The 113,346-nt window shown below is 46.3% G+C and overlaps 5 protein-coding genes and 1 long non-coding RNA gene across 30 annotated transcripts; 5 read left to right on the forward strand and 1 right to left on the reverse strand.

The window, feature by feature from the left end:
* Nucleotides 1-10,110: 10,110 nt before the first annotated feature.
* Nucleotides 10,111-16,177, forward strand: LOC123855125 (uncharacterized). The gene is made up of 4 exons (XR_010407982.1): nt 10,111-10,556; nt 11,385-11,511; nt 12,543-12,664; nt 13,314-16,177. It is a non-coding gene; the product is annotated as an uncharacterized LOC123855125 (long non-coding RNA).
* A 7,172-nt stretch (nt 16,178-23,349) lies between these two features.
* Nucleotides 23,350-31,694, forward strand: ZNF304 (zinc finger protein 304). Its single transcript, XM_045892392.3, has 3 exons — nt 23,350-23,819; nt 25,868-25,994; nt 27,830-31,694. The coding sequence occupies exons 1-3, from the start codon at nt 23,787-23,789 to the stop codon at nt 29,647-29,649; spliced, it is 1,980 nt and encodes a 659-aa protein (XP_045748348.2). The 5' UTR covers nt 23,350-23,786; the 3' UTR covers nt 29,650-31,694.
* A 6,895-nt stretch (nt 31,695-38,589) lies between these two features.
* Nucleotides 38,590-49,025, forward strand: LOC123856187 (zinc finger protein 547-like). The gene is given in 5 exon segments (XM_064580303.1): nt 38,590-39,496; nt 40,882-41,134; nt 43,055-43,181; nt 44,551-45,828; nt 45,831-49,025. Coding segments are annotated over 4 exon segments (1,893 nt in total). The 5' UTR covers nt 38,590-39,496; nt 40,882-41,101; the 3' UTR covers nt 46,286-49,025.
* A 9,246-nt stretch (nt 49,026-58,271) lies between these two features.
* On the forward strand, nt 58,272-68,495 carry LOC123856184 (zinc finger protein 548-like). 4 transcript variants are annotated; one of them, XM_064580306.1, is made up of 5 exons: nt 58,273-58,487; nt 60,247-60,288; nt 63,152-63,331; nt 63,830-63,956; nt 65,592-68,495. In XM_064580306.1, exons 4-5 carry the CDS (start codon nt 63,923-63,925, stop codon nt 67,157-67,159), a joined length of 1,602 nt encoding a protein of 533 aa, XP_064436376.1. In that variant the 5' UTR covers nt 58,273-58,487; nt 60,247-60,288; nt 63,152-63,331; nt 63,830-63,922; the 3' UTR covers nt 67,160-68,495. The 4 variants fall into 4 exon arrangements, with proteins under 4 accessions (XP_045748350.3, XP_064436376.1, XP_064436378.1 ...); XM_064580308.1 differs by having other exon boundaries at nt 58,321-58,338; XM_045892394.3 differs by lacking the exon at nt 63,152-63,331 and having other exon boundaries at nt 58,272-58,487.
* Nucleotides 68,496-73,944: 5,449 nt separating this feature from the next.
* Nucleotides 73,945-92,626, forward strand: LOC123856204 (zinc finger protein OZF-like). Of its 7 annotated transcripts, none has more exons than XM_064580326.1 (6): nt 73,945-74,168; nt 79,837-80,280; nt 82,545-83,009; nt 86,840-86,878; nt 88,798-88,924; nt 89,767-92,626. In XM_064580326.1, the coding sequence occupies exons 4-6, from the start codon at nt 86,864-86,866 to the stop codon at nt 91,101-91,103; spliced, it is 1,479 nt and encodes a 492-aa protein (XP_064436396.1). In that variant the 5' UTR covers nt 73,945-74,168; nt 79,837-80,280; nt 82,545-83,009; nt 86,840-86,863; the 3' UTR covers nt 91,104-92,626. The 7 variants fall into 7 exon arrangements, with proteins under 7 accessions (XP_064436396.1, XP_064436397.1, XP_064436399.1 ...); XM_064580327.1 differs by having other exon boundaries at nt 82,550-83,009; XM_064580329.1 differs by lacking the exon at nt 86,840-86,878.
* Nucleotides 92,215-111,784, reverse strand: ZNF772 (zinc finger protein 772). Of its 16 annotated transcripts, XM_064580318.1 has the most exons (8): nt 111,529-111,784; nt 110,891-110,929; nt 109,359-109,485; nt 108,895-109,002; nt 102,343-108,315; nt 101,470-101,594; nt 96,346-100,916; nt 92,215-92,646 (listed from the first exon to the last, which is right to left on the reverse strand). In XM_064580318.1, exons 1-5 carry the CDS (start codon nt 111,604-111,606, stop codon nt 107,171-107,173), a joined length of 1,497 nt encoding a protein of 498 aa, XP_064436388.1. In that variant the 5' UTR covers nt 111,607-111,784; the 3' UTR covers nt 92,215-92,646; nt 96,346-100,916; nt 101,470-101,594; nt 102,343-107,170. The 16 variants fall into 16 exon arrangements, with proteins under 16 accessions (XP_064436388.1, XP_064436390.1, XP_064436385.1 ...); XM_064580320.1 differs by lacking the exon at nt 101,470-101,594 and having other exon boundaries at nt 96,346-96,524; nt 102,849-108,315; XM_064580315.1 differs by having other exon boundaries at nt 96,346-101,594; nt 102,849-108,315.
* Between the last annotated feature and the right edge of the window lie 1,562 nt (nt 111,785-113,346).

Below are 113,346 nucleotides of genomic sequence, written 5' to 3' on the forward strand. Positions count from 1 at the left end.
AATCACATATTGATTCAACTTAATTGGTATAGGACTATTCAGAGTATCTATTTTATATTGGGTGGGTTTGGATAGAATGCCCTTCTGGAGGAGTTGTTCCATTTCATCTAAGTCTTCTAATTAAATCGTGGAATTGTTTGAAGCATCCCTTTATTATTCTTTTCATGATAGGAAGATCTGTGTTTATATCTCCTGTTTTATTCCTGATATTGGAAATGCATATCTACTCTTTATTAATCTTCTTAGATTTTTATCAATTTTATTGACTATTTAAAAGAACTAGCTTTTTTTTTTTAAGATTTTATTTATTTATTTGACAGAGACACAGCAAGAGAGGGAACACAAGCAGGGGAGTGGGAGAGGGAGAAGCAGGCTTCCCGCCGAGCAGGGAGCCCGATGTGGGGCTCGATCCCAGGACCCTGGGATCACGACCTGAGCTGAAGGCAGACGCCCAACGACTGAGCCACCCAGGCGCCCCGAACTAGCTTTTTATATCATTGATTTTCTCTATTCTCAATTTCTTCTCTTTTCTTTATTTCTTTTGCTCTCTCTAGTTTTATTTAGTGCTATTAGATTATTAAACTTGAAGGTTTTTTTTTTCTTTTCTAATGTAAGAAGCATTTGGTTCTATGAATTTCCCTCTCAGCACTGTTGAAGTTCCATCCCACAAACTTTGATTTGTTTTGAATCCATTTTCATTCAGTTTAAATATTTCTTGATTCCCTTTGAGACTCCCTCTCTGACCCATGGATTATTTAGAAGTGTGCTCCTTGATTTCTAAGTGTTTGGAATATTTCGTTATTTTTCTGTTATTTTTAGTTTCACATGTGGTCCGAGTACATGCTGTGTGTGATTTCAAAACATTTACATTTGTTGAGGTTTGTTTCATGATCCACAAACAGGTTAGCCATAAGCAGCATTCTTATTGAATGTTCCATGGGTGCTTGAAGAAGATACAAAGATGTGTTTGCACAAGTGTCTTCGCAGAGAAGTTCTGCGAGGTGTTCCCAGTGTCCGTCCGTGTAAATATTTGCAAACAACCACAGTCACAATCATAATTTACTGTTGACTGCATTCTCAATAAAATGAAGGTAGTAAAAGGCTCAGGAAAGAAAAAGATATATATTCTGCTGTTGTTGGAGTGTTCTATAAATGTGAGATTCTGCTGGTTATTGGTGTTATTCAGATTTTCTCTATCCTTGCTGATTTTGTTTCTAGTGTTTCTATCAATCACTGAACAAAGAGTGTCAAAATCCCCAACTAGAATTGTGGAATTGTCTATTTCTTTCTGTTCTGTTACCTTTTGCGTTGTGTGTTTGAATGTTTTCTTCTTTGGTGCATATACATTGATGATTGCTGGATCTTTTTGGTGTATTGACCCTTTTATCATTATGTAACTAATATCTCTCTTTGTCCCTGTTTATTTTCATGGCTCTGAAGTATACTTTATTTAATATTAATATAGCCACTGCTGGATTTTTATTACTATTTATATGGTTTATCTTTGTCCATCTCTTTTATTTTAACCTACCTATATTGTTATATTTTAGGTAATTTTTTTGTGGGTAGCATATAGAGGGGTCCTGCTTTTTTCCCCTACCATCTGACAGTGTGTCTTTTAATTGGTATATTAGACCATTTAAATTTGAAGTAGTTATTGACATGTTGGGACTAAATAATGTCATTTTTCTACTTTGATTTTTAAGTTTTCCTCTTTCTTGTTCCTGTTTTTCTGTTTTGGTTTTTGTTGGAGTGGGGGTAGGGGGTTTCCTTGCCTTCTTTTAGGACCTTGGACATTTTTTAGAATTCAGCTTTGATTCATGTATAGGGTTTTGGGGGTATATTTCTTTTTTCCTTTTTTTTTTCTTTTTAAGTGGCTATTCTAGGTATTAAAATGTAAATGTGCAATTTATCACAGTCTCCTGTCAACAGTATTTTAGCAATTTAAGTGCAGTGTAGAAACTACTTCTATTAGGTCCCTTTACAGTCACTATTGTTTTAATACAATTGTCTTGGATGTTTACTCTTCATATGTTGAAGACCATATCAAATAATGTTGTTACTTTTGTTTCAGTTGTCAAACATTTTTAGAAGCTCATGAGAAGAAGGGTAGTCAATTTAACCTGTTTTTTAACCCTTTTCATTGAAATGTCAAGCCTCTTTTTGCTATCCTTTTCCTTCTGTTGGAGAACTTCCTGTAGCCATTCTTTCAGGGTAGGTCTCCTGGTGACAAATGTTCTTTGTTTTCTTTCATCTGAGAATGGCTTTATTTCCTCATCCTTGAAGGAAATTTTGATGCAATATAGGGTTCATGGTTGGCAGTTCTCTCTTAGTACTTGCAAAATGTTATGTCGCTTCCTTCAGGCCTCCGCGGTTTCAGGTGAGAAATCTGCCATTCAAACTGTTGTTCCCCTACAGATAATATGTCATTTCCCTCTAGGTGCTTTTCAAACGTTTGTTTGTCTTTAGTTTTCAGAAATTTGATTATTCTGAGTCCTGGTGTAGAATTTTTTTGTTTATCCTGTTTGGGGTTTGTTTAGGTTTTTGAAACTGCAGGTGTATGCCTTTAGGCAATTCGGGGAAATTTTCAACCTTCATTTCTTCCAGTATTATTTTTAGATCCACCCTCTTTCTCCATTTCTGGGACTTGAATAACATGTTAGATTTTTTTTTTTTAATTGTCCCACATGTCCCTGAGGCTCTGTCCTTTTTACAGTTTTTTTCCAGTCTGTTTTATGTCTCTTCAGATTGAGTAATTTCTATCAACCTGTCTTTGTGAAGGGGGTCAGGGAGTGGAATGCCAACTACCCTCATTGCTTCTGGATGTGGATGGAAGATAGCTCCTCCCCTGCGCCTTTGCGACACTATCCTGACGTGAAAGCAGAATCCCACCTTGGATCACCTCCTTCTGCCTTGGTACTAAGAGAGGGTGGGCATTTAGCTCTCCCACCTGTACAAAGGGAAGGAGCATGTGGGGTTTTTTATCAGGTTGTCCAAATGTGGGGCAGAAGGGAGAGGTGGGATTGAAAGTGGGCAACAATCAGACATCAAAAGTGGAATCAGACTCTTGTCCTTTTTGGTTTGCTGGTTGAATAGGAAAAACCCAGGCCTTGATTACAGGTGGAGCACCTTGCTCTTTGCGGGGTAGGTTGCAAATGAACTGATGATACATCACATCTCGCGTAGAGTACACCTGTAGGACACTGGTGTGGAGAAACCCTCTCTGTTTATATTAGGAGAGGTGGCCTGATGTAAGGATATACGTGTACTTTTGTGGCAAATGGCTGGTCCGGTTGTTCAGAAGCACTGAAGAATCAAGACTGGCAGATCACTGATAAGTTTGTATGGAACAGGAGCATGAAGTGACTGGAGGGAGTGCAAAGTGAATGGATATGTGTGTCCCCCATTAGTGCCTATAGGCACCGAGTGCAGAGGAGAAGGGAGGGGAGCAGAGTAGTTGAGGTTAGTTAGTCAGGCTCAGCGTTCGGCCTTCCCAGTCTTTGTCTCTAGAGCTATAGGTAATATTAGCTATGGTAGCAGAAATGGAGGTTTTAGGTGAGCCTTACATCATGGCATCCCTCTTCCCCCAATTGAAATAGCCACTTCACTTACTGAATGTCTAATGCGCCAGTTACAAAGACCAACGCTAAGATCATGATGCAGTACATTCTCTAGGAGACCAAACTGCTACTTGGTGGCAGATGGTTGTATCAGATCCGTTCCCTTCTGGAGGGGGAAATGATTCATCCTTACTGGGATTGATACTATTTCTGGATATGGTCTTAACTTCCCTGCCAGCAGGGCCTCTGCAGACACCGTTACCACAGAGCGTTTTGACTCCGTGATCTGCCAACACGAGCTGGTCATTACACTGAAGCTGCGATCACAGTGCAGACACAAAGGGATTGAGGTCTTGCAAGGCAGTTTCTGTAGCCAGCGCTGGTGATATCCCAGGCTCTATATTACCCACTTTCCCACAAGTCTTATCGGAGGGTCCCCAGCAAGATGGAGCCAGACTTGCGCATGATGTCAGCTGCTATCCTGTGCGTCCTAAGTTCAGTTCTCAAGTAAACTCCCCAGACCCCAGGAATCATCTCAGTTTTCTGCTGTAAAAGATCTGAAGAAGTTCTGTTTTCACATTTTCTTTCCATTCACCACCTGCCCCTAGTTCTCATTTTCCCACTCTCACTTGTAGATACTACTCCGTGCTCCTCTGAGAGCTCCCCTTTGGGCTCCATTTTGTGGTACTTGCCATACATGGCCCGAAACCAAAAGTATTCATAAGCCCGACATTTTCTGAGCTGATTCAGGCTGTGGGGGAATTCTGGAGAAAGCTGGAGACCCCCATCTCCACCACCCCACAAACCTCTGCCTACCCTTCATTTCCAAGTATGTTCATATTTTTCAGCATCGTTTTAGCCTTCTCTCAGGGTTCCAATTTTTATATTTACAGCTTGAACATACCTGCCTTTATTTATCATCATGTTTTCTGATCCGTTTTCTTCAAGCGGCTCTTCTCTACACAGGTGAAATCCTAGATGTTCATAAAGTAAACTAAAATATCTGGAGACTTCAGCTACTCAGATGAACAGTATTTTCTGACTTTGTTATCACCATTTGTAGAACTCCACTGCTCCTCACTGATTAAAGGAACTTCAAATGAAGTTTTATGTGTTACTCTTCCAAAATCATGGCAACCCCAGTGTGCATTTCCCTAGGAGTTATACACTGCTCACCCACTGTGGCTCTCTACAGCTTTTTCCTTGTGATGTTAATATTTTCAGCCTATAAAATGATTGATATGCCATATACTCTCTTTTCTAAGTCTTTCAAAATTTGCACCCAGTGTAAAACAGATTCAAAATTTTTATTGCCTTGTGCATATTTTCTTTACATTCCTTCTTTGTTCTTTTGGACAAGTCTAAGGAAGTATGTGAAATGCATCAAATTATCTTAAACTTTAATTTATCTAAAAAATGTTTTGGGGCGCCTGGGTGGCTCAGTCGTTAAGCATCTGCCTTCGGCTCAGGTCATGATCCCAGGGTCCTGGGATTGAGCCCCGCATCGGGCTCCCTGCTCCGCGGGGAAGACTGCTTCTCCCTCTCCTACTCCTCCTGCTTGTGGTCCCTCTCTCACTGTGTCTCTCTGTCAAATAAATAAATAAAATCTTTAAAAAAAAATAAAAAATGTTTTGAAGCAAAAAAATGTAATTGAAGCATAATTTCCATTCAGGAATTTCACTTTTAAGAATATATCTTGACTGGGGCGCCTGGGTGGCTCAGTTGTTAAGCATCTGCCTTCGGCTCGGGTCATGATCCCACGGTCCTGGGATCGAGCCCCACATCAGGCTCTCTGCTCTGCAGGAAGCCTGCTTCTGCCTCTCCCACTCCCCCTGCTTGTGTTCCCTCTCCCACTGTGTCTCTGTCAAATAAATAAATAAAAAATCTTAAAAATATATATATATCTTGATTAATTTTGAAAAATACATATACAGTTTTGTGACCACTATTACCATCAAGATGTGAAATATTTGTATCACCCCAAAATCTTCCTTCATGCAAATTCCTCTCCGAAACCCCAGCCTTAGGAACCACTGACTTATTTTTTTAGAATGTCAAATGAATGGAATCATTTAATATGTGGTCTTTCTTTTTTTCAGATATTTTCATTTGCATAATGATTTTGAGATTCAGTCATGTTCCTCATCTCTTCCTTTTATATAAAGCCAAGTAGTATTTTAGTTTTTTGTATGTGCTACAGTTTGTTCATCCATTAATCAGTTCATGGACAGCATTTCCAAGTTTTTGGCTATTGTGCATAAAACTGCCGTGAGTATTTCAACAGGTGTTTGGAAGGCGACATTTTAACTTGTGTAAACGCGTAGGAGGAGATTGCTGTGTCCTGTAGCATGTGTATCTTTACCTGTAGAGGAAACTGCCAAATTGCTTTCTAAAGTGGCTGTACCAGTGTGCACTCTGGCCAGCAGTGCCTGGGAGTTCTAGTTGTTACCCGTCCTCATCAGTGCTTTGTATCATCAGTCTTTTTAATTTTAGCGATTCTAGCAGGTGTATAGGTACTGTTTTGTAGCTTTAAGTGGCATCGCCAGAATGACTAATGATCCTGAGCATCTTTTCATATGTTCATTGGTCATTCATAGGTCTTTGGTTATTTTTCTTTTTGTTTTAAGATTTTATTTATCTGTTTGACAGAGAGAGACACAGCGAGAGAGGGAACACAAGCAGGGGGAGTGGGTGAGGGAAAAGCAGGCTTCCCGCTGAGCAGGGAGCCCGATGCGGGGCTCGATCCCAGAACCCTGGGATCCTGACCTGAGCCGAAGGCAGACGCCTAACCCACTGAGCCACCCAGGCGCCCCTTGAGATTTATTTATTTGTCAGAGAGAATGAGCACAAGCAGGGGGAGCGGCAGGCAGAGGCAGAAGCAGGCTCCCTGCCAAACAAGGAGCCCGATGCGGGGCTCGATCCCAGGACCCCTGGGACCATGACCTGAGCCGAAGGCAGACGCTTAACCAACTGAGCTACTCAGGAGTCCTTGCCACATTTTTCTTTTTCTTTTTTTTAAGATTTTATTTATTTGACAGAGAGAGACACGTCGAGAGAGGGAACACAAGCAGGGGGAGTGGGAGAGGGAGAAGCAGGCTTCCCTCCGAGCGGGGAGCCCGACGCGGGGCTCGATCCCAGGACCCCGAGATCATGACCTGAGCCGAAGGCAGACGCTTAACGACTGAGCCACGCAGGCGCCCCAGCGCAGATTCTTAATGCTAGTTCAGTCCTGGCTCCATGGTGACCTGTCAGGACTTGCATGCCTCCCATGATGAGGAGCTCACTATCTGTGTCACCAACACCTGTGACTGGAAACAAGTTTTCCTTCTGCTATAAGTCAAAATATGCCTCCTTAAACCTCCCTCAGGATCACCTGTAAAAATACAGTCCTCTCCTATACAAAAGCCCTTCAGCCACTGTGCCATTTCTCAAAGTACCAGAAATCACCAGGAATGCTTATTATTCAGAATACACATCCCTAGGTCTCTGCCCAGACCTGCTGCATCAAACCATCTGGGATGGGGACTGAGAATCATTAATTTCCAAATGAGTTTCTTTTTTTTTTTTTTTTAAGATTTTATTTATTTATTTGACAGAGAGACACAGCGAGAGAGGGAACACAAGCAGGGGGAGTGGGAGAGAGAGAAGCAGGCTTCCCGCTGAGCAGGGAGCCCGACGCGGGGCTCGATCCCAGGACCCCGGGATCATGACCTGAGCCAAAGGCAGACGCTTAACGACTGAGCCACCCAGGTGCCCCAGTCTTTGGTTATTTCATCAAATTCTTTGCCCATTTAAAATTTTTTTCCTAACATGATTTGTAAGGATTTGTTTAGTTAAGGGCGCAAATAAATAAAATCTTAAAAAAAAAAGAATTTTAAAACAAAAGTATGCTTTGAGTAATAGAGGTTGAGCACTTTAAAGAACCATGGAAGACCCCTTCAATGTAGTAAGAAAACTGAAGGGCAGAGAAGTCCAATGACGAACCCAAGCCCATACTCAAGGGCAGACCCTGTCTATTTCTCCTAACTTGTCTGATTACTGTCCATTATGCTATTTAAAAAAGGCCTGCCAAGTTGGCATTGGGAATGTCATTATTTTCAAAAACCATAGTTCAATATTGATTATCTTTGCTTTCTTTAGGCATGGGTTATTTAGTATTTCAGAACTCAATTTTCAAGCATATCTTTAGTTTTTTTTCAGATATTTTCTGTTACTAATCTCCATCCTAATTGCATTCTTTATTTCATTCTATGCAGTTAAAGAGGGCGTTTTTTAAAATGATTTTATTTGGGGGCGCCTAGGTGGTTCAGTCGTTGGGCGTCTGCCTTCGGCTCAGGTCATGATCCCAGGGTCCTGGGATCGAGCCCCGCATCGGGCTCCCTGCTTCGCGGGAAGCCTGCTTCTCCCTCTCCCACTCCCCCTGCTTGTGTTCCCTCTCTCGCTGTGTCTCTCTCTGTCAAATAAATAAAAAATCTTAAAAAAAAAAAAAAAAGAATTTTATACAAATTTTAGGGGCACCTGTGTAGCTCAGTCGGTTAAGCATCTGACTTCGGCTCACGGTCCTGGGATTGAGCCCTGTGTCTGGCTCCATGCTCAGCATGGAGTCTGCTTGTCCATCTCCTTTTCCCTCTCCCCCTCCCCCTCCCCATGCTCTCTCTCTCTCAAATAAAATTTTTAAAAATTGTATACAAATTTTACAGGGCCCCTGGGTGGCTCAGATGGTTAAGCATCTGCCTTCAGCTCAGGTCATGATCCCAGAGTCCTGGGATCGAGCCCCGCATCGGGCTCCCTGCTCGGCGGGAAGCCTGCTTTTCCCTCTCACTCTGCCTGCTGCTTCCCCTGCTTATACACACTCTCTCTCTGTCAAAAATAAATAAAATCTAGAAAAAAATCGTATACAAATTTTAAAGTATGTCTTCCAGTTGTTTTCTTCCTTTTATCTTTTTTTTCCAATACAAATACACATTTCTGTGTTTTTGTGTCATAATTATTAGATATAGGGGTGCCTGGGTGACTTAGTTGGTTAAGCGTACAACTCTTGATTTTGGCTTCATGATCTCAGGGTTGAGAGATTGAGCTCAGTGCAGAATCTGCTTGAAATTCTCTCCTCCCTCTGCCCCACTCCCACCCCCCATCCCCACTCGCTCTGCCTCTCAAATAAATAAAATCTTTAAAAATAATTACAAGATGTATATTTCTCAAACTTTTATTTATGTAACATCAGAGTATTGTGGGATATCTTTCAACCCACCAAAAATAACTGATTACTAATTCAACCATTTATTCCATATTCATTTCATGTGATGGCTGGGATATTTGGGTTCAAATGCATCTTCCTATTTTGTTCTTATCTTTGCTTCAGTTCTGTTTGTTATACTTTCCTTTAAAAATTTGTATGGAGGGGCGCCTGGGTGGCTCAGTCGTTAGGCCTCTGCCTTTGGCTCAGGTCATGGTCCCAGGGTCCTGGGATCGAGCCCCGCATCGGGCTCCCTGCTCGGCGGGGAGCCTGCTTCGCCCTCTCCCACTCCCCCTGCTTGTGTTCCCTCTCTCGCTGTGTCTCTCTTTGTCAAATAAATAAAATCTTAAAAAAAAAAATTTAATCTCTACACTCAACCGGGGGCTCAAACTCAGGACCCCCAGATCAAGAGTCACACACTCTATGGAGTGAGTCAGCCAGGTGCCCCCAAAGATACTGTATTTTTTAAAAAGATTTACTCGGGGCGCCTGGGTGGCTCAGTCGGTTAAGCGGCTGCCTTCGCCTCAGGTCATGGTCCCAGGGTCCTGGGATCGAGCCCCGCGTCGGGCTCCCTGCTCGGCGGGAAGCCCGCTTCTCCCTCTCCCGCTCCCCCCGGTTGTGTTCCCTCTCTCACTGTCTCTCTCTCTCTGTTAAATAAATAAAATCTTAAAAAAAAAAAAAAGCTATAAACGAAAACTTAAAAAAAAGAAAGAACTAAATAAGCCAAATAGTTCAAGTCTGTGCTTTCATGTGAAATGTTTAATCAATACCTGTGAGGCTACTTTCTGGTCAAGAAGTCATTGTAGACCGTTTCGCTAATCACGGATCCTGCAAAGAGGCAACCCCAGCAGGGCGTGCTGGGGCCAACTCCTAGTTACCGAATGAGAACTAACCACGTGAGAGGCACCTAGCGCCCGTTGTAGTCTCGGTGCAGCCACGGTTCCCAGACCTGGGAGCCCCAGCAGCGGGATCCCTTCCCGCAGCGTGCGCCCCCTGCGCAGGGCCCCGCACAGCGGGTCGGCGCGGGCCGCCGAGGCCCCCCGGTGCTGCGACGCCGGGCTCCGGGGGGCGGGGCTTCACGCCTCGCCCGCGGGAATTGGGGCGCTTTTCTTTTCGCGGAACTCGGGGCCCTGCTTCCCCGCGCGATCCGGCGGACCCTCGTCGTTGCCATGCAGACGGCCTGGCGCTCGCGCCTGCGCGCGGGCGCGCTCCCACTACGTTACCCAGAAGCGGGCGCTGTGCGCTTCCGCCCCGAGCGACGGGCCGCGGACCGCCGGGAGGGGCGTTTCCTGCGGCCGGGGCGGGACTTCCGGCCGCGGCGCGGGGGCGCATCCCTCGGTGAGCGGCGGCTGGTCGGGCCGCGCCCACGTGGCCTGGAGCGCGCGCCGGGCCCCTGCGGGCCGCGCCGGGCGGGGGACTGACGTGGCGGGACCGCCTCCGCGCCCCGGGCGAGCCGTGACGCCCCGGCGTCGGCCCCATCTCCCGAGACCGTGCCCGGCGGTGGGACGGGCGCCGCCGGCACTGCACCTCTTCCGAGGTCCCCGCGCTCCGCCGCCCAGGCCCCCGACGGCGGCGGCCGGGGCCCGGTGAGCATCTCACACCGTCTTAAAGCGAGGCTCGGAGCGCGACACGCAGCCGCAGGCGACGCCGCCCAAGCTGAGCCCTCGGGACCCACCCTGGTCGCCCGCCTCTCGGGCCCTGCTCAGCCCCGCCGGACCCCTGGCGTGGCGGGGGCGGCAGCACGGATGAATACGGCGCAGGTGGGTGGAGGGTCACCCAGCCCCCCCAGCGCCCCCGCCCCGCCACGTAGCAGCCTCGTGGTCACCGTTCCCCCTTGCGGCGGGTGGTGGTGCTGGGACTGTTGCCTCCCATTTTCTTGGTCGCGGAGTCCCGGGGGAGGTCCCTTCTGGCCCAGCATCCTGAGCCCGGGTCAGATGCTACATGGCTGTGTTCCCGTTCAGGGCGGCCAGTGGGAGGCTGACCGAGTCACGGGAACAGGCATGTGCCAACAACACCCGGAGGTGAGGTTGAGTTGGGAGTGAACAGGGTCTCCACTGCGTCTCAAGGGGACAGAGAGCAGTGGAATGGCAGCCCCGGACGCGGGGCCTCTCTTCCGAAAGTTTGGAGCCGAGGGCGGAGGTGGCTTGACACAGATTTCGTTCAGCAGGCTTCCCCTGGCTACAGAATGGAGACTGGAAGTGAGGGAGGAGGTAGGGAGCCTCGGGAGGAATGTGACCTGCGAGCTTTAAGGCCCTAGGACTGGGGGCTTACGGAAGAAGGCTGAGCCCAAGTTTGCTTGTGTCTGGGGGGCATGGTCTGAAGGCACCGGGAGGGCTGGCCAGCTAGAGAGTCTGGTGCCCTTCATGGAGGACCCACAGCTTACACAGTGTTTATCTGCCCACCTGCCTGGCTCTGGGCCACACACAGTGATCAGAGAGACATGAGGAGAGAGCAGGCACTGGTGGTGCCAAGCCTGGTATCTGCTCTGAGGGGGGAGGCGAGGAGGAGAGGGACCAGGGCTGGTTGTGTGAGTGGATAGACTGGAGACCCCTGTGGCCTGTGGGCTCAACTGTCCCCCGTCGTGACAGGGCTGTGTGACCTTCGAGGATGTGTTCGTGTACTTCTCCCGGGAGGAGTGGGAGCTCCTTGAGGAAGCTCAGAGACTCCTGTACCGTGATGTGATGCTGGAGAACTTTGCGCTTGTGTCCTCACTGGGTAAGGCCCTGCTTTAGTTACCTGTTGCTACATGGCAAATTATCCCGAAGCTTCGTGGGATGAAGACAGACACTTACTATCTCAGTCTCTGTGGGTCAAGAATCAGGCATATCTTACTTGGGTACGTCTAGGCTCAAGGTCTTTCGTAACCTTGCTGTCAAGCTGTCCAACTTTGCTGTCTCATCTGAAGGCTCAACTGGAGGTGAATCTCCTTTCAAGACCATGCACCTGAGCAGGAGCCTGTTGGACTAATTAGTCGTTTTCTTGCTGGCTTTTGGCCAGAGCCCTCCCTGAGGCTCTTGCCATGTTGTCTTCTCCATAAGCAGATCACAACAAGGCAGCTGGTTTCCACCAGCATGAGCAAGAGACAGCATCCAGCGTGGAAGCTGGTATTTTCGTAATTTATTCTCAGAAGTGACATCCTGTCATTTTTGCCATATTCTGCATTTTAAAAAGAAGTTTTAGGTTCAGCCCACATTCAGCTGGAAGGACTTACAAGGACATGGATACCAGAGGATAGGTATGCGTCCCAGTTTCCTGGGCTGCGTTTTGTTCTTCCCCTTTTCTCCCAAAGGGCGGCCGTCGGTCTGACAGTACCGTCGTGGCATGACCCTTTCCTTGGCTTCCTGGAGGAGGTGCTGTGGGTCCTAGGGCTGCACAGTGGGCACTGGCTCCTCCTCTGCAGCAGCCCCAACCTCTCCTCTCCCAGAGCTTTGAAATGAAGGATTTGGGGGTCAGGAGTCTGGGGTCTGCCCAACAGATCCCAGATGGCCTGGCCACACCTTGACTGGGTGTCTGTCCAAACCCCTGGTCTCTGCCCACATTCTTACCTCTTCTTCTAATTGACTTTTCCTGGGGCCTGAGTGTTCCAGGAATTGCAGGCACCGACGTGGTCATTCCTTGTGAAGAACAGTGAGCTGTTCCTGCAAACACCTTTCTAAGATTCTTTTCTAAATATTTAATCTTCTTTTCTGTGGAGAGCATTGCTCTGGGGTGCTGCCAGCCACTCAGCAGCTCTTCTTTCCCCTTAGGACTCGCCGTTTCCAGGTCCCATGTAGTTACCCAAATGGAGCCAGAGGGGAGCCCAGGGTGCCTGAGAAGGTAAACACAGCTCCAGCTACAGCAAAGAAGATCTGGAGGAGGCCTGGGCCTGGTGAGTGGAATCCATGGGGATGGTCGTCTCAGGGCTGGCTTCACGTTATACCAGCAACTCGTGTTGTATCTCCTAGTGTTCTGATGCTAGTACCCGTGGCTGACCTTATCCCCCTTTTCTTTCCCCATTTGGATGCTTTGCCCACTGTCATGTCTACTCTGATCTCAGTTACCTGTTAGTTCTTCCCCTCTGCTCCCCACCTCCGTGTCGTTTCTTTTCTTGGTACTCTGCAGCATTGGCTTTCATTTAACATGTCATGAGTTGTGCTCACATCCTTCAGTTTTCCTCGAAAACGAAGTATTCCGTGCCAGCCAGATTTTCCTGGCCCTGGACAGACCCTTTTGCACAGTACTCACCTATCACAAGGAATGAGGCCTTGCTGGGAGACCATTGGCAGAGGAGTGATTTGGAGACCCTGCCCCTCCTCATACCGTACTCCATCCTTGTACCCTCTCCCTGTGAGGTCTTCTTCATTCTCTGACCTTTAGAGGCCTGCAACGCACAGCTTCCCTTCCTCATCCTGATTCTGGCTCCCATGTTTTGCATGCAGTCCCATGGACTCATTCCTGGTTGTATCAGACGGCATGTGTACGGCCTGCCACTTGCCACCAATTAAACTTGAACTTAACCCGCATTTATCTTCCTTCAGGTTGATGGCATGGAGTGAAGGATGAGGCTGCACCTTCTAAGCAGGGTGTTTCTGTGATGGGAACTCCCAAGGCAGGTCCTTCCACCCGAAAGGTTCATCCCTGTGATATGTGTGACCCAGTCTTGAAAGACATCTTTGCACCTGGCTGAGCCACAGGAAACACCATCTGAGCAGCACCCAAACACCATCATGTGAATCACTGTAGGAGAGACTTCTGGTGTAGTATAAACCTTGACCAGATGCAGAAGCCGCAGAGTGGAGAAAGTTTCTAAAGAAAGGAAGGGAGCCAGGCCTCATTTGCGAAGATCTGCAGATCCCATGTGTTGGAGAAGGCTTCTACTTGCAGGGAGGGTGGGAAGAACTTTGTGGTCAGCTCTGGACTTATCCAGCACTAGGCTCCTCGAAGCGGGGAGAAACCACACAGGGGTCCTGAGTGTGGGGAGGCCTTATGTGTATCAGATTTCCTTTAGGCAGGAAAGCACAACCTGAGACCGTAAAGCCTTCCATTTGTTGGAGGCAGCCTCACTCCATGGTTGGTTGACTCAGAGCATCTCAAGGGACTCTTGGTTGTGGTGAACCGGCGAACAAGGGCCATTGGAAATGCAGGAGAGGCACCTGACCCTGGGACACTTTCCCACAAGGAGAGTCTTCCCAGGAAGGTGAGCTCTAAGCACATTGGTGTGGGAACAGCTAATCTGCATTCAGGACTTTCATGAGAGTGAGTCTCTCGGGGAAGGGGGTGCTTTCCATGAACCACTCACATGGGCCACAGAAAGCTTCCATGGTCTATGGGCAGAATTTCTACAAGTGGAAGTTTAACAAATGTTGGCGTGGTTGTTCGACATCAGCAGATCATGCTGAGGGAAGCCTGTGACCACAGCGAATATGAGAAAACCTTTCTTGAGAGGGCAGGATTTACATTGAGCGAAGCCAGGGGAGGATTTACATTGAGTGAAGCCAGGGGAGTACTTCCAAGTGTGGGAAGGCCTTCAGCTGCAGGTCAGACCTCATGCAGCACCAGCAGATTCACACTGGGAGAGGCCTTGTGAATGCAAGGAATGTGGGAAAGTCTGGGACAGCTCTGCTTTTGTCCAAAATAACTTCCCCCACCCAAGAGAAAGTCTCTTCAAGTACAAAGTATGTGGGTAAACCTTTGGTGACAGCTGTTTTCTCACTCATCACATAGGGTTTTCCCAGGAGAGAAGGCCTGAGTGCAGTGATGTGGGAAGGCCTTCATTCACCATTTTTATTTCTGGCATTAATAGCATCCTCACTGGGGTAAAATCCTTTTGAGTATAAAGATCAGAGAGCCTTTTGTGACCGCTCTTCCCTAACTCTACACGAGGAGTCACGGTGGGGAAAACCTTGTGGATACAGTGAATGTGAACACACTTTCAGCCTTCGTTCATCCCTCATGCACCCCCTAAGTGTTCGTACTGGGGAGAAACCCTGTGAGTGTAAGAGATGTGGGAAAGCCTTTTGCAAGTGGACTTACCTCAGTCAACACCAGAGAACTCATACTGGGGAGAATGTAACTCCTGAGGAAAATGTTTGCCAGAGGAAACCTCTTGCTCGGCATCTGAGAAATTATACCAAAGAGAAACCCTGTAAGTGTCATCGTTGAGCGAAAAATCTCCTGAAGCAGATCATCACTTACTGTCTTCTAAAGGGTCCTATTGGAATTTGACTCAGCTTGGACCTTACTCTATAAATGAGAATTCAAAAAGGAGAGGAAACTAGTGGTTCTTGTGCAGTTTCAAAACCTTCAGCTACAGCTCAGTGTTAATATGCGCTGAAAAGCAATCATGGAATATTTTTAAAAAGAAAAGGCATAAGGGAGGAGGAAGAAAAGAAGTTGATGTTAACAGAAAAAGGAATGCATTCATGGTTTCGGGTTTCCCTGACAAACCCATAACAATTTGTTTTCAGTTGTTTTTGTTTGGGGTGGCAGGTGGAGCGAAGGGGCCTCATCCCTTCACCTGACTTAATACACACTCACTGCCATTCTGTGACAGGAGAGCTGGACACTTGACAGCATCTAAACAAATATTTATCGAAATCCTTCTTTGTTAAAAAACAGACTCAACTAGTAAGGGTCATTTAGTGTTTGTGATAAATGTGAAGTCATAATTTATGAAGCATTTAAAAGAAATTAGAACACTAAAAATATTGTCACCTAAAATTATTTCATATGTAAGGAGCTAAGGACATATATATGAATGGGTACATTTTCTGCATCATTTAAGACCATTTAAGGCTTCAGTTATTTATTCACTTATTTATTCTTCACTGAGATATAATTGACATATAACATGTGAGTTTAAGGTGTACAACATTGATTTGATGAATTTATATTGCAATATGATTGCCATTATAGCATTAACACCTATATCCTAGTGGTATCCTGTGTTCCTAGTGGTAGGAACAGTTAAGATCTAGTCTCTTGCCAAGTTTAATGTTTGTAATATAGTTTTGTTCCTTGTAATCCCTTTACTGTGTATTAGATCTTCAGAATTTATTTATCTACTAGTTGCAAGTATGTACCCTTAAACAACATCCCCCCACCCAAGCCTTTGGTAACCATCATTCCACTCTTATTTGAGTTCAGTTCTTTGTTTTTCTTTTAAGATTCCACATATAAAAATATATAGTATTTGTCTTTCTGTGTTTGACTTATCTCACTTAGCATAATGTCCTTAAGGGCCATCCTTATTGTCGTAAATGACAGCATTTCCTTTTTTCTCATGACTGAATAATATTCCGTTGTATATATGCCGCATCTTCTTTATCCTTTGATGGACACTTAAGTTGTTACCATATCTTGTCTCTTGTGTACAATGCTACAATAAACATGAGAGTGCAGATATCTCTGAGATCCTGTTTTCATTTCGTTTGGATATGTATATACCCAGAAGTGGGATTACTGGACCATATGGTGGTTTGCTTTTTAATTTTTTTAAGGTTATTTCCTTATTTATTTGAGAGAGAGAGAGTGAGTACAAGCAGGGGGAGCGGAAGGCAGAGGGAGTGGGAGAAGCAGGCTCCCCACTGAGCAGAGAGCTCAGACCTGAACCAAAGGCAGATGCTTAACTGACTGAGCCACCCAGGTACCCCTTATTTATTTTTATTGATTGATTGATTGATTGGTGGGCAGCAAAGCAAGGTTTATTGAGCGATAGCAAAGTGATAGTACAAAGCTCCCAAGGAGGGAGGGGACACCAGAGGGTAGCCCCTATTTTTAGTTTTTTGAAGAACCTCCATACTGTTCTCCAAAATGACTGGACCAGCTAACAGTCCTACCAACAGTGCGCAAATGTTCCCTTTTCTCCACATCTTTGCTGACATTTATCTCTCGTCTTCTTGATACTAGCCATTCTGACAAGTGTGAGGTGATACCTCGTTGTGGTTTTCATTTGCATTTCCCTGATGATTAGTGATACTGAGCACCTTTTCCTGTACCTGTTGGCCATTTGGATGTCTTTGGAAAGATGTTTGTATAGTTCCTCTGCCCATGGGTTAATCAGATTGTTTTTTTGTTGTTGTTATTGACTTACATGAGTTCTTTATAAAATTTTGGATATTAGCCCCTTATCTGGTAACATGGTCTGCAAATATTCTCTCCTATTCCATAGGTTGCCTTTTTATTTTTTTTAAATTGTTTCTTTTGCAATGCAGAAGATTTTAAGTTTGATATAGTCCCACTTGTTGATTTTTTCTTTTGTTTGTGCCTTTGGTATCATATCCAAAAAATCATCGCCAAAACTGCTGTCTTAGAGCTTCCCTTGTTTTCTTCTAAGACTTTTATAGCATCGGGTCTATGTTTACGTCTTTGATCCATTTCAAGTTAATTTTTGTGAGTGGTATAAGATAGGGATACGATTTCATTTCTCTGCATGGGATTATCCAGTTTTCCAACACCATTTGTTGGAAAGACTATCTTTTCCCCATTTGATATCCTTGGCTCTCATCAAATACTAGTTGACTGTATATGTGGGGTTTTAATTGTGTCTCTTTATTCTGTTCCGTTGGTCTGTCTATTTTTAGCCAATACTATATTGTTTGGGTTACTATAGCTTTGTAATGTAGTCGAAATCAGGAAATGTGATGCTACCTGTTCTTTCTCATGATTGCTTTGGCTATTAGGGATCTTGCGGTTCCATACAAATTTTAAGATTGTTTCTTCTATTCCTGTGAAAAGTGCCATTGGAATTTTGATAGGGATTGTGTTGAATCTGTAGATAGCTTTGCGTGGCATGGACATTTTAACAGTATTATTTTTTCTAATCTATGAACACAAGATATCCTTCCATTTGTGTCTCATTTCTTCTAACAGAATCTTATATTTTTCATTGCACAGATCTTTCACTTCCTTGGTTAAATTCATTCCTAGGTATTTTGTTGTTTTTGATGCTATTTTAAACGAGATAGGTTTTTCCCCCCCAGATGTTTCATTGTTAGTGTATAGAAATGCAAATGAGGGCACCTGGGTGGCTCAGATGGTTAAGCGTCTGCCTTCAGCTCGGGTCATGATCCCAGAGTCCTGGGATTGAGTCCCGCATCAGGCTCCCTGCTCCTTGGGAGCCTGCTTCTCCCTCTGCCTCTCTCTCTGTCTGTCATGAATAAATAAAATCTTAAAAAAAAAAAAAGAAGTGGCTCTTTAAAAGGTCCACCTCTATTTAAAAAAAAAAAAAGAAATGCAAATGATTTGTGTATATAGATTTCATATCCAGCAACTCTACTGAATTCACTGATTAGATCCAACAGTTTTTATTTGAGTCTTTTGGATTTTCTTTTTTTTTTCCTTTTTTAAAAACTATTTATTTATTTGTCAGAGGTAGAGAGCACAAGCAGGGGGAGCAGCAGGCAGAGGGAGACACAGGCTCCCTGCTGAGCAAGGAGCCCGATGTGGGACTTGATCCCAGGACCCTGGGATCATGACCCGAGCTGAAGGCAGATGCTTAACCGACTGAGCCACCCAGATGTCCCTGGATTTTCAATATAAGAATATATCATCTGCAAATAATGACAGTTTTACTTCTTTCTTTTTCATTTGGATACCTTTTAATTTCTTTGTCTTGCCTAATTGCTCCAGCTAGGATGTCAGTACTATGTTGAGTAAGAGTGCTGAGAGAAATCTTCGATTAAAAAAAACAAGCCTTTTCTTCATGTCATTTTAAACATCCAGTCTGCTCACTTTTCCTTGATCCAGATCTGCATTTTTCTTTATTTTCTCTGAGGCATGATGGTAATCATGTAGCTGTGTAGTCTTCCTAGGTGAGTCTTAAATATTTCTTTCCTCTGACTGGGTTTTTCACTTTTTTAAATCTCTTGAGGGGCTTCTCCAAGTCCACCTCAGTAGTTTTCCGGGGTCAGATTAGGGCTAACACAGTAAACCACACATTCCAGTAAAATTCATGATAATCTCTGGAGAAAAAACAAACAAGGATAAGGAATCTCATTGTTTAATCTTATGAGAATGTGTCAAGTGTTGTTATAAAGAACAGTGACTGGGATTTACCTGAGGGATGGAGCTGAATACGTGCAGGTGCACATACTTTCACGTTTACCCCCGTGGACTTACTTCCTTTGTGCTCTCATCAGGCAGGGCATTCGGGAATACCTCCTTCCTTTGGGACTGTCTTTGAGGACAAATGCTGAACTATATGAGGTGACCATTGTTGCCTCATGATAAAAAAAATTGTGCAATTTTTAATATAAATATAATCATTCTCACTTTGAGCCCTCCTCAGAACCTTGTCAATGACCACAGGCATAGTGTTGCTTCACCGTTGTGGGCCGGAACCATTCTCTGGCGCTTTACCACACTTCCTCATTCATGTACTTCTCAATGAGTCAGTAGTCACAGCACTTCTGATTATTAAATGGCGCCATGTATAGTTTTCTATTACTTGGGAAAGAGAGTTGCCTTCCAAGGGCTCCTTCCTCCTCCATCCTCCCTGCGTAGACCAGTGACTGTAGCTCTATCTATAGCTGAACTCCTGGGTCTATAAGGGTTGATGAAACACTCTCTACAGAGAATGTTTCCTTCCCACCTGGGAGCTCTTTGGTACAATGCAGCACATTCAGAAGCCGGGGCCTGTGTCTGTCCCAAAGCAGTTGTGACATGCTGTCCCACGGATGAAGGACTGAGGTTTGTTCCCTCATCTCCCATTTCTTACCATGCAGCCTTCCCTTACATGTTCAGTCAGAGAGCCCAGCTCTGACACCAAATGTGTCTGGGAACCCTGGAAGTATGAGAGAAGGATCGAAACGGGCATGTGAGGACAGGTGTGGAGGGGGCAGAGTGGCCTAAGGGCTAAGAGCTTGGAGTTGCGATTCGTTGGGATTCCAGCCTGTCTGCACCATGCCCATCCCCAGCCACGTGACTTTGGTCCTGTCACTTGTCCCTGGAGTTCCAGCCCAGCCACTGTGGCTAAGGTGGGAAGGGTGCAGCTGGGTAGGGCGAGATGAGGAATTGGGTTCTGTGCTCATTTTGAGATTTCTCCCAGACATCCAAGAGGAGGTATTGCTATCTAGCTGGATGTGCAAGCCTGGAATTCAGAGAAGTGTTCGGGTTTATGGATAGTTGGTGCCAATGCCCTCTGGCACCAGAAATGCACCTAATACCTGTAGTGGAACAGAGTGGGGTGCACTGGTACACTGCAGGGGGGATAGTGCACTCTTGGAAATGTGCAACACTCAATAAAAGGGTGTTAGGATGTCTTCCAGGCTCTGGGCTTGTGCTCAGTGGTTTGTAGGAGGGTTTAAGAGAGTGGAGATTTTGGGGGGCGCCCAGGTGGCTCAGTCAGTTGGGTGACTGCCTTCGGCTCGGGTCATGATCCCAGGGTCCTGGGATTGCGCCCTGCATTGGGCTCCCTGCTCAGCGGGGTGCTTGCTTCTCCCTCCTCCCTCTGCCTGTTGCTCCCCCTGCTTGGGCTCGCTCGCTCTCTTTCTTTCTGTGTCAAACAAATAAATAAAATCTTTTTAAAAATATCCAACAGGGCGCCTGGGTGGCTCAGTTGGTTGAGCGACTGCCTTCGGCTCAGGTCATGATCCTGGAGTCCCGGGATCGAGTCCCGCATCGGGCTCCCTGCTCGGCAGGGAGTCTGCTTCGTCCTCTGACCCTATCCCCTCTCATGTGTTCTCTCTCTCTCAAATAAATAAATAAAATCTTAAAAAAAATAAAAAATAAAAAATATCCAACAATAGCATGGATACAAGATACACATCTAAAATATTACAGGGGACACCTCCCTCTGCCCCTCCTCCCCATTTGTTTTCTCTCTCTCTCAAATAAATAAAACCTTAAAAAGAATACATAGGGATATTATTATTTGGCAAAAAAAAAAATAATTTCTGAGATGGCTAATATAAAAATGCTTGATATAATCATGAACTGGTATCTTTATCCTTGTTATTCTGAAACAGTTTCTTTATGTAATTTGAGTCAGTATTACAAATTACATACATATTTTATCTTTTTGGTGATGCTTTCTCCCTTGAAATTATTTTTTTCTGATATAAATACAAGATTCACATGTGTTCATGTGTTATTTTTTAATGATTATAAAGGTGTGCTTTTCAAGACCTGGTTCAAATATTTCTGTAATGTTTTATTTTTTTAAAGATTTTATTTATTTATTTGACAGAGAGAGACACAGCGAGAGAGGGAACACAAGCAGGAGGAGTGGGAGAGGGAGAAGCAGGCTTCCCGCGGAGCAGGGAGCCCGATGTGGGGCTCGAACCCAGGACCCTGGGACCATGACCTGAGCTGAAGGCAGATGCTTAACGACTGAGCCACCTGGGCACCGTTGACATCCCTATATATTTAGAGATGTGTTTAATAAAATTCTATAGGTACATTAATAGTTTAAAACACATATATTATAGGGGCACCTGGGTGGCTCAGTCGTTGAGCGTCTGCCTTCAGCTCAGGTCATGATCCCAGGTGTGTGGGACTTGTATCTGGGTGTCCTTCTATATCTGTGTCTGTCTTGTGGGTGCACGAGTCTTCAGTTGATATACCAGTACCCCCAACTCTTATGTCTATGTCTTGGTGGGTATCTGTGTGTGCATCTGCACAGGACTTTGTGTCCTGTATGTGTGTCTCTGGGTGTGCACGTCTGCCAATACATTTTTGGTAGATCTGGGTATGATGGTGATGTAGGGTCTGCTCCCAAACTGTGTATGTTCGTGGTGTGCCTGAGTGTGCTCTGCCTGCATCTGCCTCTGGGTGCCCCTCACCAACTGCCCAAACTGGACCCAGGTCCCTGGTTCTGCCACAGTCCAGTCACCTCTGACTAAGGGGATCTCTGCAGGCTTCACCAGCAGCGGGGCACTCTAGAACAATGTCCCCTCTGGCATATCTGTGCCCTCAGCTTGTCCCAACTCAGAACTCCTCTCCTCTGGGAGGCCTCTCTGACCAGCCTCTCAGGGGGGCCGGTCACCAAGGCCCTGACCTCAGATCTCCGCAGCCTGCACTTCCACTTTCTCCAATGCACAGGATCCTCACGTGCTCAGAGCTTTGAGTGTGATGTTCCCTCTTCCTAGAACTCTCTGTGTGGGACTAATTTCCATCTGTATTATAGGTGGAAATTTTCCACAGGAAGGGTCGTAATGGAAAGGGAAAGAGGAGCTCAGAGGGATCCTGAGGGCCAGGTCATGGCGTTAGTAGCCGGTCTGGCACTCAGCTCTAAACTCTGGGATTCTCCCGTCCAACATAAACAAGTTCACAGAACACCAACCTCAGTCAAGGCCACTCAGTGACCATGACAGACTGAGACAAAGATGGAACCATCCCATCATCATGTCAGAGCACAGACAAAACCAAGAACTCTGTGCAAACAATGGAAATGACCAGGTATCAGCCCTCTCCTGGGTGACCTAAGTGATAGCTAAGTCATCTCCCAGCTGCTGCTGGAGTGACACTCCCATCCCCTGCCTTGTAGAATAAACATGTGAGAACTTTGTGATGATGAATAATAACAATAACAGCTTGTATGTATTTAGCACTAGGCCCTGTGTTAAGTATTTATCATCTCATTTCCCATGACGTAGGTTCTACTATTTTCCCATTTTAGTCATTAAATTTGGGAGGAAGGGGGGCAGTGATGACTTTCCTTTTTTAAGATTTTATTTATTTGACAGAGAGAGAGAAAGAGCACAAGCAGGTGGAGCAGCAGAGGGAGAGGGAGAAGCAGGCTCTCCACCAAGCGCTGAGGGAGCCACCCAGGTGCCCTGGTCGTGATTCAAGAGAGTTCCAGTTCTCAAGCTGAAGCTGGAGCCCCGCCCCCGGGGCTTACACGTCCGAAGGTGTAGGTTGGGTCAGAGAACTTTGATTTTCAGTAAGTTCACAGGTGATGATGATACTGCCTGTCAGGGGCTTAAATTTGGGAATCAACGAATTAGAGGAACATTTAAGGATACTACAGAAAGGCCCCACCAGCGAGGCATATTCACTATTCAATTTAAATGTCAGTCCCCGCGGCGCCCGGGTGGCTCAGTCGTTGGGCGCGTCAGCCTTTGGCTGGGGTCGTGATCCCGGGGTCTTGGTATCGAGCCCCACCCACACCGGGCTCCCTGCTCCGCGGGAAGCCTGCTTCCCCCTCTGCCACTCCCCCTGCTTGTGTTCCCTCTCTCGCTGTGTCTCTCTGTCAAGTAAATAAAATCTTTAAAAATCAATCAATCAACCAATCTCAGTCCCCAAAGCTCAGAGAGGTGAAGCAGCTCCCTCAGGATTAAAGACTGCATCACGTGCTGGAGACCTCTGAGGACGTGGCTTTGTCCCAGGTGACCGCAGAAATATGGGTGCGTCCCCTTTAAGAGGAGCTTTGGCACTACCGGGCCACATTTCTCCCTTATCTTTCTCCTCCAAACGGCCTCCGCCCCCGCGGCTTTGCGCTGCCAGGAAAAGCCAGAAAGACGCCCCTTGCCTCGTCGATGCAGGGCACCAACTACATTACCCAGAAGCCTGTGCTCGCCGCGTCGACGTCGTGCCTACGGCAGCCCGGAAGAGCGGCGTTTCCCGCCGCCCGGCGAGGCTGGGGAGGGGCTTTCGGCGTCGGCGTCGTGACGTCTTTTGCCTGTGCCCGGAGTATCGGCACCGGCGGCGGAGGCTCTGGGGCTGGGGCGGTCCGCTTCCCCCGTGGCTCTTCGGAACCGAGCAGGGAAGGACGGTAAAACGCGCGCCTTTGTTGCCCTCCGTGAGCCCCGTCGTGGGACCGGCTGCGTTGCGCGGAGGTGTCCTCCGGGGCTGCGCCCTTCCCGAGGCCTCCGCCTCCGCGCTCTGTCCTCGTACGCCCCCGGCCGCGGCGCCCTAAGCCTGTGCGGGTTTCCACACGGGGGACGCGGGCTCGGAGGCCGGCGGTCGGCCCGAGGCCTCCCCGCCTAGTGGGGCCTTGGGGTTCCGGCTGATCCCGCAGGGCCTGCCCGGCTTGCCCGCTTCTCACGGCCCTGTTCTGCTCACAGGATCCCATGGCGGCCCTGGCGCTGATGGATGGGGCTCAGGTGAGCAGAGGGTCCCCAGGCCCTCCCGACGCGGATATAGGGGTGGCGGGTTCAAGGACCTGCCTCTCTGAGTCTGCAGCGCTCCCTGCTCTTGAGCGTAAAGGCGGCGGAGGGCGGTCGCTCCCGGCGGATGTGCGGCGAGGTTCCCAGTACTAGCAGCGTTGGGATGAGGTGTGCAAGGGTTTCCAAGGTGCAGGAGCCAGGCGGGGGGAATGAATTAGGAGTGTCCAGGAACCGAGGGTCCCTGTTACATCTGGTGGGAAGACACAGCAGGTGGTCAGGAGTCAGGCCTGGAACGGCAGCCTGGGGAGCCGGGCTTATGTTCCGATGGTCGTGGGAGCCGTGGAAGATTTGGAACGAAGAAGGGAGATGATCTGACTTAGGTGTTGACAGACCGTCTGGCTGCAGAGTGGAAAGACTGCGGGGCATGGGGCTGGGCAGGGAGCCCAGAACGGAGCTCACCTCAATAGACCCGGTGAATGTTGATGGTGGGTGGGCCAGAGTGGTGGCAGTGGAGGTTAGGGAAGTGTATGAGTTTGGTATTTGCTTTTAAAGTAGGGCCCAGTGGGCTTTCTGATGAGACATAGTGATATTCTAGGACTCTTTAATTTTCTCTCTGTCTGCATTTGAGTCTGGGGACCTTAAACTGGGGGGGAGGTCATTTCTAGCCCAGCATTCTGAATTCAGGCCAGGAGTTAGATAGAGAGGTTCCTACTCCGGGCAGCCAATAGGATGAAGACTGAAGGGTGTATCGGGCCCAGGAACGGCCTTGTGTAAATGCTGGGAGGTAAGATTGAAGTGGGTGTCCTCAAGGAACCACAGATCTTAATTGTCTGTTGGGAATAGGGTCAGGAGTCAGACAGGAATGGCAGGCCGAGGAGCTGGGCCTCATTCTGAGGGTGGTGAAAGACATGGGAGATTTGGATCAGAAGAGAGAGGTGACCTGACTTAGATTTTAATGGACTCCCTTCGGCGGCTCCCTGGTCGAGAACAGAGCGTTGGGTATGAGTGGGGCACCTACTGCAATAGGCTGTGAGTGTTGATGGTAACTGACCCAGAGAGGTGGCTGTGGAGGTGAGAGATGTTGGTGGATTTTGTATCTGTTTTTGAAGCAGGGTGACCAGATTTTCTGATGTGAAGGGTGAATGAGAGAAAGGGATGAGTTGTGGGTGACCCTGGGGGTTTTTGTTTGTTTTTTTTGTTTTGTTTTCTTTACCTGGTTGAGTGATGGAAATGCCATCAACTGAGATAGGGAAGCTGGTAGCAGGAGTAGTTTTCTGTGGTTATATTGGGAGGTAGGATTTTCTCATGTTTAGTGTAAGAAGTCCCAGAGACTCCTTAGTTGAAACATCAAGCTGGATACAGGTTTTTAGTTCTGGGAGAGGTGCTGGTTGCAGAAGTTCAAAAGGTGGTGGCCAATATGTGGAATGGGGTGAAGCTGTGCGTTACATTTAGGAGGGAGTATCTCCAGGTCATGGCGGCAATGCAGCTAATAACAAGAAAGTTGAAACTTGGGACTGAGGACTGGGTCTCTTGCTTAGGCGCTGGGTGACAGTGGTGCCTGTCACAAAGATACATGAGTACTTCCCACGCACCATGTGCAGAGTGGCATGGGGTTGTGTGTGCCCTGTAGGTGCATATGTTGTGGACCAGAAAGTTGTTGTTGGTAATGATGGTTCATTCCAACTGGGCGGAAGGGGTGGTTCAAAGAATGATGTACGTGTTGGGAGAAGTGTGAACTGATGGCCTTACGGTCGTGTCTGGGAGGCATGGTCTGAAGGACACCGGGAGGGCTGGCCAGCTAGAGAGTCTGGTGCCCTTCATGGAGGACCCACAGCTTACACAGTGTTTATCTGCCCACCTGCCTGGCTCTGGGCCGCACACAGTGATCAGAGAGACATGAGGAGAGAGCAGGCACTGGTGGTGCCAAGGCCTGGTATCTGCTCTGAGGGGGGAGGCGAGGAGGAGAGGGACCAGGGCTGGTTGTGTGAGTGGATAGACTGGAGACCCCTGTGGCCTGTGGGCTCAACTGTCCCCCGTCGTGACAGGGCTGTGTGACCTTCGAGGATGTGTTCGTGTACTTCTCCCGGGAGGAGTGGGAGCTCCTTGAGGAAGCTCAGAGACTCCTGTACCGTGATGTGATGCTGGAGAACTTTGCGCTTGTGGCCTCACTGGGTAAGTCCTTGTTTTATCTATTGGTATATAGCAAATTACCCCACAATTTAGTGGCTTAAGACAGTAAAAATCCATTGTTTCAGTGCGTCAGGGACCTGGTCACAGCTAACCTGCGTACTTTTTGCTCAGGCTGTCTCATGAGGTTTCAGTCAAGCTGTCAGCCAGGGTTGTGTTCTCATCTGAAGGCCAGTCTCAGGAAGAATCCACTTACAAACTCACTCATGTAGTTGTTCGCAAGATTTCGTTTCTTGTGGCTTGTTGAACTGTGAGAATAGTTCCTCTCTGGCTGTTGGCCAGCGCCCTCCCTCGGTTCCTTGTAATGTTGGCCTTTCTGTAGTGTACCTCCTAACATGGAAGCTGCCTTCTCTCCAAGTAAGTGAGTGAGAAAATGCCCAGGATGGAATCCGGTCTTTTTCTAACCTGACCTTGAAAGTGACATCCCATTATCCTTAGAAATGGGTCAGGCAGTCCAGCCTACAGAAAGGAAGAGGCTTACACAAGGGCAGGAATACCGGGAGGTAGACAGTCCCAGGGCCATCTTAGAGGCTGCCTTCCACAGGCCCTCACGTTCCCTCCAGTGTCCCTTGGGTTTGGTTATTCCCCTGTTTCCTAGAGACAGCTCTTTTTGTCCAGCCAGCTCAGTGACTCTTCTCCCTCCCTTCTTTGGTTCCCAGAGTAGGGAGGGCTGTGGGTACCAGGGCTGGGCTGTGTGCAGTATCCCCTCCCTTCCTGAGCAGTTCCAGCACTTTCTGCCCAAAGTCTTGCAGGAATTGGGTTAGGGGTTCAGGGCTTTTCAGTCTGTTCAACAGGTTCAGCATGGCTTGTGTGCTCCTTGGCCAGGTAACTGTCCAGATCCGTGGTACCTCGGTGTCCCAGGTTCTGCCCTCATTCTGTAGTTGACATTTCCTGGGGCCTGAGCATGCCAGGAATTACAGGTACTGGTGCGGTCACTGCTCATGGATGTCTCAGGGCTGTTCTGCTAAATGCTCCTTCGAGGCTCTGTTTTTTAACATTTAATTTTCTTCTCTGTGGGGTGGGACTGCCTGAGCCATTCATCTGGCCTGTGTTTTCTTGACAACTTCAGATCCCATGTAGTGGCCCAGTTGGAGAGGGGCAGAAAGCCCTGGGTGTCTGACGGGGCAGACCTGACTCCAGCCACAGTGAGAGAGACCCAGAGAGGACCTGGCCCTGCAGGACGGGAGCTGGAGGAGTGGCACGTTAGTGCTGGGTTCAGATCATACTTTCAGCCCACTTTGTGTCCATTGGTGTTTTTTTCTCAAGGCCTATAGCGATACCTCATTTCTGCCTTTCCTTCCCCATTCTTGCGCTTTGTCCACTTGGAACTTCTCTTCTGTCTTCCATCTCTTGGCTGTTTCCTCCCTTTTCTGGCCTCTGTGTCTCGTTCATTCTTCCCTGCTCTGCAGTGCTGGCTGCTTTAATGTGCAATGAGTTGTGCACATAGCCTCCAATACTCCTTAAGAACCAGCTACCTACTCGCAGGTGGGTTTTCCTGGGCCTGGACACATTCTTCTGCCAGAGCTCGGCTGGCACCAGCCGCCAAGGCCCTTGTCCGTAGAGGAGTGAGCTGGAAAGCTCTTCTTTGTTCTTTGTTCCCCATACCATGTACCACATGTGTCTACCCGTCCTTTCTCCTGACTATGACCTTGAGAGGCCTGGGGCTGACAGTGGGCCTTTCCTCACCCTGACCCTGCCTCCCTTGTCCCACCAGCAAGCCAGTGCCCTCATTCTTCGGTGTTTCACACACACATACGTGATGGGGCTGCGGCCGTCCACCAAAGCCAACATGTACCTCACCAGCATCTTTTTGCTTTCAGGTTGTTGGCGTGAAACAGATAACGAGGAGACTCCTGAGCAGAGCATTTCTGTAGGATTGTCGCAGCTCAGGACTCCCGAGTCAGGTGCAGTTATCCAGAAAGCCCACCCATGTGAGGCGTGTGACCCACTCTTAAAAGACATTTTGCGCTTGGCCGAACACCAGGGATCACACCCCTTGCAGAAACTGTACACACGTGGCCCATGTGGGAGAGGATTCTTGATCAGTGCAAACTTTTACCAGCACCAAAAGCGATACAGTGGAGAGGATCTCTTCAGGCTGGGTGCTAGTGCGGCCTCATATATGAAGAGCTGTGCAGTCCACATGTTAGGGAGACCGTTTACTTGCAGCGAGGAAGGGATGGACTTGCTGGACAGGTCTGGCCTCTTCTTTTGCCAGACCACTGGCAATGGGATGATTCCATACGAAAGGACTGAGTTCATGGAATCTTTCCCACACAGCACCAGTCTTGGCCAACACCAGGGAAACCATGATGGACTGGTGCTTTTCAATTGCACTGACAATGGGAAGGGCTTCCTGAATACCTTTACTCTCCTTGGCAGCCGGATAAATGATACTGAAGTAAGACCTTTTAGATGCCCGCCATGTGGAAGTATGTCCAAGGAGAGATCAGCACTTACTAATCACAGAAAAGTTCACAGTGGAGAAGTATCACATGTGTGTAAAGAGTGTGGAAAGGCCTTCATTCATTTGTCTCACCTAAAAATGCACCAGAAATTTCACACTGGAAAAAGACATTACACATGTAGTGAATGCGGGAAGGCCTTCAGCCGCAAAGACACACTTGTTCAACACCAGAGAGTTCACACTGGAGAAAGGTCTTATGACTGCAGTGAGTGTGGAAAAGCCTACAGCAGAAGTTCCCACCTTGTTCAACACCAGAGAATTCACACTGGCGAAAGGCCTTATAAGTGCAGTGAGTGTGGAAAAGCCTTCAGCCGCAAAGACACTCTCGTGCAGCACCAGAGGTTTCACACTGGAGAAAGGCCTTACGAGTGCAGCGAATGTGGGAAATTCTTTAGCCAAAGCTCCCACCTTATTGAGCACTGGAGGATTCACACTGGGGCACGGCCTTATGAATGCATTGAATGTGGAAAGTTTTTTAGCCATAACTCGAGCCTCATTAAACATCGGAGAGTTCACACAGGAGCAAGGTCTTACGTGTGCAGCAAATGTGGGAAAGCTTTCAGCTGCAAAGACACACTTGTCCAGCACCAGATAATTCACACTGGAGCAAGGCCTTACGAGTGTAGCGAATGTGGGAAAGCCTTTAGTCGTAAAGACACACTTGTGCAGCACCAGAAAATCCACACTGGAGAAAGGCCTTATGAGTGTGGTGAATGTGGGAAATTTTTTAGCCATAGCTCCAACCTTATTGTACACCAGAGAATTCACACTGGAGCGAAGCCTTATGAGTGCAGTGAATGTGGAAAATGCTTCAGCCACAATTCCAGCCTCATTCTACACCAGAGAGTTCACACCGGAGCAAGGCCTTACGTGTGCAGTGAATGTGGAAAAGCCTACATTAGTAGCTCCCACCTTGTTCAACACAAGAAAGTTCACACTGGAGCAAGACCTTATGAATGTCGTGAATGTGGGAAATTCTTTAGCCGGAACTCTAGCCTCATTCTACATCAGCGGGTTCACACTGGAGAAAAGCCTTACGTGTGCAGCGAATGTGGGAAAGCCTACAGTAGAAGTTCCCATCTTGTTCGGCATCAGAAAGTTCACACTGGAGAAAAGCCTCATGAATGCAGTAGTTTTGATGGTCCTTTAGCTACATCTCTTAAACTTGCTTAGCATCAGAAAGCTCACACTAGAGAAAGGCCTTACGAATGCAGAAAATGTTCCATCTCTTTGTTCGACCTGATAGGATTCACACCAGAAAAAATCTCTGTGAGTACCCTTTGTGAGGGAACCATCAACCAGCAGGTGAACCTTGTACATTCATACAGGTAACACGGGGAGATTCCCAGTTAGTAGGTGGGAAGCTTTTATAGGTGCATTGCACTTTCTAAACTATCCAGGGCTCTTGACCGAGTTCTATCACTGCCAGTGCCTGTGGCAGAAGCCATCTCATTACTACCAGCTGTCAGAGGTCCCACAGTGTGTGTCAGTCACTCCAGTATGCTCGGGGAAGGCAGACCCCTGTGCTCCCCCTCCTGTTCTCTGGAGGGAATCAAGAGTGTTCTGAGCCCAGTGAGATCCTCACTTCCTCCCCCATGACTGCATTCTCAGTCGACATGATCCAGCTCTGGCCAAGAGGATCTGAACTGGAGTCTGCTGGGGATTTCCAGACAAGTTTCTCTTCACAAACAATGTTGACTGTGAACATAATAACCATGAACTCATTTGTCTTCTTCTAAATCACCCATCTTTAGAACTGCTTGCCCCGTGCTGCTCTGATTCATGCAGTGTCACTGGCCTACTGTGGCGATCTCTACTGTTGTTGGTGTGGTGGGGTCTAGTCATGTGCGGAACGGATTAAGAAAAGGTTGGGTTCTTCCACCAACTTCATGTGCCTCAGAAGGGTCAGCAGGATGGCAGAGAACAGATCTCAGTCCAGCTGGCCTAAGTTGCATTGTGCCCAAGGCTTGCTGGGAAAGAGTGAAGAGCTCTGTGTGCCTCATCCTGTGGCCCGGAAGGCAAGATTTCCTGTGAGCCCAGAGTTCATTTCTGAGGAAGGCATAGTTGGCGTGAAAATCTCCAGTTCTTCTGGAAACATGAATTGGGTCTCTTGTTCCTAGGGAATGTTCCATATTCCCCAGCACTTGTGAGGGATTTCTGTCTCCTAGGTCTGCATAGGAGCCAGTGCCTGATGTCCAGAATCCCATAGGCAAGTTTCATTGACTGGAAGGCCCACAGGGCAAGGTGAGGCTCATAACTGGTACAGAAACACTGAGATAATGGAGTGGGGATGAATGTGGCCAATGAGAGGATATGTGTCTCTCCTAGCAGAGGCATCTACAAACGCCCATACGATTTTTGTGGGATGAGAATATAGAAATTCTCTGGACCTCAGACATCTGTATTTCCTGTGGTCAAGGCCACTGTTAGTGTCTAAAGGTTTGTGGATTCCTGTACCTCCCTGGGCTGTTGATGTTGTGGCCGTAACTACACATGCAGGAACCTCAGCATGGACAGAAGAGAGATCCAAGGATAGGGCTTCCCTGACCTAGCTAGCATTCCTAGTGACTGAAGTGGACATGGATTTCATTGCTCTCCAGTTCTTGCTGACATTGAGGCAGGGTTCATTCTCCTAAATTGGGGAGGGAGATGGGAGAACCAAAGTAGTTGGCAGATGTGACTTTCTAAGAGGGATGGTAAATAGGGACTTTATGGGGAACGCTTAGTTCTCAAAAACTTCATTGAGGTATGACTGACATGAAATAAACTGCACATATGAAAGTGTGAAATGTGTTACGTGTCAGCATGTGTATATACCTGTGAAACCATCACCACAATCACGATAATGAACATATTCAACACAGCCAAAAGATTCCATGTGTTGCTTTATAATCCTTTTATCTCAGTCTTTCTAATTAACCTTTGCCACAATTCATAAACAACAAGCATTTTCTAGAATTTTACATAGACAGAATCATATGGTATATACATTCGGGGGAGTTATGGATAGTGAAAAGGGACTCTAGCCCTTTTCACTATCCATAACTATTTTGAAATCAATCCATCTTGTTGCATGTATCAGTAGGTTGTTCATTTGTATTGTTGAGTATTACTCCATTATATGCATATACCACAATTGTTTTTTATCCATTAAGCTATTAGTGAGTGTTTGGGTTGTTTCCAGTGTGGGGCTGTTACAAATAAAGCTGCTCTGAAGATCTCTGTGCAAGTTATCACTTAATAACATTTCATTATATAAATATGCCACAGTTTGTCTGTTCACTACTGAAGGACATCCTGGTTGCTTCCAAGTTTGGCAGTTACGAATAAACCTGCAATATACATTTGTGTGTAGGTTTTGTGTGGATTTAAGTTTTCATCTCTTGGTTCTAGCCAAGGAGTGTGATTTACTGGATCATATAGTAAGAGTATGTTTAGATTTGTAATAAACTGTCTTCTTTTTTTTAAGATTTTATTTATTTGAGAGAGAGAGCACAAGTGGGGGTAAGGACAGAGGGAGAGGGAGAAGCAGACTCCCCGCTGAGCAGTGAGCCTGACATGGGGCTCTATCCCAGGACCCTGGGATCATGACCTGAGCCCAAGGCAGACGCTTAAACATCTGAGCCACCCAGGCGCCCCTGTAAGAAACTGTCCTGCAAAGTGGCTGTACCGTTTTGCATTCCCACCAGCAATGAATGAGAGTCTCTGTTGCTCCATATCCTCATCAGCATTTGGTGGTGTCAGTGTTTTGGAATTTGGCCATTGTAATAGGTATGTAATGGTATGTTACTGTTGCTTTAATTTGAAATTCCCTAATGACATGATTATCATTTTCATGTTTTTTAACACTATCTTTTGCAGAGCAGAATTTTAATTTTATTTATTTATTTTTTTTAAGATTTTATTTCACAGAGAGAGAGCAGGAACCCAAGCAGGGGGAGTGGGAGAGGGAGAAGCAGCCTTCCCGCAGAGCAGGGAGCCCGATGTGGGGCTTGATCCCAGGACTCTGGGATCATGACCTGAGCCGAAGGCAGACGCTTAACGACTGAGCCACCGAGGCTCCCCCAGAATTTTAATTTTAATCAAGTTGAAATTACCCAGTTTTTCTCAAGGATTGTATTTTTGGTGTTGTATATAAAGCATTGCCAAATCCAAGGTCACCTGCATTTTGTTCAGTGTTATTGTCTAGGTGTTCTGTAGTTTTGTGTTTTGCATTTAGGTCTATTATCCATTTTGAGAAAATATTTGTGCAAGTATAAATTCTATATCTAAATCATTAAAAATTTTATTTATTTGAGAGAGAATTCACAAGCCAGGGGAGGAGCAGAGGAAGAGGGAGAAGCGGACTCCCTGATGAGCAGGGAGCCTGATGCGGGGCTCAATCCCAGGACCCCGAGATCATGACCCGAGCCGAAGGCAGACGCTTAACCCTTAACCCACTGAGCCGTCCAGGTGCCCCTAGATCATTTTTTTTTTTTTAAACGTGAGGATACTCAATAGTTCAAGCACCATTTGGTGAAAAGACTATCTCTACTGAATTGCCTTTGTTCCTCTTTCAACAATCAGTTGACTATTTCTGCTGATCTATTTTTAGACGCTGTTCCAATTTTTTTCCATCTATTGAGATAATCCTGTTGGGTGGGCTTTGGCGGGGGGGGGGGTGTTATTTATATGGTATAATCCATTAATTGATATTCAGATGTCAAACTAACCTTGCATTTCCTGGGACAAATCCCACTTGGTCATGATGTATGGTCCTTTGTATATGTTGCCAAGTCAGTTTTCTGATACTTTATTAGTATATTTTGCATCTATATTGATGAGAGAGAACAGTTCTGTAGATTGCTTGTGCTATCTCTGTGTGATTTTGCTATCAAAGGAATCCTGACCTCACAGAAAAAGTTGGGAGTGTTGCCTCCTTTATTTTCTGGTAGGATGGAAGAGTTTTTGAGTTTTGCAGATTAGTGATATTTCTTTAAAATATTTGCTAGAATTCCTTAGTGAAGGCACTTGACCCTAGAATTTTCTTGTGGGAAGACTTTCAATCAATTTTCAGTCAAAATTTGCTTAATACAGTACTATGTAGTTTTTCTACTTGTGTCAGTTTTGGATAATTGGTGTCCTTTAAGGAATTTTTCCATTTCAATTGAATTGTCTAATTTGGGGGGACAAAGATTTTTATAATATTCCTTTATGATACTTCTAATTTTTTTAGGGTGAGTAGTGTCCTCATTCCTGCTTGTGTTAATTTATTTTCTTTGCCTGCCTCAAGTTTTATCAATTTTGTTGATCTTTTGAAAGAACCAATTTTTAATTTCATTGATTTTTTTAGTTGAAGAATAATTGACCTACAATATCGTGTAAGTTTCAGGTGTACAACATACTGATTCAGTATTCATACACATTACAAAATGGTCACCACAAGTCTAGTTACCATATGTCATGATACAATGTTTTTACAATATTACTGACTATATTCCCTGTGCTGTACATTATATCCCTGTGCCTTATTTATTTTACAATGGGAAGACTGTACCTCCTAATCCGCTTTGGCTCTTTCATCTATCCCCATCCCCCTTCCCTTTAGCAAACATCATTCTCTATATCTGTGAGTCTGTTTCTGTTTCATTTGTTCATTTGTTTTGCATTTTAGATTCCACATATAAGTGAAGTCATATGGTATATGTCTTTGGGTGATTTATTTCACTTAGTGTAATACTGTTTAGGTCCATCCATGTCACAAATGGCAAGATTTCATTCTTTTTTATGGCTAATATTCCATTGTATCTATATATAGCTAGATAGAAAGATAGATATTTATAGAGATAACTAGAGAGAGAGAGATGTGTAACTCCACACACATACCACATCTTTATCCATTTGTCTATCATTGGACATCCTGGTTGCCTCCATATCTTGGCTATTGTAAATAATGTTGTGATGACATAAGGGTGCATATGTCTTTTTGAATTAGTGTTTTCACTTTCTTCAGATAAATGCCTAGAAGTGGAATTGCAGGATCATATGGTATTTCTATTTATAATTTTTGAAGGAAGTTTCATACTGTTTTCCATTGTGGCTGCACCAATTTACATTCCTACCAACAGTGTACAACTGTTCCCTTTTCTCCACATCCTTGCCAATACTTATTTCTTGTCTTTCTGATAAGAGCTATTCTGACAGGTGTGAGGTGATACCTCATTGTGGTTTGGATTTGCATTTCCCTGATGCTGATGTTGAACATCTTTTTATGTGCCTGTTGTTCATCTGTAAGTCATCTTTGGAAAAAGGTCTTCAGGTCCTCTGCCTATTTTTAAGTCAATTTTTATATTGAATTTATAAGTTCTTCATATATTTTTGATGTTAACCCCTTATCAAATATGTAATTTGTGAAAAGCTTCTCCCATTCATAGGTTGCCTTTTTGTTATTGATAGTTTCCTTTGCTGTGCAAAGCTTTTTAGTTGGTGACCCATTTCTTTATTTTCGCTTTTGTTGTCCTTACCTGAGGCGACATCCAAAAACATATTGCTAAGACCAATGTCAAAGAACTTACTGCCTATGTTTTCTTCTGGGAATGTTATGCCCATTTTGAGTTTAGTTTTGTATATGGTATAATAAAATGATCCGATTTCATTCTTTTTCATGTAGCTGTCCAGTTTTCCCAACACCATTTATTAAATAGGGTGTCTTTTCTTCATTCTATATTCCTGTCTTTTTGTCATAGATTGATTGATCATATAAGTGTAGGTTTATTTATTGGATTTCTATTCTGTTTCGTTGATCTATGTGTCTGTTGTTGTGCCCATACCATACTATTTTGACTACTATAGCTTTGTAGTATAGTTTAAAATCTGGGCACATGGTATCTCCAGCTTTGTTCTTCTTCAAGATTGTTTTGGCTGTTAGGTCCTTTGTGTTTCCATGCAAATTTTAGGATTATTCTGTGAAAAATACCATTGGTATTTTGATAGGGATTGCACTGAATCTGTAGATTGCTTTGGGTAGTATGGACATTTTAACAATGTTAATTTTTCTAATCCATGAGTGTGAATTATCTTCCCATTTATTTGTGTTTTCTTTAATTTCTTTCATCATTGTCTTGATAGTTGTTAGAGTACAGGCTTTTCACCTCCTTGGTTAAATTTATTACTTGGTATTTTATTCTTTTTGATGCAGTTGTAAATGGGATTGTTTTCTTAATTTTTCTTTCCCTTTCTTTAAGATTTTATTTATTTATTTGACAGAGAGACATAGCGAGAGAGGGAACACAAGCAGGGGGAGAAGCAGGCTTCCCGTTGAGTAGGGAGCCTGATGTGGGGCTCCATCCGAGAACCCTGGGATCATGACCTGAGCCGAAGGCAGACGCTTAACAACTGAGCCACTCAGGTGCCCCTTAATTTTTCTTTCTGATAGTTTGTTATTAGTGTATACAAATGCAACAGATTTCTGTATATTGATTATGTATCATGCAAATTTACTGAATTCATTTATTGCAATAGTTTTTGAGTGGAGGTTTTAAGGTTTTCTATATGCAGTTTGTCTTCTGTGAATAGTGACAGTTTTACTTTCTTTCCAATTTGAATGTCTCTTTTTTCTTTTTCTTGTCCATTTGCTGTGGCTAGGACTTCCAGTACTAATCTAATAGAAGTGGCAAGAGTGGCACCCTTGCCTCGTGCCTGATCTTAGAGCAAAAGCTTTCAACTTTTCACTCTTAAGTACGATGTTAGCTTGGGTTTGTCATATATGGCCTTTATTCTATTGAGGTACATTTCTCCTATATTCACTTTGTTGAGAGTTTTTGTCATAAATGGATGTTGAATTTTGTCAAATGCTTTTTCTGCACCTCCTGAGATGATCATATGATTTTTATCCCTCATTTTGATAATGTGGTGTATCATGTTGATTGATTTGCTGATGTTGAACCATCCTTGCATCCCTGGAATAAATCCCATTTGATCATGGTGTATGATCCTTTTAATGTATTGTTGAACTCAGTTTGCTAATATTTTGTTGAGGTCTTTTGCATGTGTGATCATCAGGAATATTGGCCTGTAATTGTTTTTCTTATAGGGTTTTTGTGTGGTTTAGTTATCAGGGTTTTGTGTGTGTGTGTGTGTGTGTGTGTGTTTCTGTTTTCTAACTTCAGTAAGCTTTTTTTTCTAATCTTTACTATTTTCTTTCTTATCCTTAGTTTGGGATTAGTTTGGTCTCATTTTCTTGTTTTCTTTTTTTTAACATAAAAGTTTAGGTTATTGACATCTTTCTTCTTTTGTAATAAGCTGTTTAAAGCTATACATTTACCTCTAATCATTTAGTTTACTTGTGTCACATTGATTTTTATATGTAGCATTTTTACTTTTATCAAGCTGAAAATACTTATACTTTAAAAATTTCCCTTGTAGTTTCTCCATTTATTCATAGGATATTTGGTAGTATGTAGTTTAATAAATCCCTATTAAATTCGCAGGGCTGGCATCACAGAGCAGGAGGAATGCTTTTAATCTTTCAGTCAAGGGCCCAAGTGTTATAATTAAGGCTTGAAATGGAGAAAATCTATTTGTTACTTTAAATATATTACATTCTGAGGAAGAGACTGAACAAAGCTGTCAGTTTTTAATGTAGGAAGAGTAACCCACTCTATCAGGAGTTGATGAGGATGACCATCGGTTAATTCATCTTGGTTATTAGGCACTTTTTCCTTCCTCAGAGCACCCTCATTGATCTGATTTGAGGTATTTTCTTTGTCGTAGTTTTTGTTTCATAAGATGGGACAATCCTTTTTCCAGTGTTCCTTCTATGTACAGTATCTACAAGTGTCTTTGTCAATAAGTGGTTGATTGGGAAATGGGCTATTAGCTGTTTGACCTGCAGGGACACAATTTACATTGGGTCCTGTCGTGTTTTCATTCTGAAGCCCTCTCAAAATGTACTGCCATGTGCTATAGTTCAGCTAAAGAGACTATTTATTATTCTAATTTCTGTAAGTGCTCATTGAACATTCACAGATCAGTAAAGACACAATAGTACAACTTCCCTATTCCTTTTTATCTTTCTGGCAACTCTGTAAATATTGTGTTTTCCTCTCCCTACAGGCTGTTACAGCACAATGTTTTTAGGTATTAAAAATAATCACATTTTGGGACCAACCATGAATGAAGCCAAGGTTTCAGCAAGCTACAGTCTCAGCTTCATTCTCTGACTTCTTAGACTCGGCGTCTCTCACTCAGACTTCACTGAGATCTTAACTTTTCCCCCCACTTGTCACACATATATTTCTCTAGAACTATTTTTGCCACTTTCCTTGAAAAACATTTTTAATATCATTCAGTAATATCAATCTCACAAGTGTTTTTCCAGAGAGAATCTCAACTCTGTGCATTCACTGTTGCTGCAATTACAGATGAAATGATAATCACTAACCAGCAAAGAGATGAGATTATGGATACTCAATTCTTTATCTCAGGGATAAGATGTCCCTTTGCACACATGGCCAAATTGTGTTGAAGGCATACACTGTTCAGGTAGAAGATGGCACGTGATAAGTCCTTTTTTCAGATAGGTTTCAGATTCTTAAAAGAAATGGGACATATTTCAGATATACAGTAATAAATATTATCTGAACAAAAGTATTGTTCTCCAGGTTGGAACACCATTACTGACCATACAGGCAGGAAAAATGTTTTCTGTGGGAATCAGAGGCGTATCCTCACCCTTTCTAACTACTTCAAGGCCTCCTTACACCCCTCCTTCAAGTTCCCCATCACAGCCCTGTCTGGAGGCCCTTCCTTTCTTTTTCCTCCTCCCCCTTCCCCTTCCCCTCTTCCCCTTCCCCTTTCTTTCCTTCCCCCCTCCCCCCTTTTTATTTTATCTTATCTTTATTTTATTTATCTATTTGGGGGCAGAGGGAGAGAATCTCAAGGCGACTCTGCGCGCTGAGCATGGATCCCGAGGCAAGGCTGGATCTCATGACCCTGAAATCAAGAGTCCCACACTTAACCGACTGAGCCACCCAGGCACCCCTGGAGACTTTTCTCATTGAAACTATTGAAGCCCATAAAGAGGACCCCAAAGGGTCAGTGTATACGTCTTTGGCAAGCAACAAGATAGCTGAGAGCTATGAGGGGACGGCGAGTAACATTACTGTGTGCTGTGTCCCTGTCTATGTGCAGGCTTCTGGAAGTGTGCTGCGATGCACGGAATCTGAAACAACAGGTCTTTGAACCTTTCTGTGACTTGTTCTACGCTGCACTAGGAGGAAAGCTACCTATCGCCCCTTTAAGAACCAGCAAAGCCCCGCCCCCTTTAGAACCCGGAACTCCATTTCCCAGAGCTCCTCATAATTTGCGTGGCCTTTATCCTCTGTCAGGCACGACCTACGTTCTGAGTCTGCGCAGTAATGGCGCGGAAACTACATTGCCCAGAAGGCCGCGCGGCCGCGGCGGCGGGGACCGCCCAGCCGGCCAGGCTTACCCGAGAGCGGTTTCCGTGCGTGCGCATCGCACGGGGGCGAACTTCCGGCAGCGTCCCTGCAGCGTCTGGTTCTCTTGTTCTCGGGACTGTTCTCTCCTTTAATGCGAACCAAAGTCCTGACTGAAGTACATGGAAAGCGCGGGGAGAGGCGTCGTTCCCGCCGCAGAGCCTGCGCGAGGCGACCTCTTCCCCGCCCGGGCGCCCGCCGCTCCGCGCACCGCTCTTCCCGCCGGTCGTTGGCGGAGGCCGCGCCGATGAAGCCGGCTGCGGTGGGTGCCGCGACCCCCGGGCCCTCAGCCGCCCGCCCCTCGCCCCGAGCGCTGCTTCCGGACGGAGGGGCGCCCGCGGGGCGGGAGCAGAGGGCGCCCCGGCGTGCGGTCCCGGCTCCGTCCGTGCGGTGGGGCGTGGCGGGGGCGGGGGGACCGGGACCCTTGTGTGTGCGGGGAACGGAGGGCGCGGTGGGGTGTCGCCTGCAGTGGCCACGCCGGCGTCCGCGGAAGGTCGCGAGCGGGCGGGGGGGAGGGGCACGCGCAGAGTCGGGAGTTTAAGGTAAGGGGGAGCAGGACGGGGCCCCCCGGGGGAGTTCTGGGAGGCTGGAGCAGGGCGGCGGCGGCAGAGGGGGTGCGAGGCGTCCCACGGCAGAGCCGCGTCGCATACGCGTGTGAGCAGACGCGGGGAGTGAAGGGCCCTGTTGAGGCTTCTTGGCCTGAACATCGGGAAGGGTGGGGGTGGGGTAGGCGAGCCCGGGGAGCGGGCATCGGGGAGACCGTGCGTTTGATTCTGGACGCGCTGATGCTGAGGTGTCTCAGCGGGGAGACGTGACGGGAGCGTGTGGAGGACGGGGGAGGGGGCTGGGCTGTCAGAGGCGAGGAGGGCGTGGCCTGAGGGCCAGATGGAGGAGGGAGTCTTAAGGTCGTTACTGCTGATGGGCTCCGCGGTGTCCGGAGGGCTGAGACTTTGAGTGTGTAGGGGATTCAGCATCCTCAATGCTCCTTCTGTAAAGGAGCGTACCTGACACGGAAGGTATCTGGCCTGTGTCTAGAAGAGAATGCCTGGATTTGTAAGCTTGCTGGCCTGGGTGGAGATGGACGTATAGACTCTCAGCCCTGCAGGTCAGCTGATCCTTAGAGACAGTCCCTGTGAGACAAAGGAATAGCCAGATTTGGGGAGCAGAGGGGTCCCAGATAGGGGCACTGTCTTCTCCTCCTCCACCTTGAGGACAAGAGGAGGGAAGGAGTGCTACAGTAAAGGGGTCCTGCAAGCGCCCTTCAGGGGATCATGTAGCAGGTAGGCTTGTTTGCTGAAAGGAAGAGTAGCTGAGCTGCCTGCTCAGACTCTCCCTACAATTCATTAAATTCAGGATGTATGAAACATTTATCGATTAAGACGTCAGGTAACCAGTAGTCCTCTAAATATGTACATATAGGTAGGCAACTAGAAATTAATTCATTCAACAAATTAAGCATGGCAGTACTTTATAAAATTGCAAGATTTATTTATCTGTGGTATTTGCTAACAGTAGAATGTTATATATCACATCTTCTGAAAGTCTTAAAAAGCAGAAATAATGCACACCCACATTTTTAAAACCCTATCCCTTTATTTGCACTGACAACATACAGAATTGTTATGTTGGATAGTTATGGATGCCAGGTAGTGTGTATTAATTGTGTTTAATACTGTTATCAGCTCTATGAGGTGGGGGCCATTGTTAACCCCATTTTCCAGGAAAGGAATTGAGGCTCAGGAGGTTCAGGCCTTCTGCAAAGTCACGCAGCAGATACGAGCGGCACTGAAGTCAAAGGAGCTGAGAGCTTAGGTTATCAGGCTGAGATCTCTGTGCTCCAGGGCAGGGCAGGGGCGGTGGTGGTCCAGTTCAGTCTGTAGGATCCTACCGTGGTTGCCCCTTTCTCATGGCCTCCCTCTTCCCACAGGTTCCCATGGCATTTGCAGAAATGCTTATGAACCCTGTTCAGGTGAATGGAGGATGTGACAGACCTTCATCCACCCTAGTTATCACCCTGATGGTTTTGCCATTCTCATATAAAGAATGATGGTGTCCTGAGATTGCTCACCTGGTCTTCTCCCTCCCTTGGGTCTAAAGTCCCTGTGGTTTCACCAAAGCCCAGGGTTTTGAACTGAGCCCTGGATTCTATGGAGCGTTTCCCATTTCTGGCAACTGATGGGGTAAGATGTGGAAGGGTGTCCTGGGCACAGGGTCCAGAATGTTCAAGTGGTGGGGGTGAGAGTGAGTTGGAATGTTCAGGGAACTGCAAGGCTCTTATATATGGTGGGAATATCGGCGGGGGGGAGTGTTGGGGGTCAGGGGCACACAGTTATCAGATCCACTATTACAACCTGAGGTCGTGGGCCTCTGATCTGAAGGAAGTAGGAGCTAGAGAAGTTTTGGAGCAGAGGAGCCAGGTGATCACATCCAGATTTTAACAGGCTATGTCTAGCTGCAGTGTAGGGGAGAGGCGGGAGTGAAGGTGGGAATAGTGACCTGGGAGGGAGCTCCTGTGACAGTGCAGGTGAGTCCTGCTGATGGCTGGCCAGGGTGTGGTGGCTGTGGAGGTAGAGAACTGGTGCCTTCTGGATGTGTTCTGCACGGAGTTGCCCACGTTTAGTGATGTGGTGAGTGAGGGTGCCAGGAGGTGTGAAGGAAAGGGGGTCAGGGACAGCCCCGAGGCTTTTGGCTTTTTCTGGAAGTTTGGATGTTCTGTCAATTGAGATGGGGAAGTCAGTAGAGGGCTTGCCAGAGGGAATTGGAAGTCAGGTTTTGTCACTGATGTCCAGATGTTCCAGAGACTCCCAAGTAGAGGTACCCGGTCAGCAGGTGGACACACAGATCTGGAGTTTAGGGGAGGCATTCAGGTTGCAGACAGCCACAACATAGTGGCCGGTATGTGGACTGAAGTGTCGCCGTGCCTCAGTTTTCAGAGGGGGCATCGCTAGGTTGTGGACGTGGGAAGGGGAAGAAGGAGGCTGAGATTTGAATCTCTTTTGGGAGCCTGGATGGTGGTAGTGGATGTCACAAAGGCAGATGAGAAAGCAGAGTCGCTGTGGGGGGGTTGTGCTTACGAGGAATAAAGGTGAGGAGTCTGAAAGGCTTCCAAGGGGTCAAGGATATGAGATAGGTGTCGAAGCATCTCCACGAAGGAAGTCAGATGTCAGTGAGCTCAGAGCAGGACACTTTATCTTTCTTTGGACTCATCAGTGTTTCATGGTGACTCTTGGTCAGACCTGTGTTGTTCCTTCAGGCTGGTAGGTCAGCTGAGGTTAAAATGGATCAGCCTGGGGCACTGCTAGGCCTGGGGTGGGGAGTTCAGTGTAGCTGGGCTTCGAATGTGGGTGAGGTTAACACAGCCTGTTTGTGACTGCTTGTAGGACACCGTGTGTGGCGGTGACGTCGCAGAGGACCAAGGGTCCGTGAGGTACTGACGTTAGGTTTGGGAGGGTGAGTGTGACACAGGCGGCAGGGCCAGGTGGGGAGAACCACAAAGGGACCCTGGTGGTCCGTGGTGCTAGGAAGCTTGGGTTTCTGGGGCACGATGGGGCCAAATAGGCTGGTGATTCCATTTGCAAAATACTACGTGGGTTCCACGTGCACAGTGGTGTGCTGGGAAGCCATGGAATTACCTGCAGAGCGGGCTGGTGGGTCTCAGGAACTGAGTTGCAGAAGTGGAGGGACCAGATCTGTAGAGGTTCAGATCAAGAACAGTGTGCAGGCGAGGAGGAGTGTGAGTGTTTGACCCCAAGTCTTGGGATGGGGTGCTTATGGGAGAGAGAAGCTCAAGTTGTGTTGTCTGGGAGGCAAGATCTGGGGGACTCCGCATAATTTACTGGTGAGAGAGAGAGAGCCCCATTGCAGTGCCAGAGCCTAGGGGGGCTTTTCTGCACCCTCCCCCACTTGTTTTCCCGAGTTCTGGACACAGTGATCAGTGGCAGTGACGAGAGACAGGCACCAGTGCCACCAGACCTTGTATCTCTTCCACATGGGGAAGTTGGGGTGGAGGGCAAGGAGGAGACGGAAGTGGGGGTGGGGGCCGTACTGAAGATCCTGGAGAGAGAAGCTGCACAATGGTTGAACTGTCCCCATTCTGGCAGGGGCTTTTGGTTTTTACAGACGTGGCCATACATTTCTCCCGGGAGGAGTGGGGGCTCCTTGATGAGGCTCAGAGACGCCTGTACCACGATGTGATGCTGGAGAACTTGGCACTTCTGTCGTCACTAGGTAAGGCCCTCTCCCCTGCTGCAGTGTTGGGGGCTGGGCGCTGGTTTCCCCTTTCCCAGGGGGTAGCTCTGTCATTCCCACGCCCACCTCACGGTCACTACTTCCCTTCTGGTTTCCTAGCACACACTTACGGGAGCCAGGTCTGGGCCCAGTGCACTTCTGCTCCAAGTTTGTCTGAGAAATCCCAGTGGTCTTGCTTGCCGTTGGTCAGGTTATTCTGTCCAGCCCCTGTGCTCCGTGCCTTCTTCCTCCTTGCTGACATTTCTTGGGGCATGCCTGTGCCAGAAATTTCAGCCACGGCTGTAGTCTCTGTTTGTAGAGACCGCTGGTTCTGCAAGCCCCTTCTTTGAAGTTCTTTTGGTTTTAGAATGTGGGCTGTTGTGAGAGGGATCACTCTGGAGGCATGCTTCCCACTCCCTTTTCCTGTGTTTCACCTAGGTTGGCCCATTCCAGGTCCCATGTGAGTGCTCATCTTGAAGAAGTGGGAGGGGCCTGGGTGCCTGACAGCGTGGACATTACTCCATCAATGGCAACAGGAGATGGCCCTGGGGCTCGGGAGCTGGGAATGGGTCTGTTGTCAGAGCTGGGTTCACCATTGTATGACGCCAGGGACAGTGGTCATACCTCATTTCTACCTCTTCTTTCCTGTCATCATTTCCAATCTTGCATTCCCCGGCTCCCCCACCTTTGTGGCTTCCCTCTGTCATCCTTTCCCTTTTGCTCCCTTTGCAGTACACTTGACATATGATCTATCCTAAGGTATTGTAATGGTATATATTTTTTTAATATTTTATTTATTTATTTGACAGAGAGAGAGACAGCGAGAGCAGGAACACAAGCAGGGGGAGTGGGAGAGGGAGAAGCAGGCTTCCCGCTGAGCAGGGAGCCTGATGCGGGGCTCAATCCCAGGACCCTGGGATGATGACCTGAGCCGAAGGCAGATGCCTAATGACTGAGCCACCCAGGCGCCCCTGTGATGGCGTATTTTTAAATAGTCTCTGAACACCAGCTGTTGTGTTGCAATCACACATTTATGCATCTGGACCCAGTCTTGCATCAGTGCTCACCGGTCGCCAGCAGCTCTGGCCTTGTTGAAAGTCGTTTGCAGAGGAGGGAGTTGGGGAGCCCGCCTCTCCTCCCTGCACTTCCCCTTTCCTCGTGTCCTTCCCCAGAGTCAGGGCTCTCCCATCACGGGAGCATGCCAGGCTGAGCCCTGCACAGCAGTCCTTCCTCTCACTGTCTCGGGTCCCCCTCGCCCGTCAGCAGTCATGTGGCCTCGTCCGTGGGTGTGTCTGGCACACATTCCCGATGGGGCCGCCTCCTCCCAACGAAGTCAGCAGGCACTTCACCAGCATTTCTCTGCTTACAGGTTGCTGGCATGGAGCCCAGGATGAGGAGGCCCCTTCAGAGCAAGATGTTTCTGTAGGAGGGTCACAGGTTAGGACCCCAAAGCCAGGCCCATCCATCCAGAAGTCCCAGCCCTGTGAGACGTGTAGCTTGCTCTTGAAAGACCTTTTGCACTTGGCTGAGCATGATGGAACACACCCTGAGCGAGGCTTGCACACTTGTGGGGGAAAGCATTTCCAGCACCAAAAGCATCAAATTAGAGAGAAACTTTTCAGAAGTGATGAGGGGAGGCCTTCATTTGTGAAGAGCTGCAGAGGTCACATGACAGAGACGACCTTTACATGCAGGGAAGGTGGGAAGGACTGCCCAGCCAGCTCAGGCCTTCTCCAACCACAGGTTCCTCATGTTGTAGGAAAGCCACACTGGGACATGGCAGGTGGAGAGGCCTTTCAGAATGAACAGAATTATTATTATTATCCCAATGTGGGAATACCTGCAGTCATAAACATATACTTGTTGACCATGAGAAAATCCACACTGGAGAAAAGCTTTATGAATACAGGGAATATGGGAAGGCCTTCCTTAGAAAGTCCCACCTCCATCAGCACCAGAAGGGCCATGATGAGAACCCAGAACGTGGAGGATTCTTTACACAGATACCTGGCCTCAGTGACCACCAGGGGTATTCACACCAGGCCAAGGCCTTTTGAGTGCAACCAATGTGGGAAGGGTTTCCTTAGACTCTCCCAACTTGTTGGTCACCAGAAAATCCACACAGGAGAAAGACCTTATGGTTGTAGTGAATGTGGACATTTTTTTAGGAATCGCTCTACGCTCATTAGACATCAGAGAGTTCACACTGGCGAAAGGCCATATGAGTGCAGTGAATGTGGAAAAGCTTTCACCCGCAAACATAAACTTGTTGAGCATCAGAAAATCCACAGTGGTGAAAAGCCTTATGAGTGCAGTGAATGTGGGAAAGCCTTCAGCCGCAAAGACAAAGTTGTTGAACACCAGAAAATCCACACTGGAGAGAGACCTTATAAGTGCAGTGAATGTGGAAAAGCTTTCAGCCGCAAACATAAACTTGTTGAGCACCAGAAAATCCACACTGGAGTAAGGGCTTATGAGTGCAGAGAATGTGGGAAATCCTTTATGGACAGCTCTTCACTCATTATTCATCAGAGAGTTCACACTGGAGAAAGGCCTTATGAGTGTGACAAATGTGGGAAATTCTTTAGGTACCGCTTCACGCTCATTAGACACCAGAGAACTCACACTGGAGAAAGGCCTGATGAGTGCAGCAATGTAGGAAATCCTTTAGTTGCAACTCCACACTCATTAGACGTCAGACAAATCACAGTAGAGAAAGGCCTTATTACTGCAGCAAATGTGGGAAGTTTTTGTGGTACAACTCCGGTCTCATTACACAACAGAGAGTTCACACTGATGTGAGAGTCCTTATGAGAACAGCGAGTATGGGGACATCTTTACTTACAACTCTGGCCTCGTTAAACACTGTCAAATTTGCAACAATAGAGAGATGCCTTATGAGTGCAGGGAATGTGGGAGAGTCTGTTGATTTATGTCATTTTACACTAATTTGCATTTTTTTAGTATTTATACTTGGAATCCTACAGTCTACTTTTGCATGGCTGCTTTTTATTCTGTTTTTACATAAATGGAATCCTAAAGTATATCCTTGCATAGGTATTTTGAGATTTATCCCTATTGTGTTCATTCCTTTTTATTGCTGAGTGGTATTCCATTGGGTGTATATATATATATATTTTTAAAGATTTTATTTATTTATTCATGAGAGACAGAGAGAGAGAGAGAGAGGCAGAGGGAGAAGCAGGCTCCCAAGGAGCAGGAAGCCCAATGCGGGACTCGATCCCAGGACCCTGAGATCATGACCTGAGCCGAAGGCAGACGCTTAACCATCTGAGCCACCCAGGCGCCCCCCATTGGGTGTATATTAACACAATGTGTTTACCTATTAATGGACATGTAGGTTGTTTCTAGTGTTGTTACCAGAACAACAACTATTATAAGTAAATACCTGAGAATAGAGTGTTGCTCATAGATGAATGTTTAACTTTTTAAGAATTGGCCAAATTGATTTCCAATGTGAATGTGCCACTTTATACTCCTACCAGCTGTATATAAGAGTTCCACTTGGAACACATCATTGTCAATAATAGGTATAGTCTGTCTTTTTTAAGTTAAAATAAGTGTGTCATAGTCTTATTTTAATATCTGCATTTCTTTTTTTTCTTTTTTTTTTCTCTTTTTTTTTTTTTAAAGATTTTATTTATTTGAGAGAGAGGGAATGAGAGACAGAGAGCATGAGAGGGAGGAGGGTCAGAGGGAGAAGCAGACCCCCCGCTGAGCAGGGAGCCTGATGCGGGACTCGATCCTGGGACTCCAGGATCATGACCTGAGCCGAAGGCAGTCGCTTAACCAACTGAGCCACCCAGGCACCCTTAATATCTGCATTTCTGTAATAACTAGTGATATTGAGTATTTTTTATGTGCTAAGCAAGACTGTATTATATATAAACAACAAAAGGACTTAAGGGTAGACAGTGACTGAGCAAAGAGTAAAGTAAGAAAGTAAAGTTTAAGCTAAGTCACTCAAATTTAAGTTCAGCTGCATATGAAGTGATTGCCAAAAAACTTTATGAACCGTCTGCCTTCTACACAAATGTCCAAGGCATTTGTTCTAGAATTTTCTTACTTGACTACTTTTTTTTTTTAGTGTCTTCAAGGTATGTTTTTGTAACATAAAATTTCTTTTTTTTTTTAAGATTTATTTATTTATTTATTTGAGAGGGAGAATGAGAGAGAGCATGAGAGGGAGGAGGGTCAGAGGGAGAAGCAGACTCCCTGTGGAGCAGGAAGCCCGATGCGGGACTCGATCCCGGGACTCCAGGATCATGACCTGAGCCGAAGGCAGTCGCTTAACCAACTGAGCCACCCAGGCGCCCCGTAACATAAAATTTCTTAGAAACGTTTTAAATAGTTAATCATTTTAATAGTGATAAAAATAAATAATATAAAATTTGCTATTTTAATCACTTCTAAGTATTTGGTTCTGTTGCATATTAGAATTATCCAGAAAAACAGAACCAAACTAGTGTATGTCTGTCCATATATGTAGTATATAGAGAGATTTATTTTAAAGTATCGGGTGACACGATTATGTTGGCTTAGCAAGTCCAAATCTTCAGGGTAACTTGGCAGACTGGAGACTCAGGTAAGAAATCGCAGGGCAAGGGGCGCCTGGGTGGCTCAGTCATTAAGCGTCTGCCTTCGGCTCAGGTCATGATCCCAGGGTCCTGGGATCGAGCCCCGCATCGGGCTCCCTGCTCTGCGGGAAGCCTGCTTCTCCCTCTCCCACTCCCCCTGCTTGTGTTCCCTCTCTCACTGTGTCTCTCTCTGTCAAATAAATAAATAAAATCTTAAAAAAAAAAAAAAAAAGAAGAATTGCAGGGCAAGCCCAAAGCAGTCAGCAGACAAAAATTCCTTCTAGTTTATGCAGGTTACTGCTTTTCTATTAATGCCTTTGAGTGGTTGAAGCCTACCCTCATTACGGAGGGTAATCTGCTTTACTCAGAGTCTACTGATTTAAATGTTAATTCAAAAAGCATTTGAAAGAAACATCCGGAATAATGTCTGACCAAATATCTGGATGCCATGGTCTAGCCTAGTAGACCCACAAAATCAACCATCACATGTATTATTAAGTACATCACCATCCATCTTCAGAACTTTTTCATGTTCCCTGAACATATTTTTGTATCATTAAACACGTTCTTCCCAATTTCACTCCCCCCAACACCCAGAAACTACCATTCTACTTTGTATCTCTATTGTCTATGAATTTGACTACTCTAGAAACCTCATATAGGAGAAATCATGCATTTGTCCTTTTGTGACTTACTTCATTTAGCACAATAGTTTCATCTTGGACATTTTTATTATGAATACATCACATAGAAAAAAAAGATCTTGAATTAAAGTTTATCACTTCATTTTTCTAGACTTACATCCACTGGTTTTGGATCAAAATTCATGGCTCAGTCCCATTTTCTAAAGTGATCTATTTTTTTCTTGTTGTCAGCTTGCAAGATTTTCTTTATTCTGTGATACTTTATTTTAATACGACAGACTATAGAAATGATCCCTGAAAGTACAGTAGGTTATGGGTTATTCTTTTATAAGTATTTGTCTCACTAAATTTTCCTTATTCACAGATTCTGTGTTCATGTCCCTTATTTTTTTAAATGTTTTTAGATTTTTAAAGCATCCTGTGATCTGAACTTACAGCATTTTAATTCATAGCTAGTTGTATTCATTGTTATTCATCCCACCTACTCTATTTTTCACATATTTTGTATTTTATAGTTATTTTGAGTTGAAATCCTCATTACTTACATGACTCTGCTGTTGTCCTTTCCAGTTTTTAATAAAATTTATATGCATGCTTTATAACTTTTAATCAAACTATTTTAAATTTATACAGTAAACTTTACAATGCTTTTACTTTTCAGGTACCTAAAATACTTGCTATGAGGTCATGGCCCACTAGGGGGTATCTGCCCAGCCATATGCTGAGGATGGGATTGAGTGTCGCCACGCACTGAAAATAAAACACTCAAGACTTAATACTGAGCAGACATGCAGGACTGCCTCCAGAGGAGAAAAGCAGCTGCACAGGCTTAAACATGGTTTTTATTGAAAATCTTATCAGACATATTCATCAAAGAGCTTCAAAGCAGGGAAGGCTTAGAACAAAGGGGAGCTACTACTTTTAAACATTAACTACTAACTCATCCATAGGATATGTGCAGTTATTCAGAAAGTACGTATAGAAAAAAAGATTGGTTATAATTACCCCTGCCCTCCTCAGCCTTGTAAGGGTCATGAGAGCTTTGTCTCAAATACCATCGCGTGAGACGGGTTGAGGCAAAGCTGATGCTGAGGTTTCAGCAAATGCCTTGGACTCATGCCCAGAAGTCAAATCATATTTTCTTTCTTTTTTTTTTTTAAAGATTTTACTTATTTGACAGAGAGAGACACAGCGAGAGAGGGAACACAAGCAGGGGGCGTGGGAGAGGGAGAAGCAGGCTTCCCACCGAGCAGGGAGCCCGATGCGGACCTGATCCCAGGATTCCGGATCACGATCCGAGCTGAAGGCAGATGCTCAACGACTGAGCCACCCAAGCGCCCCTCAAATCATATTTTCTAAAAACTCCACAATTGAGTTCAGGCCTTAGTTTTTGCCCCTTGAGTACGGTTGAAGCTGGCAAGAAACTCCTCACAACCCAACACTGCCGGTAACAACACCCACTTCTATCTTCCACTTCCAGATAGAACTTTCTCTTTTTTTTCAATTTTTGAAAATTTTAATTCCAGTGTAGTTAACATACAGTGTTGTACTAGTTTTGGGTGTACGATACAGCATTTCAACAATTGAGGCAGAACTTTCTCTGAATATTTGGAGACTGATAAACATAAATGCAAAAATCCGCGAAGAAATGCTAGCAAACCACATTCAGCAGCACCTTAAAAGTTTTACACTATGATTAAATTGGATTTATCCCTGGGATACAAGGATGACTCAATTTATGCAAATGTAATACTCCACATTAACAAAGGATAAAAATCATATAATCTCAATAAATGCAGAAAGTATTTGACAAACTTCAACATCCTTTTATGATAAAAAGTTTGTAACAAATTAAGTAGAGGAATATACCTTAACATAATAAAAGGCATATACGAAAAGCACATAGCTAACATCATACTCAACGTTGAAAAGCCAAAATCTTTTCCTTTAAGATTATAAACAAGGGTGGGGCACCTGGGGGGCTCAGTTGGTTAAGCGGCTGCCTTCGGCTCAGGTCATGATCCTGGGGTCCTGGGATGGAGCCCCACGTCTGGCTCCCTGCTCAGCGGAGAGCCTGCTTCTCCCTCTCCCTCTGCCTGCCACTCTGCCTACTTGGGCTCTCTATCTCTCTGTCAAATAAATAAATAAAATCTTTAAAAATAAAAAAGATTATAGGGACGCCTGGGTGGCTCAGTTGGTTAAGCAACTGCCTTTGGCTCAGGTCATGATCCTGGAGTCCCCGGATCGAGTCCCACATCGGGCTCCCTGCCCGGCAGGGAGTCTGCTTCTCCCTCTGACCCTCCCCCCTCTCATGCTTTCTCTCTCTCAAACAAATAAATAAAAAATAAATAAATAAAATAAAAAAGATTATAAACAAGGGTGCCCACTCTCTCCACTTTTATTCAACATAGTACTGGAAGTCCTAGCCAGAGCAGTTGGGTGAGAAAAAGAATTGAAAAGCATCCAAAATGGAAAGGAAAAAATAATGTCTCTGTCTGCAGATGAACTGATCTTATCTGTAGAAAACTTGAAAGGCTGGGGCGCCTGGGTGGCTCAGTTGTTAAATGTCTGCCTTCGGCTCAGGTCATGATCCCGGGGTCCTGGGATCGAGCCCCGCATCGGGCTCCCTCCTCGGCGGGAGGCCTGCTTCTCCCTCTCCCTCTCCCACTCCCCCTTCTTGTGTTCCTGCTCTCACTATCTCTCTCTGTCAAATAAATAAATAAAATCTTTTAAAAAAGGAAAAAAAACTTGAAAGGCTGTACCAAAACAAACTGTAAAAACTAGTAAGTGAATTCAGTAAAGTTTCAGAATACAAAATCAACATACAAAAATCAGTTTTGCATTTCTACACACTAACAAATTATCTGGAAAAGACATTAATAAAACAATCTGACAATAGCAACAAAAAGAATAAAATACTTAAGAATAAATGTAACCAAGGAAGTGAGAGATCCGAACACTGAAAGCTATAAAACATTGATGAGAAAAATCAAAGACACAAATAAGTGGGAAGATATCTCATGTTCATTGGTCGGAAGAATTAATAATGTTAAAATGTCCGTTCTACCCAAGGTAATCTACAGATTGAATGCAATCCCTATCAAAATTACAATGACACTTTTCACAGAAATAGGAAAAAAATCTAAAATTTATATGGAACTACAAGAGACACTGAATAGCTCAATCTGGAGCAAGGAGAACAAAGCTGGAGGCATCAAACTTCCTGTCTTCAAACTACACTACAAAGTTACATTAATGAAACCAATATGGTTCTGGCATCAAAACAGACACATAGACCAACGGAAGAGAGGAGAGAGCCCAGAAATAAACCTGCACATACAAAGTCAACTAATTTTTGACAAAGGAATCAGGAATATACAATGGGGGAAAGGATGGCCTCTTTAATAAATGGTGTTGGAAAAACTGGATCTCCCCATGCAAAAGAATTAAATTGGACCCATATCTTGCACCATACACGAAATCAACTAAAGATGAATTAAAAGACTTAGGGCGCCTGGGTGGCTCAGTTGGTTAAGCGACTGCCTTCGGCTCAGGTCATGATCCCGGGGTCCGGGGATGGAGTCCCACATCGGGCTCCCTGCTCGGCGGGGAGTCTGCTTCTCCCTCTGACCCTCCTCCCTCTCATGTTCCCTGTCTCTCATTCTCTCTCTCTCAAATAAATAAAATCTTTTAAAAAAAAAATTAAAAGACTTAAAGACCTGAAACAGTAAAGCTAGAAGAAAACAAAGGGAAAGCTCCCTGACGTTGGTATTAGAAATAATTTTTAATTAATAGCAAAGCACAGGAAATAAAAATAAACAAGTGGGACTACATCAAACTAAAAAGTTTCTGCACAGCAAAGGAAACAACAAAATGAAAAGGCAAGGAGGTTATGCTATCTACTTTTCGTGTGTATCGAATAGCAAATACCAAAATGCATATGTCAATTTGTGGTGAGTTTTCTGAAGAGTTGGCATTAGATGATAAAACTTCCTTTCAAATGTATTTGTGTGGTATGCAATTGTTCACTCAATATTGAAAATGATGAGTAGTCAAGTTCCCAGTTCTCTCAGGAGTTTTCCCAGGTGTAGTCTAAAACCAGCTCCTGTATGCAGAGGGTGGGGAGAGACCAAAGAGAGAGGCCAATCCAGACTGGTAGGTGCTGTTTTAATAAGCAAAGGGAACTTACGTACGAGGCTTGTCTTGGGTAGCTGCAAGACGAATGGATCCCTGCACCGCTTGCCAAATCTTATAAGTTTATAAAGAGGCCTTACTTGGGTTCAGTCACATACACTGTGCAGGTGTTCTCAACACCACATCATGATCTCAAGGCTGTGTCCTTGGAGCAGTCTCTGGGAGTGAGAAAGACAAGCAGGACCCACATTCCAAGGACGGGGGAGGGGGTGAGGAGCCTCGGAGTGCCTGGGGTCTAGCTCACAGGTCAACTGGCAGTCACATCTTTTTGGTGACGTTTTCCAACAGATATAAACCAATATATACTAACCGTTAAACTTGAGAAATGTAGGATTTCCTTTAATAGCAAAGAAAATGATTAAAATAACATTTTATGTTACCTACTGAAACTTTATGCCTGTTGATTAGTAGCTTCTCATTTCCCCCTCCCTCCAGCTCCTGATCACCATTCCAGTCTATTTTATGAACTTGACTATTTTAGATTCCTCATCATCTAAGTGGAATCATGCAGTACTTGTCTTTATACTGTGTCTGGCTTATTTCACTTGGCATCATCTCCTCAGGGTCTATCGCGTTGTCATGTATTGTAAAATTTCCTTTTTATTTTATTTTTTTAAAGATTTTATTTATTTATTTGACAGAGACATAGCGAGAGAGGGAACACAAGCAGGGGGAGTGGGAGAAGGAGAAGCAAGCTTCCTGCTGAGCAGGGAGCCCGATGCAGGGCTTGATCCCAGGACCCTGGGATCATGACCTGAGCCAAAGGCAGCCACTTAACGACTGAGCCACCCAGGTGCCCCTAAAATTTCCTTTTTAAAGATTGAATATTTTGTTATTTGTATATATCATGTTTTCATCATCCATTCATCTGTTGTTTTTTTTTTTTAAAGATTTTATTTATTTATTTGAGAGAGAGAGAATGAGAGACAGAGAGCATGAGAGGGAGGAGGGTCAGAGGGAGAAGCAGACTCCCTGCCGAGCAGGGAGCCCGATGCGGGACTCGATCCAGGGACTCCAGGATCATGACCTGAGCCGAAGGCAGTCGCTTAACCAACTGAGCCACCCAGGCGCCCCTCCATTCATCTGTTGATGGGCACTTAGTTTGTTTCCACATCTTAGCTATCACGAATAGTGCTGCAGTGAACATGGAACTGCTAGTATCTCTTCTAGGTCCTTTTGGGTGTATACCTGGAAATGGGATTACTGGATCATATGGTAGTTCTAGTTTTACTTTTTGTGAGGAATGTCCATGTTATGCTCCATAGCAGCTCTACCATTTTGCATTCCCACCAACGGTGTGAAAGGGTTCCAGTTTCTCACATCATTGGCAAGACTTGTGTTTTGCTTTTTTGGTAATAGTTGTCCTGTCGGGTGTGAGGTGATATCTCATTGCGGTTTTGATTTGCATTCCCCTGATGATTAGGGATGATGAGCATTTTCTCATATACCTGTTGGCCATTTGTATGTCTTTGAGGAAATTTCTGTTCTTTGGGTGTTGAGTTTGATAAGTTTTTTTTTTTTAAGATTTTATTTATTTATTTGTCAGCACACAAGCGGGGGAGTGGCAGGCAGAGGGAGAAGCAGGCTGCCTGCCGAGCAAGGAGCCCGATGCAGTGCTCAATCCCAGGACCCTGGAATCATGACCTGAGCCAAAAGCAGACATTTAACTGACTGAGCCACCCAGGCATCCCAAGTTTGATAAGTTCTTTATAGATTCTGGATATTAGCCCTTCATCTGATATGTCATTTGCAACTATCTTCTCCCATTCTGTCAGTTGTCTTTGGTTTTGTGACTGTTTCCTTTGCTGTGCCAAAGCTTTTTATCTTGATGAAGTCCCAGTAGTTCATTCTTGCCTTTGTTTCCCTTGCCTTTGGAGACGTGTCTAACAAGAGGTTGCTGTGACCAAGGTCAAAGAGGTTGCTACTTGTGTTCTCCTCTAGGATTTTGATGGATTCCTGTCTCACAATTAGGTCTTTCATCCAATTTGAGTCTATTTTGGGGGTATGGTGTAAGGATATGGTCCAGTTTCATTCTTCTGCGTGCGGCTGTCCAATGAAGAGACTGTCTTTTTTTCATTGGATATTCTTTCCTGCTTTGTCAAAGATTAGTTGACCATAGAGTTGAGGGTCCATTTCTGGGCTCTCTATTCTGTTCCATTGATCTATGTGTCTGTTTTTGTGCCCGTACCATACTGTCTTGATGATGACAGCTTTGTAATAGAGCTGGAAGTCCGGAATTGTGATGCTGCCAGCTTTGCTTTTCTTTTTCAACATTCCTCTGGCTATGCGGGGTCTTTTCTGGTTCCATACAAATTCTAGGATTATTTGTTCTCTCTCTGTGAAAAAAGTTGATGGTATTTTGATAGGAATTGAACTGAATGTATAGATTGCTCTAGGTAGCATAGACATCTTAACAATATTTGTTCTTCCAATCCATGAGCATGGAACATTTTTCCATTTCTTTGTGTCTTCCTCAATTTCCTTCATGAGTGTTGTATAGTTTTCTGAGTGCAGATCCTTTGCCTCTTTGGTTAGATTCATTCCTAGGTATCTTATGGTTTTGGGTGCAATTGTAAATGGGATTGACTCCTTAATTTTTCTTTCTTCTATCTCATTGTTAGTGTATAGGAATGCAACTGATTTCTGTGCATTGATTTTCTATCCTGCCACTTTGCTGAATTCCCGTATGAGTTCTAGCAATTTGGGGGTATAGTCTCTTGGGTTTTCCACATAGAGTATCATGTCATCTGCATGACTTTTCTGTAACATACTGTAAAAAGCTGTGATTCGGATACTTATGGTGTCCTGACAAAGTCAATGTAGGAATCAGGACCAAATCATTAAACACAGGACATGTCCTTGAATTGTGACAGAGTCTTGATTTATAAAGGTGACTGAGTGCAACATGGAGGGGTCAATGCCATTGAAAGGAAAGTTGCGCTACTCAACAGTTTCCTGTGTTATGACAGGTAAATTAACATTTGCTAAGTATAGCACGGGGTGCTGGATGGTGGGTCAGGTTGTGGTTCAGTGACAGACCATAAGAGAAATTGAAAAAGAGAAGTTTACACTCACAGGTCCTGGAGGAATTACATGGCACACTTCCAGGGTCCACACAGGGACATCAAGGCAGAGTGCAGGCAGAAAGAAAGGCATGACCTGGGGTACATGCCTTTACTAGGGTCCATGGGTTTAGTGTTTCCAGGTTTCCCAGTTAAGCCCAGATTTGTCAAAAAAAATTTTTTTTAACGTAGGCTTCACAGTGGGCGTGGAGCTCAACACGGAGTTTGAACTCATGACCCTGAGATCAAGACCTGAGCTGAAATCAAGAGGCAGAGGCTTAACTGACCGAGTCACCCAGGTGTTCAGTTAAAACCAAAAAGAGCTGGGTTTTGGTAAGCTCCAAGAAGGTCTTATCTAAGGGTGAACATAAGGCATACAGGTGCTGGGAGGCTAGGGATGGTTAATTACAAGGGTCTTCGGAAGTCCTATCAGGAACTTTTATTTGCTTGTGGCTCTTTGGGCTGTCATGTAGGGCATGTGCTTCCATGAGGGGGTGAATGTCAGTGTCCCTGCAGGCGGCTTGGCCAAACAAAATGGATGCTGAGACAGTGACACCATGAAGTAACTTAGCTAAATTCTCAACACCCTGGAAATAAGAGACACGGCACACCATGGAGGGCCCCATGAAACCATGTGACATGCAGGAAGGAGGGGGCGGGAGGAGGAACTGAGAGTATGCCTTTAAGACTGAAGTGCCTTATTAGGCAGGAAGTAAAAACAGATTAGGGTTTGTTCTTGTGTTTATAATAGCAGTTTTGCAAGTCTGTGAAGCTGACTTGCAAGAGAGAAGTATACATCTTTGACTATTAGTTTGGCCTTCAGATAAATGAATGCTAAATAAACAACTACAGAAAACACAGAACAATCCTGATTACAGAGAGCAGCTGGCAACCCTATCCCCAGTGTGTCCTGTGCACCCACCATTGTGCCTGAAATCCAGTAGGTATGCACCGTACGTTTCTAAGATCAGTAAATACCACAGCACAGATGGTTGTTCATTTTCACCTCTGAGGTAACTCTTTAAAAATATCGTCTCTATCCCTTCCAAGCAGTTAATAGCCACATTGTCAAGTATAAAAAAGAATCTTATTTTGGAGCAAAAAACCTGATTGTGGCCAAGATTCATGCACAGCCACAGGCTTGGCTTCATCCTCTTGCTTTTCAGATCTCACTGTCTCTCAAACTTCACTGAGATCTTAACTTTTCTTAATGTTTTTTTTTTTAAAGATTTTATTTATTCATTTGCAGGAGAACATGAGCAGGGGGAGGGGCAGAGGGAGAAGTGGACTCCCCGCTGAGCAAGGAACCTGATGTGGGCCTCAATCCCAGGACCCTGGGATCATGACCTGAGCCGAAGGCAGACACTTAACTGACTGAGCCATCCAGGCGCCCCATGTGTTTAGTTTTGCGTGTGTGTGTGTGGTTTTTTAAAATGTATTACAGGTATGTTTCCCTAGAAGTATTTCTGCTAATCTGTCTAAATAACTGACCTGACTCTTAATTTTGGCTCAAGTCTTGATGTCAGGGTCCTGCAGTCAAGCCCCACATCAGGCTCCATATTCAGCACGGAGTCGGCTTGTCCCTCTCTCTGCTCCTCCCCCTGCTCTCTCTCGCTAAAATAAATAAACAAATACATCTTTAAAATATAAAAATATAAATAACTGATCACTTCAGTAATTTCCACTTCACAAGTGTTTTTCTCAGGTAGTTTCTACTCCCTGTGGTGACACTGTTGCTAGAATTTCAGTGAACTGATAAATCTCTTCCCAGCAAGGAAATGAGAGAGCGGATTCCTCCCCTTTGCCTGAAGAACAGGATGCTCCCTTTTTACTGGTGCCCCAACTATGAGAGGAGCACACACCATCCTGGCGGGAGATGGATGTGTGGAGTCACTGTTCCTTTCGGGTAGATACCAGATTCTTACAGGAACCGACAAACACCTCAGGTATGGAGCAGTAGTAGTTGAAGAAATGCTACTCACTGTTCAAACACAACCCTGACTGAGCAGGCGGCAGAGATGTTCTTCTGGGAATCCGAGGCACAGCTTCACCCTTTCTGCCTACTTCGGTGCCCCATCATTCCTCCCCCATGTCCCCCCCACGGCTCCGTCCGAAGCCTTTGCTTTCTCGTCCTCGTTAGAACGGACTCCAGATTCGGTCTGTACTTGAAAAGCGACAAGGTCGTGGACGGCTACGAGTGGACGTGCTGTCGTGATGTGGGTGTCCCTTCGGCTGTGTAGCCTCTGGGAACTTCCCGAGCTCCTCAGCATATGAAGTAACAGGTCGCTGGCCATTCTGTGACCCCGGACTGCGCTCCAAGAAACCTGGACCGATCCCCTTTAAGAGCAGGCGAGACCCCGCCCCACCGTTGGAGCCGCGGAACTCCACTTCCCGGAGCGCCTGACGGAGCCTCTAGGCTCTCGTCCGCCGCAGAGGGGGGCGGGCCTTCGTCTGAGGAGGGGAGGGCGGCGGCAGCTACGAAACCCATAGGTCTGCGGAGCGCGGCGGCGGCGGCCCCTGAGCCAATGAAGCCGTGAGGGCGGGGCGCTTGCGTGCGTGCGCATCGTGAGGGGCGGGACATCCGGCGAGCCTTCGCGTCCGTTCGCTCGCTCTCGGGTTCGGGGTTTCGAGGCTTCCGAGGCGTTTGGCGGGTGCGGAGGTGACAGGGCGGGAGAGCGCGGGGGGAGGCGTCGTTCGCGCCGCAGAGCCTGCGCGAGGCGACCTCTTCCCCGCCCGGGCGCCCGCCGCTCCGCGCACCGCTCTTCCCGCCGGTCGTTGGCGGAGGCCGCGCCGATGAAGCCGGCTGCGGTGGGTGCCGCGACCCCCGGGCCCTCAGCCGCCCGCCCCTCGCCCCGAGCGCTGCTTCCGGACGGAGGGGCGCCCGCGGGGCGGGAGCAGAGGGCGCCCCGGCGTGCGGTCCCGGCTCCGTCCGTGCGGTGGGGCGTGGCGGGGGCGGGGGGACCGGGACCCTTGTGTGTGCGGGGAACGGAGGGCGCGGTGGGGTGTCGCCTGCAGTGGCCACGCCGGCGTCCGCGGAAGGTCGCGAGCGGGCGGGGGGGAGGGGCACGCGCAGAGTCGGGAGTTTAAGGTAAGGGGGAGCAGGACGGGGCCCCCCGGGGGAGTTCTGGGAGGCTGGAGCAGGGCGGCGGCGGCAGAGGGGGTGCGAGGCGTCCCACGGCAGAGCCGCGTCGCATACGCGTGTGAGCAGACGCGGGGAGTGAAGGGCCCTGTTGAGGCTTCTTGGCCTGAACATCGGGAAGGGTGGGGGTGGGGTAGGCGAGCCCGGGGAGCGGGCATCGGGGAGACCGTGCGTTTGATTCTGGACGCGCTGATGCTGAGGTGTCTCAGCGGGGAGACGTGACGGGAGCGTGTGGAGGACGGGGGAGGGGGCTGGGCTGTCAGAGGCGAGGAGGGCGTGGCCTGAGGGCCAGATCGAGGAGGGAGTCTTCAGATGATTTTAGATGGTGAGGGAGGCAAGGGCTGAAGAGTTACTGGTGGGCAGGGTATGGGAAGCAGGTGTCGGCATCCCTGATGCTTCCTTCAAAAGAGGTTTGCTGTAGGAGAGATCTTTCGCCTGTGTCTTTGGGAAGGGAGATGGTGGTGGGGTGAGGAGTTTCCCTTCGTGCAGCCGGTGTCATGTGCTGGTGTTGACTCTCCACTTGCCGCTCAGCTCAGGGCCACGCCCAGTGGGGCAAGGGAAAGGTCAGCCAGGCTGATGCAGCCTCAGGGTCCCAGACAGGGGACTGCTTCCTCACCCCCACCCCTCAGGGCGAGAGGGCGAGCTGCTGTCCAGCTGAGGGCCTCCAACAAGCTCTCTTTTGGGGGTTATGTAACAGGCAGGTCTTGTTGCTGTATGGACTAGGAGCTTGTCTGCCTGCTCAGCCTTTTCCTACAACTCCTTAAGAATGTATAAAAAAGTTATTGACTTAAGTACTCAATCAATATCCTTTTAAATATGTACACCGAGGTAGACAATTAGAAATGAACCTATTCAGCAAGTTAAATTTTTGCAAACACTTCATGATTGATCTGACATTAATTTGCCTGTTTGTTTACAGTGTGAAGTTTTATGTATAGTATCTTATGAAATCTTAGAAAGCGGTAAAAATAAAGACCTCAAATTTCAAAACCCTACTACATTTGCACTGAAAATATATACAAAACTGTTGATCCTATGGACAGTAACAGTTGTCACCCAGTTGATAAGAGGCAGCACTGTTTTCTTTTTTTTTTTTTTTTTAAGATTTTATTTATTTATTTGAGAGAGAATCAGAGAGAGAGCACATGAGAGGGGGGAGGGTCAGAGGGAGGAGCAGACTCCCTGCGGAGCAGGGAGCCCGATGCGGGACTCGATCCCGGGACTCCAGGATCATGACCTAAGCCGAAGGCAGTCACTTAACCAACTGAGCCACCCAGGCGCCCCGGCAGCACTGTTTTCTGGAGGAGCTGAACTTACACCACCAGGCTGAGATCACTTTGCTCCAGGATAGGGCAGGGGTGGTGGTCCAGCTAAGTTCATAAGATCCTTCCATGGTACCCATTTCTCATGGTCTCCTTCTTACCATAGGGTCCCACAGAGGTGGCAGAAATGCTTATGGACCCGGTGCAGGTGAGTGGAGGATGTCCCACTTTTCAACCATCCCGGTTGTCACCCAGGTGTTTTTTGGCACCCCAGTATATATATACCCTCAGGGAGTGGTAGTGTCCTGAAACTTCTCTTATCCTTCTCACTCTCTTAAGTCTGAAGACCATGGGCTTTCCCCAGGCCCAGGATCCTATATTTAGATTATATGTAGAGCAGTTCCCATTTCTAACTACTGATGCAAGAGTGGCAGGGAATCCTGGCCACAGGATTCAGGATGTTCACATGCTTGGAGTTGAGACTTAGCTGGGATGTTCAGGAAACTGCACGTCTCTTTTTTTTTTTTTTTTAAGATTTTTATTTATTTATTTATTTGAGAGAGAGAACGAGATAGAGAGAGAGCATGAGAGGGGGGAGGGTCAGAGAGAGAAGCAGACTCCCTGCCGAGCAGGGAGCCCGATGTGGGACTCGACCCCGGGACTCCAGGATCATGACCTGAGCCGAAGGCAGTCGCTTAACCAACTGAGCCACCCAGGCGCCCTGCATGTCTCTTTTATAGCTGGTGAGAATGGGGAGCCAGCTTGGGGTTGGGTAGGGGTGCACAGGTATCAGACCTTGAGTGACAGCCTGGGGCTCTGGACCTCTAATCTGAGGTCGGTGGGAGGTAGGGAAGGTTTGAAACAAGGGGAAGGTGCTATGACTGAGATTTTAACAGGTTCCCTTTGGCTACGGAGTGGGAGACAGACGGCGGTGTAAGTGAAATGCTTGCCACAGTCCAGGGGAGTGTTGTCGCGGTGGCTACACAGGAGCGGTGGTTGTGGAAGCAGAGGAGGCACTGGTTTCCGGATGTGTTTTCAGCTAGAGCTGCTCATATTTCAGGATGTGGAGGCTCAGGGAGATGAGGAGGTGGGATAGAGGGAAAAGTTGGGGATGCCCCCAGGTTTTTGGCCTTGTTAGGAAGGATGGATGCTTGAACTAAAACGGAGGAAGTCAGTGGTATGAGGAATTTGCAGGTGGAATATGAAGAGTCAGTTTTTGTCTATGTCATAAATGCCCCAGAGATTCCCAGGAAAAGTGTCAAGTAGGCACTTTTTTTTTTTTTAAAGATTTTATTTATTTATTTATTTGAGAGAGAGCGAGTACGAGCTGGGAGTGGGGGGGCGCAGAGGGAGAGGGAGAAGCAGACTCCCCACTGAGCAGGGAGCCCAACGTGGGGCTCCATCCTGGGACCCTGGGATCATAACCTGAGCTGAAGGCAGACGCTTAACCGACTGAGTCACCCGGGCGCCCCTCAAGTAGGCACTTGAACACAGAGTCCTGGAGTTCGGGGATAGGTTGAAGTTGGAGACAGCCACAGCGTGCTGGCTGGGGTGTGGGCTAGGATGAAGCTAGGGATCAGATTTAGGAGGCAGCATTTCGAGGTTATGGTGGCGATGCCATTAGAGGAGCAGGAATGGGAATGAAGGGCCTGAGTATTGGGTTTGTTTGTTTGTTTTTAAAAGATTGATTTATTTTAGAGAGAGAGAGCACGTGAGTGGTGGGAAGGGCAGAGGGAGAGAGAGAATCCCAAACAGACTCCCCACTGAGTGCAGAGCCCAACGTGGAGATCGATCCCATGACCCATGAGATCGTGACCTGAGGTGAAACCCAGAGTCAGATGCTTAACTGACTGAAGCCACCCAGGCTCCCTGAGTACTGGGTTTCTTTTCTTTTTTTTTTTTCTTTTACAGATTTTATTTATTTATTTGAGAGAAAGAGAATGAGAGACAGAGAGCATGAGAGGGAGGAGGGTCAGAGGGAGAAGCAGACTCCCTGCCAAGCAGGGAGCCCGATGCGGGACTCGATCCCAGGACTCCAGGATCATGACCTGAGCCGAAGGCAGCTGCTTAACCAACTGAGCCACCCAGGCGCCCCTGAGTACTGGGTTTCTTCATCGGGCACCTGGGTGGTGGTGGGGGGCATCACAAAGGTGAGGAAGCCGAGTGTTTGTGTTTGTGTGTGTGTGCGAGAGAGAGAAACATGGGGAGAGAGAAAGAGAGACGGGGGGTTTAGGAGTGAGAAAGTCTTCTGAGACTGGAGTGCACATGAGATAGATGTTGAGGGGGAAACTGGTCAGCCTGAAGCATTGCTAGACCTCAGGTGGAGTGGGCATATGGGTGGAGAGCTCAGTGTTCCTGGGCTTCAAATGAGGAGAAAGGAAGGTTCTGACTGCTTATGGGACAGTTGGTGCGATACGGGAGGGAGAAAGGGCCGAGTGTGTGACGTCCTCACGTAGGCAGGTGGCTGAGGATGAAGCAAGAAGCTGGGCCTTCAGGGCGCCTGGGTGGCTCAGTTGGTTAAGCGACTGCCTTTGGCTCGGGTCATGATCCTGGAGTCCCAGGATCGAGTCCTGCATCGGGCTCCCTGCTCAGCGGGGGGTCTGCTTCTCCCTCTCCCGCTCCCCGCTCTTGTGCTCTCTCAAATAAAAAAAAGAAGCCGGGCCTTCAAAGCAGGGCTTGGGGCTGGACCTGGCGCTAGGGGCCTTTGGACTTGTGGTGTTCAGGGGCAGGGCCAGGGCTGAATTGGATCCTCGATGTATTTGCCTGTTAGGACGTGAAGGAAATGCCAGTGGTGTGGGCTGGGGGTGTTTGTGGAGGAGTCAGAGTTGTGAGGGGCGTGAGTCCGACGACCAATATGCAGGTGAGCTGGAGTGTGAGTGGTTGGCTCTGGGTGCTTAAGGGAGAGAGACAAGTCTGAGTTTGACTTGAGGGTCTGAGTCTTACCTCTCAGACAAGACCTGGGGAACTGGCTGGCTGGAGGGAGGGAGAGCCCTGCATTGCCAGGCCCACAACCTAGATGATGTTCTTCTGCTCCTTCACTACTCATGTCTTATGCTGTGTTCTGGACACAGTGACCGATGGGAATGAGGCGAGAGCAGGCCACAGTGCCACCAGCCACTGGTGACTCTTCCACATTGGGAAGTCAGGGAGGAGGACGAGCAGGGATGGATGTGTGCAGGAAGGACCGAAGGGCCTGGTGAGAGAAGTGTATCAGATACTTGCACCCACAGGATTTTAATTTATGGAGATGGGTGAGTGATGACATGGAGAGACCAACAACACTAAAAGAAGGTTTTTATTCTGTTTCTCGACGGGTGGGAGCACACCGTGTGACAGGAAGCACCAGTTTGGGTTAGGAGACATAAACGCCAGCAGAGGGACTCCTTAGGTCAGAGGCTTTTTGGAACTTTCTGGGAGAAATGCCGGAAGGGTACGGTGACAAGCTTACTGATGGCTATTTTCTATAAATTTCGTGTACCTTTTCTATAATTTTCAGGGTAGAAGGGGTGTCCCTGGTTGTCTGGTACCTGGCCCTCGTTGATCTAGGACAGGGGAAGTGTTGACTTGGTGTGTGAGTTAGTGAAGGAGGTGGTTCAGTGTGGGCCTCGGATTGCGAGGGAGATATAGAGATACATTTGGCTGTTCGTTTAGCCCTGTAATTAACGGATGGCAAATAGATAATTAGAGAATCCACGAGACACAGTTAACACAAGAAGCTACTCATGAACCAAATGTTCCAACTTTGGCAGAGCCATGTGGTCTTTGAGGATGTGGCCATATATTTCTCCCAGGAAGAGTGGGGCCTCCTCGATGAAGCTCAGCGATTTCTGTACCATGCTGTGATGTTGGAGAACTTTGCGCTTCTGTCCTCCCTGGGTAAGGCCCGTACGCCCCCGCCCCATGTCCTGGGCTGGGCTCTGTTCTTCCTCTTTGGTCCAGGGGCAGCTCTGTCCTTTCCACAGCAAGACCGTGGGTACTACTTCCTTTCCAGTTACTGATTACTGGTGCCAGGACTGGGCTGTGCGCACTGCACCCACTCTCCCCACGCGGTCCCATCCCTGCTGCTCTGAGCACTTGCAAGATCAGGCTCAGAGGTCAGAGATGTTGAAGTTTGTCTGAGAGATCCCTCAGACCTGTCTTGTCCCTGGTTGGGTCATTTAGTCTAGATGCGTGGAACCATGGTACCCCAGGCTTTCCCCCGTTCCTCTTGCTGACATTTCTTGGGTCCTGCCTGTGCTAGGAATTTCAGGCACCAACCTAATTACTAATTTTGGGGAACACTGGGTTGTTTCTACAGTCTCTCCTGTGAAGTTCTTGTAATTTTAAGATGTTGGATATCCTGTGTTGGGTTACTCTGGGCGCACACTGGCCATGCCTTTTCCTTTCTTTCGTCTAGGACTGGCCTGTCTCAGGTGCCACATCAGTGCTCACCTCGAGCAGTGGGGAGGACCCCAGGTACCTAATAGGTGGACATTACTGTGTCAGTGGCAAGAGACACTCAAAAGTACACAGCCCTGGTGGGAAGGAGCAGGGGAAGGGTGTGTGTCAGAGCTGGGAACCTGTCCTCTGTCCACCATTGTGTGATGCCAGGGCCAAGGGCCACACCTCATTTCTACCTTTTCTTCTCCATTTTCATGTCTACGCTGAATTTGAATCCCCTTTCCGCCACATTCCAACGCCTGTTGGCCTTCACCCGGATTCTGTTTCATTGCTCCCTTTGCAGGGCTCGCCAACATTTGAGCTATAGTTAGGATATTGTGAGGCCTGCACGTATCCCTAAGTAGTTCTTGAGTTGCAGTATCTCCGTGTGGTTAGGCATTTCTAGGTCTGTTTACGGTTTTCTGCACCGTGCTCACCGGTCACCAGCAGCCATAGCCGTTTGCACAGGAGTGACTTGAAAACCCTGCCTCTTCTCCCTGCATAGCACCTGCTTTGTTTTAAGTGTTTGTGCCCCACCACCCCACCACCAATTCTTTGTTGCAAACTTCATGCCCAGTGTGGTGGTATTAGAAATTGGTGCCTTTGCGGGGTGCTTAGGTCATGAAGGCAGAGCTCCCATGAATGGGATTAGTGCTGTTGTAAAGGAGAGCCCACAGAGCCCCCAGCCTCTTCCACTGTGTGAGGACACAGTGAGAAGTTGGCAGCCCGGGAGGGGGCCCTCACCCGACCATGCTGGCACCCTGCTCTCAGAATTCCAGCCTCCACGACTGCGAGAAATAAATTTCTGTCATTTATAAGCCACCCAGTCTGTGGTATTTTGTTGTGGCAACCCAGATGGACTAAGACAGGACCCCTCCCTTATGTTCTTCCCCAGAGTCAGGGCTCTCCCATCACAGGAGCTTGCCAGGCTGAGCTCTGCACAGCGGGCCTTCTTCTCACTGTCTTGAGTCCCCCTCACCCGTCAGCGGTCCAGTGGCCTCGTCCGTGGGTGTGTCTGGCACACATTCCCGATGGGGCCGCCTCCTCCCAACGAAGTCAGCAGGCACTTCACCAGCATTTCTCTGCTTACAGGTTGCTGGCATGGAGCCCAGGATGAGGAGGCCCCTTCAGAGCAAGATGTTTCTGTAGGAGGGTCACAGGTCAGGACTCCGAAGCCTGGCCCGTCCATCCAGAAGTCCCAGCCCTGGGAGACGTGCGGCCCAGTCTGGAAAGACATTTTGCGCTCGGCTGAGCATGATGGAACGCACCCTGATCAAGAGCTGTCCATTTGTGGGGCAAACCTGCACCAGCACCAAGAGGATCAGATTGGAGACCGCTTTTCCAGAAGGGATGAGGGGAGTCCTTCCTTTGCTGTGAGCGACAGTGTTCACATGGCGGAGAGTAGCTTCACATGCAGCAGAGGTGGGAGGGACTTCCCAGCCAGTGCCGGCTTTCTGCGGCACCCGGCCCCTCACGGTGCTTTGAAGCCACACAGGGACACTGGGCGGGGGGGGGCCTGTGAGGCTGGACAGAAGGCTTACAGGTGCACTCAGTGTGGGAAAGCCTTCAGCCAGAACCAGGTACTTGTGGAGCACCAGAAAATTCACACTGGAGTAAGACCCTACGAATGCAGCAAATGTAGGATGGCCTTCATTAAGAAGTTTCACCTTGTCCAGCACCAGAAAATTCACACTGGAGAAAGGCCTTTTAAGTGCAATGAATGTGGGAAATTCTTTAGGTACAACTCCACACTCACTAGTCACCAGAGGGTTCACACTGGATTAAGCCTTTATGAGTGTAGCAAATGTGGGGAGTTCTTTAAGTACAATGCCAACTTCATGAAACATCAGAGAATCCACAATGGGGAAAGGCCTTATGAATGCAGAGAATGTGGAAAATTCTTTAGGTACAACTATCGCCTGATACGACACGAGAGAGTTCATACTGGGGAGAGGCCTTATGAATGCAGCGAATGTGGGAAATTTTTCAGGTACAGCTCCACATTCATTAGACATCAGAGAGTTCACACTGCAGAGAAGCCTTATGAGTGCAATGAATGTGGAAAATTCTTTAGGTACAATTCCACACTCATTAAACATCAGAGAGTTCACACTGGAGAAAGGCCTTATGAGTGCAGTGAATGTGGGAAATTCTTTAGGTACACCTCTACACTTATTAGACATCAAAGAGTTCACACTGGAGAAAGACCTTATGAGTGCAGCTTATGTGGGGAATTCTTTAGGTACAAGTCGAAGCTCATTAAACATTGGCAGAATCACACTGGAGAGAGGCCTTATGAGTGCAGCGAATGTGGGAAATCCTTTAGGTACCACTGTAGACTCATTAGACATAAGAGAGTTCACACTGGAGAAAGGCCTTATGAGTGCAGTGTCTGTGGGAAATTCTTTCGGTATAACTCCAACCTTATTAAACATTGGAGAAATCACACTGGAGAGAGGCCTTATGAGTGCAGCGAATGTGGGAAAGCCTTTAGCCACAAACATATACTTGTTGAGCATCAGAAAATCCACACTGGAGAAAGGCCCTATGAGTGCAGCAAATGTCAGAAGGCCTTCATTAGAAAGTCCCACCTCGTTCATCACCAGAAAATCCACAATGAAAACAGGTCTATGAGCACCATAAATGTGGGGAAATCTTGAGATACAACTCCAAGCCATTGACCAGAGAATTACACTGGCAAAGAAACTTAAGAGTGCAGAGAATATGGTGAAGCCTTTAGGTACCACTCTAAGCTCATTACACTGGAGAAGCACCTTATGAGAAGGGAATGTGCAAAATTGTTTTGGGACAGCTCGCCATTCATTAGACATCAAGAGGTCACCAGAGGAAGGCCTTCTGAGTGCAGTCAATGTGAGGTGTTAGGTGCAACTCCAGCCCCATTACACATCAGAGAATTCACGATGGAAAAAGACCTTACTTGTGCAACAAATACGGGCATTTGTTCATCTAAAACTCTAACCTTGTTCAGTACCAAAAAGTTCACACCACGCCAGAGAGTATTGTAGAGGGGGAAAGACTTCAGCCAAATATCTGCTCTTACTTGTTGCTGGGAACTACTGTAATATATATTTTACAGTTATGTTGTGGCAAAGTACCCTGTCTTTGAATTGTACAGTTTAGTAGTTTAAAAAATTCACATATTTATGAAACTAATTTCCAGAATTCCTTTCATCTGGCAAAACTGAAACTGTACCCATGGAACAGCTCCTCCTACCCGCTCCCTGCCACACCTGGCTACTGTGGTTTTATACCCCACCTCTATGAATTCGGCTACTCTGGGTACTATACGTGAGTGGAATCATACAGTATTTGTCTTTTTGTGACGGGCTTGTTTTGCTTAGCATGATTTCTCCATTTGTCAGCATTTTCTTCTCTGAGCATTTCCTTCTGTTTTGAGAAGGAATCAGAGTTGACATACCTAAGATAGAGGGAAGGGTGTTGATGGAGTCAATACAGATTTGCCAGGTGTTATATTATTTCTAGAGGAAGAGGAGATCCAGATTTTATATGGAGTCTTTATTTCTTAACAGCTTTATTGAGGTATTGACATAAACTGCATTTATTAAAAGTGTAAAATATATTTTCATATATGTGTGCACAATGGGAGCATCACCAGAGTCTTGATAATGAGTAATCCATAGGCCCTGTAGTTTCCATTAGCACCTTTTCATATTCTCTCTCTCCCAGCCCTACCCAACTTGCCATCCCCAGGTGGACACTCTAGTTTGCATTTTCTAGAATTTCATATAAAGGGAATCCTACAGTTACTGTTGTATAGCTGTTTACACCGAGTGCATATATGTATTTTTAGTATTATCCATGTGTGTGCAGAAGCATGGCATCAAATAACAAGGCTCTGTGTTACGTGTTAGAGCTGCATTGTCTATAAACAACAAAGGTGCTAATCACGGAGCGAAAGAGTTGTTTAGAATGGGAAAGTGAAGTTTAAATAAAGTAAATTTAAGTTCAGTTTCATATGAATTCGTTATCAGTAAAAGTTTTTGAACCATTTGAACCACCTTTCTAGAAAATTCTTGTTTGACTTCTTTTTTTCTAGTAGTGTTTTTAAGCTATGTCTTTGTGTCATAAAAATTCTTAGGGCATTTAAAAAAAATATTTGTTACTGCGTAAAATACACAAAGTGTACTATCTTGTTATTTTTAAGTGTTCAGTTCTGTGGTATATTAGGTTCTCCAGAGAAACAACCATCAGGGTGTGTGTGTGGTGGGGAGGGGAGATGTGTTTTAAAGAATTAGCTAAATTTGTGATTGCTTGGCAAGTTGAAAATCTGCAGAGTAGGCCAACAGGCTGGGGATCAAGGAAGTGTTGTAGTTCAGGCCCAAAGGCAGTCTGCTGGTACGATTTCTTCCTGCTTGAGGTCATCTTTTCATCATGTAATCTTCAAACCAGGTGCCTTATTGAGAAATTTGAAATTTAGAAAGGAAAGCAACAAGCATTATAGAATAGGAAAGGGAAAGAAAACAGTTTGAGAGTGAGACATGGGAAACAATTCCCATTTCCACTCTGATTGCATTTTTCAAATCTCAACATGAACAAAATATTTAATGAAAAAATTATCTAAATTTATATTTACATTTAACACTTTCATGAATCACTAAATTCTACACCTGAAAACAATTTTACCATATATGTTACTAACTAGAATTTAAATTGAAATTTTAAAAAAAACTTTGTTTCATCAAATTTTTAAGATTTGAGTGATTGAGAAGATACTTAAAATATCTAAATAAGCCTAGTTTTAGGTAATTATAGACATGCACATTCTAAATTCCTAGTAAGAAACAAAGACTAGAACAAAATATGAGAAGACAGGGACTTTTGTTTTCTGTCCCAGCATGTAAGAAGCTGGAAGTTGCCATTCCATCCTGACAAGTAAGCTGAAAATAATGGAAAATCAACAACTCTTCTTAGGTCTGTAAGACAAGTGAGGTGGCAGGACAAACTGCTGTTCCCCAAATTAGTCCAACAGAGGAACAGAGAATGAAGGAAACCCAGGAGCTGACGCTCCTCCACAAACCCCAGTGCTATGGTAGGAGAACATAAATCATCATACTTTTGGGAATTTGAAATACATCAGAACATTCTGTTCTTAACAAGGACTGCTCTCAGAAGAATCAGCTGGGGACTTTTCAGAGCCTGGGAAATACCCCAATGCAGGCCACTCTAGCCATCTTGTCCCACTTACGTGGGGGTGCTGGAACTGGGAAAAATGTATGAAATTCATAGCCCAGAAGCAAAGGTTTACTGAAAGTCCTAATTGTAGTCCTATAGTATGCTTCCTCTCATAACTTACCACCAGTTACTACCACGTTGTGAAAAGTCTATTTATAGCAGTTTATTTTACCAGTGCCTCATGTCCAAGTATTAAGAAAAAATTACAACACATACTAAAAGGCTAAAAACAAAATTTGAAGAAACAGAGCAAGCATCAGAATCAGACTCACACAAGGCAGGGATGTTGGAAGTATCAGACCAGGAATTTAAAAAACTGTCATTAAGATGATAAGGGCTCTGATGGATAAAGCATACAGCATGCAAGAACAGATCGGTAATGTAAGCAAAGAGATTGAAATTCTGAGGGGAAAAAAAAGTAACAGATCAAAAACACTAATAAAAATGAAAAATGCCTTTGATGGGCTTATTGGTAGACTAGACATTGCTGAGAAAAGAATCTTGAGCTTGAGGGTATTTCAATAGAAATGGTCAAAACTGAAAAGCAAACATACAGAAAATATACTAAAAAAAAAAAATAGAATATCTAAGGACTATGGAACAACTGGAAAAGTGTAACATGAATAATGGCAATACCAGAAGAAAATGAAAGAGAGAAAGGAACAGAAGAAAGGTTTGAAACAATAGTGACTGAGATTTTTCCCCCAATTTACCCAAATTTAAACATTCAGGTACCAATCCAGGAAGCTCAGAGAACACCAAGCAGAAAAGACGCTAAAAGAAAAAACTACACCTAGGCATATCATTTTCAAACTACAGATAATCAGAGATGAAAAAAACAAAAACAAAAACCCTGAAAGAAGTCAGAGGAAGGAAACACTTCACCTCTGGAAGAGCAAAGATAATGACATCCAATTTTTCAGAAACCATCCAAACAAGAAGAGTGAAGGGAAATATTTCAAATGTTGACAGAAAAACTCCGCCAACCTAGAAGCCTATACTCTGTGAAATTATCCTTTCAAAAGTGAAGGAGAAATAATTTCTCAGGAAAACAAAAATGGAGAGAATTTGTTGCTAGTAGACCTGCCTTGCAAGAAATGTAAAAAAAAAGTTCTTTAGAGAAAAGGAAAATGACATAGCTCAGAAGCTCAGATCTACAGAGAAAGAAAAAGCATCAAAAAAGGAATAAGTGAAGGTAAAATAAGAACTTATTTGTCTTATTCTTAACTGATCTAACACATTAGTTTGTCAAAAAATAATAGCAACACTGTACTTGAGTATGTATGTGTGCAAATATATATATGTGAAATGAATAACAGCAACGATACAAGGAATGAGACAGAGGAAGTAGTATTATTTTGTTATATTAAGGTACACACACTACCTGTGAAATGGTAGCGTTACTTGAAAGTGGATTTGGATTAGCTGTAGATATATACTGTGCCTGTAAGCAGCAACCACCTAAACAAAATTTAAAAAAAAAAGGAAGTATAACTGTAATGGTAAAAAGGAGAGAAAATGGAATCTGTAAAATGCTCAGTTAAAACTACAAAAGGGAGGAAAAGGGTGGAGGACAAAAACAGGAACAAATTACAAGGGCAATAAATAGAAAACAATAACCAATGTGGTAGATTAGTAATCCAACTATATCATTAATTACTTTGAATGTCTAAATGCAATCTAGGGGCGCCTGGCGTGGCTCAGTTGGTTAAGCGACTGCCTTCGGCTCAGGTCATGGTCCCAGGGTCCTGGGATCGAGTCCCGCATCGGGCTCCCTGCTCGGCGGGAGGCCTGCTTCTCCCTCTCCCACTCCCCCTGCTTGTGTTCCCTCTCTCGCTGTGTCTCTCTCTCTGTCAAATAAATAAACTCTTTAAAAAAAATAAAAAATAAATAAATGCAATCTAAAGGAAGGCTGTTAGAGTGGATCAAAACACAAGACCCAATTACATGTCATCTACAAGAAACCCACTTTATTTTATTTATTTATTTTTTTAAAGATTTTATTTATTTATTTGACAGAGAGAGCGAGAGAGCACAAGCAGGGAGAACAGTAGAGGGAGAGGGAGAAGCAGGCTCCCCGCCGAGCAGGGAGCCCGATGCCGGGCTCGATCCCAGGACCCTGGGATCATGACCTGAGCCGAAGGCAGACGCTTAACCATCTGAGCCACCCAGGCGTCCCGAAACCCACTTTAAATATAAAGACATATCTAGATAGATTACAAGTAAATGGATGGGGGGCGCCTGGGTGGCTCAGTTGGTTGAGCGACTGCCTTCGGCTCCGGTCATGATCCTGGAGTCCCAGGATCGAGTCCCGCATCGGGCTCCCTGCTCAGCGGGGAGTCTGCTTCTCCCTCTGATCCTCCCCCTCTCGTGCTCTCTGTCTCCCATTCTCTCTCAGATAAATAAATTTTAAAAAATCTTAAAAAAAAAAAAAGTAAATGGATGGAGAAAAATATACCATGTAAACACCAAAAGAAGCAGGAGTATCTATATTACCTTTAGACAGGGCAGGCTTCTATGATTGAAGGGCACACACTACCTTGGCAGGAAAATCCCATGCGATAAGCTGCTCTCATTTTCAGATAGGTTTCAGATTCTTAAATGCGTGAAAATTAATAAAGGAAAATCTCATTTAGAATGGATTCAGGAGGCCAGCAGGGGCCTCCCAGCACTAGTTAGCAATTGCAGACCCAAGAGGAAGAGTAAAGGTGGACAAGGGAAGTCCATTCTACTTTACTATCCCATCAGGAGGAAGAAACATTTCTTCCTCCACCCCCACCTGCAACAGCCCAGCCAATGAGAATCCACTAAACTTACAACTCCCAGTTTAGTCCAATGGACCTTTAGTTTATAACAGCCCACCCAAATCCCTTCCTCTATAAAAGACAGATACTCATCTTTGTTCTTCAGACTTGCCTATGACTTTGCCAAAGATTGCTTGTATCAGGTTACAATTCTGAGCTGTTCTCGAATAAACCCATCTTTTGCTCACAAGATAACCGGCAGTTTTATTTTTATTTTATTTATTTAAAGATTTTATTTATTTATTTGACAGAGAGAGACACAGCGAGAGAGGGAACACAAGCAGGGGGAGGCAGGCTCCCCGCAGAGTCAGAGGGAGAAGCAGGCTCCTCGCTGAGCAGGGAGCCCGATGCGGGGCTCGATCCAGGGACTCCAGGATCATGACCCGAGCCGAAGGCAGTTGCTTAACCAACTGAGCCACCCAGGCACCCTAGGGTCTTTTCTTTCTTGTCCCTGACCTAGCATATTGAAGGTCATAAAACAGCCTCCAAAACTTCAGTCAACATGTATTTGGCAAGCAACAAGGTAAGTGGAGAGCTATGAGTGGATGCTGAGTGTTATTATGGAGTTTAGAAAACCAGAGGGGGACGCCTGGGTGGCTCAGTCGGTTAAGCGGCTGCCTTCGGCTCAGGTCATGATCCCAGGGCCCTGGGATCGAGTCCTGCATCGGGGCTCCCTGCTCAGCAGGGAGCCTGCTTCTTCTCCCTCTGGCTGCAGCTCCCCCTTCTTGTACTCTCACTCACTCACTCTCTCTCGCCCACGCTCGCTCTCTCTAGCAAATAAATAAAATCTTAGAAAAAAAAAAAAAGAAAACCACAGGCCCTAAATATTGTCATTCAGGCTAAGTCCCCAAACTGGGGCTTACTTAATACCTAATCTAATCGCAATTTCCACTTCCCCCAGAAGTGTAGTCTTAACCAGTCAGGAATTTCCTGATCAGCACCCATGAAGGAATCTGCCACACGGGCCTTCTCCATCCTCCAAAGGAAAATGCATCTGCATGCTTTCCCTGGCTGATAAGATGTTTAATAAAGCCAATTAGATCTTCAAAACTCCTTGGCTGAATTTTATTTTTTAACAAATACTATGGTATGTCCCTTTGGTTGTGCGGCCTTTGGGAATTTCCTGTGCTTCTTAGAGTCTGTAATAACAGATCTCTGTTTCTGGCACTTGACCAAGACTGCCCTCAGAGGCCGCTTTAATTGCCAGCGACCCCACGCGACCTCATAGCAGCCCAGGAACTCCATTTCCCGGTGCACCCGCATGTTGTCCCCTGGCCTCCGTCGCCTAAGTCAGGAAGGACCGGCGCCCAGATGGAGGGGAGGGGCGGGGAGTAGCCGCCCGGGAAATACACATACCCAGAAGGCTCTGCGGCAAGCCGTGATGGGGAGCTGAGCCAATGAAAGCGCGACCTGGAGCCCTTTTCCTACGGCTGCGCATGTGAGGCGGGACTTCCGGCGGCGTCCTCGAGGTGTTGGGCGTCTTGGCGTTCTCGGCCAGTTTGGCTGGCGTAGGGTCTGGGGATGTCCGGGTTGGTTGGACGCGGATGGGAAGTTTCAGAAGAGGCGTCGTCCCCGCCCGGGCGCCCGCCGCTCCCTGCCCCGCTCTTCCCACCGGTCGGAGGCGGAGGCCGCGCCGGTGAAGCCGGCTGAGGTGGGTGCCGCGACCCCCGGGCCCTCAGCCGCCCGCCCCTCGCCCCGAGCGCTGCTTCCGGACGGAGGCGCGCCCGCCCAGCTCCCCACAGCCAGGCCCGCGGGGCGGGAGCAGAGGGCGCCCCGGCGTGGGGTCCCGGCTCGGCCCGTGCGGTGGGGGGAATCCCGGCATGTGCTCCCGAGTCGCGGCCCCTTGTGTGTGCGGGGAACAGAGGGCGCGGTGGAGCGTTGTCTGCAGTGGCGGCGTGGGCCCCCGGCTCCGCGGAAGGTCGGAGGGGGCCGGAATGGGAGGGCTGCGATGGGGACCTATGAAAAACACGTATTGGTCCATTCAGATGACCAAAATCCATTTCTCGTGTATGTCTGGTCTTAGTCCGTAGTTCTTGACTCACAGCTTCCAAAAACTTAGGAATTTCCTAAGTGTTGGAAGTGATAAAGTTGTCTTTTGCTGTACGAACGAGAAGACTGGAAGCACCTAAGCTGGTTGCGGGCGGTGGTTGGATGGGGGAGGGGACCAACCATGTGATTAGACAGTTGGAAATTTTCGTTCCTCCCATTTCCCATTTTCGCCCACGTTGGGGGAAGGGAGAGGGGCTGGAGGTTGAACCAATAGCCAACAGCCAGTGATTTAGTCTCCCATGCTCTGTAATAATGCAGTCTCCGTAAACACCCTAAAGGACAGGGTTCAGAGAGCTTCCAGGTTGGTGAACACGGAGATTGAAGAGAGTGGTGCATCTGGAGAGAGCTTGGACACTGCGCCCTGTCTTCATACCTGCCTGGCCATATGCATCTCTTCCGTCTGGCTATTCCCAAGTTACATCCTTTTATAATGAACTGGTAATCTAGCAAGAAAAATGTTTTTCTGGAGGCGCCTGGGTGGCTCAGTTGGTTAAGCCACTGCCTTCGGCTCAGGTCATGATCCTGGAGTCCCGGGATCGAGTCCCGCATCGGGCTCCCTGCTCGGCGGGGAGTCTGCTTCTCCCTCTGACCCTCCCCCCTCTCATGTGCTTTCTCTCTCTCATTCAATAAATAAATAAAATCTTTAAAAAAAAAAAAAAGAAAAATGTTTTTCTGAGTTTTGTGAGCCATTCCAGCAGATCACTTAAACCTGAGGAGAGGGTCTTGAGAAGCACAAGTAACAGCCTGGCTTGCAAATGGCATCTGGAATGGCAGGGTGTTGAAGGTGGGAGTGCACTCTTTTAGGACTGACGTTAACCTGTGAATCTAATGCTACTTCCTGAGAGTGTCAGAATTGAATGCTTGGACATCTTGCTGGCTTTTAAGAATTGCCTTGTGTTGGGGCACCCGGGTGGCACAGTCGGTTAAGCATCCGACTCTTGGTTTCGGCTCAGGTTGTGATCTGAGGGTCATGAGATTGAGTCCCACCTCAGGCTATGAGCTCAGCACAGAGTCTGTTTACGACTCTGTCTCCCTCTGTCTACACACACACACACACACACACACTTCTTGGAATTGGTTCCAGGGACCTAATTTAGGGGCATATCCAGATTTGAAGGGTTTTTTTTGTTTTTGTTTTTAAGATATTATTTATTTGCCAGAGAGAGAGAGAGTAAGCACAAGCAGGGGGAGCAGCAGGCAGGGGAGAAGCAGGTTGCCTGTTGAGCAGCAAGCTTGATGTGGGACTTGATCCCAGGACTCTGGGATCATGACCCGAGCTGAGGCAGACACTCAACCGATTGAGCTGTCCAGGCGTCTCCAGATTTGAAGTTTAAAGTTGTTGAATAATGGATAGGAAATGGAAGCAGGGAGACCCATGAGGAGGACGCTGCAATAGATCCAGGAGAATTTATGGTAGGGCTGGACCAGAGCAGCACTAGAGCAAAGCTGTGATGAGTTTGGATAGATCGTAAAGATAGAGTCGACGATTTCCTGCTGCATCCAATATGTCTGTGAGCAAAAGGAGGGAGGTGAAAGACCATCTCAAGTTCGTTGTTGTTGTTTTTTAGAGGGGGGAGGGGCAGAGGGAGAGAGAATCTTAAGCAGGCTTCCTGCCCATCATGGAGCCTGACGTGGGGCTTAATCCCAGGACGCTGAAATCATGACCTAAGCCAAAAACAAGAGTTGGACACTTAACTGACTGAGCCACTCAGATGCCCCTAAAGAAGGAGACTCTTAAGGTTGTTCTTTCAGATGGGCTCTGCAGTGAGGTTTGGCGGCGCTGAGACCAGAGGGCAGGGCACAGGTGGGCATGTATCCCTGATGCTCTTTCAGAAAGGAGCAGTCCTGGTGTAGGATGAATTCTGGCGTGTGTATGTAGAAAGGGAGGTCCAGGTAAGGTAAGGCGCTGGCCTGGCATGGAGACTGAGGTGTGAGTTGGTGTAGCTTCTCCGCCTTGTAGGCTAAGCAGACTTTCAAGACCACTCCCTATGGAACAAGGCAGAGGTCAGCTGGGTTAGTGGAGTAGCTGGGTCCCTGACCAGGGTACCGCCGCCTCACCTCCCATCCACTGTCCAGTCAAGGGCTCCCTGCATGCTATCTTCAGAGGATTATAGTACAAGACTAGTAGGGCTCAGTGCCTCCCTTTGAACACTAATGAAGCAACCACCCTCCAAATACGTACACATAGGCAGGCAATTAGAAATGAATGCACTGAATTACTTAAATTTATCCAAATACTTAATGGTTTAAATGTTAACTTACCTTTAAGTATTGAGTTATGATAGAAGTTTTGTGTATCACATCCTCTTAAACCTTTGAAAAGTGGGAGGAATACACAATCAAATTTCTTTTTAATTTTTTACTGTTATGTTAATCACCATACATTACATCATTAGTTTTTGATGGAGTGTTCCATGATTCATTGTTTGCGTAGAACACCCCACAATCAAATTTTTAAAGCCCTACCACTTCACTTGCCCTGAAAACATAGACAAAACCATTGATGATGTGGACAGTGATAGCTGATACATAGTGTGTACTTCGTAGGTGTGGTATCAGTATCAGCCCTCTGAGGTGGAAAACCGTCTTCCCATTTTATGGAATAAGGGCACTGGTGCTCAGGAAGGTTCAGTCTTTCCAGAGTCACACAGCTAGTAAGAGGCAGCAGTGAGGCCTGAGGAGCTCAGTTTGGACCGTGGTTCAGCTCACCTTATAGGATCCTACCATGGGTCCCATTTCTCATGGCTTCCCTCCTTCCACAGGGTCCCATGGTGGTGGCAGAAATGCTTCTGGACCCTGCAACAATGAATAGAGGGTGTCCCAGGCTCTCACCCACCCTAACTTTCACCCCTGTGGTTAAGGCGACCCAATATAGGGAATGGTGATGTTCTGAGAATCTTCATCTGTTCTTCTCTCTCTTTCAGGACAATCCTGTGGTTCTACAAAGCCCAGGGTCCTGAACTCAGTCTGGGTTCTGTGGGTCAGCTGCATTGCTGACAACCGACTGGGTAGGATGTAACATGCATCCTGGGCACAGATCCAGGGTGTTCAAATGCCTGCAGGTGCAACTTAGCTGGGGTTGTTTAGGAAGCTTCCCATTCCTATTATACCTGATGGGCTAGGGAGTGTGGTGGTGAGGTGGTGGGGTGAGAGGTCAGGGCACACAGAAATCAGGCCTAGAATGACAGCCTTAGGTTCTGGGCCTCAAATCTGAGGAGAGTGGGACCTAGGGAAGGTTCGGAGCTGAGGGGAGAGGTGATCTGATCCAGATTTTAACGGATTCCCGTTGCTACAGAGTGGTGGACAGACTGGGGGTCTGCAGATAGACACTGCAGCGAGTGACTGCTGGTAGTGGCCAGACAGGAGGGAGTTGCCTTCTGGATGCGTTCTGCACAGAGTGCAGAACATTTTCTGATGTGGAGAGAGAGGGAGCTGGGAGATGACATGGAAACGGGGAGCGAGGAACAGGCCTGGTGTTTGGGGCCTTATTTGGAAGAGTGGATATTCCATCAATTAGGATGTGGGAAGTCAGTGGTAGAAGGGATTTTCAGAGGAAATGTGAATAATCCGTTCTTGGCTACATCAGAAATGTTCCAGAGACTTTTGGATGTGTCCAGTTGGCTGTTGGACCCACAGATCTGGAGTTCAGTAGAGGCCTTCAGATTGGAGCCAACCACAGTATAGTACTTGGCATGTGGACCCCAGTAAAGCTGTGGGTCTGATTTCATAGGAGCCATCTTTATATTATGGTGGTAGCACCACTAGGGACAAGGCAAGGGAAGGAGGGGGCTAAGTCTGTGTCTCAGGTGGGCACCTGGACAGTCGTGTTGGGGGGGGTGTGCATGTGAGGTGAAGGGTGGAGGTCGTAAAGCCTTCTGAGTGGACATAAGATGGATGCTGAAGTGCCTCTCCAATGAAGGCCAGATACCGGGGCAGGACGGGGCCTTTCACCCCTCAGGATGCAGCAGGGTCCTGGTGACTCTTGCTGGGATTGTTTCATTCAGGCTGGTAGAGTAGTTGAGGGAAATGGGATCAGCCAGAAGCATTGCTAGTCTAGGGCTTTGAACAAGGGTCAGGTGGTGAGAGAATGTCAAGCTTGCTTATGAGCTAGATCCTCACACAGGTCTCTGCGGCTGAGCTAAAGCAAGAAACAGAGTTGGGGGCGGATACCTGAAAATGAGAGCTGTTCTCTCCTGCCAGGGGACTTTGGTGTTCTGATGCAGGACTGGGGCAGATGAGGATGCTGGTTGCATTTGCAGCGTACCCCCTGGGCTCTGTGCAGACTGGCACGTGAGAAGGCCAAAGAAATGCCTCCTGTGTGGGTCTGGGGGTTTTGGTGCCGTTGCCTTGCCTGTCTGTGGTCGGGTGCCTCTCTCTGCATGCTTGGAACCTCTGTGCCCCAGGCCTTCCCATCCCTCTTGCTAATACACTTTCAGGACTGCCTGTCCCAGTAACTTCAGGCACTGATCTGGTCACCACTTGTAGGGACTGTTTGGGTTGTTTTTTTTAAAGACCTTCCTCTGAAGGCACTGTAAATTTAGAATGTGGGATGTCGATGTGAGGTAGGTCACTCTGGGTGGGTCTTGGCCACTCGCTTTCCCTGTCTTTCCCCAAGGACTGGCCTCTTCAGGCCCAGGTGGTTGCTCACTTTGAGCAGTAGGAGGGCCCTGTGTAGCTGACGGGTTGGACATTACTTCTGCAACGTCAAGAGAGGCTCAAAGGAATGTGGCCCTCACATGGAGCATCTGTCCCGTGCCCACCGTCGTGTGATGCCTAGGACAGTGGCCACACCTCATTTTTACCTTTTCTTTCCCACTAATATTTCCACTCTGACGTTGGGCTCTCATCTTTTGCCTTCCACTGCTTCCTTGGAGGGCTGCACATATCTTTAAATAGTCTCTGAACACCAGCTGCTGTGTTGCAATCACACATTTCTGCGTTTGGACCCAGTCTTGCATCAGTGCTCACTGGTCACCAGCAGCTCTGGCCTTGTTGAAAGTCATTTGCAGAGGAGGGAGTTGGGGAGCCCGCCTCTCCTCCCTGCACTTCCCCCTTCCTCGTGTCCTTCCCCAGAGTCAGGGCTCTCCCATCACGGGAGCATGCCAGGCTGAGCCCTGCACAACAGGCCTTCCTCTCACTGTCTCGAGTCCCCCTCGCCCGTCAGCAGTCATGTGGCCTCGTCCGTGGGTGTGTCTGGCACACATTCCCGATGGGGCCGCCTCCTCCCAACGAAGTCAGCAGGCACTTCACCAGCATTTCTCTGCTTACAGGTTGCATGGAGCCCAGGATGAGGAGGCCCCTTCAGAGCAAGATGTTTCTGTAGGAGGGTCACAGGTCAGGACCCCAAAGCCAGGCGCATCCATCCAGAAGTCCCAGCCCTGTGAGACGTGTAGCTTGCTCTTGAAAGACCTTTTGCACTTGGCTGAGCATGATGGAACACACCCTGAGCGAGGCTTGCACACTTGTGGGGGAAAGCATTTCCAGCACCAAAAGCATCAAATTAGAGAGAAACTTTTCAGAAGTGATGAGGGGAGGCCTTCATTTGGACCACTGTTTATATGGCAGAGAAGACCTTGGTGTGGAGGGAGGGTGGAGAGGACTTCACAGTCTTTCTCCCCATCCCCCACCCTCCCACCCCGCCCAGCCACTTTCCGTGGGTTGAAGCCACACAGGGACACCGAGTGGAGAAGCTTTTGAAAGTGGACCAAACGGTTGTAAGTGCAGCGGGTATGGGAAAGCCTTCCGCCACAGGACATGCTTGTAGAGTCCCAGAAAGTCCACGCTGCGGAAGGGCCTTAGAGTGTAGCGAAAGTGGGACATTTTTTAGGTACAACTCTGACCTCAGTAAACATTTCAGGAATCACAGTAAAGAAAGGGTTTTTTTGTTTGTTTGTTTTAAAGATTTTATTTATTTATTTGACAGAGAGAGACAGAGCGAGAGAGGGAACACAAGCAGGGGGAGTGGGAGAGGGAGAAGCAGGCCTCCCGCTGAGCAGGGAGCCCGATGCGGGGCTCGATCCCAGGACCCTGGGATCATGACCTGAGCCGAAGGCAGACGCTTAACGACTGAGCCATCCAGGCGCCCCAAGAAAGGGTTTTTAAATGCAGCCAATGTGGGAAAATCTTTAGGTACAACTCCACACTTACTAGCCACCAGGAAGTTCATAGCGTAGAAAGAGTGTAGTGAATGCAGGAAGTCTTTCACACAAAACTCCAGTCTCCTTAAACAGCAGAGCAGTCACATTGGAGAAGGGCCTTGTTTGTGCCGTGAATGCGGGAAGGCCTTCATCAGAAAGTCCCACCTCCTTCAGCATCAGAAAATGCGGGGAATTACACAAAAATCTTGACTTAACACCAAAGAATACACCAGGCCGAGGTTTTATGAGTTCAGCATATAGCAAGGCCTTTGTTAGAAAGTCTTGCTTCGTCGGTCACCAGAAAATGCACGCTGGAGGAAACTTTACAAGTGCAGCTAAAGTGGGGAAGTATTTAGGTACAAACCAATCTCATTAAGCAAGGCGAGCGTGCAGGGAATGTGGGAAATTCTTTTAGCCAAGACTCCCAACTCATTCAGCATCTGGGAAAGAACTTGAACTCGTGAGTAGAGCAGATGGGGAAAGACGTCAGCCAAAAGTGTGTTCTAAATTAGCATTGGAAAAAAAACTCGTACATGGTTTTGTTTTACATAGTTTTGTTTTAAAAGTTGTGGTAAAATACACATCACATGAAATTTGCCATCTTGTTTTTAAGGGTACGGTTCAGGAATGTTAAGTACATTCACCTGCAGTGGATATCTATAACTCATCTTGTTAAACTTTTTTTTTTTTTTTTTTTTTAATTTGAGACAGAGAGAATGAGAGAGAGAGCACATGAGATGGGGGAGGGTCAGAGGGAGAAGCAGGCTCCCTGCCGAGCAGAGAGCCCGATGCGGGACTCGATCCAGGGACTCCAGGATCGTGACCTGAGCCGAAGGCAGTCGCTTAACCAACTGAGCCACCCAGGCGCCCTCATCTTGTTAAACTTAAATCCATTACCCAACTCGCCATTTTCCCCTTCCCTCAATCCCTTGAAACCCACTGTTCTGTTTCATATAGCATAGTATCCTCGTCAGGGTTCATCCATGCTGTATCTTGTGTGTTAATCTGTTTGAATTTCCTTCTCTTTAAGGTTGAATAGTATCTCATTGTATGTATATGGCACATTTTCTTTACCCATTAATTCTCTCTATCCATTCATCTGTCCATGGACCAGGAGTTGCTTCTACCTCTTTTGGGTATTATGAATAATGCTACTATGGGCACGCTTGTACAGATATTTCTTTAACACCTTACTTTCAAAGATTTCTTCACCTTGCTTTCCAATTATTTTTGCATATATCCCCCAAAAGTAGAACTGCTGGATCATATGGTAATATGGTCATTTTTTTTTTGAGGAACTGTTTTCCATAATGCTGGCACCATTTTACATTACTGCTGTGTGTGAGGTGTCCAGTTTCTCCTCATCCTTTTCGTCTCAGTGTTCATAAGCCCCCTTTCCCCATGTGGTTAAGTCACTCACTCTTTTAAGATCGGTCTTAGGATCTAAGAAAGAATGTAATACGTGGAGTAAGGGCTGGATATAATTATCAGCTTTTTGTTTTGTTTTTTAAGATTTATTTGAGAGTGAGCACAAGTGGGAGGAGGGGGAGAGGGTCAAGCAGACTCCCCTGTGAGCTAGCTGGAGGCAAGCTGACCCCAGGACCCTGAGGTCATGACCTGAGCCAGAGTCAGATGCTTAACGGACTGAGCCCCTCTACCTTGTTTCTAATAGAAAAACTCCAGTTGATTCTGAAGTTTCAGTCTAACATGTACCTGAAAAGCAGTAAGACAGTATTTTAGGTCCCAGCTGTGCGTGGATGCACTTTGTGTCTGAGTAACCATTTGTAGTTTGGGGGAACATCAGAAATCATACGTAGGTCTCAGTACATTTCTGTGATCAGCACAGACTACGTTCCATGGAAATCTGGGTGTGACCCCAGAAGCTGGAGCCCCGCCCCTTCCTCAAAGCCTGCAGCCATCCCCGCCCAGCGCCTTTCTTGGTGTGGCTGGGCAGTTCCTGAGGTCAGGAATGGAGACCGTCGTGGACCCTCTGGCTCCCTCAGAACTACATTACCCGGAAGGCAGTGCGCCGCGCGTCCGCTGTACTGGGCGAATGAGGGCTCAGGAGAGGCACTTCCGTCCCAAGGACGGCATCTGGGCGGGCCTTCCGGCGTTGGCCTCCAGCGACATCTTGTGAAGTTGGTTCCCTCCCGCGGTCGGAAGCTTTGGCTTGCTGGGCCTGCCTGAGGTAGCGGGAGGAGAGACCCGCTGCGCCGGCTGCTCCGAGATTCGACATCGCTGCCGCCGGGGCTGAAGACTGCGGTGCCGCGCTCGTCCCCGCAGCTGCCGTGGTGATACCAGTTCAGGTACGTGCTGCGTTTCTCTGCATCTGGGCCCTCACCCAATTCTGCTTTAAAATGTCGTATTTTTGTTCTTGGGACGGTGTTCCAACTTTTGAAGTAAGACCTGTCTGAAGAGACTTGCACAGAACGTACGTGTGCAGTTAAGTAACCAGTACTTGTACTTGTTACTGTTAACCTTAAAAAGTAAAACGGCTATTTTGCCACCACAAATGGGTTTGTTCGGATTTTTTTCTCTTTTTTTAAAGATTTTATTTGAGAGAGAGAGAGCACATGAGAGGGGGGAGGGTCGGGAGGGTCAGAGGGAGAAGCAGACCCCCCGCCGAGCGGGGAGCCCGACGCGGGACTCGATCCCGGGACTCCAGGATCATGACCTGAGCCGAGGGCAGTCGCTCAACCGACTGAGCCACCCAGGCGCCCGGTTTGTTTGGATTTAATTCGATTTAATTCGGGAAGAGCGGAGTGTTGCCCGTTGGGGCAGAGTGGGCGTTGTAAGTGTGGTGGCTTCTCGTTGGCTGGGCTGTTGTAGGCTCGTGGAGTAGTCGCTCTTAGTAGATTCCACCTGTGTTCTGTGGAGTTTGCAAGGGAAGCGCGTGGTAGGGTTGAGAGCTCCCCCTGCCGGCCTGATCGCTGCTTTCTAATTAATGTTCGCACTGGCCAAGTGAAGGAATGGGCTATAAATTGGACCCCAGGAGCCAGCTGTGCAAGTCTTTCCACAACAGTTATCCCAGTCTCCAGAGTTAAGCTGTTGTCCGATGTTTCAAGTAAGCATCTTTTGTTGTCTTGATGTTTATTGGTTTCCATGTGTTTTGAAACACTCTTTGAAAGGACTGACATCACAATAGTATGTTGTGACTCTAACTTTTTACATCTGTCCGTTTTCTGTGCAGTATTCTGTGGTATGAATATATGAATAAAATGTCTTTTTAGGTGTTGCCCATCGTTTTCCGCATTTATACATTGCTACTACAGCCACATGTTCTGGGATAAAGCACACAGTTGTCTAGCATATATGATGTATTAAGGATAGATTTCTACAAGTAGTGAAAGGTTTAAATTTACTTTATAATGCCAGACTGGTTTTCAGAATGTTACCAAATCTATATACCCACAGCAGCTTACAGTATTTACTAATTTCTTTTTTAAAGATTTTATTTATTTATTTTGACAGAGAGAGACACAGCGAGAGAGGGAACACAAGCAGGGGGAGCAGCAGGCAGAGGGAGAGGGAGGCTTCCCGCGGGGCAGGGAGTCCGATGCGGGGCTCGATCCCAGGACCCTGGGATCATGACCTGAGCCGAAGGCAGACGCTCAACGACTGAGCCACCCAGGCGCCCCCAGTATTTACTAATTTCTATAGTGTTACTAGCACTGGGCCAGTGTCAGGTTTGCGAGGTCAGCCTTACTGAGTTTTGCTTTAATGATTACCATTACATTTGTAAAAAGTGCTTGCTGGAATTCTTGTTTACATACCCAAGATTTCAATTTATTAGATATTCAAATCTTAGATTTTTTTTTTAAACAATAATGGGGGGTTCAAGAATTTGTGTAATTTTTGCTCACCTGTGTGGCTTGTCATTTCAGTTTTTATGACAACAGGAGCCCTTTTTTTTTAAGATTTTATTTATTTATTTGACAGAGACACAGCGAGAGAGGGAACACAAGCAGGGGGAGTGGGAGAGGGAGAAGCAGGCTTCCCGCAGAGCAAGGAGCCCGATGCGGGGCTCGATCCCAAGACCCTGGGATCATGACCTGAGCCGACAGCAGACAGATGCTTAACGACTGAGCCACCCAGGTGCCCATCAGGAGCCCTTTTATTATAATGTAGTGGGGTTCTTTACTACGATGCTTTGGTTTGAGAAATCTGTTCATTTATTAACTCATAAGAGATGTAATTTTTGTCTTCCCATCTAAGCCTCTCCAGCTGAAATTACTTTTTTGTGTGTGCATCACACAAGTGGAGGTCTAAATTTGTTTTGCCACACAGGGTAATTTATAAGCTCTTTTAATGCTCCATACCACCACTGAAGCATCAAGACCCATGGGTGCCCCACTTTATGAGATCTAGTTTTTTCAACCTAATTTCTGTGACAATACTTTTCTTACCGGAACAGCTTTATAATGTTATATCACCTCTTTTGCAGTCACACCAAGCATGCATTTATTTTTATGGTGAAACACACATTGTTTCTGCTTTGTTCCCTCTTACTTTCCAGGACCTTAATGGCTTTTCCTATTTGAATATTTCCTCCAATCCTGGCATCCTTTTTTTTAAAAGATGATTTATTTTAGTAAGAGAGCATGAAGCAGGGGAAGGGGAGGAAGGAGAGGAAGAATCCCAAGCAGCCTCACGTGGGGCTTGTTCTCACAACCCTGAGATCATGACCTGAGCCACCCAGGTGCCCCTTGGCATCCTTTAATAACACATATAACGTAAAGGTTTTGGCTTTGGTTGCTTTGAATCTTTTAGTAGTGTTGGGTTTGGGTTTTGTGGCTCCAGTTTGTTATGAAATCTAGGTGTGAGGTGTGTGTACTTTTCTCCGCATTGTTTTGGGTACTCTTATGAATATTGTCAAGATTTGTTCTTCCTTTCTCATTGATCTTACCCTTTATGGATATATTCTTTTTTTTTTTTTTGAAAGATTTTATTTATTCATTTGAGACACAGAGATACAGAGAGAGAGTGAGCATGAGCAGCGGGGGAGGCAGAGGGAGAGGGAGAAGCAGGCTCCCCGCTAAGCCAGGAGCCCGACTTGGGGCTTGATCCCAGGACCCTGGAATCATGATCTGAGCCGAAGGCAGACGCTTAACCATCTGAGCCACCCAGGCGCCCCCTTTATGGATATATTCTTTGGCTGGGTTTTTGTTGTTGTTGTTTGTTGTTGTTTGTTGTTTTTGAGATTCTTTTTGTCTAATGCAGTTTTCCTAAATTGTGATTTAAATTTATTAAAATTATTGTGCTTAAACTAACATTTTCACTTTCTGATCAGTCTTTTATCTTTTTAAACACACACTTAACATTACCATAAACTTTTATACTCACACCCACAAGATTTTTGTTTTTTAAGTGGTTATACTCTTCTATCATCTGTCTTTGGTATTACTCCAAGAGAACATGATGATGGGATATCTCAGTTAAGGTATTTTGCTAAGATAGGCAGAAATTTAATCATTGTAAGGATAGAAAGTAATGCTTCAAAGGAAAGAATTTTATATAATGAGGATGGAAGAAAGGTTAGGTCCTAGCTTGTTTCCTTTCCTTGAAACAGTCAGAAATGCAGTTGCCCTAAGCACCTTTACTGGAGCCCCAGCGACAACCTCTTTAGCAGAGATTTATTTCGAAGGTGTAATCAAGTGACTAGGGGTTTGGTTTACTTCTCTACCATGGGAGAAAATATATTTGCAATATCTTTCTGAACATTTATTGACAAACTTGAAAAAAAAGTATAAGGAGTCATATACCTAACCAGCTATTAGGGCCAACTACAAGGTATAGGAAGAGAAGAATGTATTTTTGGCACAGGAAGAATCAGAATAAAATAAGGAATAAAGTGGAAGGTTCAGAAGCACACCCACACATAAACCTGAACATAATTTATCTCTTATTCTTGTTGTTCATTCGCCTAAGGGATATTCCTCAAACACAACACAACCCTGACAGACATTTCTGAGGATGTACACATGCTTTTGGCATAACTCCACACTTTCTACTTCCTTGTATAAATGCTTTCTTTATCCCCTTCAGCTTTCATCTTTACGTGAAATAACATTACGTGTTTCACTTTGTCTGTATCCCTCATGGGAATTAAACTAACATGGCCCTGCTCTTCCTGCAGGTTCTGCTTTCAGCAGAAGCACTTATGGACCCTGCACCGGTGAGTGTCAGGTGTCCTGGAACTCTTTTGCTGCCACTCTTCCTGCCCTTGGTGTCTCAACACTCTAGATAAGCCCCTAAGCCCGGGTCAGACGTTGTATGGAGAGAGGTGCCCACTTTTGGCAAGCAACGGGGTGAGGTGTGAAAGGTGTCTTAGGTATCAGTATGTACAAAGCCTTGGGCTTGGAGGTGAGACTGAGATGGGAGTGTTCTAGGTCTCATATGTCTGTTGAGAACAGAGGGCCGGGAGCCAAGTCAGGGTTCTGTTCTGAGAGTGATGGTAGCAGTCAAACAGTTCTGGAGAAGAGGGGAAAACTGAATCTGGCTCGGGTCTTGAGAAGCTGCCCTTGGTGATAGAGTACACTACAGACTGGGGAAGAGGGAGACAAGGAGATCATTAAACGAGGCTAGATCAGGATTGGTAGCTGGGCTAAAGTGGTAGATGTGGAGGTAGAAGACTGTTTGGCTTCTGGATTTGTCTTTTGGGTTTTTAAGATTTCTTTATTTGAGAGAGAGTGAGCAAGAGAACACACAAGCAGAGGGAGGGGGAGAAGCAGACTCCCCTGCTGAGCAGGGAGCCCGATGCCAGGACCCTGAGATCATGACCCAAGCTGAAGGCTGACACTTAAGCAACTAAGCCACCCAGGTGCCCTGGATTTGTTTAAAGATTTATTTGCAAGAGAGAGCACAAGAGCGGGGAGTGTCAAAGGGAGAAGCAGACTCCCCAGTGAGCAGGGAGCCTGATGCCAGCATTCTTGGATCATGACCTGAGCTCAAGGCAGATGCCTAACCTGCTGAGTTCACCCAGGTGCCCCTGAATTTGTTTTTAAAGTAGGGCTGACCAGGTCACAGATGGCTCCATGGTTTTTGGTGAGAATATCAAGGTATTAGGATTTGGCCATGTTGAGTCTCAAATGTTTCAGAGATTCCCAAGTACAGGTGACAGATGGACAGCTGGTCCTGCATTTCTCAAGATGTCCACACTGTGGCATCTGTTGTGTGTCCCAAGATAGAGATCTAGAACTCTGGATCTCATATAGGAGGAGGCATGTTCAGGTTACAGTGGCGTTGCCATTGGGGGACAAGGGGTCGCCACTGATCATTGCTCCTTCTGCTGTGCTCTCCAACGAAGATGGACAAGACAGAATAGTAGTAATCGGAAATGCAGAGGGAGGTATGGGGAGGGGAAAGTCCAACAGGTAGCCAGATTTTCAGAGGAGTGAACATGAGACCAGAGCAATAATGGTCAGACTGGTACTTAATCACCCTTCTAGGCACTCACCCAACCAGGCTTTTGTGGTGGTTCTGTCAGGAAGTCATAAGATAGCTTACATAAAAAGTGTGTTACTGGGACCTGGATTATACCTGGTGAAGTGGCAAGACACACAAAATGTGCAATGTAGAGGCAGAATGTGACCAAGGGTATTTAGATCTGCATGTGGTCTAAGCCAGGAACAAGGTCAGGTGCAGAAGCCCCTTCTTTGCAGGGCTGGAGGCCATTGGAGGTTGGGATTTATTACTGCACTTGGCATGCACTTCCTAGATGCCACACACAGACAGAAGTCAGTTTTATGGGCTAACTGGTGGTGGGGATCAGATGTATGATGGAGGTATGGTCCAATTAGTAGGAGTTTGAGAGAATGCTAGGCCCAACATGGTTATGTCTGGGAGGCATGATCCTGGGGGACTCACATATGTCTTACAGGAAAAGGATGGGGGTCCTGCATCTGAGGCCCAGAGATCAGAAGGCATCACTCTGACCACCTGCCTCTTTGTTGAAACTGGGTGCCACTGCTTAAGCTGGAGAGCTAGGGCAGATAAGGAGCAGGGAAGGGAGTGAATGTGGGCTGGGGTTCGGGGTAGTTTTGGGGTCCTGCAGAGAGAGGCTGCTTATGGACATAACTGTCCCCCTCATCCCAGGGTTCTGTGACCTTTGAGGAAGTGGCTGTGTACTTCTCCCAGGAGGAATGGAGGCTTCTTAACGAGGCTCAGAGACAACTGTACCGTGATGTGATGCTGGAGGTCTTTGCACTTGTTGCGTCGCTGGGTAAGGCCCCCTCACACCAACCCCAGTGTCCTGGGCTAATCTGTCTTTCCTCTTCTTTCTGGCTGCTGACGCTGGGGCATATATACGACACCTGCTTTCACAAAGAGCTCACCAACCAACCCCCAGTTCTGAAGCTCTTTCAGTAACAATTTCCAGGATATTTTTGTTTCCTGAGGTGGTTTTGGGATTGGCTGCCCTGGACCAGTGCTGCCCACTTACCTGTCCTGTCTTTCCCTTAAAGGCTTGCATCTTCTAGATCCCATGTTGTCCAACTGGAACTGGGAGAACACCACATGACAAAGTGGGCATGACTCCAACTGGGGGAGGATGTGATACAGAGCTGGGAATCCTATCAGGAACATGTCGTGTCCTGGGCTCAAACACTGTTTGGTGCCAAGGTCAGAGGCTTCTCCCCTTTTTTGACATTTTGCCCACTTGTCATTTTTCCTCTCAAAAGAGACCTAGGAGTATATCCCTCCCCTGTCTTCTACCCTTCATTGGGGTCGCCACTGACCATTGCTCCTTCTGCTGTGCTCTCCAACATTGGCCTACACTTACTGTGTTGTACAGTCTGTATGTACCCATACCCTTAAAATAATACTTGAACACTGGTATAACCAAGGCACTGGCAAGAACACATTTCCGAAGATATGAGTTGTGGACCCAGCCCCTCCTCCCTGTGGTACACCCCATCCATGTTTCTTCTGCATGGTGAGTCCTGTGATGCAGCCCTTGCCTTCAAACTACCCCACCCCAGCTCCTTTTGTCTTGATCCCCTGGTGTCAAGGCAGGGGAGGGTAGGCGGCCTCCTACCCAAGCTTGTCACTGTTCTCTGCTTTCAGGTTGTGGGCGTGGAACAGAGGATGAGGCAGCACCTTCTGAGCAGAACGTTTCTGTAGGACGGTCACAGATAAATTCTACCAAGAAGGCCTACACCCAGGAACGTGGCCTGGACTCAGAAGGTGATTTGCATTCACCTTCTGAGTGCCTGGGAACAAACCCTGGCCAGAAACTGTGTGGGACACAGGGGAACGTTCACCAGCATCAGAAGGAGCACAGTGGAGACAAACCCCTCAGAAGGAACGCAAAGAGCTGTGTAACACACACATCAAGGAAGCCCTTCCCTGAGAGCTCAGGTCTTCTCCAGCACCAGCTCATTCACAGCCAGGGGCCACCACCTAAGGACACCAGCTGTGCAGAGCCTTTTCGCAATGGACAAAAGCACTATAAGTGCAGCGAATGCGGGAAAGCCTTCTGTCGCAAATACAGACTTGCTCAGCATCAGAGAGTCCACACTGGAGAAAGGCCTTATGAGTGCAATGAGTGTGGGAAAACCTTCAGCTACAAACACATACTTGTTCAGCACCGGAGAGTCCATACCGGAGAGAGGCCTTATGAATGCAGCGAGTGCAGAAAAGCCTTCAGTAACAAACCCACGCTTGTTCGGCACCAGCGAATTCACACTGGAGAAAGGCCTTATGAGTGCAGCCACTGTGGGAAATTCTTTAGCCAAAGCTCCAGCCTTAGTGAACATCAGAGAATTCACACTGGGGCACGGCCTTATAAATGTAGTGAGTGTGGAAAATTCTTCACCTCCAACTCCAACCTAATTAAACACCGGAGAGTGCACACAGGAACAAGGCCTTATGAATGCAGTGAATGTGGGAAATTCTTTAACCAAAGCCCCAGCCTCATTAAACACCAGAGAATTCACACTGGTGAAAAGCCTTATGAATGCAGTGAATGTGGGAAACTCTTTAGCCAAAGCTCCACCCTCATCAAGCACCAGAGAGTTCACACTGGAGTAAGGCCTTATAAGTGCAATGAATGTGGGAAACTTTTTAGCCAAAGCTTTGGCCTCACTCAACACCAGAGAGTTCATACTGGAGAAAAACCCTATGAGTGCAGTGAATGTGGAGAATTCTTTAGCCAGAGCACACAACTTACTCAGCACCGAAAAGTTCACACCACAGAAAGCCCTCATGAGTGCAGCAACTGCGACAAAGTCTTCAGCCAAAGGTCTGCTCTGATTGACCACCAGAAACTTCACAGCCCAGCTAGACCTTACAAGTGCACTGAATGTGGGAAAGCCTTCAGCCGCAGGTCTAACCTCATTCGACACCAGAAAGTGCACACCGGAGAAAGGCCTTACAGTGGAGGTGGAGATAGCAGGGAATGAGCCAGGTGTTGAACACAGGAACATACCACAGAAGCCTAACACCCCCACATGTCTGAATACGCAGGTTGTAGGGAGCGATGTTCTTTCTAACCTGTCCAGGGCCCTTGCCACATTTGTCACTGCAAGTTTCTCGGTGTCCCAACTTTGTATGCGTCAGTGGGGATAGATCGTATCATGGCACAGGCTAGCGGTCACTCTGGTTTTGGCCTAATTTACATTGCAGCCCCAAAGCCTCATAGGATAGACTACAGGGCAGTGCTTTTTATGTGACTAATCTTATAATCCAGATGTTGGGGTTTTCTGTGGGTCTAGAGGTCTCCCTGAGAGGACAGCTGTAAGAATCCTGTGTTTTTTGATTCAGCTTCTCTTTTTCACCTTGGAGGTTCACATAAGGTCCCCAGGTCCCAAGAGAGAGGTTTGGAAGGCTGGTCTCCCTGACTCCAGGCGTCCGGTAGGAACCACATTCAGTACAAAAACACTGGGGGCAGTAGGCAGTGACGAAAAAAACCGGCAAACTGGAGGGACTGTGGCTTACAGTAAAGGTTCTTGCAGAAATTCTGAGGCCCTTTAGAGCTTAACTGCTCCTCTTGCCCTCCAGTTAAAGAAAGGTGGGCGAAGGGAGAGTTGAAAACAGAACTAAGAAGTCCAGACCTCCGAAGGCAGTAGTAGGTATGTGGTTTTTATGACCAACGGAGACTTGGCTTCCCCATTTCCTTGAACCTATGCAGGTGAGTTCCAGTGGAATTGCTTGCCAGCTAGTACACACAGCAGAGCTCCCACTATGAAACCTAGGGTCGCCAAATTCCTACTTTTTCCAAAGAGAGGTGCAGATCTTTATGTGAAACCATTTCTGCTTGGCATGCAATATACTTAAAATGTACTTTGTAAGGTCACACTTCAGAATGGGTGTGCACAAAACAAAAATGCAGCAGCTGGTACACTAATAAATTTTAACCATAATTATTTTCATCTTTTAACTCTGGCCACCCAGGCAAATACTATTTTGTGTTCTCTAAAATTTTACATCATTGGAATCTTAAAGTGGGTACTACTCTTAAAAAGTTGGCTTAAGGGTATGTAAGTGCATAATTAATACTCTGACAGCATTGAGTAGTGCGATTTTTTTTAATTGCCAATATGATACACTTATTTGTTCATCCATTCACCTAACAAATGGGTTTTCTGCAGCTTACTGTGAACATACAAATCCTCTCAAAATGGGTTTTGATACAGCTAGCCGTGCAATGCCTGAGTCTCTAAAGGGCTGGTGGTTACTCTGGTTCTTCTGTCATCCTCGCCACTTGAAACATGGTCACCTTTGTTCCAGTCTTTGTCATTAGTGGCTTTAAAAGGTGTGTAGTGGTGGGGCGCCTGGGTGGCTTAGTCGTTAAGCGTCTGCCTTCGGCTCAGGTCATGATCCCAGGGTCCTGGGATCGAGCCCCATGTCGGGTTCTCCACTCTGCAGGAAGCCTGCTTCTCCCTCTCCCACTCCCCCTGCTTGTGTTCCCTCTCTTGCTGTGTCTGTCAAATAAATAAATAAAATCTTAAAAAAAAAAAAAAGGTGTGTAATGGTATGTCACCATGGTTGAATTAACGCATTTCCCCTAACAAATTCAGTTTGCCACCTGTGCCCTTGCATAAATATTTGCTAATTCCAGTTGCTCTGAGTGCTGATGAAGACAAAAAGTGTTGGAAAAGTTTGCTAGTGCAATAAAAATTAAAAAGGAAACCAATAACTTTCACAGTTGTTTGTGCTGTTCACAGTCTGATGGCCACATACACTTTAAGGTTAGTTCTGCATGTAATAGTTCTGCATGTAAAAGTGTAAAAATGTTTTTAAATCTTCCCCAGTTCCAGCTGTGAGCATGAAAATTGTCCACCAAAATGTGCCTTTAGAAGAAACGGTCAGTAAATGGTCTGTTTTCAGCAACTACTGCTACACAAACATAGCAAATAGTAAAATGCAGTGAGATAGATGAAAGGGACAAAAGTTTTAAGAATATTATTATGCAAATAAAGGATTAAATCAATTTAAATGTAACAAATCAGTTAAAAGTTCTCTTGATCTCTCTCCACATTCCAAAGAAAGGTCTAAACATTTACCACTTGCCCTTAAATCCTGGGACCTAACCTCTGAGCCCTTGGGCACTTCTGCCATGATAAACAAATACCCTTTGTTTAACACTACGTGCGGCCTTGGGTCATCCATATCCAATAGTGTGTGCTCATCCTGTGATTTATGGGTGGTGTAGAGCTTAGGCCTGTCAACTTGACCTCTGGAGCTCTGGGAGAGACTAGGGAGAGACTAAGGCCAGGCCCAAAGGGCTCCCCTTGTCCACAAGACAGAGTTCACACAAAAAGGCCCCAGAGTTACATGCAAGCCAAACTTGACAGGTATTCTAGACACAGTTCCCTAATGACCGGCCTCTGCACCCTTCTTTCCCTGTGCTAAATTGTCCTTATTCAAATAATATAACTGATATGGCTCAAGATCACTTTCCCCTCATGTTCATCAAAGTTGAGCACCTTAAAGTTTCCAGTCACCAATTTAAACTTTGTAGAGTAGCAGTCTCTCTCTTCCTGTGACTACATCACCTGGGGCCAACAGCTGAAAATCAAGGTTAGTCTCCTCAAACTCAACATTTGCTGAGCCTTTGTCTTTTTTCCTCCACCAAAGGACAGGAGAGGATTTTATTATTGTACATGTATCACCAATTCAGCCACAAATGAAAACATGATTAGTCCCAAAAGTCTGAGAGGTCCAGGGCAACAGACCAAAAGGTCTTGGCATCCAGAGCAAGAAGACAGAGGTCTCTCATTGCAACCCAATGCCCATGGAATGTTGTAGATTCCATTGAATATCCACGCTCTAAAAAGTAGGCCTGCAGTCCAGCACACTTGGTATCAGCATCCCTGCCTTCTGGCTTTCCTTGTATCATGGTCCTCGGGCTCTATGGGCGGCACCAGCCAGTAGTTTACACCTTGGCTCTGCCTCCTCTTTCTTTTATGGCTAAAAAATCCTGCAACATTTCTTCCTCTGCTTGGCTCTCAAATAGGACAGAGGTGGTTTCCAAGAAGATGGCACACTAAAGGCCAAGAGCCACCTTTGCAAAGGCTTGCTCCTTAATAAGGTTAAACCAATACATAAGGTGGTCAGGGAACACAAAAGCTTTTAAAAACTTACTCATTCCAAAAAAATCAGGATGCAGAAAAGAAGTTCCACATTAGCTATCACAAAGGGCTCTGCTAGTCTTCTACTTTGAAGTTAACTAGGGTCATCAAACCTCTTAAGAATTTCCACATTCTAAATTTTGCTTCTTGCAGTTAACTCCGTTGGATAAGTGGTGTAGAGTGCTAGGATCATTGTGGGGGGCAGTGTCCTGCACACCATCAGAAACTCAAAACAGAAAACCACTTTATTACAAATACAGCACTACAGCACAATATACACTAGAGATCATCATGGCAGAAAAGCAAGCTCATTTAAGAACACAGCCTAGGGTGCCTGGGTGGCTCAGTTGGTTAAGCGACTGCCTTCGGCTCAGGTCATGATCCTGGGGTCCCGGGATCAAGTCCCGCATCGGGCTCCCTGCTCAGCGAGGAGCCTGCTTTTCCCTCTCCCAACTCCCCGTTTGTGTTCCCTCTCTCGCTGTGTCTTTCTCTGTCAAATAAATAAATAAAATCTTAAAAAAAAAAAAAAAAGAATTAGTTGGGAAGTGTTCCACATGTTATTACTTTTTTTTTTTTGAAGAAAATTTGATAGAATTTGATTGAATTTAGTTATTTCTTCATTAAATATTTGGTATAATTCATTGGCAAAACCATCTTGGCCTGAAGTTTTTAGTGAGAAGGTTTCTTACGTTTATACACAGATTAGCACTATTAGAAACCTGGATACTAATTAAATATTTTTATTTTATTTTTAAAATATTTTATTTATTTATTGTCAGAGAGAGAGAGAGCACAAGCAGGCTCCCTGCTGAGATGAGCCGAGGGCAGACGTTTAACTGACTGAGCCACCCAGGCGTCCCTAATTAAATATTTTTAATGGACAAAGTATTTTTCAGATTATCTATTTCTTCTTGAGTGGGTCCAGTAAGTTGGTATCTTTCAAAGAACTTCTGTCCTCCAAATTTCTATTTATCGAGAAAGAATTGTTTAAAATAATCACACAGTATCCATTATATGTTTCAAAGGTATCTAGGGTTCTACCTCCTTTCCTTCCTCATATTTGTTTTTTTATTTAAAGATTTTTATTTATTTATTTGAGAGAAAGCATGGGAGGCGGGAGGGTCAGAGGGAGCAGCAGACTCCCCGCTGAGCAGGAAGCCCGATGCAGGGCTTGATCCCAGGACCCTGGTACCATGAACCTCAGCCAAAGGCAGACACTTAACCAACTGAGCCACCCAGGCACCCCTCCTTGCTCATATTTGTAATATGTGGTTTCTCTTTTTTCCTGTTGTGTCTGGAGGTGTTTCAATTTTACTTATTTATTCAAGCTATCTGCTCTGGAGAGGTTCAAAAGTTTTCTTGAAAATCTTTTTAAAATTTAACGAAGTATATGAAACTGATTCTCATTAGACAGGACATTAGGCAAACAACTTAATGCAAGATGGTGAGTTCAGGCAGACCCCAAAAGTCACCCTGAGTTAAGGACAGAGTTTGGAGTCTGGGTCTGCCAAGGTGTCTGGAATCCACAGAGCACAGTGCAGGAGAGAGAAAACTTCAGAGACATACACAGGGTCATCCTCAAGTATTTGGCTGAGTACTAATCTGTATATGTATGTAGGAAACCACCAGAGGCTGGGGGGGAAAAACACTCAAAAGGTTAAGAGGAAACAATTCGAAGACTAATATAGAGAATGGAATAGTGGCTGTTCCAACCAGTTTAAGCGGGGAAGCTCATGAAGCATCATGTAAGGAATATAGAATGATTATGTCTCAGTGGTAGGAGAGAAATTAGCCTTAAAATGAATGCTGCAATAATTCTATCTAAAAATGTTTAGAATCAAGACCCAGAAAGATCATACCATTTCCAAAGACATTAACCATGCAACAGAAAAAACAATCAAGACTATCTATAGAAATATATTTTCAGTACCCCCAAAAGGCAAAAGCGAGTGCTCACCCAAAATTATGCCATATTAACAATATCAAAGTAGATTTTAGAGCAAAGAATATGACTATAGAAAAAGAGGGTCTGCTTATGAACTGTACATAACAGTAAGAAATTGTTACTCACCTAATAAAAAGACATCAAGGTGGCGCCTGGGTGGCTCAGTCGTTAAGCGTCTGCCTTTGGCTCTCAGGTCATGATCCCAGCGTCCTGGGATCGAGCCCCACATCGGGCTCCCTGCTCAGCAGGAAGCCTGCTTCTCCGTCTCCCACTCCCCCGCTTGTGTTCCCTCTCTCGCTGTGTCTCTGTCAAATAAATAAACAAAATCTTTAAAAAATAAAAAAAATAAAAAGACTTCAAAATACACAAATCAAAAACTAATATAACTACACAGAGACATCGGCAAATCCACTTTTATTTTTTTACTTTCTTAAAGATTTATTTATGTGGGGGGGGAGAGGGAGAGAATTTCAAGCACACTCTGCACCCAGCAGGAAGCCCAATGTGGGGCTCCATCCCACAACTCCAAGATCATGACTAGAGCCGAAATAAAGAGATGCTCAACTGACTGAGCCACCCAGGCACCCAACAAATCCACTTTTATATTGAGGGATGTCAATAATATTCAAATAAAGCTTGACAGAACCCCCTCCCACCAAAAATCAGTAAGGACACAGAAAACTTAGACATTATCAACCATATTAATCTAGTTGACATTTGTGAAGCCCTCCATCAAACAGTACAATATACATTAATTTCAAGTTAACATGAAACCAAAGATAGCCCATATTCTGAGCCATAAAGCAAGTCTCAATAAACGTAAATAATTCTTCTTTTTAAAAATTTTATTTATTTGTCAGAGAGCATAAGCAGGGGGAGCAATAGGCAGAGGGAGAAGCAGGCTCCCCGCTGAACAAGGAACCTGGTGTGGGACTCGATTCCAGGACCCCAGGATCAAGACCCGAGCCGAAGGCAGACAGTTAACCGACTGAGCCACCCAGATGTCCCAAACGTAAATAATTCAAGTCGTAAAGTATGTACTCTGAGTGCATACTTAATTAAATTAGAAATAAATTACAAGAGGGGCGCCTGGGTGGCTGAGTCAGTTAAGCGCCTGCCTTTAGCTCAGGCCATGATCTCTGGGTCCTAGGATCAAGCCCCATATCAGGCTTCCCGCTCAGTAGGGAGTCTGCTTCTTTCTCTTTCTCCCTCTGCCCCTCCCCACTGCTCGTTCTCTCTCTCAAATAAATAAAATCTTTAAAAATATTTTATTTTAAGAAAGTAAATTACAAGAAAGATAAGGAAAATTTCAAATATTTGATATAACAGTTCTAAAATGAGCCAAGTGTAAAAGAAGGAATTTGAAAGGAAAGTGAGAGAGATTTTAAATTAAAATGAAAACATAACATACTAAGTTCTATGGGAGACAATTAAAGCACTTCTTACAAGACCACTTTTGGTATTAAGCATCTATATTAGGAAAAAAGGGTTTCCAATAAGGATCTCAGCTTCCATGTTAAAAAGTAGCGAAGGAAATGAAATCCAGTAAAAGCAAAAGGCAGGGTGCTTGGATGGCTCAGTCAGAAGAGCATGAGACTCTTGATCTCCAGCTCATGAGTTCCAGCACCATGTTGGGTGTAGAGATTACAAAAAAACAAAAGCAAAAGGCAATGGTAAAAAAAAAAAAAAAAGCAAATGAGAAAAAAATGAAACAGAAAAATCAGTGCAACCAAGTGCTTTAGGAAAATAATAAAAGTGATAAGCTTTTGATCAAGAAAAAGAGAGGTATAGACATTACCATATAAGGCGTGAAAATTCACAGAAAGGAAACCTCATTTAGGATGGAGTCGGGAGGACAGCAGGGGGAGCTCTTACCCTTGGCAACCAGTTGTCCGTTGCAGACCCAACAGGAAGAGAGGGACCTCGCAAGCCAATACTACTTTACTATCTTCCTCTCCTGGCAACAGCCCAGCCAATGACAATGACAGCTCAGTTAATGAGAAGCCACTGTACTTATAACTCTCAGTTTACTCCAATGGACGTTTGGTTAACAGCCTTCCCAACTTCCCTTTTCCTCTATAAAAGAGCATTCCTCACCTTTGTTCTCTGGACTTGCCTATGGTTTTGCTGAAGCTTGCTTGTCCTGGATTGCAATTCTCAACTATTCCCAAATAACCACCCCCCCTTTTTTTTGCTGGTATAATAAGTGGCAATTTTATTTTTTAAGTTAAAGTTAGTCGTTGGACCAAATAGGGATCCAGAGAAGATACCCAACAACTCTGAGGCTTGTAAACAAACAGGTGCTGGTATCCACAAAGCTGACTGTTCTCATTGCTTTCTCACCAAACCTGGGGTTTGACAGTAAATTTTCTTCTGGATTTCAAGCTCCATGCTTTGTGTTTGAGCCCTCCAGCCCTTATTCAGGATCTGTTTTAAGGCCTTGTCTTTAAAAAAAAAAAAAAATCTCTGGGGTGCTTGGGTGGCTCAGTAGGTTAAGCGTCTGCCTTCAGCTCAGGTCATGATCTCGGTCCTGGGATCAAGCCCCATATTGGGCTCCCTGCTGCTTGGGAGCCTGCTTCTCCCTCTGCTTCTCTCTCTGTGTCTCTCATGAATAAATAAAATAAAATCTTTAAAAAAAAAAAAAGATAAAATTATAAATTAACTGAAGCAAACAATTAAAATAAGTCAAAATGGCCTGAGGCCTCTTTTTCACTTCTGTCTCATCTTTTTTTTTTTTTTTTTAAGATCTTATTTATTTGAGAGAGAATGAGAGAGAGAGAGAGAGAGCACACTAGAGGGGGGAGGGTCAGAGGGAGAAACAGACTCCCTGCTGGGCAGGGAGCCCTGACGTGGGACTCAATCCCGGGACTCCAGGATCATGACCTGAGCGGAAGGCAGTTGTTTAACCAACTGAGCCATCCAGGCGCCCCATGTCTCATCTTCTTTATCTGTAGACGTGTGGCAACAAAATTCAGGCTTGCACACAGAAACCTGATGAACCTGCTCATGACTATTATAATCAACACAAAATTGTCTTTTAAGAATATTCTGGTCTACCTTTAGATGTTGAATCCACTATGTTTATTAATGGACTGAACCAGGATCTTTCTTTTAGTTAAAAGTACTCGGATGGAATGGGAAACCGCCCACTCAATTTAGTTAATATGGCAAACCAGCTCACTCACATCCCAGATGAGTCATCTAAAAGAAAGACCACTAAAATTCTCAATTTTTTTTTTTAAGATTTTACTAATTCATTTGAGAGAGAGAATGAGAGAGATCACAGTGGGAGAGGGAGAAGCAGACTCGCTGCTGAGCAGAGAGCCCAACGCAGGACTCGATCTCAGGACCCCGGGATCATGACCTGAGCCAAAGGCAGATGTTTAACCGACTGAGCCACCCAGGCGTCCCCAAATTCTCAATTTTTGACCCTGGCAAATGAAAGTCTCTGAACAAAACAAAAGCCCTCTAGTTGCTATTTTTGCAAAAAACCAGGGTATTGGGGAAAAAAGGATGGTTACAAATCTGAGTGCTCCAGGCGCCTTCCGCCCTTAGCCTTGCTAATGTCTTCCTAATTCCCAGTGATGGGGATCTGAGAAACTACCGGAGCTCTCCCCAACCCCCCCTTACCCAGCTTGGAGAGACTCTTTTCCGGTTTGGGAGTGAACCTCTGTCACTGACACCAGAGCTACACTCTCAGTGTTGAACCCACTGCTACAAAGCTGCCCCGGCCCCAGAGCAGTTCAGATAGCGGGTCTCTAACAAACTTCAGCAGGTGCCTGTGCCCTTCTGTCTAGGCCCTGTGAGAGCTACTCACCCATCTTCTCCGTACTCTGCCCCTACTCACTTATTGGGCCAGGATTTCTTAGAAAAGTATCATGCCAGACTTTCTTCCCCAAAGGGGGAATAACTCTAGAATTTTACAGTGGTGATCAAAACAGCCAGTCAGGAGAATTAAATGACCATTTGACACCTTTTAGTCTTTTATTCTGTCTCTGACAGCACGATAGCCGACTCTGGAGATACTGACCATTTGTTCCTATTGTGTCAGCTACCATCCTCTCTCAACAGACATTGGCAAAATCCACAGTGTACCTCCCATCAAGATTCAAAACCTCTTCCCATAATCAATGCCCTATAAAGAAAGAAGCCCTTCAGGGTATCAAGCCCATAATAGATTACAAGGTCTCATTATCCCCTGCCTTATTTTCCATAACACTCCTGTTTTAACAGTGAGAAAACCCAAAGGCCAAGGATGGGGGTTTGTCCAGGACCTCTGAACAATAAATACCAAATAACCACTGTTACTCCTCAGCACCCTGTTGTTCCTAACCCCCATCTGCTACTAACATCTATTCCCGAAGTAAGCACATTTTTCCCTGTGACTGATTATGCAGCACATTTTTAGCATTCCAGTTGATAAGGATAGCCAATATCGTTGTTTTCACTTGGAAAGAACAGAAATACACCTGAACAGTCACGCCCCAAGTATCACAGAGTCCTTCTTACTTTTCACCAATCTTACCTTACAACTTGGTTTGGATGATAGAAATTTCTCTGCAGGCTCTACTTTGTTGCAGTATGTAGATGATTTGCAGTATGTAGAAGGTTCCCCTTCTCAGGCCTCTTCACAGGAAGACCACATCCACCTGTTCAAACTTTTGGCCTTAAAGGGACATAAAGTCTCCAAAGAAAAACTGCAATTTACCCAAGTCTCAAGTTAGATACTTCGGGAGCCTGATGTTGAAACAAGGACTATATCTGGATCCAGATGAAACTCCTCACAAGTGCTTAATGTTGACAGGTTACCTTTTGAATCCTCATGAGACCTTAAGGAAACTCCTCTAACCAATGCAGATTTTTCATGGTTTACTGATGGTTCTTAAAGAATGAAAATGGCAAATATCATGCTGGGTATGCTACTGCAACTCCTTTGGATTCACTGAGGCAGAACCTTTACCTTTGGCTACTTCACCCCAAAAGCCGAGTCCTGTGCCTTTACTCGAGCTTGCGCCTTAGCCAAGGGTAGAACTGCAAACATTTATATCAATAGCCACTATGCCTTTGGGGTCGCTCAACTTTGGAATATTATGGAAACAACAATGTATCCTTACCTCCAACGGGAATAATGTTAAAAATGGCTCCTATGTCCAAAATTTATTAGATGCCACACTTCTGCTAGCTGCTGTGGGTATTATCAAAGTTCCTGGACACTCCAGACTCAACTCCATGGGGGCCACAGTAACCTACCTCACTGGTATCTGTGCCACAGGTGCTGCTCTCAAGGAAACCAGTAACCGAACCTTTGTCGTGGTCCAAAGGGATGTTCTCCAAAATGATAAATTTTGGAAAAATCAACAGGAGATACCCAGCAACTGGCAACAAAGAGGGAAAAACAATACTGGAAATATAATTGTTACCTTTTTTTTTCCCCTGAGATTTTATTTATTTATTTGAGAGAGAGAGAGAGCACAAGAGGGGGGAGCGGGAGAGGGAGAAGCAGACTCCCCGCCGAGCAGGGAGCCCGATGCGGGACTCGATCCCGGGACTCCAGGATCATGACCTGAGCCGAAGGCAGTCGCTTAACCGACTGAGCCACCCAGGCACCCTAATTGTTGCCTTAATAAAAAGAGATTAACTCTGGTTTGGGCCAAATAACAATTCAGCCATATCAGAAGTTCTGAAATTTCCACTACTTACAAATGCATACACATTACAGGCACCTGGGTGGCTCGGTAGGTTAATTGGCCAACTCTTGATGTTGGCTCAGGTCATGATCTTGGGGTCCTGGGACTGAGTCCTGTGTCTGGCTCCACATTCAGCAGGGAGTCTGCCTGAGGATTCTCTCTCCCTCTCCCTCTACTCCTTCCCCCACTCGCAGGCTCTCTAAATAAATATTTTTTAAAAAGTGAATACTCATTAAACCACTGGTCTACTGACAAAATGATAGCATCCATAAACCAATGTTGCTGAGAAAAGTTTAGTAAGTCCACAAAAGTATCAACCTCATTTGTCCCACCTGTCCAAAATACAATCTCAGGTACCTGTCCATACTGACCCTGGGCATTTCAAATTACACAATGGACAATTTCAAGTTTGGCAAATGGATTTCATACAACTCACCCCATCTCATGGATATGTTTTAGTTGTGGTCTGTAGGTTTTCTCATGGATCAAACTTTCCCTTGAAAACAGGCCAGTGCCTCTTCTGTGGCTCTTGGAAAAGATTATACATAGGGGTGCCTGGGTGGCTCAGTCGGTCGAGTGTTCAACTCTTGGTCTTGATTCAGGTCATGATCTCATGCGTTGTGGGATTGAGCCCCATGTCAGGCTCCACACCCAGTGGGGAGTCTGCTTGAAGATGCTCTCCCTCTGTCCCTCCCCCAACTCTCTCTCTAAAATAAATCTTTCTTAAAAAGAGAAAAGATTATCCCTATATGGGAAACCTCTCAAACTTCATAGTAATCAGGGAACCCATTTTACTGGTCAGGCATTTTGACATTTCTGTGCTGTCTGGCCAGTTTTACAACACTTTCATTGTGCACATCATCCGCAAACTTCAGTTAGCAAAAATGCACCAATGGCACTATTAAGACTCAATTGGCAAAACTTCTAGAGACTCTCCAATACCTTGGCCATGGCCGTTAATTCTTCTCTCAGATCCACCCCGTTGGGAACTTATTCACCCTTTGAGGCAGTCACAGGACGTCCAAAGCACTTGGCCCCTGCCTTCGTTGATAAAGTTGTGTAAAGGCCCAATTACTTCTGTTAAAGACAACCATGGTTTGGTAGAGCCATCTTCTCACAGAGCACTCCCCAGTGACCTTAAGCATCACACTTTGCAACCTGCAGATTCGGGCTGTTGGAAAAGACACCTCCAGACTCTTCAGCCCCACTGGAAAGGCCCTTGTCAGGAACTACTAACCAACCCTGTGCCACCGAACTCCAGGGAATAGACTCTTGGGTTTCTGTAACACCTCTAAAGAAAGCACCAAACCTTGATTGGATCTGCACATCATCTGGTGACTTGAAAGTAAAGATTTCTTGGAACTGAAGAAGACATCTGACAACAGCTTTCCCAAGATGTGCAAAATAAGCCTGTATATCTTTTTCACTGTAGCTTCTTTCATGGGAAGACAGTGCCCATCTGCATTTTCCAAGCCGTGGCAAAAAGTGGACATCTTTTGATTGTGGCCTTTCAGAAACAGCCTCATGATCCTGAGACAAGTTAATTTTCACTTGATCTTTCTTATGGGTTAGAAGGTTTCAGAATTCAGAAGTCTCTTTCATCTGAACTATTAACTAACTCTGGATTCATCTCCAAATTCATGGTCTCTGAATTTGCAACCCTACAGGTTGTACTAGCAGTAACATATTTGCTTCATTTTTTGAGTGCTGTTTTAAAACCTCTTTGAAGTTCTGTTGTTTTGCAAAAAGTTCATCAGCTGTTGCATCATGTTCATACCTGCACTATCTTCCCAAATGCACTCGGTTCACTCTTTCAGTGTGCTCTTGCAGTATTCGCTAGTCTGTTTTTCAGGGTCACTTTAAACAAACATTTCCAAGAGGAATACATCACTCTGGGTACCTTTCTCCCCTAAGTTGGAATAAGTACCAATAAATGTTCTGTTTGACTTTCAGACCTAGGGTCCTTGTTTAGAACCATCATACAATTTGGAATTATGTTACTTCTGACTCGTATATAATTGTTTTGTATTTTGTTGACTGTTAAGCTTTTTAATTTTTTTTAAATGATCACCCAATTAGGTGATGCTGGCTTGATGCTTCAAGAATCTGAGTTTCTTCCTCCTAACCTTCCTTATTCCTCAAATGTGACCTTAAGAGGTTTCCCCTTGCAACACACTTTCCTTCCAACATAGGACATGACAACCTTCCTAGTACTGAGGAACAAAACCAGTAAATATAAAGAACCTGACTATTGATTGGCAATGCCTTCAAAGAAAGATCTTAATCAAAAGAGGGGAATGTGGAAATTAATAAAAGGAAACCTCATTTAGAATGAAGTCAGGAGGCCGGCAGGGGGTGCTCTAGTTTGGCACTAGTTGTCAACTGCAGACCCAACAGGAAGAGATGGACCTTGCAAGCCAATACTACTTTATTATCCTCACGGGAGGAAGGAAGATTTCTTCCTGCCCTGTCAACAACCCGGCCAATCAGAGACAGTGACAGCTCAGCCAATCAGAAACCTATGTAGTTACAACCCCCCGTTTACTCCAGTGGAATTTTTAGTTTTTAACAGTCCTTCCCAACTTCCCCTTTCCTCTATAAAAAAGCATTCTTCACCTTTGTTCTCTGGACCCGCCTATGGCTTTGCTAAAACTCACTTGTCCTGGATTGTAATCTCAGCTATTCCTGAATAAACCCTTTTTTTGTTTTGTTTTGTTGGTAAAATAACTAGCAGTTTTATTTTTAAGGTTAACACGGGAATAAGAGAAGTGGCATCAATAAAGACTCTGCAGGTACTAAAATAATAAGAGAATAGTTTGAAAAGTTTGACTACTTAAATAAAATGAACTCCTTGAATGACACAAGCCACCAATGCTCACTCTAGGGGAAAAAAGATAACCTCTATAGGTCTATATCCACTCTGAAAATTAAATTTGCAATTACAAATCTTCCCATAAAATAAACTCCAGGCCCAATTACTTCTTCACTGGTGAATTCTACAAAACAAGGAAGAAATATCAATTCTTCACAAACTGTTCAACAAAATTAAAAATCAGGGAATACTTAACATAATGTGTAAAGCCAGCATTATGGTGATACCAACTAAACCCAGGCATTAAAGAAAATTAGAGACTAACATCCCTCACGAGCACAGATGCAAAAATCTTAAAAAAAAAAGGGGGGGGTGGATAAATACAATACATAAAAAGAATACATCATGACTAAATGGGGCTCACCTTAGAAATGTAACGTTGGTTTAAGTTTTTAAAATTAGTCAATGTAATTCATCATTAAAAAGCTAAAAATGTAAAGGAAAAAAAAACCCCTATGATTGTGGTAACCACTATCCAAGAGATTCTCTTGGCAATCTCTACCTTCTTGTATTGTCCCTGTTGTGGAGCCCCCTTCCACTTTATACCAGGATTAGTCTGTGTTACCCACAGAAAAAGTCAGGAATGTTAACACATCATTTCCGGGAAAAGGTTTTAACAGATACTGTGGCTTCGTTTTTGTGTGAACTCTCTACTGGATCACTTGATTTGGAATTCTTTCTCTAAAATGGAATATTTTCAGCAAAAGTATGAATGCAAAGGAATGAGCTACTGATGCACATAACACTGACGAATCACAAGGTAATTATGCAGAGTTAAAGCCAGATACATAAGAGTACATATTAAAGTGTTATCTGTGTACGTAAGTTTTTCCATAGATATAAAATTTTGGGAAATGCAAAGAAATCTATAAAGACAGAAAGCAAGATGAATGGTTGCCTGGGAATGGGTAAGGGGCAGAGGGATTGTAGGGCAAATCAGGAAACTTGGCTTCACAGGTGCAAACATGTACCAAAACTTATCAAACTGTATACTATAAATATGTTTATTGCAGAAAAGGCTTCGATTGATTGCTCTGACAGTGACCGTAGCCATGAGAAAGACATAAATATGGGAATCCTGAGAATTTCTATAAACCCTATATCAAAGCCACAGTGATGGAAACGTGGATATACCTTTATAAGAGTCACATTCCCTATAGTTTGCTCCCAACTCCCAATTAATCAGTATCTCTGTGCCAATTACGATTCCTACCTAGTCTTTTTAGGGGACAGTGACATCCGCCTACTAAATAATAGATTTCAGGGGCATTGGCAGGTCCCAGGGGTCAAGTTCTCATCAAGAGACTATGGGACGCGGGCTCCCTGCTTCACGGGAAGCCTGCTTCTCTCTCCCACTCCCCCTGCTTGTGTTCCCTCTCTTGCTGTGTCTCTGTCAAATAAATAAATCTTTAAAAAAAAAAAAAAAGAGAGAGAGACTACGGGACTATGAAACATCCCTCTGGAACAAGGGAACCAATTCATACTGCTCCTAGATACACTAGAGGCTGTCACAACTGCCCACTGCTCAGGGTGACCTTGATCACACAAATAATCTTGGCATACAGGCCAAAAGATTAGGCCCACCAAGATCAGTATTCTTTCATAGGAGGTCTTGAGCAGGAATGCAAGTTAGGCTAAAATGAGAGCTGTTCTTTGCTTGCCATTCTGCTAACACCACTGGGACATAACATTTGGAGCTCTCACAAAAGCTGTTCCTCCCCTCACGCTGGCAGAACCCAATTCTGTTCTCAATACAACCCACAGAGTGAACAGGATCCCCAAAATTATAGTTTATAAAAACTCAGGCATTTGTTGCCAAAACAAACACTATGAAATGGGCAATTCCTAAGGTAGGTGACTTGGAGGCTGGACAAATCCATCATGAGTGCAAAATAAGACCAACAAAGTTCATGAAAAATGGAAACCTCTGCAAGCAGCCAGCAGAACAAAGCTTCCAACCTTCTGACCAAAACTAGGTCATGTCCATGCTTATACCAGCTGGTGGAGGAGAAAGCATGAAGGAGTGAGGTTTTTTTAATGGGCTCCAGGTACTGATGATCCCTCTAGGGAAGGGAGCAGAGGCCTGCCTATTAGAACATGTTGGGATGACTTATGCACAAGGTGCCATTCCATACATGGCTGGATTTTGTTCGTTTTTTTAGAGACATGGGCAGTGACAGAATTCTGGCAAGGCTCCAGGACAGGTTACAAAGTGCAACACAGCACCAGAAAGCTTCCCACATAGGTGACACTCAGAATAATCTCCCGGGGGTGGATGCTGAAATGTATGAGGTTCAACTTCCAGCTGATGGCTACTCACGAAGGCTAATCTGAGCTTCCCTCTGCTGTCAGTCACTATGTTGAACAAGGAAATAGTGTATTCCCTGCCATCCTAAGGCCTTTCTCCAGTGTGAACTTTCCAATGTCGGATGAGGGAAGCTCTTTGCCTGAAGGCTTTCCCACACTCACTGCACTTATATGGCCTTTCTCCAGTGTGAATTCTATGGTGCTGAACAAGTACATGTTTGTGGCTAAAGGCTTTTCCACAGTCACTGCACACATAGGGCTTTTCACCATTGTGAACTCTCTGGTGTGCAATAAGGTCAGAGCTCTGGCTAAAGAACTTCCCACATGCAATGCACTCGTAGGGCCTTGCTCCGGTATGAACACTCCAGTGTTTAATGAGTCTGTATTTGTGACCAAAGTATTTCCCACACTCACTGCACTCATAAGGCCTTTCTCCAGTGTGGATACTCTCATGCTGAACAAGTGTGGATTTGTGGCTGTAGGCTTTCCCACATTCACTGCACTTGTAAGGCCTTGCTCCCGTGTGGACTCTCTGGTGTACGATAAGGTTGGAGCTATGATTGAAAACTTTCCCACATATGCCACACTCGTATGGCATTTCTCCAGTGTGGATTCTCTGGTGCTGAGCAAGTATGGGTTTGCGGCTGAAGGTTTTCCCACACTCGCTGCACTCATAAGGCCTTTCTCCAGTGTGGACTCTCTGGTGCTGGACAAGTGAGTCTTTCCGGCTGAAGGCTTTCCCACATTCACTGCACTCGTAATGCCTTTGTCCGCTGTGAAAAGCATCCACACATTTGGTGTTTCTGTTAGGCTTCCACTTACTCTGAGGGGCATGGTGCTGGAAAATGCTTGAGCTAGCTGGCAAGTCCTTATAACCCTTCCCTGTCGTAAAAGGCATCTCCAGTGGTTCCACAGGGCAGCTGTTCACAAGCAAGGTGCTGCTCTTGTCCCCTCTGAAGGGTTCCTCTCCACTGTGCTGCTTCTGGTGGTAAAGGTTTGCTCTGAAGCGGAATTGTTTCCCACATGCCCCACGCATGTATGATTTCTGCCCAGGGTGTGTTCCCTGGTGCTCAGCCATGTGCAAAATGTCTTTCAAGACCAGGCCACAAGTCTCACAGGGGTGGGCCTTCTGGGTAGAAGGACCTGCCTTGGGAGTCCTGACCTGTGACACTCCCACAGAAATGTTCTGCTCAAAAGCTATCTCCTCATCCTCCATTCCATGCCAACGACCTGAAAGCAGACAAATGCAGAGGACAAGTGCAAATTCACACTGATGGAAGGGGTAGCCTCATTATAAATGTGTCTAATAGAAGTAAGATCAAGGTCAGAACAAGAGGTCCAAGCTCAAGTGAGTAAAGGGCTGCTATGCAGTAGTTGGCATCTAAAGATCACAGAATGGAAGAATCAAAAAAAAAAAAAGGAATGGAAGAGGATTTGATTAGGAAAGGACACAAATGTGGGGTACAGCCCAGGAAGAGCATTTCACCTGGGTACAGGTGAGAGCTGTGCAGCTGTGTCTACTGAATAGCTACCACTGAACTGCTTGTATTTAAGGACTTCTTGGGGTATGTGCACGTTCATAACACACTAAGTATAGGCCAATGTTGGGAAGCACTGCAGAGGGAGCAGTGGAGAGGAACAGGTGAGACATGGAAGCAGAGGCGGGGAACAGCCAGAGGCCAAAGGTCAGAGCATAAGACAAGTGTGTACATGGGGAAGTAAAGTGTGGGGAGAGAGGTTAGGGAATGACCGGAACCCAGCCCTGACATCACATCTTTCCCCACTCCCATTCCCCAGGGCCACACCCACCCTGAGCCTCTCTGGTCCCGCCTGGAGTAACATCTGTCCAGTCAGATCCCCAGGGCTTGCTGCCCAGCTCCAGTGAGGCAACCCCATGGGACATGGAAGATTCATATCCTAAGAAGAAGACAAGACAGGTAAATGGCCAGCACTGGTCTGGGTAACCCACCACTCAGAGAAGAAAACTAAGTATTATAAAAATAACCTCAAAGTAGAGTCTTGCATGAATAGCTCAGTGACCTCAGCAAGTGGTGACCACTCTGGTCCCTGAAATTCCTGACCCAGGCAGGCCACCGGAAACATCAGCTAGAGGAAGGGGTCAGAAACTGGGGCACAGGGGTGCACGGATCTGGACAGAGGCACCCAGTCAGGGAGAAGAGAAGCTCTGATATAGGAAGGACTGGACTGCCCTTGGGAAGTAGGGGAGAAACAGAGACCAGCACAGGGCACTGGGGTGTGTATGATGATCTTACCCAGCGAGGCCATAAGTGCCAAGTTCTCCAGCATCACATCGCGGTACAGGAGCCTCTGAGCCTCATCAAGGAGCCCCCACTCCTCCTGGGAGAAGTACACGGCCACATCCTCAAAGTTCACTTGTCCCTGCCACAATGGGGAGAGCCGAGTCCGTGAGCAGCCTCTCTCCCAAGGACACCCATCCAGGCCCCCACAGTCTCCCTCCTGCATTTCTTCCTACCTAATTCCTCAACTCAGAGGAAATACAGGGACTGGGTACCAATGGTGTCTGCACTCTCCTAATCTCCCTTTGATTACTGTGTCCACCCACAGCAACAATAGGCAGGTGGTCAGAGAGGCACCATCTAACCTCTGGGCCTGGCCTGCAGGGATGCACTGCCCCCCCCACCTCCTGACAGCCAGTTCTCCTGGGGTTGCTAAGATCATGCTACCAGACAACCAAAGTTGGGCTCACCTTTCTTCTTTAAGCCCCCAATACCAGGACCCATGAGCCATCAGTTCACACTACTTTGCATGTGCACATTATTCTTTTGGATCATACTCCGTCTCACAACTCTGGCCCCTCACCCAGTCACTAGCCTCCACCATCACCTCCCTGCCTCACTAACTGCACTGCGCTGTACATTCTCCCTCCTAAACCTGCCTACACGCCATCTTCTACTTTTTGGATGTCTCCATCATGAACCCTTCCACAGAAGTCCAGTCCTGTGTCCATCAGCTCACTTGACACCTCCACTCAGTGTTCTCTGGACCATCTTAAAACTCTTCACATGGGCAACAAATTTAAAATCCTAATACCCAATCTGAGTTATGTCCACCACTGACTCGCCCATCTCAGCTGATGGAGCTTCTACCCTTCCGGCTGATAAGGGCTAAAACCTTGGGGTTCTCTCTTTCTCACATCAAAAAGAAAATCTGGTCCAACACTTCCCCCACCGACAAGCTCCCCTCTGGCCCATCCCTCACCACTCACCTGGAATGCTGAAGCGGCCTCCTCCCTCGTCTCCTTATGTATACCATAGCTCCCTTTACCCTCACCACACACAGTCTGTTCCCCACTTGGCATCCAGAGGGGGCTGTTAAAACCTGGATTAGATCACCTCCTCCCTCCTCGGCTCCATACGCCCATGGCTACACAACCCTCAAAACAGAGGCCTAGCTTGTCAGCTGGCCATTCCAGACCTGACGCCTGCCACCTGCCCCTGATTCCTACCACACATGCGGAAGGCCTGTCGTTTCTCGAAAACTTCCATCTCAGTCTCTCCTCCAAGTATACGCAGGTGTTAGTTCCTGTACCTGGAACCGCTACCCACATCTTATTCCAACAGTTACCCGCAAAGGGGAACCCTTCTATATAACCCCTGGCCTGGACTCAGAATCCTGGGCTGAGGTTTTCTCCAGGGTCCTCAGACTCAAGAGCTGGGCGAGTGTAAGAAGAGTGTTGTACGATAGCACAATCCTGGAGACCATGGGCGGGGGGGGGGGGGGGGGGGGGGGGGGATGGATGCGAGCACAGACCCCCTTCCCTCACCTGTGTAGGGTCCATGGTTACTTCTGAGTTCACCGGAACCTGTGGGGAGAGGGGGACTGTGAGACAAGCGACCACGAAGGAGCTCAGGCCTATCCCCTACTCCTACCCTGCCACGAAGACCCAGGGCTGATTAACCGCTAGCCCTACCCTCCGGGCCTAGTCTCTAGGCCACTCACAGCTGTGTTACCTCGGACTAGGCCTCATCATCTCCTAACCTCCGAACCTCGTCTGTTTGTCCCGCAAGCAGTCTAAGAAATGCCTCCAAGCCTTCGGATCGCGTCCTTCCCCTGTTCAGAACCTTCCACAGCTCCCCGCACGCTCACAGTGACGAAGAACTGCTCAGGCGGACGCTGCAGGTGCAACTCCCCCTCACACTCTCATCCTGTCACACGCCAGCGGCCCCAGGCGTCCCGAACACTCCGTCTGTGTCGCCTCCCAGGCCTCTGCCCATGCTGGCCCCTCTGTCCGCGACGGCCTTCCACGCCCCGCCGCGCCGGCGATCAGAAGTGCGGCCCAACCGGGGCGCCCCTGCCGTCTGGACACAGGGCCCTGAGCTGCAGGGACCCGAGGCTGTTCTCCTTCGAGGCTCTGGGTTCAGAAACGGAGGTCGCGGGAGGACCCGAGGGCGCAGCACCCACCTGCGCCGGGTCCGTCGGTGCGGCCGCCGCCACCGGAACCTGTGGGCCGGGGAAGGCGCGCGGAGGCGAGGGGGTCATTAAGAGTCGACGGGCGCGAGGACCCGATCCTCAGGCCCGCCTCTGCTCAGAGGAGACAACGCCTCCTCTCGCGTCCGCTCTCTCGTGTCACTCACGCCTGACGCTGCGATCTGGAAACAGACCTGGTGGCTTAATCCAAAAACAAACAAAATGTCCGCTCAAGCAGGGAACGGAAGTCCCACCCTGAGGTCTCGGGCACCAACGAAAACGCCTCTCTCTCGGGCCTGCATTGGCCCAGTACCGCCGAGAATCCTGGGTAGTGTAGTTTCCTGAGCAACCACACTGGAGAGGGGCGTCTGCGCCGCCTCCGGAACTGAGGCCAACCACGTAGGCTGGCGGCGCCTGGAAATTGCGTGTCCTTGAGTACTAGGCGGAGCTTCGCTTTCCCTTAAAGGAGCCGGTCCCATATTTCCGGTGACTATAATGTGTAACACGTGGGACGCCTGGGTGGCTCAGTCGGTTAAGCGCCTGTCTTCCGCTGGGGGTCATGATCCCAGAGTCCTGGAATCGAGTCCCGCATCGGGCTCTTTGCTCAATGGGGATCCTGCTTCTTCCTTGCTTGTGCTCATGCTCTCTCTCTCTCTGACAAATAAATAAATAAAATCCCTAAAAAAAAGAAAAGAAAAAGTGTTTCCCCAAGAACCCAAATTAAAAAAAATAATAATGTGTGGGGCGCCTGGGTGGCTCAGTTGGTTAAGCGACTGCCTTCGGCTCAGGTCATGATCCTGGAGTCCCGGGATCGAGTCCCACATCGGGCTCCCTGCTCGGCAGGGAGTCTGCTTCTCCCTCTGACCCTCCCCCTCTCATGCTCTCTCTATCTCATTCTCTCTCTCAAATAAATAAATAAAATCTTTAAAAAATAATAATAATGTGTAACACATTACAGAAATGTTTAGAGATATTATTTCAGGACTCTTTAGGCAGAGAATGCTCACCAAAAAATTCAATGAACACACCATATGCTAATTTCACTCAGATTTTTATAGCTGGAAGCTAATAAATATTGTTATCAAATAAACTCTTTTTTTAAAAAAATTTATTTATTTGTCAGAGAGAGAGAGAAAGCACAGCAGGGGAAGCAGCAGGCAGAGGGAGAAGCAGGCTCCCCACTGAGCAAGGAGCCGGATGAGGGACTCGTCGGTCCCAGGACTCTGGGATCATGACCTGAGCTGAAGGCAGACGCTTAACTGACTGAGCCACCCAGGCGTCCCTCAAATAAACTCTTGTAGCCTGCAGCTCTAGAGTTAGTTTTGTGAGCCTCAGCATTGAGGATCAGGAACAAGAGAGAAAACACTCCAGACACCCGATGATGTGGAACATGGAGAGGGATGTTAAGCACCGCTAAAGCAGGTGGAAGATGTTTGTGTCTCTGGTTACCTCAGAAATCATTCCTTCTGCCTTTATAATCAGTGATTGTGTAGAACACGTGTAACACTTTTTTACAAGATAATATTTCTTACTCTGTATACAGAGATGTAGTAAATTCCTTATAGGTATGTTACAAATGTCTGAGAGAAAGGGGATTTACCAAATGTCATTTGGGAGTCAGAAGGGCAATAAGAACAGTCTCTATGCAGAAGAAATAGCCACGAATTAAATTTCTATACACAGTAAAAATCTTTTTTAAGAAAAGATGTTATTTATTTATTTGACAGAGAGAGACACAGCAAGAGAGGGAACACAAACAGGGGGAGTGGGAGAGGGAGAAGCAGGCTTCCCGCCGAGCAGGGACCCCGATGT

Source organism: Mirounga angustirostris, unplaced genomic scaffold (genome assembly GCF_029215605.1).
Source record: "Mirounga angustirostris isolate CCGP_5_RB_7025 unplaced genomic scaffold, mMirAng1.0.hap1 SCAF_16, whole genome shotgun sequence".
Lineage (NCBI taxonomy): Eukaryota > Metazoa > Chordata > Mammalia > Carnivora > Phocidae > Mirounga > Mirounga angustirostris.

Bases quoted from the DNA above. Each gene is read 5' to 3' on its own strand.
- ZNF304 (XM_045892392.3), top strand. From the start codon at position 23,787: ATGGCGGCCCTGGCGCTGATGGATGGGGCTCAG. The intron at 23,820-25,867 runs GTGAGCAGAGGG...CCGTCGTGACAG, and splicing joins CGCTGATGGATGGGGCTCAG to GGCTGTGTGACCTTCGAGGA. The intron at 25,995-27,829 runs GTAAGTCCTTGT...TTTTGCTTTCAG, and splicing joins TGCGCTTGTGGCCTCACTGG to GTTGTTGGCGTGAAACAGAT.
- LOC123856184 (XM_045892394.3), top strand. The intron at 60,289-63,829 runs GTGAGTGGAGGA...CAACTTTGGCAG, and splicing joins TGCTTATGGACCCGGTGCAG to AGCCATGTGGTCTTTGAGGA. The intron at 63,957-65,591 runs GTAAGGCCCGTA...CTCTGCTTACAG, and splicing joins TGCGCTTCTGTCCTCCCTGG to GTTGCTGGCATGGAGCCCAG.
- LOC123856204 (XM_064580326.1), top strand. The intron at 88,925-89,766 runs GTAAGGCCCCCT...CTCTGCTTTCAG, and splicing joins TGCACTTGTTGCGTCGCTGG to GTTGTGGGCGTGGAACAGAG.
- ZNF772 (XM_064580320.1), bottom strand. From the start codon at position 111,606: ATGACCCCCTCGCCTCCGCGCGCCTTCCCCGGCCCACAGGTTCCGGTG. The intron at 110,930-111,528 runs GTGGGTGCTGCG...CTCTCCCCACAG, and splicing joins CACCGACGGACCCGGCGCAG to GTTCCGGTGAACTCAGAAGT. The intron at 108,316-108,894 runs GTGGGTGTGGCC...GTCTGCTTTCAG, and splicing joins CGGGACCAGAGAGGCTCAGG to GTCGTTGGCATGGAATGGAG.